We start from the raw sequence: 144,179 nt of genomic DNA, 5'->3' as shown, positions 1-144,179 counted from the left end.
TCCACATAGCAGGCATTGTAGAACAGGTAAGATGCAATCTTGCCAAAATGATCGGAATGATGGAAATCACGTGGTATTAAGATCTCTTAAACGAGCCAAGCCCAGAATTTGTATCACACTTCATTGCCAGGAGGGTGTTCTCCAAGGTGATCTGGGTGTCGATGGTGATCTGACTTGCCATACTGGAGCAGAATGAATAAAAATAGTATTCCTGCTACGATACCCAAAACGAGAGGCAGGCCGCCAAACACAGAGTGCACGAAGTTTGGAAATATGCCTAGGACTGCTTCAAAGGGTGCTAACAGTCTCAAAAAAATTATCTTACATACATGTACAATACCACTGGTATCAGACATGTTTAAGATACGACCTAACATTTCTGAGAAATGTATAGGGCAGTTTGTCGATAAAAGGGAATGTATCTCTGCAGAAGAAGTCCTTGCAACCTGCAGATCATACGTCTCTTTGGCCGAGGTCAGTGGCACAGTTTTTTGTAAAAGAATGACTTTCAGTCTGCTTAAAGTATCAATTCGTATAGAAGAGATGTTCAGTGAAGGCCATAATGGTGTCTACCCGTCTGTCTTAGTTTTAGGAAACAATACTTGCATATAGTCTGCCCCTCTTTGTGCCAAAGTGATTTGTTTATCTGTAAGGTTAAACTCAGAAAACAACGATGTGGTGCTGATTAGACGCCATGGCACATAACCAGAATGAAGGTTTTGCAATGTCCAGCCCAAAAGCATTATAGAGCGCAATTGTGACTGACCATGTTGTAACATGACCCAGTCCTGTTCCAGTATGTCAATGGTAGAGGATACTATGCTCTTCCAAAGAATATATTCTGGATGACAGAGTCGTTAACCCATTGTCAACTACAGAGAGAGATTTCTCTAAATTAACATGATCAATTTCTCGTATCCGTTCTACAGTCTCTGCTTGCGTTGTTTTCCATGCTTCATTATACATGGCATAAATACCGGCGTATAAAAAACGTTTATGACTCGGTTTTGCAGGTCCTTGCAAGAAGTCCCTTAAATCAACGCCATCTTTATGTAAAGATAAGTATTGTTTTACTTCCTTCAGTGTAGATTTTTGCAGTCACTCAAGGCAAAGTTTACCCACACTGTATGATGTTACTATTCCTGGATGTTGTCTCTGGACATATCTTGGATCTGGCCTAGTGAATGTAAACCCTTGTGTTTAATTCAGGAATCTATCTTGACAGTTTTTTGTGTCTGTGGGCCAGATTAACCATTTTTTCCAATCAGGATCTGTAAAATAGTCTTTACGTCAACCACCCCCTCTGAAGTATTACTTCTTTCTGGTGTAGTTGTAGGTACTGACGGTTTGTTTCAATCTTTAATCTTAGCTAGTCCAAGACAAGATGTCTGTTGAACAGTGTCATTTAAAAATATTATTTGTTCTGGGATAATGCAGGCTCTAAATAAAGCTTCTAAGTCCTGCACCTGCCAGTCTTTTGTGTCCCAGACAGTTTTTGTCATAATGGTGTCTTTCCAAAAGTCCAAACCTAATGTAGACAACTGAGCATAAAAGGCTGCAGAATAAATGTGCTTTGTATTTGTCAACCTACTTTTCATTCCTGTCCTAATAATGTTTTTAAAGTAAAATGATTCTGGTTTGGAAATTTTAAAGCCTGAAAAGTACGGAAATGTGTCATAAAATGTTTTTGAGCTACCTCTTGGTGGCGTTGGACAATGTTCCCATTGATTATAAGTAAAAACATTTCTAGGGTTTGCAGATCTATGTAAGAAATTATGACCATAGTGATTATAACAGTACATTTGTTTATAGTCTGATGAACCTTCTAAGTATTCATGATTTGTAAATTTCGCAGACATTTCTAAGTCTGACATCATATTATTAACAGTCTCAAAGTCCCAATCACCAGAAAATGTGCTGGGTGAAACAAAATCACTCAAGGAAACCTTGAATTGGTGTGGAATCTTCAACAGCTCTGCCAGACTAAGAATATCATATTCAGTTCTGTCCCAAGCTATACCACCTGGTATAAGAATGGCTGTGATGTTTACTGCTGACAAGTCTCTTTGTTCCCGATTGTATGATTTAAGTGGTTTGAGGAGTAAGTTGATATTTTTTCTTACTGTGTTCTTTGTACTATATTTTCCATTGATCAGCATTCCCAAGGTAAATGCCAGAGTCAACCAAAGTAGAAGAAAAAGTACACCTAAGATAATCCTTACTTTCACCCATGGTGAAACCAGATATATTTTTTCCAGTTGTTGCAGGAGATCTGTTATTAGTTTTTTGAAAGTTTTTCAGCTGGCGGTGTTTCAGGTTAACTTGGATCTTCGGAAAACGTATCAAAGTTAATGAAGTAGTCAGAGGCAGTTCTGTCAATTGTAGGGATTGCTTCAGGATTTGATGAAATCGCTGAAATCACTTGATCACTTGTCATGTTAGTATACTCGGATGCTATATCATTGTAGACAGGTGTTTCTTGATGAACGGTTATTTGGGTCTCAAGAAGTACAAGTTCCATGGCTTGGTTGCATAGTCCTTTATTCTTTACTGCAGAGTCTTCGAACGTTATCAGTCCCTCAGTTTGAACCTCTTGGATTGTTGCCAGATTTGGGCGTCTGCTACATCTTTGGAGTCCATTCGGCCTACTACTTATGATCGGCACTGGATGTGGTTTTACCAGGTCGATGAATACTAACCTGTTCTCCTTTCTTCCAGCAAGGGGCGGCAGTAAAACTGTTCTTGATCCGAGGTTGACTAGGACAGGTACTGGTTATCTGTAAGAAGGCCCAAATTCCTTCTTGTCCGCAATCTTTTCTCTGACTAGATCCCCAATCTGTGGAATCCAGACAGGTCTTGCTGGGATGGATGGTTTCTCTTCAGTGGTTGCTGGCTTCACAAATGCGTTGCTTTGATTATTTCTTGTTTTATTTAAGTCCTGCAAAACAGCCAAACGGTCTTTGATATCAAAAGGTTTTTGTTCTACCACTGAAGTGTGACGATCAAGGTCCTGGACAATCATTCTAGTTCCAAAAAGTATTTCATATAGAGTGATTCTCCCTAGAGAACTTCTTGGCAGATTGTTAAGACTACGTTGGACACTTATTAGATGTTTGACCCATCCGTCACCCGAGCCTAGTACCCTAGCTGTTATAGATTGCTTTATGTCCCTTTTTTTCTCTCCGCAACCGAATTTTCCTCAGGATAGAATGGACTAGAATACCGCAATGCAACGCCCAGATTGGCCATGACTTCCTTGTAAGCTTTTGAGCTAAACGCAGGACTCTGGTCAGAATGAAGCGTGCTGACTGCGTATGTGCCGATAAAGATTTGCAAATCTTTTATAACAGTTAGGGCGTCAGCCGAGCTCTGGGTCCACATCCCAATGAATCTCGAGCATGAATCCACTGCGACCATGATATATTTATAGTTACCATCCCTCTGTAAGGAACAGCCGTGGTCCAGGTAAACGCAAGCTAATGGTTTATCTGAAATTAACAGGCGTGTCTGCTCCGGGCGTTTCACTGTAAAGACTTTCATCTTTTGGCAGATTTCACATTCCAAAACATAGCTTCTGGTCTGTTTCCTCATGCACGGCCACCAGTATCGCTGCTTTAATATTGATACTGTAGCAGAAACACCTGCATGTGCAGAGGCGAGCCCTTCATGTGCTGCTAAGATTAGTTGGAATTACTCTTTCCCCCACTCCAGGGATTCGAGCAAACTGAACATTATTTGCATCAGTTATATATGAGTATTTGAGTGGAAAGGCTTTTGGTAATATTTTACCACTGTCTTTGCTTGAAGCATTGACAGCTTGCATTATTTTGCCGTCTATTTTCATTTTTGAACGAGTAATTGCAGCTACGGAAGCCATTTGTACAGCTGCTTTTGCGGCTTCCGTCCATCACCACCCACTTTTGTACCGCTTTTGGCCGCCATAAGTGTGGCAGGGTATGCTCAGACGTGAGACCCTTGCTCACTTTGTCACTGGATTCAAGCAAGCTGGGCTGAAGACGACTGGAATGCCAGAAACCGGTCCTCGGAAGCTTGTTTCCAGTCCAGGGAAGACATGGCTTGGCAGTTCGGGCTGGACTGTTCCCATGACGCACAGGGTCAGACTGATTTGCATATAGCCATGTCTGAACAGGGGTGGCAGAGTGGGCTAAAGAACGGTGATGGATTAAACCCAGATCTTTTGACTGGGTGTGAGTGTTTGATTGATTCAGATGCTCCGTCCATCACCACCCCCTTTTGTACCGCTTTTGGCCGCCATAAGTGTGGCAGGGTATGCTCAGACGTGAGTCCCTTGCTCACTTTGCCACTGGATTCAAGCAAGCCGGGCTGAAGACGGCTGGAATGCCAGAAACCGGTCCTCGGAAGCTTGTTTCCAGTCCAGGGAAGACATGGCTTGGCAGTTCGGGCTGGACTGTTCCCATGAGGCACAGGGTCAGACTGATTTGCATATAGCCATGTCTGAACTGGGGTGGCAGAGTGGGCTAAAGAACAGTGATGGATTAAACCTAGATCTTTTGACTGGGTGTGAGTGTTTGATTGATTCAGATGCTCCGTCCATCACCACCCCCTTTTGTACCGCTTTTGGCCGTCATAAGTGTGGCAGGGTATGCTCAGACATGAGTCCCTTGCTCACTTTGCCACTGGATTCAAGCAAGCCGGGCTGAAGACAGCTGGAATGCCAGAAACCTGTCCTCGGAAGCTCGTTTCCGGTCCAGGGAAGACATGGCTTGGCAGTTCGGGCTGGACTGTTCCCATGAGGCACAGGGTCAGACTGATTTGCATATAGCCATGTCAGAACTGGGGTGGCAGAGTGGGCTAAAGAACTGTGATGGATTAACCCCAGATCTTTTGACTGGGTGTGAGTGTTTGATTGATTCAGATGCTCTGTCCATCACCACCCCCTTTTGTACCGCCTTCGCGGCTTCATCAGCCAATGAATTCCCTGCAACGTGAACGCCATCACGTTGATGACTCAGTGTATGTATCACGTGAGCTTTTTATAGTTCCTTTTGTAACTGAAATACTCGTTCCCAAAGCACTTTATGCTTGATTGTGCCAACTTTTGCATCTTTGAAAGCGTTTTCAATCAAGTTCTGCAAGTATTCGTTATAAGATTGAACGCAATAATGAGTGTGATCTGTATTTTCGAGCGCCATCCTGAAAGCCTGTAGTCTGTAGTTCAGCTCGCTGAGCTGTACAATCTCCGAGAGATTGTGTTTTTGTGACCATAGGTCACAATTTACCATCACGCCAGCGACCTTTAACAATCGCACACGCAGCACTATAAGCTTGTTTACCCCCAATTGCGGGTTGTGCCGATCCGTCTGTATAAATTATACATCCGTATTGTTCTAGAGGCAGAATCTCAGTGGGCAGAGGACATTCTTGTTCGTATTCAACATCTGTTGCAGCAAGAGAATTAACCCATTGTATCCATCTTGGATGTAAAGCCCTTGCAATCGGAATGCTTTTACTGCTTCTAAAGTAGGTACAGGAGTAACAACCATTATGCGTTTTCCCTGTGCGAGGGCTCCCTCTTTTGCTACTGCAGTTTGAACCGCTGTCAGAATTTTTTCTGTAGAATTGAATTTCATTTCTGCTTGTGTGTACAAGTGTGAATTATAAGCAATTGGTACTTTTTCCCCTTCATGAAAGGTTAAGTACGTGATTCCGCATCTTCCTCGAATTATTCGGATTACTAAATTGCGTATATTTACGCATGTTTGTAAATGTGTGGTTGCCAACATGTCTGTTTGCACTGAACGCAAAACTTCTGTATGTTTTTGAGTCCAATTTATTTGTTTGAAATCCGGTTTGATTAATTCGTAGAGAGGTTTAACCCTTTCTGCGTAATTTAGAATGTAAGTTCTTCCGAAACTTAGGAAACCTAGAATTGACTGTAAGTTTTTCAGCGTTTTTGGAAGTTGGAGCAGCACCCATTTCTCAAGAAAGTTTGCTGTCAGGCTTTTGCCTTCACTTGATAATTCATATCCGAGGAAAAGGACGTTGAGGTGGGCAATTCTTGATTTCTTGAAATTGAATTTATACCCTTCAGAGGCGAAGCCAAGTATTATGGTGTTCACAAGTATTATGGTGTTCACCCTGTTCAAGTCATCGCCTGTTAGATAGATGTCATCGACATATTATAATGCTTCATCATCATACATCTGCAGTAACTCTGTTACTCTGGCTGAAAATAACCATGAACTATTCTTGAATCCCTGGGGGAGACGACAGAACTGACTATGTCCCCATGATTGAGAAAGCGGTCAAATACCTGCTTTTTGGTGCAATATTTTGACAGAAGAAACAGTTAGAAATATGTAATGTTGTCTTATATTTTTTACGCACAATTCATTAGTGCTGCACTGTGTGCATGTTGTACTGCATATGTTTTGCAACAGGAATTTAAATGTCTGTAATCCAAAACTAGACAATATGTATTGTCTGGTTTGGATACAGAAACAAAGGATTGTTCATTGACGAGGTGCATGTTTCAATCACCCCTTGGTATTCAAGTTGATCTAAGATCTCCCTGACCTGTTTTTTAGCTTCTTGCTTAACTGGGCACTGTCTGTGTGCATTTGGTTGAGTTTTTAACTGGATTTTACGTTGAGGAGAATCCTTATTCCATCCTGCATAATTTTTATATAATGCATATATGCATTTTTTATGAATTGGGGGGCGGAGCTTGCCGGCAACGATGGTGGACGCTTGAAGTGAGAGCTCCGTGCCGTCACTCCTAATTATCCTGAATTTATCCTGAAATAGCCGAGCCCCGTGGTCAGCGGCGCAGCCTCCCTGCCCCCGGAGGGAGCCTGACTATAGCTGAGAAAGAGCGGGGAGATTCTGAGCCTCTGCGGCCGAAAACGATCCTGGGCAGGCACCGCGGCGAACTAGGCCGCTAAGCCGGGCGCCTGCTTAGACACCACCCCGGAGTACGTCACTCGACGTGTGGCCAACGCGGCGACCTGAGAAGGGGAGAGATCGAACCCCACGATTGAACCGAGCATCCAAAGCAGGACCCCGCAACGGCTGCAGACCTTGCCCCCCCCCTCAGCGAGTGTGACGGGGAGTACGGACAGTGGCTTGCCCAGGCTGAGCAGAACCGACAATTGAGGAGAGGCGACCGGTAACGGCGTGGCGACATTACGCTTGGAAGATATTGCACCGAGGGCGCTGACTACCTGGCGCGACCAAAAGGACGGACAAACAGTGACCTCCACACAGCCCAACAGTGCGACGCTTGGCCTTCACGGAGCAGAAGTGAGTGTTGTTTCACCTGGATCCTATACGAGGCCTGGTGCAGCCGGGGTGAGCTTGCGCTAGTCCGACACGTGGCCGAGGGCCCGGCTGTATGTGGCGCCCAGGGCCTGCTCCTGACAACGGGGGAAGTGGGGCCACATCGACGGACAACCCTTGTGTGGTGGAGCTGGGCAAAGCAATGGAAAAGCCCACGGTGAAAACCCGCTCGGCGATTACTGGCGGGGGAAATATGGGTAAAGTTGATAAAACGTTTGAGCAGCGCAAAACGCGGCCTCCGGAAACACAGCAATCCTCGCCTACGCAGCAGAGCAAAGGCCCGGAGAGCTCGTTTTATACGGACATCAAGGGGCTCCTAGTCACCATGGAGAAGAGCCTTCAGGACAGCATGACCACGATAGGTACAAAAATTGACGCTCTTACTTATCGAATGGCCCGAATGTCGGAGCGAGTGGACAAACACGCGGAGAGACTGGATATGTCCGAAAGGCGCCTGACTGAGGTAGAAGAGGCCCAAATGGACCTGGATAAAGATCGCAAGCAGATGGGGAAGCTTCTCCAGTTCATACAGGAAAAGTCGGAGGATTTGGAGGCACGCTCTCGGTGATCAAATATCCGAATTACGGGCGTGGCGGAAACGACCCAAGTGGGAAAAATGGAACTGTTTGTGGAAAAATTGCTCATCTCGCTGCTGGGTGACGACGTCTTTTCACCCATGTTTATAGTGGAGAAGGCGCATCGATCGCTGGGCCCACGGCCACGCCCAGGCGCTCCCCCGAGACCGATTATTGCAAAACTGCTGAATTATAGAGACAGGGACACTGCTTTGCGACTTGCCAGAGAAAAAGGGAAACTGCAATTCGAGGGATCATCGATTTTGTTGTACCCGGACTTCACAGCGAGGGTGCAGGAGGAACGCCGTCACTTCGCCCCATACAAGCAACAGATCCGCAATCTGGGGTTGGACTATGCCATGTTGTACCCGGCAAAACTGCGCATAAACAGGCAGGGGCACTCTCACTTTTTCACCAACCCTAAAGAACTGCAAAAAGCATTGAAAACTTGGTCCAAGGACCGAAGGAACAGTCCTAGGGGCCAGAACGGAGAACAAGACCTTGCTAGTAGTTTGGAAGACCAGGAGTAGACCGCTAGAGCTGCTAACTCTTCCTCATTGACTCCTGCACTTAAGGGGGAGTGAGCCCTCAATACAAGGCAGCATGCAGAAAGACTGAGACCCAATAGCGCACTGAGATTCGGCCGAGGCCTACCACCGGCGGGACTGCCGGGGTGACGACTTCATGGAGCCCTGGTGAGAACATTGCAAGTTATGCTGTTGTTGGCTCTACTGTAGATTTATTCTGAGCTACTTGACATTGGGTCAGCTTGGCACTTAAAGCCACGTGCAGCCATACTGTGGTGAACCAGAGGGGGGTCGGGGGGAGAGGGCAACTACATAGAAGCTGTTGGGCTTTTGACGGGTGGTGGGGAGGCGCGCGATTTGGGCCGTGAGCGCTAAGACACTGAGGAGTGGCGGGGCTTAGAGGCTCTCAATGTTGAGACGGACTGAGTACACGCACCCTGCACTGATCTCGGCAACCTCTGCCATAGAGCTGTACGCACAACTGGACCCAACTTGGGATTCTTTGGGACGTGGGGAAGGGAGGAGGGGGGATTGTTCTATCATGCTAGGCCATGTTGGGGTTGGTCTGCTGTGGGAGGAGGGAGGGGGCTTCATGAGACAAGGACAAAGTTACTGTTTTTATGTTCTGTTACGAAGTACCTTGCCTCAGAGGATACAGAGTGCTTGCTATGACCGATTACATGTCCGCGAAACTGCCTGCCCTGCACACCTGACTCCACTATCAGATTTTGTGACAAGCCCTTATGGTTGATGTAAATGGTGTTAGGACGGACGAGCGGCCCTTCTCGCTAAGCGCCCTCACATGGAATGTCAGGGGGCTGAACGATCACAGAAAGCTCAGAAAGGTGTTAAGCTACCTAAGACGCCACAATGTTGATATAGCACTCTTGCAGGAAACGCACCTACCACTCACTAGTAGAATGCTGCAAACCAGGGGCCTAGTGGGGCGTATAACAGCTGCTGGATTCACCACACACGCGGGTAAACCCGAAAACAAACATTCAAGTGCAGATGTTGGGTGCGGACACTAAGGGAAAGTATGTTATAGCATCCTGTAAAGGGCTAGGGATGTACCTGCTGGTAGTCATTACCTATGGCCCCAATTACGACTCCCCTGAATTCTTTGACATACTGGCCAGTGAGATAGCTAGACACGACAACCCACACGTACTATGGTGCGGGGATTTTAATTTAACGCTAAACCCGGACATAGATAGATCATCGGGTCCCCCCCGACGGCCCTCGTCAGCCGCACAATCGCTCACAGCAAAGTTAGTGATGTTAGACATGATAGACTTGTGGAGGAGTAGAAATGCTGGGGGGGGGGCGGCTTCACACACTATTCCGCATTTCACAAGATACACACGAGAATAGACTACTGGTTCGCCACTGAGGGGATCAATCGTTCTATTAGGCAGTGCAAGGTGCTCCCGCGCACACTCTCAGACCATTCCCCTGTACTGTTAGCCTTGGATATCCCTGTGAGAGGATACGCTCCGTTCACATGGTGCTCCCCACCTTACTCCCTCCTAGACCCGATCTTCCGCGGGTAGTTACCGGAGGCGATTGATGTGTTCTTCGAGAAGAATGTGGGATCAGTAGAAGACTTCCAAATGATCTGGGAAGCGTTTAAGGTCTATATTAGAGGCATAGCGATGTCCAAGCACTCCAGTGTCCTGAAGGCCACAAGGGCTAAACTAGCTGAACTGGAGCAACAGCTGCAAACACTTGAGGAACAAAGACGATCTAACCCTGACGACACTGTAGAGGGAGACATTAAGCGCATACTGGTGGAGTATCAACATCTAGGCAAGTATGCCACGGCCCGAACATACGGCGAGGGGGAGCGGCCAAGCTCTGTTTTAGCTAACATTATTAAGGGCCGCAGGGGTGAGGCGCTAATTTCAGACCTGAGAAACGCAGGCGGAGACAGGGTGACGGATGAGGCAGAAATCGCTGCGGCCTTCAGAGACTACTATTCGGAGCTGTACTCTTCCAAAGATGGCGACATGTCGGCTGAAATACTAGACTATCTGGAACACATAAAAGCTCCAGTTCCTCCCGAATTCCGAAAGGGAATTCCTCATGTGCCCTATACAGTTAGACAAAATAAGAGACGCACTGGCCGCTATGAGATCAGGCAGCGCACCAGGAATAGATGGACTCTCCGTCGCCTTCTATAAAGCATTTCAAGAACAGCTATTGCCACAAGTGCATACCCTTCTTGAGGACATCTGTGTCCAGGGCACCGTGCCCAGCTCCATGAGGGAAGCAATGATTGTCACCATCCTAAAACCGGGTAAGCCACATGATGATTGTGGCTCGTATTGCCCAATATCGTTGCTAAACGTCAACACCAAATTGTACGCTAAAGTCCTGGTGACTAGGCTGGCGTTGCTAGCCCCGACTTAGTGGCCCCAGAACAGGCGGAGTTTATCCCATCCAGAAACTTGACAAACAATATAAGGACAGTTTTAGGAACCATCCAACATGTAAAGCAGGATGACCGGCAATGGCGCTCTTTTTAGACATGGAGAAGGCGTTCGACTCCGTAGAGTGGTCGTTCCTTCTTCAGGTGCTGCGTCGTATGGGACTTGGCGAACCCTTCATTCAAATGATAGGCGCACTCTATGACGGCCCCTCGGCAAGGGTGCGCGTGGGTAATGCGATCTCCCAACCGCTATACATTGGCAGAGGCACCCGGCAGGGATGCCCTTTATCCCCTTTGCTATATGCACTTGCTGCAGAGCCTCTGGCCTGTGCGCTGAGAGAGTATCATAGCCACGAGGGCATGCGATTCCCCACGTACAAAATAGTTGTGTCCATGTATGCGGATGATACGCTATTGTACTCCCATGACCCCGCTACCACACTTCCCCCACTCCTGAGAGAGGTGGTTCGTTTCGGGGCACTATCAGGACTCAAAGTTAACTGGGCAAAGTCGGTGGTACTGCCCCTAACTCCAGTGACCAAACGAGTGGAGACCGAGTTTCCTGTCCAGTGGACAGAGGACTCGATTAGGTACCTAGGGATCCAGATTCAAACGATCCGGACTTGCTCAGCAGTCAGAACTACGGGAGAGCGGTCAGTAGGCTGGAGGACGATGTGGAGATCTGGTGTAGACTGCCTCTTACACTGATGGGCCGTATAGCCATTATGAAGATGGTAGTACTACCTAGGTTCCTGTTCCTTTTTAGCGCCCTGCCAAAAGTGCTCTCTAAGGCCTTCTTCCAACGCTTAACAAGCCTGATGATAAAACTAGCATGGGCGGCAAAACAGCCGAGAGTCAAATGGGCGACGCTCACCCTCTCATACAGCTTGGGAGGCTTGGCGGCGCCGGACCTCGAATAGTACTACAGAGCGGCCCAGGCATCACACCTTCATACTTGGGTGCACGGCGACAAGCAAATTCCGCATGTCCGGATGGAGCGACTATTTGATCATCCACTGCAGCTCCCGGCAACGGTCTACAAGCTGCAGGATCAACGAACGGGAATATTAGATTCCATCTCCTCCTCTAATCATACTTGGCACTCTCTCCTGCTTCTACAGGGTGGGGCGACTATATACTCGCCGGAGATGCTGATAGAGTGGATGCTTTGGTTCCCGCCCATGGCTGAAAGAGCGGTCATAAAGGAACTAGCGAAATTGGGGCTAATTAAAGCGGGTGACCTATTCCAGGACGGCGTAGTCAAAACCTGGGAACAAACTCGAGGAGATGGAAATGAACCTCCGCTACTCCAAAGATTCCACTTTCATAGAACCCGGAGTGCCCTCTCGGAGCTTCTGGGCCCAGACATGGCGGAGCCTCCGGATGTCCCAGAACTTACGTATGTGATTACACACAAGGAACCCAAGAAACTCCTAACTAATATCTACAGCATAGCTAGGTCACAAGGTGCGCACCAACTCATGAAAGCCAGGCTGGAATGGCAGAGGGATCTAGAAGTCACGCTGGACGATGCGACATGGCGATATTGCTGTGAAAATACGAAACTCATCTCTCTAAATGGGAAACATCGGCTCATACACTACAAGTTCCTCCAAAGGGTATACTATACCCCGGCATGGCTTCACAGATATGGGCTACGTCCGGAGGCCACCTGCGAACGCTGCCATATGGCGGATGCTGACTTCCTGCATTTGTCGTGGGGTTGCCAGGGTGTACAGGCATTCTGGCGCGAAATATTTGCGGAAATGAGCAAAATATTGGAGGTTGACTTGGACGTTGATCCGGGTATAGTACTCATAGGCAATTCCAGAGGGCTTCCGGGTGCGATACGCAGACTCACAGACATGGGGATGCTAATGGTCAGAAGAGTGGTAGCCCAGTGTTGGATGCGAGGCCCTCTGCCGACGGAGGCCAGATGGGCTTGAGATATGCTGTATTGTAGCAAACAAACAGAGGCGTACTACCCCCCAAGAGCCGCCCGAAAAACTTCTGGGCCCTATACCAGACTTACTTGCAGGGACAGCAGAATGAGGAAGTATGCTCCACAGATAATGTCTCCCAGGGGTAGGAGGCAGGTGCCTCCTACTGCCCCCACAAAAAAGATAAATTCACGAAGAAAAAGTGCCTCAGAACCCTGGTTCTCGGAGAAACTAAGACTACAAAAGCAAACATGTAGGAGGGCCGAAAGGAAATAAAGGGACAATTATGAAATAGGGGCTAAAGAAACCTACTGTAGGACCATAACAACTTATAAAAAACTAATACTGGAAGAAAAATCGACATATTATGTAAGAAGAATAAATGAGACCAACAACTCTTGTAAAGAACTGTTTGCCACAGTTAAGAAACAGACAAACTTGGACGCAAACAGACAAACAGAAGGGAGCACTGCATTTTGCAACACGTTGGGGCAATATTTTGTTAACAAAGTGAAATCAGTGTACGAATCAGTTAACAGATTGTCACAAAAAGAGGACCCCCTAACCTCTGCAGGCATAGAGAAGCCGGGAACTCAGGGTTCCGGTTTACGACCCCGTCAGTTGAACAAATACATCAAATAATACTGGCAATTAAGTCAGGGGGCCTTACGGACTCATGCCCACCTAAGGTCCTTCACCTATTCCCAGAACTGCTCAGCAACCAACTTCAGCTACTCTTTGAGAATATAGTACAGACAAATTGCTTCCCAGATGCGTGGAAACTGCGCCTGTCTTGCCACTGCTGAAAAAGCCTAATCTGGATCCACTACACCCGGTAAACTATAGGCCAATCTCAAGAATACCTTTTCCGGCAAAAGTACTGGAAAAGATCTAAAACATAAAGCTGGCTGGGTTTCTCAGATCCACCCATGCCCTAGATCACTCGCAGTATGGTTTCAGGGAAGAACACAGCACCGAAACAGCATTGATCAAGGCAGCAGAAGAGCACAGGAATATATTAGACGGAGGCAGGAAGGCTGCCTTGATTATTTTAGATCTATTGGCAGCCTTCAATACCGTCAACCATTATATATCCTGACCCGTCTCACCATGACTCAGCCATCGCACTGTTGTCATAATTTCTGAGGGATAGTTAATTTACCGTCAAAGTAGGGGAGTGCACCTCCAAATTTTTTAAGTCCCCATGGAGGGTGCCACAGGGCTCCACCTTAAGTCCTACCCTTTTTAATACATATGTTGGCCCGCTTGCAGCCATCATCAGAAATTGCGGGTTCCTTCCGGTATCCTACGCCAACGACACTCAAATAGTGGTGTCCATTTCCAACAACGTAGATGAAACAGCGGACAGGTTTAGAAATTGCATAGAAATTGAATTGAAATTGAAAGGAGTTTTATATAGCGCGAACCGCTGCCCTGAGGTGTCCAGATGCTGGTAGGTAAAGGAAACTTCTGCTGGGGTGGATCGCTGGTGGGGTGAGTTTATTTAGATATTTATTGGTTAAAAAGAAAGGTTTTCAGTTGTTTGCGAAAGGTGAGTAGGTTAGGGTTGGAACTTAGATGGAGGGGGAGAGAGTTCCATAACTTGGATGCGTTATAGGAAAAGCAGCGGCCTCCTGATCTGGCTCTTCGTATCTGTGGGACAACAGTTAGGAAGGCTTTCGATGAACTGAGTTCCTTTTTGGGATGGTATAAGGTGATCAAGGAGTGATTGATCGCCGGCCCAGATTTCCAGAAGGCTTGGTGGGTGATGCACATGGCCTTGAATTTAATCCTCTCCCTAACAGGGAGCCAGTGCAGAGTTTTCAGACTAGGCCCTATAGGGTTTCTGCGGGGAATTCCAAGAAGGGTGCCTGCAGCACAGTTCTGGATCCGCTGAAGTTTGTTTAGGCAGTATTCTGGGGCCCCCAAATACAGGGCGTTGCTGTAGTCTATACAAGACTGGATTAGGCCCTGGATGACTACCTGTTTTGCCTCAAAAGGGAGGAGTGGCAGGATTTTTTTCATCTGTCTAATCAGACCAAAGCATGTTGCTGACAATTTAGTGACTTGCATGTTAAATGTCAGGGATTTGTCTAGCCATACTCCAAGACTCTTTATGTTGTCTTTGGGTGCAGGGGGGGCGCCTAGGCTGGGGGGCCACAGAAGCTCTAGGGTGGAAGGGGCCAGAGGGCCGAGGAGCATCAGCTCAGTCTTGTCCCCGTTAAGCTTTAGGCATGAGCTTGTCATCCAGCTCTTTACCTGCTCCAGACAGGGAATCAAGTTGGTCTGTGATTGCTGGCTGTCCTTGTGCATAAGGGAGACCACTAGCTGGGTGTCGTCCGCATAGGTGAAGATCGTAATGCCATGCAGACGAACAATCTCTGTCAGTGGTCTCATTTATGCGTTAAAAAGCGTGGGGCTGAGTGAGGAGCCCTGGGCACCCCACACCCCAGAGGCTTGCTTGAGGAGACTGAGGCTCCTTCGAAGACACTGAAAGTACGGTCTTTTAAGAAGGACTTAAGCCAGGCTAGGGCTTCTCCTGATATTCCCAGACTTAGTAGGCGGTGGGGGAGAATTTGATGGTTCACCATATCAAATGCGGCGCTCAGATCAAGGAGGATCACTGCCACTGCTCCCCCCTGATCTAAGATCCGCCTTGCCTCCTCTGTAACCGCTACCAGGGCCGTCTCCGTACCATGCTTGGGACTGAAGCCAGTCTGGGTAATATCCAGCAGATGGTTGCTCTCGAAAAACGTGGTTAGGGAGGTATTAATGTGTTTTTCGAGGAGTTTGCTTGCCCAGGGGAGTAGTGAGATGGGTCGATAGTTGTTGAAGTTGCAAGGGTCGAGATTAGGTATTTTCAGGAGTGCACAAACCCTTGCATGTTTCCAAGTTAGTGGGACTGAGCCGGTTATTATCGAGGAGTTCAGCTGTTCAAGTAGTGTGGGGAGGATTGCCTACCCAACCGAGATCAGTGTGTTCGGCGGCGCAGGATCACAGGGTGAGCCGGATTTTATTTGGCGCATTAGCGAGTCTAGTTTTACTGAGTCTAGCTGGGGGAGGTAGGCTAGAGTGTTATGGGGCGATACCTCTGTTTCTGTTGCTGGGGAGGGCCTTTGGAGGATGGTTCTGCTTCAGTGTTCGGAAAAGATGTATAGATGTTGTTTATCTTGAGGAAAAAGAAGTCAGCTAGATCGTCACATCGTGGGGGTTCAATGGGGTTAACGGTTGGGGGAGGGGAAGCGTAGTGAGACTTTTTACAGTTCGGTACATTTCTTTGGGCTTGCACTTGGCTGCCATTATTTTATACTCGTAGTAGGCCGATTGAGTCAGTTTTATTGCTGACTTGTAGGCTCTGATGGCCTCTCTGTATGTGGCTTTGTCTGTGGCAGTGTAGCTTAGGCGCCACTTCCTTTCTAGCCTCTTACAGGTGCGTTTTTTTCTCTCTAAGCTCTTCCGAGTACCAGGGGGCTGTTTTATGGTGTCTTTTTGATCTGGTGGTGCGAAGGGGTAGTATGGAATCTAGCGAGTTCATGATCCAGCTGCCGTACTCGCTATTGCCTTTTGAGGGGTCGCTGTTGAGTACAGGCCTAGTTTTGGTAAGATCGCTGGCCCATTTCTCCAGACAGAGTTTGGACCAGTTCCTCGATCTGAGGGGGATATGGGGGGATGGAGCGCACTTACGTATGGTCCAAGTGAGTGGAATGAGGAAGTGGTCAGTCCATGGGAGACGAGTGAGAGTGCCAACTGCTAGTTGTGGACAGTTGCTGAATACAGGATCTAGTAGGTGGCCTTTTATATGGGTGTGGGAGGGGACAAGCTGCTCTAATTCGACTGCCGCTAGACTGGCCGTTAACTCGTTGGCGACATTGTCCTGTGTGTTGTCGAAGTGTATGTTGAGGTCGCCTAGTACTGTGAAATTCGCGATGAGGTAGTTAGTTCGGCCACGGTAGAAGGCAGCGCAGCGGGGAACTGTTTGGGCGCTCTGGGAGGGCGGTAGATGAGGATGCCAGTGAAGCTTTTGTTAGGGGAGAATTTATTGGCAAAGTGCAAACTTTCACAGTCCGCTATGGGCTCTAAAGTACACCGGCAGGTGTAGACGTCTTTGTAGATGATGGCGAGCCCCCCACCTTTTCCCTGGGCGCGGTCCAGGCAGGCGATCTGGTAGCCTGGTGTGAGTGCTTGGACCAGGTCGGGCTCAGAGTCCTGGGTGAGCCATGTTTCAGTCAAAAAGACTATGTCTGGCATGAGCTCATCCAGCAGCATTGAAATCTCCAGACTGTGTTTGGGTAGGGATCTGCAGTTTAGCAGCAGCATTTGGTATTCTCGCAGCTCATCCTTCTGAGGGGAGCTGAAGAGCTCTGTCTCACAGTGAGGGCACAGATGGGGGATTTCCAAGGGGTGGAATACTTGGCAGCATTTGGTTTTATCGGTGTACCTCAGCTGGTAGAGAGTGTCGATGCTATATTGCCTGTTAGTTTCCATGGGTGGGAGGTAGGGTGTTGGGGGGATGGCCCCTAGCCCCAGCCAGCCGCGGACGGGTGCAGACGGGCTTGCCTTTGGCGTGCCTTCGGCGCGCTGGTGGCGCGCCCGCTGCGCGCGTCCGCTGCACGTCCGAGAAATGCACATAATTTGTAGGGGCGAGGGAGGGCGTGGCCTCCCGGCAGTGGGCGTGGCCTGTGGCTTTGTGGAATGACAGCAGTTTGTGTTCCAACCCGCGGCAGCGCTTTCATCAGCTGCGCAGGGATATCAAGCAAGTTTTAAGGGGGGGAGTGCCCAGGGAGCAGAGATCAACAAGGTAAAAACAGTCAAATACAATTTATTCAAGTTTTTTGAAAAACGAGCGTCTCTCCCGGCTATCCGCCTCAGGAGTCAGTTTCCTCTAACGCGCGCTTTTCACTCAGCGCGGCTTATATATTGCAGGGAAAGGGGGCGTGGCCTCCCGGCAGTGGGCGTGACCTGTGGGCTTGGTAGAATGGCGGCAGTTTGTGTTCCAACCCGCGGGTGCGCTTTCATCAGCTGTGCGAGATATCGAGCAAGTTTTAAGGGGGGGAGTGCCCAGGGAGCAGAGATCAACAAGGTAAAAACAGTCAAATACAATTTATTCAAGTTTTTTCAAAATGAGCGTCTCTCCCGGCTGTGAGAAGTTGGCCTGATATATGATGCTCACTAGTTCTAGTGATCACCTTGTATCAGTCCAAACAACCCTTATGGTGATTGGTTGTAAGTCAACCTTATAGACCAGCTATCCTAATGGTAGCATGGACAAAGCAGTCTTAGGCTAAACTCTTTTGGCATGTGAAGCCAGCTGTTTTACCACATATAACCCCTTGAATACCAAATGAAAGGACACCACACAGGTAGTTATGAAAATAAACAGATATTTATTAACTAACAAACACCTCTGAACTCTTTATGAGATCAGAGGGCTAAGCATATGACAAGACTTAAGAAAAATACGTTTAAGTTGCACAATTACAATGATGCCCTAGGGGCACAACAAACCATATACTAAGTAAGTGGAATGTGAAAGTCGATAGAAGGAATGGAGCTGTCCAGAGGCTGTACAATCGCTGGGCCCACACTACCCTAATCCTAGGTAAGTAATAGGAGGCCCACGGAACGCGTGTGCAGAGTGTGAACTCACACGCGAGACGGGAGGGAGCAAGGGCCAGTCTGGAGCAACCAGACCAGTAGTGAAGATTTCAAGGTTCGTCGTCTAGGAGGTCACTAGCCAGCCGGCAAGTGACCAGACAAAGCGTCGAGCAGCAAACAGGCAGAAGGGCCCCACGCAGATCTCGTGGATGCTGGAGGGCTGGTCTTCGGTGCAGGAGCTGCTCGGGGTCGGGGCTTCTCAGTCCCCAAAGCACTTGGAGGAGGTTACCTCAGAAGTCGTGCTGGAGCGAAGTGCTGCTTCTTTCAAGATGGCCGGTCCCACGTGTCTCGTCGCACCCACGGATCTCAGCTGTGCTGCAGATGTAGGTAGAGGTCAGAGAGGTCTGGGAATCTGGGTCTCGTTGGGCTCTGAAGTCTGGATCCTCGAGGGAAGACGACAAAGTGAAGCCGCTGGACGCTGATGGTGCCTGCTTGTGCAGGGTGGACACTCCTTGCCCACAAGGGAGATTTCTTCAGTCTTCTGTGGAGCAGAATGTTGAAGTCCAGAGTTTCTTCTTGTAAAGTTGTTCAGAATAATCTAACTTGGAATGGGACCAGCTCCTACCTTTATCCTGCTAAAGGGGGCTGTACTACGACTAGGTCCCTCCTATGGGTGGGACCAGGGACGGGGGTGGTTACACCCCCTATCTGGTCTTGCGCCAGAGCTGAGGCTGGAGAGCCCCAGGAACTGGTTTAGACCAGTGTATGCACAGGGACACCTTGTGTGCCCCAGGCATGTCTCATTCCTTTCAGCCCTGTCCTACCCAATACACAAAATCCTGTCTGGGGTGGTGCTAGCACCTCCCAAGGCAGGAAACCCTTTGTCCAAGCCTCCCTCGCTGGAAGGACTCCCAGCAGCAGGAGGTCAGACTTGTGTCTGTGGTGACAGCATCCATTTTGTGATGCTGAGGCTCGGGTTAACTTTAACCGGGGTTCACAGTTAGGTACATGTTGTGTCCCTCTAGAAGGGTGGAATCCTACCCCCGTCACCAGAATTGGTGAGGGAGTAGTATTCCAATTCGTATGACACCTTACTCGACATGCTTTGATAATGCTATGCCAAAGTTAGCAATAACCGCGAGGATTATAATGCACTTAAGAGTATATGGTATAGCGCTATCATGGAAACAGCCAAAGGACTTGGTTCCGAAAGCTGTAGACAGGCTCAGCTCATGCCAGAGCACTATCTCACATAATTCCAAGCACTCTGCCTCCAGGATTGTTAAGGCCTGCCATAGGAGTGACCTCTTGGAGTATATGTATCCATTTTAGGTTTAGATATAGGTATACTATATCTAAAGCAAAGGGTGATTACACCACCTTGCCCCAGCTGATTGATCAGCCAGTTGTGTCAGATTTGGAGGGCCAGCCAGGGGTGGCATAATACATGCTGCAGCCCCTGGTAGGCCTTGGGTTCACTTATGCCCTGGATACCAATGGTACACTGTAAAAGGACTTACAAGAGTGACCCAATACCAATTGGTAAATGCACCTAAGGTACATGGATGTCAATTTAGAGAGAGAACAGCTAGGCTGTGGGTCTGATTAGCAGGCCCACCGCCAGGGAAAGTCGTAAACCAGTGAAGCAAAAAGCAAAAATCTGGGGTGACCATAGGATTGCAGACCCTACTCTCCCACACCGGCTATCCGCCTCAGGAGTCAGTTTCCTCTAACGCGTGCTTTTCACTCAGCGTGGCTTATATATTGCAGGAAAAGGGGGCATGGCCTCCCAGCAGTGGGCGTGGCCTGTGGGCTTGGTGGAATGGCGGCAAATTGTGTTCCAACCCACGGCAGCGCTTTCATCAGCTGCGCGGGTATATCGAGCAAGTTTTAAGGGGGGGAGTGCCCATGGAGCAGAGAGCAACAAGGTAAAAACAGTCAAATACAATTTATTCAAGTTTTTTAAAAACGAGCGTCTCTCCCGGCTATCCGCCTCAGGAGTCAGTTTCCTCAGGAGTCAGTTTCCTCTTAACAGGTCAACCGTTGGATGCAACTAAACTGTTTAAAACTAAACGGTGATAAAACCGAGATCATGTTACTAGGGGCAAAGCCCAATATCTAGTCACAGAGTTGGTGGCCTGATAGTTTGGTTAACTGCCCATTGCCAGTGGACAAAGTCAGGAATCTGGGCTTTGTATTCGACGACAAATTAACATTTAAAGCCCAGATAAACAAACTCTCCTCATCGGTCTGGTACATCTTGAAGATGATAAAAAAGGTATTGCTGTTTATTCCCGTTGACAAAACTCTGGTAACCATGCTGGCTATTTCAAGGCTGGATTACAGGAATGCTTTATATGCTGGGCTGCAAAGTCAACTGATGTTAAAACTCCAGCGACTGCAAAACGCTGCAGCTAGGTTAGTTTTAGACCTCCCTAGGTCCGAACCAGTAGTCCACAGACTGAGGAGCTTGAACTGGCTTACAATGGAGAAAAAGGTGCAATTCAAGTCAGCCTGCCTGGCATACAAGGCCTTACATGGGATAGGATCCCAATTTTTAAAATCCAACTTAATACAATATGAACCAACAAGGAACCTCAGATCAAGCAACGCAAAGCTGATCAAAACTCCTAGATTTAAACAAGTGAGATGGGGAGGAGAAGCTTCCTGTTGCACGCAGCTAAGACTTGGAACCAACTACCACTACCAGGGCATTTGTGCGCTCTATAAATGTTAAATCAAATCAAAATGTATTTTTATTAGTTATTTTAGTTGAACTAATAGTTCATCACCTGACATTTCTTCAATGTCAGAATGTGGTGTATAGCTGGCTAGTACCAGCCATGTTGCTCCTGGTGTACCTAGTGGACCGAGCCTGGTATTGTGATTTTGATGGTGTAGGGTGCCTTTAAACCAGAGTTCATGCTGTTGGTAAGTTAGTGGAATTTCTGTGTCCTCGAAAGGAACGTATTCCGTTGGATGTTCCTCTACTTTGTAGAAGTGAAACACATGTGCTACTGAATTAGCTTCAGGGAAGATAATCCATGAATAGAATACCTCTGTCTGCCGATATTCGCGTGCCTCTATCACAAAAATGACCCTACCACCTCTTGATGATAGGCCATTTGTTATAAGTTTTATAGTGATGGCTTTCCTTAAATTTTCTAGGATAATTATAGCATCCAAGTCATTTTGTTGGAAACCTGTAACGTCTAAGTCGGGTAGAGCTGCAGCTCCACCAGTTGCGTTGTTGTCGTCTTCGGTCATTGTTTAATAAAAGTTGCAGTGCAAATTTCAAGGAAACAAAGATAAGGTGCACAATATTTTGGAACACGAGATCCTTCAATGTTGAATAAACCAAAAACTAATACATAGGATTTTTGTCCCACTCCGTTATGGCGGATATTTTATCCTTTTACCCACTCCAGACGTCTATTGGAGTGTTTTACGGGAAAAAGGGGTCTCTGAGAAAAGCACAACTGAGTTACTTTAGTAGCTAGCCTTAAATTAATGCCTTACCAAACGTTGGGCGCCATGTAGTGTAGTTCCTATATTCCCAATAGGCTCTGCGCATTGGAATAATATATCCTATAGGTTAGACGTAGGACTGAGGTCGACTAGGTCTCTATCGAATATATTAAACTTAATAGTGAATGCCAGGTAGCTCAGAGGTCACTAGAAACTTTCTAGAATTCACAAGAAGGGATTAGTTTCTGACAACCGCATAAACATGACAACGTTGTTTACTAAAAATATGAAAAGTATCTCTAGAGTCGTGGAAACAATAGATAGGTATTTCACTCAGTCACTTGTGCATGCTTCGTTTCTACAGAGGTGCAGAGAAATAGAGAGACAGGCGTTTTCAATAAATGGTTTTATTGAACAGTCTTCTTTCTCGTGCAAGTAAAGTGAACTGCTACAATCGTAATGCAGACTGCAAAGTATAATGCGTACAGCGAGAACAATATTATAAAATAATACTGTAAGAGCATTGCATGGTTCCTAATCCATATATAAATACATACATAAATAACAAGGGCTAAAAGTACTCAATAGGTGCTTCTAAAATACGCCTACTCCAATGTACCTAACCTAATCCTAGTACATGGGAAGAAGTAAGTGTTGTGTAGCATAGGTTTAGTTTTTCTTTGCCAAGAATCTCTCCAAGGTTTCTCTAGATTCTAATCAGCTCCATACCTTCAGTTTAGAATTTAGGAGGTCTGGTATCTCAGTCTCGGTACACGATTTCCCAACACCCGTAAGGGGAGCTTGGAAACACTGGAGCTGGATTCTCGCTGAGAGAAAGGCAGCCTCTTGATCAGTGCGTCAGCTGGAGGGTCGACTTCCTTCGGCACTTGCTGTAGCGAGCTGCGTCGGACAAGTACATAGTCGAACTGCTCCGAACCACTGTGTCTTGCTAGAGCAAGTGAAGGCATATTTAAACCTTGAATGTGTCTAGTTTGACTTAAACTCTGGCATAATAACGTCAGGAAAGAACCCCAAGGGAATAGAAGATCTTTGTAAAGTATATAAGTTCTTGGACAAATCAATATTCAAGCAAGGGAAGGTCCCTGACTGCTTAAGCCAATTTTCCAAGAAATCGTTGTGGCTTTTTGATACGGGTGGAAGTAGCCATGCCTGTATTTGGTCTGGATGGGCTATGTCTAAATAAGGGAATGATTTCTATGCCTATATTAGGGCAGTGTCAATTGTACCTATATAAGGGCATGAATCGGGAAAATTCACTCGGATCCTAAAATGCCATACAATACTATGTTTAAAGTCAAAGGTGAATGGAAAATAATCTACTATTGAGGAAGATGGTTTTCAATAGACTGTCTTCTATTCTTATGTTGTAAGTGTAAGAGGGATTGGAAAACGGGTTGTGATCTATAAAATCATTTTGATAATGCACATTTGATAGTTAAAATATGAAGTTAAAGACAGAATTTTCTAAAACATTTTGTGTGGCAATACCACCATATTACATAATTTGTGAAATATTGCATACCTTAAGTACTGTGGCATTAGCATAAAATGATTGTTTAACACTGGAGAAACGAATTTGCTTTAAATATTATGTTTTAAAATAATGGATGCTCTGAAGTGGCACGTGAAGCAAGGAAAGTGGAAAGGATATGAGTCCTACAAAACAATACTAAAAAAGCGCTATGTAAAATTCAACTAACTGGAATGGCAATAAAAAGCGAACAGGAATAAGAACATATCATGGATGAAGGCTTTCAGTCTGCACCAACAACAGAAACCTTATCTCACCACCCTGCAAGGCAGTGAAGAGCACAGAAGTGTTGCCCTAGCAATCCATCTGTTGGACTCACACTACTAAAATCTAGACATGCAATATAATTAAAAAGATGTTCAAAGTACAGAAAGTCATGCCTGGAGGCCCTGACTAGACAAATATTCTAGAAAAACCAGAAAGTACAGTGTTATTGTTTCTGGTGGATTATGATCCAGAAATTTCCCAGGAGGTTGCAGCTTTTCTTAAAAAAGCTGGGAAAATTAAAAATAACTACATCTTGCTGGCAGCTTCATCCACAAGGGAAAACCAGAAGGATAAACCATCTACGTTCGAATCAACATGTTGTCCATGACCCCAGGTGCAAGCAGGATCAGAAATCAGGGCCAAGTCTTCAAGCCAAAACTAACGCCTGCCTCTGGCCTGAAAATGCTTAATGCACAACTGACTGGACTTCATATTCCACTGGCAACTCGAAGGAGGAAAACCTGACCCAACCAGTGAACCAGCTCGACAAAACTAAAAAACCAGACCGGAGGTGCCACACAGGAAACCTGATTTCTCACTATTGCTGCATGGGTACTGCACTCCCTCAATCACATGCAATTTTGATTGCACAATTTAAAATATAAATGACTATGAGATCGATGCCTTAGACTATGAACTGGTTCCTTCTCTGCTCTGGTCCTATACCCTTCCAATATTGCTATCCACCAAACACGTCCCTACCTTTAGAACCCCCAGGCATTCTGGGCCAGATGTATGACCATTTTTGCATGCACAAACGGGTTTGCGAACTCATTTGCGCATGCAAATACAGCATGGGGATGTACAAACCCTATTTTGGGAATTGCAATTTTTTGCTACTTGCAAAATAGGGTTTTGTGACTCGCTATTAGGAAGAGGTGTTCTCTTCCTAATAGCGAGCGCAACCCTTTGTAAGAATGTTTTGTGTCCGCATTTGCAAATTACCACCCTCTTCAAGAAGGTGGTAATTTTTTTATTTTTTATTTTATTTATTATGTTTTATAGAGCACAAACTTGACCCGTGAGGGTATCAGAGCGCTTTACATGGTATACAGTGTTACAACTAAGAAAAGTTTAGTGCAGAAGCCAGATTGAAAGTCGTCAAGTAGGTGGAAGTTGTTAATGTGCTGGCTTAGTTGTTGTTATACGCACTTCTCCAAAAATTTGGCTAAAAGCGGGATATTGGAGATAGGTCTAAAATTGTCAGTGGAGGCTGGGTTCAGTGTGGGTTTTTTCAAAATGGGGAGGACTTGGCCGGCTTTCAAGGGGTCCGGGATCAGGCCTTGTTGAAGAGAGGCGTTTATAATTGTAGTCCAGCAAGGGACGATGGATTGGGAGACAGCAGCGAGGCCATTGGAGGGTAGCGGGTCGTTGAAGTGTTTATTGGGCTTTAATGTAGAGACGATTTTTGAGATAGTGTCTTCGGTATAGAATTCGAAGTCAGTCCAGTGGGCTTTGTTCTTTGGTGGGGCTAGGACGGTTGGTGCAGAAGAATGGGGCAGGACAGGAAGCGGTTGGGAGTATGTGGTGGTACTGAGTTCAATTCCTAGTGCCGATATTTTTTCAGCGAAGAAAGAGGAGAATTCATCTGACGAAATAAGCGATTTGGGGGATTCTTTCGGTGTTTTTGCCAGTTTATTAGATTTGATTTTGACCAGTTTGAAGAGCTTTTGGAGTTTATTCTTGGCGTTCTCCAGTTCTGATCTGAAATATTCTTTTTTGCAATTGAGGATGTGCTTATTGTAGGCATTTCTCACCTGGCGGAGGAGTTTTAGATGCGTTGCAGAGGGGTGTTATCTCCAGATTCTTTCAGATTGTCGTAGGGATCTCCTCTCCATATTGAGGGAGCCAGTGAACCACGGGTTTCTGTCTTTGATTTGAGTTATTTTTAGTTTAAGGGGGGCAAGGTCGTCCAGAATGTTTGAGATGGATGACGAGTAATGCTCATTGAGGTCACTGACCATGGTTATGTGCGAAGGGGGGGGGGGTCGGATTTGCAACGGGACTCTAGTCTCATCAGGTCAAGATTCTTAGTATCTCTGGTCCAGCGTTTGGGAATCACCGGTTGAGACGACTTTGTCTTGCGGGCCCCCTGTAAAATGAAACAGATGGAGTGATGATGATCCAGTCGAGGATGGCCCCTTTTGAGTGGGTTGGCCGTGAGAAGGCTTGAGTCAGGGCTAGGTCACTTAAAAGGGCTTTGATGGCGTTGACGTGGGGATCTTTAGTGTTGTTCCAGTGCAGGTTGAAATCACCCAGGAAAATCTCTGTGGAATTGGATGAAATCTTTGTTGTCATGATTTCCAAGAGGTGAACAGTAAAAGAGTCATTGGAGCCTGGGGGGTGGTAGAAAATGTGCAGGTTACAAAGGTGTAATGAGTTGCTGCTGATGGAGAGTGCGAGGTATTTGCAGGAGTCAGTGGAGATTGTTGTTAGTTCTGTGACAAGCAGGGAGGATCGGTAGATACAGGCAATACCTACTCCTTTCTTGTTGGAGTGTATGTCCAGTCTGGCAATGTAGTAATTAGGCGGGATTAATTGGTCCAGACAGGGGGAAGAGTATTCATTTAGCCAAGATTCAGTTAGTATGGCTAGGTCTAGGTTTTTGTCCAAGACGAGTTCAGCAATATCAGTGGCATGTTTGGCTGCTGACCGGCAGTTGATTAATAGACCAGATAGGGGGGTGTCTGGAGGAGTGTCAGGAGTCTGGGCGGATATAGATACAGGCACGAGGTTGCTTCTTACCACACTTCTGTTATGGAGAGTGGCTCACCTGTTGGGGTTGATGGTACTGTGCTGATGGGATGTTCAGGACTCATATGTAGCAGGCGGGGATGGTTGGGACGGAGTTATGGTCTTGGAGAATGGCTAGAATTTCGCTTTCTGTGAGGTCTAGGGGATAGGAGAAGATGGTAGGAGCGTTATAGGAGAGTGCGAGAGCGCAGGATTCCTCCTCAGAGAGGAGGCAGGGCAGTTTACGTAGACGAAGATGTCTCAGAGGTTGCGGGAGTGGGAGCTTAGGGGGCTCAGTGTTCAGTGAGGGGGAAGTAAGCGGTGGTTTGAGGTTAGCAAGTGAGATCTCAGCGAGGTGGAGGAGGTTCAAGAGGTCCAGAATGGAGCTATGGATGCTCTGGGTGAGTTTAGCTGCTCTGGAGTGCAGAGTTTCAAGGTCCTTATAAACAGGGGGAGCTAGAGGGCTGGGGTTTAAAGTTTCAGGAGCTGTCACAGGGGTAAGTAAAGGTGGGAGGGGTGAGGAATTGGCTAGAGCGGGCTCCAGGGTCTTTGGGGGAGGGGTGTCTAGCTCACGATGTTGACCGATGGATGGCGGGGACGAGCAAGGAGGTCTCGGGTGGTACTGTTAAGGGTGCCGGGGGACGAATTATTGTGAACGGGGTCAACGGTAATGGGAGGGTTACCTCTCTCAGAGACAGGGGATAATGGGAGCGTATCAATCTCCCCATCAATGGGGGGCACTAGTTGGGAGGGGTTCACAGATGTAGGGGAGATTCTGTAATCGGGGACAGGGGACATGTTGGGGGGGTTAGGGTGAGCAGAGGAAGAGGCCCTTGGAGGGTTGGCCTGTGGATAGCTAGGCATGTTAGGCTGGCCGGACGGATGGTCATTGGTGCTGGTGTTAGTTACTCTATCTGAGTTATTCACGTGGTTTATGAGGAGAGGGGAAGAGATCTGAGAATTTATTGAGGTTGTTGGTTGAGCCTTGAATTAGAACAGTGCCGTTTTTGTGGAGGGTGATGGTGAGGTCAGCTCGCAAGGTAGGGGAGGGTGCTATTGTGAGCTTGGTGCCACATGGAATGTTCCTGGTTAAGCGAATATAGAGAAGGTGCACAAGGATATTAAGCCAGGAGGCGGTTCTTCTGGAAAAGAAGAAAAGGTCATTAATGATGGTGCCTATAACCGCGCTGTAGCGCAGGTCGGTTATCAGGGTCTCTGGGTGTCTTTTTAGGGTAGCGTGTTTGAATGATTTAGTGGCAGTCTTGGAGAGCTTTGGGGGTAGACTACAGTATGGGAGTTGTCACCAGACACGGATAGGTCAGGGCTCGAAATGCAAAAATAACAGTTGATGGACAGAATGCAGAACAATGTCATACATTCACCCCAGTACAGAGATCTGGGCCTAAATCCATTGTTTTATTGCACTCCACACCACGCCAGTTTAGACATGGCCATATGCAAAGCAGCCTTGACCCTGTGCCTCATGGGAACAGTCCAGCCCGAACTGCCAAGCCATGTCTTTCCTGGACTGGAATCAAGCATCCTAGGACCGGTTTCTGGCTATCCGCCGTCTTCAGCCAGGATAGCTTGACTCCAGTGGTGTGGAGAGCATGGGACTCACGTCTGAGCATACACATCCTACTCGGGGTGACAAATGCAAAAATAACAGTTGATGGTCATGTCTTATATTCACCCCAGTACAGAGATCTGGGGCTAAATCCATAATTTTTTTGCACTCCACACCACCCCAGTTCAGACATGGACATATGCAAATCAGCCTTGACCCTGTGCCTCATGGGAACAGTTACATTTGACACTTTACAAGCTAAAGTTAAAGCGTATGGGAGCAGACCCTAGGTTTATCTCATGGGTCTTCAGTAGCTACTCTGGCCCTCATGCCAGAATTAGTGTCAATGGTTCACTGACATCCTGCATATGGATATGGAGGGGGACAAGGTAGGTTTTCCCTCAACCCCCACTTTAGGGCATTATACACAGATCCCCATAGTCATCAGACAGAATGTCGCTCCTAACGAAGTGACAAATGGACAAACTGAGCATAAGCTATGCATGTTTGCAGGCGATATGCTGTTTTCAATAGCAGAAGGGTCCATACTGATAGTGGTGACCGCGCTGCATCGTTTCGGTCAAGCCTCAGGGTTTACAATGAATATTCACAAATCACTGCTATTTAGTCTGCCATTGACGGTGAGGTCGTGACTACAAACTCATCTCCCACTCCAGTAGGTGAAAGAACCGGAGGTTGAAAATATCCCCTGCCTGGGTGAAAACAGCTAGGGGAGAACTATGCCGACCTAATACAGCAACTGAAATTGGACTTCCAAAAATGGGCATGGAGCAGGTCTATCTTGGCTGGGGCACTTAGCAGCCAGGGCTTAAATTGAGCCAGTGGTTGCAGGTGGATGCCATCTTAATTATGTTTGGGGACCAGCACTTATATTTCCGCATCATATATTTACTTAGTAAAAGAGAGGGAACACACACAGATCGGAAAGATGGAGAAAGAGAAAGATGGAAAACCCCACACAAAGGGAGAAAGCTGGAACCTGCAAGTGCGAGAAACTTGGGGCAGGGAGTGTCTGGTAGTGATATTCGGCGTGCTGACAGTTAATTGCACAGGCCGTCAGCTTTCGAGCAGAGCTTCGGCACCGGAACTCTTTTCTTTCACAAATTAAGCAATGTAATAGCAGCAGTCAAGATGACAGCACTACCAAGGTTTCTCTTTTTGGTGCAGACGATGACATTCCTTCCTCTAAGGGCAAACTGCGGGCCTCTTTTATGCCGCCGTTATGTCACTTTTGTGACGCAGCGGCGAGGGAAAGCCAGCGCCATGGTGCGGGGTACTTACAATGTGACGCACCTGGGAGACGCATCACGTTGTAAAACTCTGTGCCACATGTAGGCGTTCCTGCGCAGGGGGGGCGTTCCGGTGCAGGAACCCCTCCTAAAAGTGGCTGAGTGAAATCTTGTTTCACTCAGTCACTTTTCAGGCCATGCTGCGTCAAAACCCCGTGCCTGCTTGAAGCAGGCGTAAGGATTGACGCAATATTGTAAGGATAGGGCACCCACGAGCCTTGATGGAGCTGAATCGCGCTTACGATGCAACTCCAGCAATGCACTGCCTTTACGGCATCAGATGCGTCACGCATCTGTCCATTTTTGACCCATGATGCGCCGAATTGTAAATGTGGCGCATCCATGGTGCCAGAGCAGTGACACACAATAACTGGTGCATCCCTGCGGATTTGCAGGAATGTTCCAGCTATTGTAAATCTGCCCCTGCGTCTTTTCCAACAACTCTTTAACAATTTCATATGGACTGGGAAGCTGGGGAATCGGGTTCAAAACTCAGCAAGGATGATCAACATCCTGTGATTCCTAATCTCCCCGTGCCTAACAAAATGAATGTGTCCATCTGTAATGCGACTAGTGCTCATGTAAAGTACTCTGATATCTTTGGATCGATTTGCGCTATTTAACCACCTCTACCCTTCCACCCCCGAAATAAAAATGTACCGAACATTTGATGAAGGAGGTCTAGGTATCCCAAATGTCATGCACTATTATTAAATTGCTCAACTCCAATATGTAGTTGAGTTGCTTTGGAATGAAAATAAAAACTATTGGTTCTTCATGGACCAATCCATTGCCGGCACATATATTTGAAATGTAATCTGGCGACCCAGGAGTCCAGAGCATGAATCTTGGAATCCTCACTAGTTATCTAGGCAACAACAGTGGCGTGGGATTTTAGAGTGCTTAAGCTAGGCTTTACTCCCTTCCATCACCTATAAAACCCTTAATCGGCAACCCCACTTCATACCAGCTCTAAATGAAGAAGACTTCTCAGAAAAGAAGAAGGCAGGTTGCAAAGGGATTGGAAACTTGCTTGACTGGGAGGGGGGGGCCCTCAGATCTTTAGAGCAGGTTAAAACCGATTAAGGGTCACCAGAGGGGGAAAGATGTAGACATTACCAGGTACTACTTTGGGTGACTCACCCTAGAATTAAACAAGCAACCAGCAGACCACTTCTATCGTTCGGGAATTTGGTTATTACAAAATGGGTGAACAAACACACTCTCTCAGAAAGATATAAACACCTCATAAATCGGCAAATTCTTGGAGGGTCAGCAGGACAAAAGAGGTGGGAGAAGGAATTGGGAAAAACTCATGATACTGGGGTGTGGCATGCAGTCATCCAGAAAGAAAATGTCACAGCATCTGCACAGGGATTTAAGATGCATTGATAAAAGTTGCCTAATATTGGTACGATTGGTACCTTTCAGACCTGGTAGAATTAGATAAAGATATAACATGGGAAGAAGCTGAGGCAGCTATTCTCTCACTCGCACTAGGTAAGGCGGTGGGTCTGGATAGCATCCCTCTAGAGTTTTTCAGGATGTTTCGGCACCTTGTGAAGGAAGATCTGATGTTAGTTCTTGTGGAAGCACAGAAGGGGAATGCTCCGGCATCTTGGAGGAATTCTACGATTATAGCTTTTAAATAAAAAGAGAAACCACCCCTGATGCCTGCCTCATATCGGCCTATATCATTAATTAATGCCGATAGCAAAATGTAATCAAAGATTTTAGCCTCATGGATATCTGGTATAATCTCATCTATTGTGTCCAATTTTCAACACGATTTATCCCGAACCGTGATACCACTGACCATGTCCGTCGTCTAATCGCACTTGTGGATTGGGCACAGGCATCTGAGTCTACTATGGGGGTTACCCTATTGGATGCCGAAAAGGCATTCGACAGGGTCGCCTGGCCCTATTTGTGGGATCTTCTTCGCCAGAAGGGTTTTGGCCCAAAGAGGCTTTCTGCTCTGAAGGTTCTTTATCTCTCTCCAACAACCTCTATTCGGTTAGCTGGCCAGGCATCTGCTTCTTTTTCTATTTATCGAGGGACACGGCAAGGTTGTCCGTGTTACCCGCTTTAATTTGCTTTATATATAGATTTGTTTTTGAATAAGTTAAATCAGGCTGAGAATATTAAACCTGTTCAAGTCTCTCATATGGATTACAGAGCTCTCGCTTACGTGGATGATATCGTAGTGGTTACTACGGACATCAGCAGGGCGGTGCCAGCGATAGAGGATTTAGCAGCCCAGTTCGGATCCTTTTCGGGGTACAAGCTGAATATCTCTAAGACTCAAGTTTTTTATGTTGGTCGGGACCCCCCATTGAATATCAGAACTGTTTCAGAGGTTACCTATTTAGGAATCAAAATCTCACTTCCACTTTCTAACATTCTGAATCTAAATATAAATACGGTTTTGAAAAAAGTCAATTCAATGCTTGAGAGAATAGACCATCTTCATTTGTCTCTCTATGGGAGAGCCAATCTTTTAAAAATGACGGTATTACCCAAATTTCTTTATATGTTCTGGACTATTCCGCTTGAGTTCCCTCTCAGTTGTCTTAAGCAGTTAGAAAGGATCTCCTCAAGATTTTTGTAGGGCTACAAGCGACAAAGACGGGCATATAAAAAGATGATTCTGCCGAAAGATCGGGGTGGTTGGGGTATACCGTACTTTATGTTTTATTATTTGGCTTCCGTCTTGCAATTTATTAATCCACTTGTGATAGGTGATAGGGCCCGAATCTTGCCGTGCCATTCTCCCTCAATTTATGAATTTGGGCTAGGGGAGGTTTGCAGAGGTTGTCTGGTTAAAATTATAGAATCCAGCTCCTTCAAAAAGAACTAATTTAAGATCTTGAAATCAGCATATTCTGTATGGAGACTTGTTAAGCGTCAGCTCGGCCTTTTAAAGATCAATGCTTATACACCTTTTGCAGCACCAGACATTTTGCCTTTAATTTTTCGCTATCAAATAACAAATAGGTGGTGCTCCAACGGAATTAGGTACCCTGGTGACTTATTGCAAGATGGACACTTAGCCTCTTTTTCTGAGCTGCAAAATAAATTTGGACTGCCAAAACATGACTTTCTAACGTTTTTACAAATTCATAGCTATCTGAATACCCTAGGTCCTCAGGTGGAATTCCAATTAAGGAAATTCCCCCTTATTGAGAGTATGTCTAGAAAAACATTGATAGGTCAATTTTACTCTTATCTTATTTTATCACTTACTGATGACTTCGAGCACTGTCAAAATAAATGGGAAATGAAGTATTAATGCAGTCAATGTTGAGGAATCATTAATCTTAGCAAATAGGGTTCTGATGACAGGAAGGATGGGCACCCAACATTACGTGGCCTTATATGATTTGTATTATACACCCGGAAAGATATATAAATGGGGAACTACTGTTGGGAATACATGTAGTAGTTGTGGTCAAGTTGCTGCTGACGCTGTACATATGTTTTTTTCTTGTCCGAAATTAGCCGATTTATTTTTGTCTATTGAACAATTTTAGGACTATTATTGGATGTACCGTTAACTATAACTGGGGAATTGGTTCTGGTAGGTGTTATTTCAGACACACGTTCTAATTCATTTTCTGAGTTTAGGAACTGCTTGTATTTATATGTATGGCACAAGTTCACGCATGTATCATGAATGACTGGATCATTCCTGTTCCCCCTTCTTTTTTACATGGCGTGCTCGTTTGTTAGCAATGTACAATCTGGAATTAGCTATATATTGGACCAGGGGTAGAAAAAAGAGGTCCATTGGTGTTAAGATCTGGGCTCCAGTTATGGACTGGATATAAGGGAAATTGTCTTTTTTTCTGTATCTGTTTTTCTTTGCAGCTCAGTTTGATGTATGTTATATGCTATGTTTTTTATCTGCCTTCCTTGCAGAAAATCGGGTAAAAAATTTAAAAAATAAAAATAAAAAATGAGTCAGTGCTTTAGGTATATTTGACCAATGGGGGAAAAGACCACATCTTCTACTACATGCTATATATCAGACATTTTGTTATTGGATGGAAGGCTGTTGAGCACATGAACGCGGATGGTATATAGGTAATTATTATGTTTGGTAATGGCAGCGTGTATTATTTATTGCATTACTTATTATTTTGAGAATCCCCAAGTAGGCGACGCTATTTGAAATCTACTCAGGCTATTTCCTCTGCTCATTGTGTATGGTAGTGGGTATTTTAAAGATGATAGTATTCTGAAACAACCTCTGTTATGACACAGGCCTCTAGGTACTATTTGAAAAATGGGGACATAAATGGGTCTTTAAAAGCCTGCATATTACAAAGTTGGCTCTTTGCTGTTTGTTGCCAGACACAAGGCTAATAGGTGTATGAACACAATTAAAAAAACACAGGTAGGTTTATTGCTATAGTGCAGTAGGATGTATTACATTGGAAACAGCCTTTACACTGCAACTGTTACAACTCATACATTTACCCAGCATGTTGTTGCAATGAAAAAGGTGTGTAGCAGTGGGTAGAAGGTGTTTGATTTAACCCCAACACCTTCCCTACTGTTGCACACACTGGAGTTGGAATAGAAAATTAATCTTGTCCAACTTCCAGCTCTCCGCCGACAGCACGTCAGGGTGAAGTTTGGCGTTGCAACGGCATGCGGGGTAATGGCAAGCGCTGTAACATCACATAACCAAATTACATATTGTTTCTAGGAGTATGAATGAATTGAGGATTTACTCACAGCTTTAGATATGAGGGCCAAAACTAGCACTCATTGTTTATAATTATGTTAAATATATTATACACTAGTTTTTCTGCACATTATGTGCTGTAGTAGTAAAGTTCTAAATACTTGGGTGATTTGGTGTACTAGTTACTAGGCGTTCAATGAAGGATAGCTCTTTTTCTATGAAAGATGGCGTGTGGCAAAATGGCCATTTTATTATTGGTTTGAGGACCCATTAGTGCATGAACTTGAATGGAGTATAGGTTAATGCATTATAGTGGGGGAAAGGGTGGATTAATTAACAGATATTCCTTAGTTGAACTGGATTGTCTGAATGATAAGACACGACCGAAGGATAGGTCGAGGGGAATCAATTTTCTTGAAGTAGATACAATATGCCTTAATGATTATGAATAACCCTGGGCAAAGCACTACGCTACGCTCGCGTAGTTTGCGCTACTTCGCCCTATGCGAATTGCACGTAGCACAGTGCAAACACGCGTAGCGCAGCGTAGCATAGTACAGCGGTCATTTTTTGCTTCGGTCCTTAACGTCAAGTTGGTGACCACGAGCAAGCAAAATGACATTTCGGTGAGACTTTTTCCTCATTCGCGATCAGCAACATCAAGTTGCCGATTGCGAGCATTGAAAATAAACCTCCCGGCGAGATTCTCTACGCGGATAGGTCAGGTTTCTCGGATATGGTCCCGTATGCTCGCGACCGCTCGCAATGAGAAACTACCAGTCCGAGAAAGCTGCCGCTCGAGTAGAAATCTAGTCGAGCGGCAGAAAATGACTGCTTGCACTGTGCAAGATGCAGTTTGCACTGATTGCACAGTGCGGACAAGCATTTTACACAGTACACAACCGAGTTCGCGTAGCTACGTGTAGCTTGCGTAGTGCGAAGTGCACTTTGGTAGCTACCCGTAGCGCTAATTCGCAAACTACGACCAGGCTTAATTATGAAGAGCCACTATTGTTTTCAGGATAATGCTCCACTCTTTACATTTTAGTGAAATGACATGGATGGTTGGAACTTATAAAAATCGCTATCATGAACATCAGCAATAATGATAGGTTTGTATGGAGATGTTTACATATTGGTTTGGGTCTAATGGGTATGCTTAAGATGAGGAGGTGATTATCTCGAAGTAAGTGTCTTGTTCAACTGTGAGAATTGTTGTTGCTAAACCAATACTCGGGAGACTTTGAAAATGCTTATTCTATAATTTCTGTTTGTTGTTCAGGGCTTTTGTCTGTTTTTCGGAAATATTTGGGGAGAAATCATGTGTTGACTATTATTCTGAATGAGCAGAAGTATTAGTATGTAAGTTCTGATCTGAGGGCCTGATTATGAGTTTAGTGGTCCTGGGTGGGCCACCATGCCAGCTCCCTGCTCCAGGACTGGCAAACTCAACTGCCGTCGCCCACCAGATTACGAGTAATCTCGTGGTCTGGCAGGGGTGTCCTTTGGCATTCCAAAGGCGGTGCCTATTCAAGAAGTCTTGTCCAACTGTGAGGAAATGAAGGATTTTGGTTGCCTAATTTATGCTTGGGGGACTTTGATAATTTATTTTCTACACTTTTTCCCTGTACTTCAGGGGTTTTCTCTGTTCTTAAGAAACAGTTGTGGAGAAAACATTTGTTGACTGTTATGAATGAATTGAAGTATTATTATGTAAGTACTGATCTAATTATTTTTCAGGGATATATGTTTGATGTGGGTGATGTTTGGCATATGGTTTTAATGGAAATTCTAAAAATGAAATGAAGATGACTATTCAATATATGACTTGAATTTATTTTTTGTGGGTCACCCTACTTGGAAATGATGACTTTGACATTAATCTTTACTTGCTATTATTTTTATATGTATTGAATGAGTTACTTTATTGCTGGGTGAGGTTAGGTCTTCTCATGAATGTGATACTGTGTCCAAAGGTTACATGCTTAAAAATGTTAAGAAAATGTAAAGAGGTTTATAAAATGATCTCACTTTTGTTATTGAGGATATTTTTGTAATAATGAAATAAAGATGAGAAGGAGATGTGTAAATATCAGGTAACTCAATGTTTTCAATGGTAATATATTGTTATATATCTTTTTTTCAGCCCTGATGAAGTCTTATATGTGGATGAAACGCTTTGGCTAGGCAGTCATTGTCTGTTTTTGTAGGACTAAATTAAGAATATAGATTGATAATGTATTTTTAATCATTGGCATATAAGTCTCCTTGTTAGATGACTCATGGTGGATGACTGCACCTCAAAATTATGAACATTTGAGAACACAGTTTATATAATATGTGATTGGTTAATGTGAAATTTGACTGGATCCTTTGTAAGATTATTCGTAAGTACATATTAAGTATTTAATTATAAATATTTTAATATCCCATTTCGAATTAAAAATATAATGTAGCAAATATTTTATTACCTTACTTTTAATTATTCCATACATCATTTTTAATGGTTAATATATATATTTTTCACTTTAGGTTAGTAGTGTTGTAGCATTTTTTTTATTTTGTTCTACACTGTAATTGTTTTATATTAATCTTCGATATACATTTTTTTTATACAGACCTTGTATAAACGTTTTAAATTTTCCCTATACTTTACCATGCAGAGATCTCTGTCCTGACAGTGAAGTCCCCTAATGGTAAAATATAGAGACAAATTGCCTGGGGCTTGTGTTTATTTTCAAGTCTTGGTATTTTTGTATTTGAGCCTGCCATAACAAGTGAGCAGGTCTGCACTTTGAAGATTGCTTAGTGCAGTAGCTCAAACAACTACTGGAATTTGCCTTTACTGTTGTGCTGAAAGTGGGCTCATGCATGGGACAGAATAGGCTTACTATCAGCTAAATTCCTCATAGTGCCGTTTTGCGAGTCCTTAATAGCGATTATTAAGGAATCGCTATTAAGGACTTACAAAACGGGATTCATGTAGGAATCGCTAAATAAATTGCGATTCCTAAACATTCCTTATTTGCGGTTAGAAAATTGCTAATCACAAATAAGGAATAACTCCCCATTCATTCCTATGAGCCTAAAGGCCCATAGGAATGAATGGGTAGTTTTTCCTTATTTGCGATTAGCAATTTCCTAATCGCAAATAAGGATGCGATTTCAAGGGTGCCAGGGGTGTCCAAAGGACACCCTGTAGCACCCTTGAAATGTAATCTACATTGGTGTTGCGCACACACATGTCCAAAGGACATGTGTGTGTGTAACATTCAACTTAGAAAAATGCATTTAAATGAATTTTTCTAAGTTTTCGCTATTTACCACAAGGTTTGACCTCGCGGTAAATAGCGGCCCAAAATAGCGATTTTGCAATTTTTAAATGCTTCTTGAATTGCATTTAAGGAATCTCTAATTGAGATTCCTTAAATGCAATTATTCGCAAATATGCGATTACTAAAAATGCGATTTTTGCATTTGGGATGATGAATCCCAAATGCAAAAATAGCGCTCGCAAAGGGCCAGATTCTCAGAATCTGGCCCTTTGCGAGCCGTTTTCGGCTTGATGAATCTGGCTGTTAATCTTTGCTTCCAGGTATTTTATCGGTTATTGCGAGTTTCGTTATTGTTAATCGTTTCTGTTTGTTTCCAGAACTTCTGTAACTAAGCATTTTTATCATGTTACCAGCAAAGTATTTTTTAGGTTTTATGCTGATAATAGCTTGGAAATCAGAAGTCATGCTGTTCGGCCAGGCGACGGCACATTGGTCATCAGATTGGTGGCCCCAAGAACTAGGTCCTGTCCCCATCCCTAAAAGCAAGGTTAGAAACTTGGGAGTGTTATTTGACCAACAACTCACTTTCAAGGATCATGTCAATCAAGTAGCCGGTACCTGCTTCCGGGCTATAGGGATGTTAAGACGTGTCTTTCCCTATCTGCCGGACCACCACAGAAAAACTCTGGTGCAGGCTCTTGTTATCAGTAGGGTAGATTACTGCAATGGATTGCTCCTTGGAGCTAACGAGGAACAACTCAAGAAATTGCAGGTTATTCAAAATACAGCAGCTAGGATTGTCATGAATGCTCCACCAAGGACACCTTCCTGCCCCCTACTGACTACACTTCACTGGCTTCCAGTGAAGAAGCGAGTTCAGTTTAAGACTCTGTGCACCATACACAAGAGCATAATAGGGATGGGCCCTAAGTATCTGATTGACATCTTTCAGCCCTACATCCCAGGACGCTCCTTGCGTTCCAGTAATCAGCAACTACTGAAGGTACCTAGAGTTAAGAAGACCAGGCAAGGTGGCCATGCGCTGGCTCACACCGGACCCACACTCTGGAACTCATTGCCGCCGGAACTGAGGTCCCTCACCAACTACATGATGTTTCGAAAAAACTTAAAAACCTACCTGTTTCCCAGCAACTAATCGTTTATATTACCATCGGACACACTACTTTGTCTCATCCTCATCTGCAGCTATAGCGCGGAGATACCCCTTCGGGGGTCTAGTCTGGCGCTTTATAAGCATATAAAATAAAAATAAAATAAAATAAACGTGTGCAGCTTTTTTCTTCTGCGAGAGTAGGCAGACATCATATCAAATGTTGAATTGCAATCGATCCAGACTTCAAGAACTCTCTCCTTCCAAAACTCAACTCTTTGTGACAGTTGTCTTTTTGTCTGTTTCAGTTGTATAATATGTTAGGCACTCCTTTAATCTAGGCTATCCTAAATGTATCTGCATACTGTAGTCACACCGTTCCTTCCCACCTACTCTCCTCATCTCTATTTTAGGCTTGATTTTGAATCTCTGTGTCGAACATCATACACTGAGCTATGATAGTCGACTTCTCATTTTATGCCTCCTATATAAAGCTACGTTATGCAATTTTCTTTTTTTTTGTGAATCTGTTTTTATTGAGTTTTTTTTGTACAAACACGATGTGACAATTACATACATATGCACTGCTGGGCTTTTCAGTTGTTACAGCTCGTGCCCCCTGCAAGTGTTTGTTCAAGGTCAGTACATTTCACAATTAGATACAAAAAGCAAAAGGAGCCTAGGAGGATAGTACCAACACTTCTCCAATACTCAGGTGAGGGGAGGAGAAGGGGAAGGGAGGTGGGAAAACGAAATGCTATTTTCTTTCTTTTTATGTACAACGCTCTGATGCCTTTCTGCTTATTTGTCTGCCCCTGTTTGCCTTTCTCTGCTCGTATCTGCCCTTTGTTTTCCCGCTTTTTTTTGCTTGTTATGCTCTGTTTTTGCCTCTTACTCCTCGCTTTTCTGGCCCCTGCTTGACTTTCTCTGCTTGTTCTTCAGCTTTTTTCTTCTCTATTTTGCCTTTTTTAAAACTATTTTGCCTTTTCCTGATCTGTTTTTGCCTTTTGCTGGTCATTTCTTTCCTCTTCCCCTCATTACCCTCCTCTGGCAATTATCTTCGCCCACAACCCAGCACACCGCCCTCCCCACAGGACCTACTTAATGGAGGCTGCAGTGCGACTGACCAGCAGGCATGTCAGATGGGTGCCAAAGGCAAGCCTGTCTGCACCCATCGACGCCTGGAGCACTTCCAGCGCCAGGAACCCTGGCACTCCCACCACCCCCACCACACCGTAGAGGAGCTCCTTACTGTGGTATTCCATGACTTGATGTCATTTGGAATTACTCCATATCATTTAGAATCACCCTGTGTTATGTAGAATGTTTTCCCTTGACTTTGACTGTTTTACTGTGGAGTTGAAGCTGTGAAGACCTATCTTTCTACCTGTGGTTGTAAAGCTGTTTCCCTGGAATAAATCTTCTTGGAACCTATATCTTGTGTGATGAACTTACTACATAATTACTGGCGACGATTGGGGATCCAGATTTCAGAAGGAAACAGCGTTCACTTCTTTTTCTGTTGGATTGGTCATATTTTTTTTCATTTTTTTTTCTTCTCAACTTAAAGAAAACCTTGCTTCTTCAATTGTGTGAGAAAACGTGAGAAACCTGTTTTTCCGAAAATGTGAACAAACGTAAGTTTTCTCATTGACTATTTTAAATTTTAATCGCCAATTACTCGACATTTATTGCCTCTCCGACCGCATTTATCGAGCGGTGTTCTTCCAGGCATTACGATCTTCAAATTAAACATTGCAGATTTTATTCATTTTTTCAGTGAGAGCGTGTTTCCCAAATTGTTTACATTTAAAGGAACCCACCTCGAGCGCCTTGCCGTTCGTTTACCTTCTGAACTCCTCACGAGGCATTGCTCGATCTTCCTCCTTCTCGCTCCATCGTCATTGTTTACACGGAGTTGCACTCTGGGATACACGCGTCATTGCGCACGTCATCGCGCATTTCTGACGCTTTTGGCGGCCATCTTGGTAAAGGCTGAAAGGGAATCATCTCATTTGCTCTGAACTATCTGCAAAGTTTCATTCCTATCACTACTTACAATTTATACGGCGAATTAAAGCATTCCAGGATGACATTTTGATTTTTGGGAAAGATTGCATTGAACATGATAGGAACTTGTTTTCTGTTTTGGAGAAAATTAGATGTAAGGGTCTTACATTAAAGTTCACTAAATGTAAATTTAGACAGGATAAGGTTGAGTATCTTGGACATGAAATTTCGAGCAATGGTATCAAACCAAAGGTAAATCATGTTCAGGGTATTGTAAATGCATCTGCACCTAAATCTAAAGAACAATTGCTTTCCTTTTTAGGCCTGACTGAATTCTATGGCAAATTTGTAAAAAACTACTCAGACATTGTACATCCTTTAAGGATTTTACTAAAAATGAATGCTAAATTTGAATGGAACAAAGAGCAACAAGATTCTTTTGAAATTCTGAAACATAAAATTGTTGAGGCTCCATTTTTGAAACCGTATTCCGTAGTCAAGGAATGCATTGTCTATGTTGACGCTAGCAATGTTGGCTTAGGCGCTGTATTAATGCAAAAAGACAAATCTGGTGAGTTTGTAGTGTCATATGCCCCTAGAGCTCTACGCGACGCTGAAAAGAATTACTCAACTATTGAGAGGGAGCTACTTGCTTGTACTTGGGCATCTCAGCACTTTAGGCAATTTTTGTGGGGAACTAAATTCTCTCTAAGAACTGACCACAAACCATTGATTGCCATGTTATCCGCTGGTGATGGAAGAGTACTCACTGCTCGCTTAGCAAGGTTAGCGGCCAAGTTACAAGAATATCATTGTGAGGTCGTGTATGTTCCTGGACGTTTGAATGTTCATGCAGACTGTATGTCACGTTTTCCTGCAAGTGTAACTGTTGGTAAAAGTGTTGATTGCGATGTTGCATATTCATTTGCTGATGTCAATGTAATCTTGAGTCAAGAGGGTTCTTTTGTTTTCTCTGAGAAAGACTGGTTAGAAGCTATGAGGAATGATCATGTCTTGAACCAGGTTAAGGAGTTCTTGATTAAAGGTTGGCCTGAGGAGAGAAAATTTTCCGGTGAGTTGTCATCATTCTACAAAGTTAGGGATGAATTGATGTTGTCACAGGACATTATTGTTAGATCTGATAAAATTATTCCCCCCTTGAAACTAAGAGAAGTTATTTGCAAATTAGCACACGAGGGACACATGGGGATGTCCACTACTAAAAGGAGGATTAGAGAACACTACTGGTGGCCTGGTATTGATGCTATGGTAGATAATTGGGTCAGAAATTGCTCTCCTTGCTCACTGAGCGACAAGTCTGTTAAGAGTGTGTCTGTTGATACAACTCCCATTGAATATGCCAACGGTCCTTGGCGTAGACTAGCCATTGACATTATTGGACCTTTTCGCTACCAGTCTGGAAAAGAATTGTTTGCATTGGCTCTTGTTGATTACTTCTCTAAATGGCCTGAACTGAAGATTGTTGAGAGAACTTCCTCTGAGTATGTCATTGAATTTCTTGATGAAATTTTTGCTAGAGAAGGTCTACCAGAAGAACTTGTTTTGGACAATGGTCCACAGTTCATTAGTAAGGAATTTGAAGATTTCCTCAGTAATCGTGGTATTATACACAAAAGAACTTCTAATTACTTTCCACAAGCAAATGGCCAAGTTGAGAGGTTCAACAGGGTCATCAAGGAATCTTGCCAATTGGCTGTGAAAAGTGGTTTAAAGTGGAAGAAAGCCCTTCAGGCGACCTTGTTGACCTATCGTTTGTCTCCCAATTCAGTGACTGGTTTGTCCCCATTTGAATTATTACGTGGTAGGAAACCAGGTTCTAGGCTTTTACCTTGGTGGCTAAGAGGTAATTCTTCTTACGAGGTAGATTTTAAAGAGTTAAAGGATAAAATTGGTAAGTACCAGGAAAGAATGATTCAACATCCTGAAAAGAGAAAATACAATACTTGCAGTATTAAAATTGGTGACTTTGTTCGAGTAAAGTTAGGCGGACTATTACACAGGAAAGTTTCTAAATGGTCTGACCCTGTCAAGGTCATTGAGATTTTTAGCAAAGCTGTCAGAGTGGAAGGAGGTAAAATATGGAATTTGAGGAGAATTTCTTTATGCAAGACCACTACCACTATTGTTCCTTCCACTCAAAAGACCACTTTTTCTGAGAAGTCCTACTTAGATCATAACTCTAATGGATTTCCTGGTACACATGAAGTATATGACAATTTAGAGACTAAGTTTGTAAATAGTTCTGACGTTGAGACCCATTCTGACTTCTACCTAATTCTTCTATTGAAATTGATAACCTTTCACTGAACGCTGATTGTGAAGAAACTTCCTTAAGACGCAGTGAGCGTATCAAATGTGTTCCTTCAAAGTTCAAGGATTATGTTAGATCTTAATTATCAACCAATCTTTCTTTCACGTTTCTTATATACTGTTTTTTTATTATTTATTTATTTATTTATTTATTTTTATTTAAAGGGGGAGGTGTGTGGTATTCCATGACTTGATGTCATTTGGAATTACTCCATGTCATTTAGAATCACCCTGTGTTATGTAGAATGTTTTCCCTTGACTTTGACTGTTTTACTGTGGAGTTGAAGCTGTGAAGACCTATCTTTCTACCTGTGGTTGTAAAGCTGTTTCCCTGGAATAAATCTTCTTGGAACCTATATCTTGTGTGATGAACTTACTACACTTACCTTGGACCACAACTGCTGCACCACCTCTCCGAGAGCAACCACAGGACCCTTCACCTACCACCATTGCCATTTCTCCTACAATACAGGATTTTAGCCACATAGGATCCTGCGCCACACCTGCCTGGAAGAGCACGAACAACCTGGAAACGCTCCGATGCATCCTACTCAACGCCCATTCCATGTGCAAGCACGCCACAGAAATCTGGAAAGCCATTCATCACCCTCTTGCTGGGCATTGCTTTCATTATTGAAATATGGCTCAACCCCTCCTAGAACCCCAACATCACCACCACAACACCAGATGGCTATAAGATGATACATCTCGTCCTGACCAACAAACATGGTGGGGGCATCACCATTATCTTCAAGGAAACCTTCTGATGTATCGCCACCAAATACGACCCAACACTCCCCATGGAACCTCAACTTCCTACTACAGGCAGACGCTAAGACCACAATAAGAGGCACCCTCATAACGGGACCCTCAGGAACCAGACTGGCTTTTTGCGCCGCCCTCTCCAACCTCATCATTCACCTAGCAATTGACTCCTGCCTCTAGGTCCTACTCAGCGACCTCAATTTTCACATCAATAACCTCAACAATGCCAACTCCACCTCCCTCCTGAAGAACCTGAACAACATCGGCCTCACCCAACTGATTACAGGACCCATGCACAAAGCCAGACACACCCATGACTCCATTTTCACCCCCAGTGATCAAATTCAACCACGTCACACAAATCACTTGGACTGAGCAGGCCATAGTTCACTTGTTCATTTTTGATGCTCAGCACACTGTCCCTAAGCACAACAGCTCCTCCCACCACAGCTGGGGCAAGGTAACCAAGACACAGTAGACACAGTCTCTCAGCCCCAACCAACCTGAAACCTCATCAGACCTTGGATAGGCCGCCCAGAACTTCTTCGAATCGATCGCCAAAGGCGTCGGCAGAGTCACCCTGCTGACAAAAACCAACAAAAACCAGGAAAAAAAAACAAAACCTCAAAACAGGCCAACTGGTAAAACCCCAGATTCAGAACCACCAAGCACAACTGTTGTCAACTCAAGTAACTGCTCAAAAAGGAGGCCTCAACAACTACCACTGGTGCATCAAGGAAGCCAAGAGAACAGCCATCACAGCCTGCATTGATACAGCGGTCAACCAAGCGATAGAACTCTTCAAATTAGTCAAGGAATTCTCCAACGCAGCAGCCACAGAGAACACAATCCACCCCTTTCAAGATCTCTGTGGCACCCTCTCAGGTTACTTCCACAGCAAGATTGCCACCATCTACAACAACTTTGACCCCCAACTCACAGCTCTCAACTTCAACCTCAACAGGGTCGACATACCAGCACACACTAGCCGAATGATATCCACTTGGTCTCCCCAGTCAGACCACCACAGCCATCATGTTATCCATTCACTCCGGGGCACCCACTGACCTCTGCCCCCACCATCGTTTAAACCTTCAGAACCGACTCTATCAGCACACAACTCACCTGCATCATCAAAACCTACATCATCACATCACCCTTCCCGACAGATGAAAACATGCTGGAGGTCAGACCCCCCTCCTAAAGAAACCCAGCAAACTAAAAAATTATCGACCGATCTTCCTGCTTTTCTACCTGGCCAAAGTACTCAAGAAGGCCATCAACAAACAGCTTACTTAATACCTGGAACAAAACCATCTACCTGACGCCTCCTCATTAGGATACTGTGCCAACCACAGCACTGAGGTCACCCTGAACCCTGCTTCAGACGACATCAGAACTCTCCTCAAAGTGGAGAGACTGTTGCCCTGACACTCCTCGACCTCTTTGCTGCTGTTGATACGGTTTCCCACCACAACATCATCAACAGACTCTACAACGTCGACATTCAGCAAAATGCCCACAAGTGGATCCCTTTTTCCTCACAGGATGCAACAAAAGCATCCGGCTGCCTCCAGTCACATCACATCTGAACCCAAGGACATCTCTTATGCCGCGTACCCTGAGGATCCTCCATCAGCTCTACCTTGTTCAATACCTACATAACCACCTGTGCAGACATTGTCAGATCCCATGGTCTCCTACACAACGACACTCAAGTCATCCTCTCGCTCACCAAAGACCCTCCACCACCAGAATCAGCTTCTGCAACTCCATGACCAATGTAGTCAACTGGATGAGAGACACCTGCCTCAAACTCAAATCCGACAAGACAAAAGTATTGATTTTCGAGAAAAACACAACCATATGGGACCATTGCTGGGGGGGCAGCAGAAATCAGACAAATGCACACACCTACAGACCAAGCTCGCAACCTAGGCATCATCCTTGATAGCGAACGAACCATGAAATGAATAGTTAATGCAGTTGTGTCCTCCTGCTTCCACACCCTTCGCACACTCCGCAGAATCCTCAGATGGATTTATCCAGTCAGCACCAGAAAGACCGTCACTCAGGCCCTCATCACCGGCCGACTTAACTACGGCAATGGTCTCTACACCCACCCGCATCTGCACCCAGCTCCTCAAAAGACTCCAGATCATACAGAATGTTGCAGCCAGGCTTATCCTGGACCTCCCCAAACAGACCCACATTACCCTCCACTTCAGAAACCTCAACTGGCTCTCCACCCAGAAGAGATGTCAGTTCTAGATTTTCACTCACACTCACAAAGCTGTGCACAATCAAGGGCCAACATCAGCCAATGCAAGACACCTGCGCTCCTCCTCACTAGCCAGTGCGCACGACCACATCTGGCCCAGCAGGGGCTGCTCCTTCTCCTACATTACCGACAAGACCTGGAATGACCTACCCCTCCATCTTTAAACAGCGTCCACCCTAGTGGACTTCAGGAAGAAACTCAAGACCTGGCTGTTTGACAGAGACGTCCCACCCACAGTGCCCAGATAACCCTAGGGGTGACAGTGCTGTGCTTTACAAATGATGATTGATTTAATTATTGCTGGGACATTGTCTATTCTGTTGAGAGTCAGTTTCTTACAGTCCTGAATCATTTTATTTTAATGTGTTTGTAGAGTGGGTTCTTGTCAATTGGTGTATTGTGTTTCGTTTGAGGCTAAGGTATGTAGCTCTAGGTTTATGGTTGTGATATGTGGGTGGGTGTACTTCAGGTGTCGGGAGCTGACAGTCGCACAGTCTTGTAGACATTACAGGCAGTTGTTTTCTGGGATTGATTGTATTACATTGTCAGTCTGGGGTAGAGAGCCTTAGGAATGCTTTGAATGCTTGACTTGGATCTAGAGCGCGAGGTCTATTGTAGTTATGCAAGACTAGAGTCTTGTATGACATCAGATGTGTAGAATCTTTAGTTGGGGAGTTGTCATTCAGGTTTTTAATGGACTATAGTATACAGGGTATCGATGTGGTACACCCTTGCTTTTATTCTAAATTTTATGCATTGTGCCTGTTGTGGTAGTCGTCTATTGGGTGTAAGGTGATGTGAATGGATAGGGTTTTACTGCGGTATGGCCTGTGTTTGCTTGATTTTGTACCTCGTGTAGTAGGGGTGTTGTCCCTCAAGTGTACGGTTACCTGAGAGAATAGGGTATTAATGTGCTTTGTGGTGTACCATGTGTGTTTGCTTTCTGTTGTGCCTTGTTTGGATGTTGCAAGGGTGTTGCACCTCCCATGCATGGTGGTCTATATGGCCAGGGTATCACTGCGATGTGCTTCAACCTGTATGATTTCCTTTTTGGTTGCTGACGTTTTGCAATTGTTATTGTATATAGAGTCTTGTGGAGTGAGTCTGTTGCAGTTGTGTCTAGTGTTTGCATGTGTTGCTCCTCCTACGATGAGTTTTGTTCATGCATTGCTGTGAAAGGAAGGAGGTGTGTTTAATCAAGCATGTCCCTATTTCCTGCATGCATGATCTGGTGCCAGCAGTGTGTGATGTAAGAGTGAAGAGTGTGGAATGATGTCTTTTCCTCAGTTCCACGAGTCAGTGGTTGTCGAGGGGAGTAAATCTGGAGCTGCTGCAAGATACATCTTGTTCCTGTTGTGGTCTTAACCTGAAACTTGTGCTTGGAGTGGATGCCAAATAAACTTGGGGGCATATTTATAAGTAAATGAGGGTGAGCAAAGCTTCGGCAAATTTTGCAGTACTACGCTACGCCATTTCCAAAACACAGGGATGCGCCTTAATTACAACAATAAAGCACACCCCTCTGTTTTCCCTAGAGCGAGCACTAAGAATAGGTGCCTAGTGCCAAAACAGGTACCCTTGCACCACACGCCATTGTGCAAAGGTGCCTGTGTTGCAGGGAATGGTCGATTATGTGCAGGAAGGTGGCCTTTCCTGCACTTGAACAATCAATAATGGCGATTTGTTACAACCTGCAGCACACATAGGAGTATCAAATCTCCATTATTTTATGATTGTTTATGTGCAAGACGGGACACCTTCCTGCACATAAACAATCATTAGTGCATTTTGGTCTTTCTGTGCGTGCTGCACACATAGAAAAGAAATAAAAATGTTTCTCCTTGTTGCGGCAGTCTAACACCTGCTATTGCGTGGTGTTCGTTTTTGGCACTGCCTCAGATTTACACCTCCTTGTAAATCTGGGGCAGCGTCAAAAAAGAAATCGGTGTTGCAGTAGAACAACTACAGCAACACCCATTGCACACCCCTTTCACGCAGAAACCTGTGTGAAAGGGTACCATATTTACAAAGCACTGTTAAGTTACAAAAAATTCCTTAAAATCACTTTGTAAATATGGTGCAGGGATTGTGCCACCGGAACGTCAAAAGAAGTGATGTTCCGGTGACGCAATCCCCTTGCAAATATGTCCTTGGTGTCTATTTGATTTCCCTGTGTCCAGTAACGTACATTACAACTACTGCCATTATAATGTTGTAGATCTCTCTTGCACCATCCCGTAAGACCTTCAGCCAGTCCTGGAATTCCTTGTAAATGTAAAAATAAAACCAGTAGGGCCAGAATGCAAAGTGCTGTTGCTGAAAAGCCAGGGGCAACTGACTGCGTAGCTACCTCATGCTCGCCCTCAGATGTAATGAGGATCCTTTAACATTAAATTTCTGGTCCAATTTAACTTTCATTAAATCCTAATCAGCATTATGAAATTTTGATGGTGACAACGAAAAAAAAATCCCTTCTCAATTAAAGTAAAATGATGGTTAAACCTCCATATGAGAGTCAATTGACAACTATATCAGTCGGTTGGGTGCAGGTGTAATTTGAACCAGTGGTTTCTGGTGCCTGGCCCTGGCACTTATTTGTCAACACCGGGGTTGGCAATGTTTGCCACATGGTGGTGCTGTCTGTTTAATTTAAAGATGAGCACAACTATAGTTGTTAATTAATTCAATATACATTAAGAATTACAATTGATTGCTGTCCAAGCCATTCTTTAAGCTTTGGGGGCCATGAATAGACTGAATTGTCACACTTGTTGGAGTGTGGTGATTAGTAATTGTGTTGGTACTGCTATTGGGAGTACTGGGAAGGGCAATGTGTGGTGCAAGCCACAGTGGCCTCCTGGCGAGGGTCCTGCCACTCAGGTGCATATTCACAACGAAAGTGGTGAAAGGTGTCATTAAGTTAAGAAGGCTTACAACATGTTACGTCACTTTAGAAATGCAGGGCTGCACCATTTTTACAAGAATATGGTGCAGCCCTGCGTCTCTCCCTGCTCTGGCGCTAAATTTTGCAGCGTAGCGCCAATGCAGGAACCCTTGAACCATAGTGCAATGGTGCCAGCATTGAGGGAAGTGTTTGTTTATGTGCAGGAAGGTCTTCCTTCCTGAACATGAACAATCTGAAATGGCTATTTGAAACTTTTATGTGTGCACAGAAACAATCAAAGGCGTTTTGTTGTTTCTATGTGTGCTGCACAATGCAGCACACATGGCTGGCATATTTACGCCACCCTTGTACATAGGGACAGCGTCAGAATCAATGGGTGTTGCGGTGGAACACCCACAGCAACACCCATTGCCCTCCCCTTTCATGCTAAGTATAGCATGAAAGGTTGCCTTATTTACAAGGCAGCGCTTAGCCATGTTAAGTGGTGGCGTAACACTGACTTGTAAATAAGATGAAACCCGTATCGCCAACAAAAAGTCTTTAAAAGTGATACTGTAGTAGCGATAGGGGCTTGTATATAGGCCCCTTATTCTTTTTACAAATGAAGCACTTGTTGGGTGTCTCTTAATTCCTTATGTCCTCATGCCTGGGTCTGCCAGCCAATCTCTATCCCTCCTTTCTAAGCATCTCGCCCTGCCTCATAGGAGTTAGGCTTTTTTTTATTTCTGTGTTGTACTAGTTATGGCTCTGTCCCCCACAGCAAAGTACCTTTATTGGCACTAAACTTTATTCTATTTTTTTTCCATGCACTTAATATCTGTATTGTCCTTACCATACGTTGTGCCTGCTGTACTCAGCTGTGCTTTTGCAGCAGAAAAATTATACTGCCTTTCTATATGCTCATCAGCTCTGGACATTTCCACTGCACACTTGTTGAAAATCTCTCATTCAGTCTGTTTCACTCTGCAGGCCGATTCACAGAACTAATCTGAGATAAAATCCTAAACATACTACTTTTGGTATTCACAAAAGGGATTCAGTAGTAGTAAAATTAGGATTCCTAACTTTACTACTACTAAATGCCTTTTGTGAATACCGAAAGTCGTAAAGTTAGGATTTTGTCTCAGTTTAGTAGTAGTAGTAATGTTAGGAATCCTAACTTTACTACTACTAAATGCCTTCTGTTCATACGAAAGTAGTACGTTTAGGATTTTGTCTCAGATTACTTTTGTGAATCGGGCCCTTAGAAGTTGTACTTACCCCTGGTCAATAAACTTTGGGCCTCATTCATGAGGCCCTACCAGGACTATTGCGCTACCGCGATGTAATTATTTTGATGCTCTGATGGCGCAATGTGCCATTGGAATATTTATGTAAAGCCATGTTGTGTGTCTTTTCATGGCCTTATAAATATGTGCTCCTTTTACGCAGAAAGCTGCATGAAAGGGGCATTCCTTGGGAGTTGCTAGGGGCTTTATCAGCAATATCCATGGCTTTTTGACACTGCACCAGATTTATGAGAAGTCTGAGGCATTCTGCAGCACACATAGAAACACGAAAAAGCCTCTTGTGATTGTTTTCCTGCAGGAAGGTTTCCCTTCCTGCATGAAAATAATCATCTCCACAACGCAGGCACCCTTGCACCATGGTGCAAAGGTGCCTACGTTGGTGCACGGCAGCTCATTGTGCACCAGAGCAGGATAAAAGGACAGGAATGCGCAGTATATAATAGATACAGCGCATTCCTTCCCTTTTTGTTGCAGTAGGGCAGCTCAGCAGCAAAACCCATAAATGAAGCGCTTTGTGACGATCGTGTTTTGCCCCGTGAGATTAGGACTTACAGGCTCTCATCCTGTGTGATCCTACTGTGTTTTGCATGAAATCACTCCTGCAATCGGTGGGGTTTTGTCACCCCAAGAGGATGAACATGTGCTACTTCCACATCTAGACAACAGGGCAATGTGTTATGTTGTGGGGACAATTGAGCTCTCTTGTGCTAGTGCAGTGTTACTGCCTAGTACCGCCTTCCGTAGCACAAACCCTGCCTGCACAAGCCAGGTTTTTGGAACACTCTATGGCATGTGCTCTTTGTAAACGACTGCCTTGCACCTTTTATGCAGGGAAGTCCCTCCCACCAATTGCCAGTGTGTAGTGTACAAATCCTTCAGGAATAGACAGGGCAGAAATGCTCCTCTCCCTGGTCGGTTTCCATACTGGCCATACCAATATAAAAAAAACATGTTGTAGGAATTTTCACTTTGTGGTGATCATTGACTTTTAAGTGTTATTTTGTTGACATGGTACGAGAACTGGCACTCTCCTTTATTTTGCATTTCTGTTTTGCTCTCAACCACTTCCAGACTGTCTCAGTCTGGTAGCACTGAATACTTAAAAAGACACACAACTAACCCACACCAAGCAAGATTCCTGCTCCCACCAAGGGCCCCCATTGTTTAGCAGGTCAAGCTCATGCCCTACTCACTTGTATGGACTGGGAATGGCTGGTAAGCCTCCTTGTTGGAGTGACCAATCCCATCCCCCCTTCCAAAGAGAGTGCACTTTTTCATGAAAGGTGTCCACTCCTATATCTACTTTTACTTTCACTTTAACTTTAAGGCCCAGATTTTCAAAGCATTCACAGACCGCGTTGCAGCAGCCAACAATTCTGTGCCGTGTTGCTTGACAGGGAGGGAGCAGGAGAGCAAAACAACAGTTGATGGACAGAATGCAGAGTAATGTCATACATTCACCCCAGTACAGAGACCTGGGCTTAAATCCATCGTTTTTTTGCACTCCACACCACCCCAGTTCAGACATGGCCATATGCAAATCAGCCTTGACCCTGTGCCTCATGGAAACAGTCCAGCCCGAACTGCCAAGCCATGTCTTTCCTGGACCGGAATCAAGCATCCTAGGACCGGTTTCTGGCTATCAGCCGTCTTCAGCCAGGATAGCTTGACTCCAGTGGTGTGGAGAGCATGGGACTCACGTCTGAGCATACCCATCCCACTCGGGGTGACAAATGCAAAACAACACTGGGGTGAATGTATGACATTGTTCTGCATTCTGTCCATCAACTGTTGTTTTTGCAGGGAGCAGGAGAGCACCATTTCCACAGAGATAGGGTTCTCTCCCCCACTCTCCCGAGGGCCAGCACAGCTGCTGTGCGCCAGGTACACACCTTAGTGCCATAGTGTAGGGTGTGTGCGTGAGTCTACGATAGGTTTTGTACTGTAAGGGTAGACTTCCAGTATAAAATACCATATTTAGACAAACATTACAACGGTTCCTGCTTTGTATGAGTACTGCACAGTGCAGGACGCATGCAAAGTCGGAAAAAAAGGAAAACTCTAATCATGTGTCCTTTTAATGGCTCCTTTCAAATGGCGCTAAACCCTGTCTACAATTCTTTGTAGATAGGGTTTGTGTCAAAAAGCATGAGTGGTTGCATGGGAACACCCATGTACCACCCATGTCACGCCACCTTGGCACTAAATACCGCAAAGCAGTGGTTTGTGCTGCTTTGCGTTACTTTTAGAATGCTTTTCAGCACATAACAGGTTTTGCACTGGAAAGTAAATTGGGAAAAAAACATTTTGTTCTGCCTAGCGTCACTTGTGTGATGCTCATCAGTCTAAAATATCTGTACATCTACCACAAAACTCCTTTTCTAACTCCACACCTCCATGTCCGCACTGGCAGCAGACCATGGAGACCAGTCTTGACCTCCCCCTCTTGAGTGTTCTCCAATCCTCCAATGGAAGCCCACTCGCTGCTGCTAATGCCTTACAGAGGACATTTTGCCACGCATGTACACAAAAGACTGCACCCTTGTTGGGTTTAACCACTCTTTCCCTTGTTTATTAAGGACATACATTTTGATAAGATCGGTCAACCTGAAACTGTAATTAGCTTGTTCCATATGTAATGTTGTGAGGAAATTGGCCCTCAAACACACCACTTTCAGTATGCAGCATCATTTTTATTAACAGGGTTCGTGAATGACTAGATACACTAAAACCCAACTGTTGCTTTGTACTTTTTGGGTGTTGACTTTAGCTATCTTTTGGCAAGATCTGTTGTTTCCAATAAATGACTTATACATAAAGTGTGCTTTGTGTCAGCCCCTGAGCAATAACTCGATGGCCGTCTGGTCTACTCTGCTCCGGAATCCATATTCTTGTGTCTGTCCTATCCAGGACCATTTTGGTCTCAGTGTTCAGATTGGATGAGCTGTAGCCTTCCATTGCATACTTGAGAAGATTGTTTTTGAGTTTGGCATCAATCAGCTAAGTCCAATTAATTTCGATTACCTACTCAGAGGGACATTCAGCTACCCATCTTCATTCATTCAAATCACAATTTGCTTTCACTCACGGCTGCATATAACTTGGGTAATAGGTCAGCCTACTTGAGATGGTTTTTGAAACCTAAGCAAGACCTGAAAATGTCCATCCTGAATAGTAACACCCATGAGTGTGTGCAGCAGGCTTAAAGCCACCGACCTGCAGTGTCACGAGAACCCACAAATGTAGTCTCTGAACATTCTGAAATTCAGCTAGCTGTGTTCTTGGAAAAGTTAGTTTAGATGCTACAAACACATGAATATGCTCCACTTATGTCAGAATTCACAGGCAGAAAGTCCCCTCTCTTAATGGCGCCGCTTCCTAAAATGGGGAGATTTGTATCACAAAGGGAGAGAATAGCAGTACATGCTCACAAGGTTTATCTCAATGCCACTGGAGGGAAAGCTGAAGTTGACTAGATTGTGAAGAAGACAGTGAGCATCAAGTGAAGAATAAAGGGGGATATGTATGAGGAAGTGGAGGAAAGAGGCATAAGCCTTCCTGGCATAACGTCTCTATCCTCCACTTCTGTAACGCAAGGCTGCAAGAATGTGGTGCAGCCTTGCATTTCCCCCTGCGATGGCACTAAGTTTAGCAACTTAGCGCCAACACAGGCACCCTTGCATCAAGGGTGTCTGCGTGCAGGGGGGGATTGTTTATGTATAGGAAGGTGTCCCTTCCTGCACATAAACAGTCCTAAAATGCCATTCTGTCACTTCATGCAGCACAAGTGAAAGGGACAAAAAGTTTATGTACAGGAAGGGACACCTTCCTGTACATAAACAATGGAAAGAGCAAAAACGAGGAGAAATAATGCATTTCTCCTCATTTCACCATCTTAAGACCAGTTTTTACCTGGTCTTAATTTTGGCAGTGCCTTCTATGTAAGCCACCCTTGTACATAGGGGGCAGTGTCAAAATGAATCGGTGTTGCAGTGGAACGCCCACCACAACACCCACTGCACACTCCTTTCAAGCTAACCATAGCGTGAAAGGGGTCCTTACGTACAAGGCAGCGTTAAGCAACGTTAACTGGTTAAATGCTACGTTGTATATAAGGTGCAGCCCCTATTGCCACCACAATGTCGCTATAGGTTGTTGTGGCGGCCAAAGGGGATTGTCCATATGCCCCAAAGAGTGGCCAAAGTAAAATAGTTATAGGTCACATGAAATGTAACCAAATAGTTTGAAATATTCAATTGCGATCAGATGAAATCGCAACTGTTAGGACTGCGTGTCTCTATGCGGCAATTCCAATATTTTTGTTACATTTTTGGCAGAGTGAATTTTGCACCAAAGTCACAATTTTAATCGAAGGCATATTTGAATAAAAATAAAATCCGCAAGAACTAGTCTATGCTTTGAAAATCTATGGGTTCAAACAGTGGTGGGCCACCAGTTGTAATTGTGGCAGTTTACTAAATTAGGGTACTTTTTGGAAAGATTCAATGTGTTAAGAGTACAAAAGGGGAAACCGGCAAAGCAGTGAACTTCGTGTACTGATGACCTAAAAGATGAATGCCTAACTGTACTGAGTACCATAATGGGAAGCAACGTAGCAGCTGCGTTAGTCATGCTAACAGAAACGGCCCAGCTACTTGTGAAACGATGCAAAACATGTCACTGAAATCGTATTTCCGCAGTGGGCTGATATTTAGAGCCGATGTAGAGCAGAATTGTATTTAGTTGAAATTCTTTTTGAATGATTAAAAATAATGATGCAGAGGAGGAGCTACGACGGCAAACAAGATGGCTGCTTAGGTTCCCGGCTCCGCCGACCTCCGTACTCTGCCACAAGATCCTGCACAATATCCTGATCTTACGCCCAGCCTCTGCTTGGATGAAGTGTTCCTCATTCCGATGGTGGAATCCCCAAATTTTGATCGGCTGATTTCACGAACTTACACCGAGTTGAAGATCGTGGCCTGCTCCAGCGGTGAAGCCGGGGCCTCGAGTATCTGCAAGGCCAGGCTGCAGTGCAACAACATCGGCTGAGAGACCCTGGCAGGGTCCGGTCAACCGTAGTGGAGACTTCGTCTACGCCCGAATTTGGTGGCGATTGTTTTCTTTTCCCAGCGTTGAGAGAGAGGTGACCTGCTGTTGCTGATTGTGGGTGGGGATCCCCGTCCCGCGGACCCGGTATAGATTCCTGCCGGGGATCCCGGCCTGCGGTGTTGCGCCGGGTTAACCCGGCTGTGGATAACGACGGGTCGCCGTCCACGCTTGCCCTTTCATGATCCTGTTCTTTCCCCCCGAAAATTTCAGATTCACCCGGGGAGTTAATTGTGACTGGTACCGAACTTGATACCATGGATCTTACGGCGTCTGGGCTAACGCTGAGGTCAATATTGGCAGAACTTTGGGCGTTTCACTCGCAAGTGGATGTGTTATTCACTATAATGGAGGCATGCCTAACTGGGATTCTGCTCGAGGTACCGGACCCTTCGCCACGGTTGAACCAGCAATCTACAGCCATTCAAGCCGTGGCCATTTTGACTTTGTGCGAGGACCCCGTGAGGAAACGAGTATCAAAGCGAATATCGGAACCAACGTATGGCGCTCTGGAAGATGGTGTCCCTGATGCCGTGAGTGTATCTCCGTACCTTTCATCACCATTGACTTTGGAGGTATCGGATGGCGCCCCCCCCCTTTCCCCGGAGACCGGCGCTGTAGACTCTTCTCTCATCTTGTGGTTGTCTTCCCCTTTTTTGGAGATTTTACGATCCCGGGGCAAGAAACATCGGGACAGTCCAGTTAAGAGAGGGGAACTTTCTGCGCTTGAAGTTCTTTTGGAGTTACTAGCTACAGGTGGTAATGGATTGACTTTCGAGGACTTCCCTCTCATCTATGACTTGTTTGTGTGCTCATGGGTCTCGCTGGGGAGGGTTCGTGTGCTGGTTCGAAAGGGTCAAGGTTAAGTCAATTGAATCGGGATGGTTTGGAACTACTGTTATAGACGCTTGAACTGTATCTGTTTGATTAAAGAGGCTGGGCGGTGTATCACGGTGCCCCCTATTGTCTTTTGAAAGAGTAGCTATACATCCGTCTTTTGCAACAGGGGGTGTCTGGATTTGGCGGGGGACAAGGGGCCGGGAACATCGTACGACTATGCCCTCCTCCATTCTTCTTCTTCCTTCCTTTAGGGTTTAGGTTAATGGGGCGACAGGAACGCTGCTAGTGGGGGTAGGCTATAGCCATCGGCAGGGGTGCAGGGTGGGGGGTTGGAGTTTTTTTTTTATTTTGCCTTTTTTATTTTCTATGGCCTTTTTCTTCCTTCCCTTTATTCCTTTAGGATCAGTATGGTTTGTGTTTTATTTCGATTTCATTGTGATCTGGAATTTAGTTCCTATGCTTTTCACGTTAGTCGAACTTCTGGGTGGGCAGGCCCTGAGAACTGGCGTTCACGAAAACGTATATTGTTTTGTTGTTTATTTTGATTCATACGTATTAATGCCAGAGTCCCACGAATGGCTGTTTTTATATGCATATCCTGTTTTCTTGGCCTGTCCCCCGTATCCTATTGTTAGATTGTATGGCACCTGATCCGCTCATTTAAATAATATAAAATGAAACCTTTATTATATCCCGTGATTTATCAATGCGTTCTAATGCAAGATCCATCCTGAATCGCTGCCGGACCTCAGGGTTGTCGGCTGAGGAGCTGTGTTGTATCATGATAAATCGGGTTTTCTGTTTAGCAGCCGGCCCCTGCGGTTGTAGGCCCATACTTGTACTTTATGAATGCTGCAATAAAGGTTTTAAAAAAAATAATAATAATAAATAAATAATGATGCATGCTAGTGAATAGGACAACTCCTCTTGGGTATTTACGCAGCTATCCACTGTAAGCAAGGAATTAAACAGAGCAGATCTGTGCAACACTGATTTTTTAGGCTTCAAAGTTTTCAAAAGAAAAATATGTATTTGTAGAGGAAGAATTTTGCCATCCGAATGATGTACGTGTCTAATTTTTAAACCAATATTGAACTATTTCTAAGTGATTCTAATGTTTTTAGAATGGTAAGGTACTAACATACAGGAATGTAAAATAGTTCGCCAAGAATCACAATGAAACAACAAGCATTTGCAATGCAATAGGTCTCGCATTAGGAAAGTTTGAGCTATTGATATTGTAAATGACAATTTTTTTATTTATGTTTTGTTTTTGAAAATAGCGAAATTAATAGCTTTGTCATTTACAACGGCAATAGTTATAACTTTCGCAAATGTGACACCTATAGCATTTGTAATGCAATATGTGTTGTATTTACATGACTTACATGTATTGATATTACAAATAACAATGGCAATAGCTTAGACTTTTGTAAATAATTTTTGTGAAGATTATGTTCAGTGTATTTTATTGTGACGAAAGTCCAAGAACAGAAGTGAAATATTAACATCTTTTTGTTACATTTGTAATAAAGCTTGAAACACTGAGAGAACAAATTTGAACTAGTTGTTGTTGAATGGTTGCACAGATTGATGCTGTGGTGGCGCTGAGTGATGTTGTGATGGCGAACGAGTGATGCTGTGGTGTTCAGTGATGTTGTGGTAGCGCATAGCGATGTTGTGGTGCCCGTGAGTGATGCTGTGGTGGTGCTGAGTGATGCTGTATACTATATTATGTTTTGTTTTGCTATCCTATGTTTTTTTATGCTATGCTATGTTTTGCTATCCTATGCTTTGATTTGTTATGCTATACTATGCTGTGGTTTGTTATGCTATGTTATGTTTTGTTATGCTATGCTATGTTTGCTGTGCTACGCTTTGTTATGCTATGCTATGTATGTTATGATATGCTATGTTTTGTTGTGTTTTATTATGCTATGCTTTGTTTTGCTATGCTATGTTTTGTTATGTTATGCTATGTTTTGTTTTGATATCCTATGCTTTGCTTTGTTATGCTATGCTATGTTTTGTTGTGTTTTGTTATCCTATGCTGTGTTTTGTTATGATACGCGATGCTGTGCTTTGTTGTGTTTTTCTATGCTAAGCTTTGTTATGCTATGCTATGTTTTGTTGTGTTTTGTTATCCTATGATGTGTTTTGTTATGCTACGCTATGCTGTGCTTTGTTGTGTTTTTCTATGCTAAGCTTTGTTATGCTATGCTATGTTTTGTTGTGCTTTATTACGCTATGCTTTGTTTTGCTATGCTATGTTTTGTTATGCTATGTTTTGTTATGCTATGGTATGCTTTGTTATGCTATGTTTTGTTATGCTATGCTAAGCTTTCTTTTGTTATGCTATGTTTTGTTGTGTTTTGTTATGCTATGTTTTGCTATGCTATGTTTTGTTGTTTTGTTATGCTACGCTATGTTTTGTTGTGTTTTGCTGTTTTGTTATGCTATGTTTGTTATGCTATGCTTTGTTTTGTAATGTTATGCTATGTTTTGTTATCCTAAGCTATGTTTTGTTCTGCTATGTTGTGTTGTGTTTTGTTATGCTATGCTATGTTTTGTTTTGCAATGCTTTATGTTATGCTATGTTTTGTTTTGTTATGCTATGTTATGTTATGCTATGCTATGTTTTGCTATCATATGCTTTTTTTTGTTATGCTATGCTATGCTGCGTTTTGTTATGCTATGCTATGTTTTGTTATGCTGGTGAGGGTGTGTGAGGGTGTGTATGAGGGTGAGAGGGTTGTGAGGGTGAGTGAGGGTGTGTGAGGGTGAGGGTGAGGGAGGGTGAAGGGGTGTGAGGGTGGGAGGGTGAGGGTGTGTGAGGGTGAGTGAGGGTGAGGGGGTGTGAGGGTGAGGGGGTGTGAGGGTGAGGGTGTGAGGGTGAGGGTGTGTGAGGGTGAGTGTGAGTGTGTGAGGGTGAGAGGGTGTGTGAGGGTGTGTGTGAAGGTGAGGGTGTGTGAGGGTGAGAGGGTTGTGAGGGTGAGTGAGGGTGAGGGTGAGGGTGAGGGAGGGTTAGGGGGTGTGAGGGTGTGAGGGTGGGGGGTGTGAGGGTGAGGGTGTGTGAGGGTGTGAAGGTGAGCGTGTGAGGGTGTGTGAGGGTGAGGGGGTATGAAGGTGTGTGAGGGTGAGGGGTGTGAGGGTGAGTGAGGGTGTGTGAGGGTGAGGGTGAGGGAGGGTGAGGGGGTGTGAGGGGGTGTGAGGGTGTGAGGGTGAAAGGGTTGTGAGGGTGAGAGGGTTGTGAGGGTGAGTGGGTGTGAGGGTGATGGTGTGTGAGGGTCAGGGGGTGTGAGGGTGGGTGAGAGTGTGTGTGAGGGTGAGAGGGTGTCTGTGTCGCATACTTGTTTATTAATCCTTTAGGTATTCTGCCAATCTAGCAATCTAGCAAGAAAATTTAAGAACTCATTAAATCTACTATTACAACACTCTTCACTCCACGGAATGAAAAAAAATAGATAAATCCATTCTATGGCACAGCATGCCCCTAACACTTTCTCTTGCAATGGATGCTTTGTCTAAGGGGTCCTAGAGCCCGGGGGGCACTGCCAGGCTTTCATAGCTGCGCTAACAACCTCTACTGAAGCAGAAAAGTCACAGACTCTTAAATTGATGTACTCATATTGTCTAGCTTGGGGGATAAAAGGTGGAGTTAGCCCCTCAGGGGTCGCATTTGAGTGGCTGACAGAATACATTATTTTAACGCAAAGTTCTAAACAATCGTTATTAGGCGCTTCCTGGCTCAACAGCGAACCCTGTTTTTTTTCCTCGGTGCTTAATCCAGCCTGTTGGTTTGCTTTCTCAGTTTTGCCAAACATGATACAGATTATAGTAAAAGACAGGATGATGTGCGGAAAACAAAAACTTGGTCAAGCGCAAGGCCATCATTAAAACCCAAGTTTAGTGGCTTCAGCAATTTAGGCACTAAACCGCATCTCTTCCAGTCGAGGTCACATACAGATCTCATCAGCAGGAGGTTAACTGAATGTGATGCCTCGCAACGTAGTTGAAGACCAGAGTTGTAACCTCAGCTACCCCCATGTTGATAAATGAGCGGTGTGATCGGAGGCAAATGGCAGTGTGTCTGCCTTACTTAATTCTATTTCCAAAATTGTTAGCTCTTAAAAAATACTAAAAGCTGGAAATGTTGACTACAAAAAAATGCGACATGTGCCCGACTTCCCTCAGCCGCTCGTCCTCTGAAGACGACACTTCACTGCGGGTTCTCAAAGCTGAGCGAGTTCTGTTGACCCAAGCCCGGTGTCGCCTGATAAATCCTCGGCGGAGGAGGGCTTGCACACAGCATTCATTTGCTGATAAGGCCAGTGTGGAGAAGAAACAAATATGCATTTCCCCTGGAACAGAAAGCTCGCGCACACAGCATTTACAAACTGAAGGACAGGCTGGCCTAAGTAACTAGTCCTGGTACCTTGCACTGAGAATAATGACGGAATAGTAATGGCCATAAATGCCGTCAAAAGTGGGTACGAAGAAAGATAGCCGCTGTACATAATGGAAGTGCGAACCCTTAGTATGACAGAACAAGAAGACGGGGGAGGAAGGAAGGGGTTTAGCAAATGGAGCGCTGAAAGTGTAAGTGTGCTTGCGGGCACCGAGTAGGAAGACAACAAAAAAAAACAAGGTTTTAATTTGTAAAGTGCCACTCTGTACCCTGAAAAAACCCACAAAGTTATCATAAAAAAAATTAAAGTGCCACTGAATACAAGGGCTGTTGTAATATAAGTGATGGTGCCGCATGTGGCAGATGTAGGATGGTACATAAATATTAATAGTTTAGTGTAAAGGAGGTTCTACAAAAACATGTTTGTGGGGGCGAAAAGGAGGTCGGATTGATGGAGCAGAGCTCCAGTCAGTCAAACACCTAATTAGGGGGAGGAGAAGTAAGTGATGTCGAGTCCGCTGGGGGAAGCAACAGATGGCTTTGGTGTGGACGCGCTTCGCGCGCTGAATGGAAAGCTCGTGCAGCAGGAGGGGGAGCGGATCCCTTTGAAGTGACAGTTAGAGTTGCATCAGGAAAGCTAAACCAACAGGCGGATGCACGTTCACGATCACATGCACTTGTGGAAATCCGCCGGCTGGTTTAGCTTTCCTGATGCAACCCTATAATTCTCGCTATTCATTCGTTGCGGAATGGAATAGCGAGACCTACAAACTGGCCTCTAGGCCACATCTTCCCATAGGTAAACATAATGCAATATACCGAAAAAAAAAGTTTTAACATTTATTGTCAAACAATTTACTAAAAGTACCCCAACACCAGTCTTTACAGTTAGGACATTGTTCAATGTCTTTTTTTAAATGCAAATTCTTCACTTATAAGAAACCAAGAAGTCCTATAAATCGGATTTTCCATTGAGCATATGTCCAGTTTGTGGAGTGTGGACAGTGTCTAAATGTCCCTAGGGCTGTTCACTCTTGAAGAGCTCTGGTGCTGCTATTCTTGGCACAGCATTTGGTGGACCTTGGACATGGGGACCGCCACCTGCCGCTTCTTGCCGAAGGCGTTCCAGTTGACCTTGGTGTCCCTTTTGCCGAAGCGCAGACCGAAGGAGTTCACATTGTAGCCAGCGGTTTCCTGCCTCTTCTGGCGTCCCAAGAAGTCGAAGATGGGCAACATGTCCTCAGCATAGTCCTTCCACAGAGCCCAGGGGTCAACAACAGCAGAGGTTCCATAGCTTGGCTGGATGGACAGGTTCTCGACCTCTAGAAGTGAGGCCACTATGATGGATTCAAACAGACTGCAGAGGTCATTGGTGGCAGCTGCTGCTCTGATCCTGTCGCTGTCCCGGACACTTCCTACTCCCCCGGGGAAAACAAGCACACAGGTTAACATGAAGCGCCTTCTCAAACCAAGACAGGATATCCTTCATTTAATGTCTATACAGAGAAGAAGAGCTGTCTCGTGATGGGTTGAAGGCATGTATCACATATAGAACTGAAGGAAAGGAAGCATGGAGGGCTTATAGCACTGATTGAGTGATGGAAATAGTCACACTATAAGCCATTGATAGTAAAATATCAAAGGTGTACATCACAGATAAATGAGGTGAGAGCAATCCCCGGAGCAGATGGCCCACCAAGAGCTGCTTATGGAAATATCCAAAGGACACATCACACAACTATTGGTAGAACATTTGTACCTCATCACAGAATTAAATTGTGCAACTGATAAACTTTTCCACAATGTAAGTTGCAGAAAGAGCTACGGATGAAAATATCAAAAGTATATTTCGCACAGTTCCTGGTATGAACGTCACACAGTACACAATTTGTGCCTATTGGCAAAGGGAGTTTGGAGTGCACCAGTGGTAGGAACTCTTTAATTCTTACTCAAACTATTTTAAATGTAAGTAAAATGAGAATATTCATGAACTATTTCTGTGGTTAGTATATTCAGAAATTGTAATAAAGTGTCCTTTTTGCATGGTCACCCATCCACACTTTTTACCCCAATGCTGATGGTTTTGACTCTACTGATACATGTGAATTGGTACTCCCAATCAGCAAAGACTTTAACTATAGGTACCATTTACCAGGGACATATTGATCCCTGGTAAATGATACCAGTGGTACCCATCGTATGGGAGTTAAAGAAATCACCTGGAACTGAAGCACTGGATGTGACACCCTAAGTGACCCAAGTAAACAGATCGCAACAGTCCTGTCGTTGCAGACTGCAGGAGAAGTGCAAACTCCTCAAACACAACTTTGTTCTCACCAACTGTGGCAAGGTCAAAACACTAGTTTTAATATATGCTAGTCACTGCTAAGGAAGGCCCCCTTAGCCAAGGAGGCAGGCTGCCTTATATTAAAGCTGTGTACAAGACGTGCAAGCTTATATGTCTCTATAGTAGCATCTTTTCATTAAGGGAAATATATATCTAGAGGTGATCAGCGGTCCATACGATAACATGGGTTGACACCCAAGCACCCCTGACACTGCCAGCTCCATTTTGATACCAATGAAATAAGTTGTGTTTGGCATCAAGCAACTTACCTCATCACCACTGCCATAATTCCCTTGTCAGAGTCCATGTGGCAGGGACCCTAGTGAATACCTTAAAGGTTGCCCACCTGCTTACACATGCCTGTGTGTGATGACAGCCTACAGCTACTGCCTCCCAGACAGGAATCTGACCCCATGCCTGGAGGTGTGAACACTCCCGGGAGTCAGAAACAAAGGCAGGGGGTTGGAAGGATGTGACACCTCTCTCTCTGACAGGATGGCTAGTGGAGTGGCACATCAAGGCTGTTAACTTCAAAGATTATCCTGCATTTGATATGCCTCCACCCTGCCTTTGAAAGGATGAAACAACCACCTCTATACTCCCAGGCACATTTGCATACGGGGAGGTGCAAAATGATGTAGTCAGGAGATGTACACCCCCAGAAGATGAGCCACACCCCTACATGGGTTGGCTGATCTGTACAGCGAAAGAAGGTTTCATACATTTTTAAAAGTGGCAGATTAGAGGACTCTGGGTAGAAAAGGTGACACACACATGGATGTGGTCCCCTCAGGGGTGGATTAGCTGCTGAGGCTATTAGTCCATTGTCTCCTGTGCTTGTTTTTAATGTTGCCCCCAGGTGGACCAGGTCCCAGGGGCATGCAGAGATTTTTTTTTAGAACATGGAGGGGGCACACAAGGCCCCTCTCTAAAGGCTTATTTATGCTTTGGGATCTAGCCCCACCCGCCCCCCTGGGATAATTTGAAATAAAATATATAGGGCTCTGGGGACCACCACCTCCCCGGGGGTTTCTTTTTTTTTTTAAAGGAGGGGGGCACATGGACCCTCCGCCCCCAAATCCCCTCCTAGGGCTTTCAGAATCCCAAGGAGGGTCATTTGGGATGTCATCAGTGTTGCCAAGGACCTGGTCATGAGTGATGTAATTTGTGAGGTCATAAGCAGTGCATTACGGGGGCTTAAGTTATAGTTAGCTCAGGTAACTATAACTGCTGAATTTCACTGGTTTTGTACAAGTGAAATTTGAGCCTAACTATAACGTCCCTGAAAGCTATGTTTTTTTCATTGAATGTCTACATTTTTTAAATTATATTTACTAACTACAACATCCTTAGTTTTTTCAGTGAATATATATGAATACATATGCTTAGACCATTTTACGTTCAAAAGACAGTCAACAAAAAATCATGTGTGACTCTGTGACCGTTTCAAGATTGTATCTACAAAAGTGATACTTAAGGTAATTTCTCTTGTACTTGTGCTTGATGCATTTTACCTATGTCAAAAAAACAAAAAATGAATTGAAGAATTGTATTTTGATTTCCCAACATATAGCCAGTGACTGATAGACATGGCTTTTGATGGTATCGCAGAGGGGGGCTCGAGAGCCTGCGCCATAACGGTCGCCGTGCCCCTCTCCTCCGCCAGGAATAGGTCATCACGCCGGTTTTGGCGCGCAAATAGCCTGGGTGCCAAAACATCCTGGGTTCGCTGTTCCCCCTCCACCGTGGGGGCCGCCGGGGCCAATGGGGAGAAGCGTGATACAAACCCCCCAATAAGGGGCCTAGCTAGCAGGCAGGCTAGGAAACAAAGGAGTGGGGGGGAATATAAGGCCTGCTCCCCCAGGCGAGCTCCATGTCTACGGCCGGAGCTGGGGGAGCAGCACCTGGAGAGGAATATTCCCACGCACCCACACCAAAGGAACAGCAATGTCGCAGGCTGGAGCATAGGGACAAGCGTGGCAGAGAACTACGCGGATAAGGGTTGGTAACGAGGCACACCGGAGGGCGGTGTGCCAGGACGGGACCACTAACCTTGGGATGCCTCACGACCGGGAGAGCTGGCCAAAGGGCAGAGGGTAAGACCACTCACTCACCTTCAGATGCCTCACGGCTGGGTGAGGCGGCTTACCAAAAAGGGGGGGGTAGCAAAAATGGAGACGGCGCTCGCAACCCAGCAACCGCCGGATGGCAGGGCACAACCAGACCCGGAAAGGTAGCGAGTCATGGCCTAACTCCCGGGACAGAAGCTACCCCTCCCCCCTTTGCACAAGGGGAGCCCAAATCCAACCTACCAAAAAAGAAGAACGTCCCGCAAGGGCAAAAAAAAGACTAAACAGCAGAATGCAAAAGTTATGTATATTTTCACTGTATTCCAAAATAAAAACTGCGGCCAACAAATGACCACAAAAGACAGAGGTGTATATTGGTTTATTTAGTTGGCAGAATGGGAATGCAGTATGATGAATGGTACAAAAAGGGGAGGTGGGGGCGAGTGCGAAGGTTATGTAACTAACATTTAATAAAGTGTTTTCTAAACAATTCTAAACTAGGAGGAAAATTGGGGTTTAAGTTAAACTTAAGACCAAAACTTAAGTTTAACTGAGACATAATCTTAACTTTATGACTTTCGGTATCCACAAAGGGCATTTAGGAGTAGTAAAGTTAGGACTTTGTGAATACCTAAAGTCGTAATGTTATGATTTTGTCTCGGATTACTTTTGTGAATAGGCCCCCTGTGTCAAAGTCAGCAGGTACTTGGATAATTCTTTCTCCATCTCCATTTATATTTTCATGGGCAGTTTCTAGTTGTATGCAGAACAAAGTTGATTTTTAAAGAAAAACACTTTTCGCCCCGCCTCGATGCCTTGATTGATTTTCACAAAATAAACCACCAGATACCAGAAATTATTTTCTGGTGTTCAATGGGGGTGCATAGAGGTGGAGGGCAGTTGGACCCACATTATCTGGGACTCCACAAAAATAAAACAATTCTGGGCATAGATTGAGAAGTATTGCTTCCACATTTTAGGACTGGAACAGATGTTCTAGTGTATTCTCCTGATATTAGCATGGGACCATTGGAAAAAAACGACTGTTTATTATTGTTTTAATAGCTAGACCAATAATCCCGACATTCCAACAATGGTGATCCGAAGTGTTAAGAATTAAGGGCTTGGAAAATAGATATGCACCAAGGTAAGGATCATCTAATCAATTCCAGAGACTTTGGGGGAAATTTGGAAAATGTGTGATATAAGATTATTTACTGGCTGTACTATCCAGATGTCCATATGTGGATGTTTTGTAACTTGAATATTAATTTCACCAATATGCATTATTTGATTGAATTGTTACATTTCTTGATTGTTGAACTCTTCCAATAGAAATAAAATTACAAATAAGAGAGTCCCAACAACTAGCCCCGCTGACACAGGTGTGAATACACCTTGCCATCCCTCCCTCTCTTGAGCGCTCCCTCTGTTGCGTACTTGCATCAGTGGAGGTAGGTACAGGTGTCTCACCTCACAAATCTCACCTGGGTTTACTGGTATCAGCTCACCGCCGTAAGAGATGGACTTAGTGAAACACGCCTCGCAGCACAGGACCAACACCACCGCAGAGCACAGGAACCTCATAGCGACCCTGCAGAAGAACAAGAGACTCAGTCAATGGAAGGAAGGCAGAAATGGGGATTGAAATCTGTGTGTGGTGAGACTCAATGGAAATGAGGAGCAAAATTGTGACGTGGAAAAAGAAAATGCAATAAGAGAGGTAGAATAGAAGAAACTGAAAATGCTATCTCATACCGTACAGTATAGTTTCCAAATTCAAAGTGCTTCATTGTCTGACTTTCTATATTTTCCCCTGATGACCCACTGATGTACATGTGGCCGCCCAGGAAGGTCGGAGGGTAAATTGCATGTTCATGTGAATATTTCACTACTCGAGCATGGAAGCTGGAGCCACTTAGGTTGATAGCTGTGGCCAAAGCAGACAGGAAATAATGCTGTGTTAACGTTGTGTTCTCAACACGGTGGTACCATGCGATAGGCTCACGAGAACGCATCAAATGTCCACGATAAAGACAACGAACGCCGCAAATATGCTAAACACTAATGCAAAAAAAGTTGCGATGAGGCCAATTGCGATACAAAAATCAACGAAAACCAGCCACAGGCCTGCAATCCCCACACGTCATGTGGGCAAATGCACTATAAAAGCAACAAAAAAAGCACTGCTAAACCAAATCAAACTGCGAAGCACCATAGATGCACCCGGACCGAGTGCAGAAGCCAACGTGAACTCCACAAGCCCCACAGACCACCAACCAGGAACCTCAGGGTCTGGGAAGGCCAAGGAGAAGAGGAAGAGGAAGACGAGGTACAGTCCGCAGGAAAACAAGATCAGCATCACGGAGGTGACAGAACTCCACCATCAACTAAACGTCAATTAGACAAATGTGAGGGCTGTCGAAGTGTCTAGGAGGGCAATATAGGAGGCCAAGAGGAGCTGGCATGACGTGAAAAGCCAAACCAAGCACAAACCCGCTGCCAACAGGAAGGCAGCAATGGCGACAGTAGGTGGGAGTCCTGCGCCATTGGAGGAGTTGGAGGAAATGGAGGCCACAGTCATCAGTGTGGAGACGGTGCAAGGAGTGGGAGTACAGACACAGCTCGATAGGACCTGACTCAACATCAACTGGGTGAGTAACGACCAGGGACTGGGTAGACGGGGGGAGATGGGCACAATGGCACGCATGCTCAACAACGTGTAGCACACTGCACACCCACAATTACCCAGGAACATGTCCCTGTTCCCCGTGGTACACTGCAACACACACACATAGCAACAACAGCACATCCGACAACAATATATTACAAAATGCAACACCGACAATGCAGAACAAAGGACACAACTGGGTACCCTCATTCGCAGAAACAGGCCAATCACATCTAACATAGCAGGAAACTGTGAGATGGAAATGTACGTGTACAACCGCACATCCGTCATGTAGTCCAAAAGTACACTGTCCTGCATCAAATATGCTGCACCTCCCAAACAGTCACAATGTACATTGTCATACAGTCTGCATGTAAACAAGAACAATGCGCCAACATACATGTCAACACCGCCGAACACCTGCACTTCCGGATCCAAACGGACCCCAACACCACCCTCAGAGGAACACTCATCTACAGACCCCCTGGTCCCTGGGCATAGTTCAGCGACCACATCGCCAACCTCGCCAGCACACAAGCACTCGCCTCCAAGGACTACATCCTCCTCGGGGACCTGAACTTCCACCTCGAGAACAACAACGACGCAAACTCCACCACCCTTATCAACAACCTCGCCAATCTCGGCCGCAGACAACTTGTCACCGTACCGACTCACGCCGCAGGCCACAAGCTTGATCCCGCTTCTCCACAAGCACCCACGTTGCCTTCAACAACACCACCTAACTCCACTGGACGGACCACCACTGCATCCATTTCACCTTCAAGAAACCCACCACGCACCACCACACCCGACAGCTACAAAGTCACTGCAGACCAGCTGACAACCACCCTCGCCCAGAACGCACCGACCGACCCAGACGCCGCCACCCACAACCTCAGACAGTGGATCGATGACTGCGCCAACACCCTTGCCCCGCTCAAGAAGCCCTCCAACAGCAGCACCAGCAAGAAAGCCATCTGGTTCACCGAAGAGCTCCAGTCCTCCAAACGTGCATGCCGGAAACTGGAGAAGAAATAGCTCCACGACCGTACACCGTTTAGCCAAGCAGTGCACAAGGACGCCACCCGCAGACAACACCACCTCATCAGACTAGTCAAGAGATCTTCCTTCAAAACACGCCTAGATAACAACGCACACATCAGCAAAGAGCTCTTCAGCATTGTGAAGGAACTCTCCAACCCCAGCGCCAAAGCCAACGACATCCCACCATCACAAGAACTGTGCAACTCACTGGCCACCTTCTTCCACCGCAAGGTCACTGACATCCACAACAGCTTCAACACCAAGTCTACCCCGACCACGCCAGACTCCACCCTCCTGCGAACACCACCCGCACCAACCGCCTGACCTCCTGGAACAACGTCAACGAAGACGAGACATGCAAGGTCATGAACTCCATCCACTCAGGCTCACCATCAGACCCCTGCCCACACCACGTATTCAACAAAGCAGACGCAGCCATCGCACCCCAACTACGGAAGGTCAACAACATCTCCTTCGAGACAGCTACATTCCCAGAAAGCTGGAAGCACGCTGACATCAGCGCCCTCCTCAAGAAGCCCAAAGAGGACCACAAGGATCTCAAGATCTTCCGGCCCATCTTCCTGCTCCCGTTCTCGGCAAAGGTCATCGAGAAAATCGGCAACACGCAACTGGCCCCCCACCTCGAGGACAACAACATCTTAGAACCAGTCCAGATTCAGACGAAACCACAGCACAGAGGCAGCCCTCATCGCCGCCACAGACGACATCAGGCGCCAACTGGACAGCGGCAAAACATTGGCTCTTATTCTCCTAGACCTTCGACGTGGCCTGCCACTGCACACTAAAGGCTCGCCTCCATGAAGCCGGAATCCAAGAGAAGGCCCTCGACTGGACCACGTCCTTCCTCTCAGGCAAAACCCAGAGCGTCCGCCTCCCACCCTTCCGTTCCGAAGCCACTGACATCATCTGCAGAGTACCCCAGTTACCCGGTGATCGGTAATATCGTTAATGACACCATGCCCCAAAAACTGAAAAACTGCTCAGAGAAGCCAAAAAATCCTTGGTTTAGTGAGTCACTGAACGAGGACAGGCGCAAATTGAGAATGGCCAAAAGGAAATGGAGACAACATCCCGCCTCACCCGAGCTGAGAGCGCTCAGGAAAACAAGAAAAGATTACAACAAAAAGATAATCAACTCCAAAAAAGAATTTATCAGAGCTGAACTGGACAATGCCAGAAATAGACCACGAAAACTCTTCGAGATCTTAAAACAACAATCAAATAAACTAGCCAAAACGGTTCGAGAGAACACAAAAATCCCCATAAGCTGCGAGGAATTCTCATCATTTTTCACAGAAAAATCGAAAATGCTTGATGTTGAACTCACAAACGCAGCAGCCAACCTTATGACCCCTCCTCCATCGATATATGAGACCAATGCGGCAACAGAGGGTCTTCAAACAAAAAACAAGGCAAACTGGGACACATTCGAATTATACGACCAAGAAAAGATCGCCAAAACGCTGGCCGAAATGAGACCTAACAACCACTATCAAGACCCTCTACCGGGAAAATGTGTAAGAGAAATCAGCCACACGCTAGTTCCAATATGGACCGAGATAATAAATGCCTCACTTGCGCAAAGGATCCTTCCTGACTGCCTAAAAACAGGGCAGGTAGCACCCATCATCAAAAAACCGACAGCTGATGCAACAGACCTAAACAACTATCGACCAGTGACTAACATCCCTCTACTGGCCAAGGTCATTGAGAAATGTGTGCAGGGCCAACTAAGCCAACACATCACCAAGTTCTCGCTGCTAGATGATTGCCAGTCAGGTTTCAGAACAGGGCACAGTACTGAGACTGCGATTCTGCATATCGTTGATGATGCCCTTCAGGCTCTAGACCGAAATCAAACATGCCTACTGATCCTCCTAGACCTGTCATCAGCATTTGACACGGTAAAGCACGAAATACTAATGACCAGGCTACAAGATAGGATGGGCTTGTCCGGAAATGTGCTGAAATGGTTCAACTCTTTCCTACAGAACAGGACTCAGCGATTCCAGGTTAACCAAGTAATATCTTCCCCGACACCCAACATAATCGGGGTCCCACAAGGCTCAACGCTATCCCCTGATCTATTCAACTTGTATGTTGAACCTCTCACAGAGATCCTTCAAAAATCTCAGATATCCTATCATATGTATGCAGATGACACGCAAATATACATGAAGATCACCTCCCTTGAGGACATTGACCGAATAAACGAGACATTAAAGAGAGCCCTGAGATGGTTAACAACGAACCATTTGAAACTAAACACCCAGAAAACCGAATTCCTTCTAATCTCACCGACAAGGATCCAATCTGAAGTTAAGGAATGGACTAAACTGGTGACGTCGCTAAATTGCACCCCGACCCTAGTTAACTCAGCTAAATCACTAGGAATCACGCTAGATGAAAACCTCGACATGAAACAACACATTAACTCAATGGCCAAGAGCGCCCGCTTCCACCTGAATTACTTAAGAAAACTGAAACCCTTTATCTCAGTGAGGGATCTAAAACTGGCTATCCAATCATTAGTGATCTCGAGGATCGAATACGGCTGCACCACATTATCTGGCCTTCCGAAAACATCCACAGCACCACTAAAAGCCTGCCTCAACGCTGCGGCTAGACTCATCACGGGATCGAAGAAATTTGATCACATATCTCCACACCTGAAAGCACTAAACTGGCTACCTTACGAGGCCAGAATTCAAATGAAGATGGCCTGTATTACTCATAAAGCGGTCCATTACAACACGCCTAGTTACCTAGCCAAGAAACTTAAGCTATCAGGAGGTAACAGACCTACCAGAAGCACAAAAGAGTTACTATTGCGACCAGCCTTTTTCCACAAGAAAAAGACCTACAACAGAGCATTCTCAGGAGCTGCGCCCAGAATCTGGAACTCACTCCCGCCAAACCTCAGGAAGATTCAAAATACAGCAACATTTAAACGAGAACTGAAGTCCCACTTGATGAGTAAATACCCTACCTAAAAGAAGCCGATGGACTATTGGGATGATCATTTTCGCTACCAGAGGGTTGTCCGCGGCATGAAAACTGGAGGATCAATAACTGATATCGAACTGTATTTCCATGGTCAAGCCGAGGCTAGACACGTTATTGCTACTTAGTATTTTGTGAACCTATAACTACCTCACTTGTTTGTGAACTTATAACTATATCTCACAGATATAATATATGTAACGGCTTTCTCACCCTATTTACTAATCCATCTTATCCTTGATATGCACTTGATGGCCATATAACCCTACCTCATCGAGCTTGTTATTGGTTCTAGGACACAAGCTAAACCTCGCGCGTCACCTAATGCTAATTGCACAGACACTAGTAACTATATATCTAAACATGTCCTTACGGTATATTACCCTCTACCTCATATCTATTTGTTGTTGTTGTTATTACTGTTACTATAATGTATACCTGGAACTCTTTTCCCTGTTAAGCGCTCTGATACCCACGGGTCTTGTCCGCGCTATACAAAAATCTATAAATAAAATAAATAAATAAATAAAACCCCAGGGCTCATCCCTCAGCCCAACACTGTTCAACATCTACATGGCCCCCCTCGCACAAGTGGCCCGCCAACACGACCTCAAAATCATCTCCTACACCAATGACACCCAGCTCATCCTCTCCCTCACCAAGGACCCACTTACTGCCAAGACCAACCTCCACGAGGGAATGAAGGCCGTCGCAGATTGGATAAAGAGCAGCCGCCTAAAGCTGAACTCAGACAAGACGGAGGTCCTCATCCTCGGACCCACCACCACCGCCTGGGACGACTCATGGTGGCCGACCACGCTGGGACCGGCACCTACACCCACAACCATGCACACAACCTAGGCATTATCCTCGACTCCTCCCTCTCCTTGTAAAAACAGGTCAACCCTGTCTCCTCCTCCTGCTACAACACCCTCCGCATGCTCTGCAGGATCTACAAGTGGATCCCCACCAAAACCAGAAGAACGCTGTCCCAGGCCCTCGTCAGCAGCAGGCTGGACTACGGTAACGCATTGTATGCAGGAATCCTGGCCAAACACCTGTGATGACTACAACGCATCCAAAACGCCTCCACCCGGCTGATCCTCAAAAACCCCCGCCGCAGCCACATCACCCCCCACCTGAGAGAGCTACACTGGTTCCCCGTCGACAAGAGGATCACTTTCAAGCTCCTCACCCATGCTCACAAAGCACTCCACAACACTGGACCAGCCTACCCTAACAGCAGACTCAACTTCGACACCCCTACATGCCAGCTCCGCTCCACCAGCTTCACCCTCAGCGCTGTACCCCACATCCAACGAGTGTCCTCCGGTGGCAGAGCCTTCTCCTTTCTCACCGCCAAGACCTGGAACACCCTCCCCACCCACCTGTGGCAGACCCAAGACCTGCTCACCTTCAGAAGGCGCCTCAAGACCTGGCTCTTCGAGCAGTAGCGGCACCCCCTCCCTCAGCACCTTGAGACCCTTACGGGTAAGTAGTGCGCTTTATAAGTAGATTGATTGATTGTTTGAATGTCAACATGCATCTCCCCTTCACATTGCAGAGGGACAAAAACACCTCCAGCAGAGCAGGCCAGACAACTCCTCAGTGATGCTGGAGAGGACCACCACATCTTAGGCAACACACCCCCAGGAGCAGGGCAGGCAAGCTACATAGAGGAGACCCCAGCCACTGCACAAACCACACAGCAGGAAGCATCTGCCACCACGGCTTGCTCCCAACACTTCCCCGAGGCACACATTGCATTCCAAAGCCAGGTGTTAGAATGCCAAATGGAGGTGGCTGAACAGGTGAGGGTGGGGTCAGAGCTCATGGAAGCCGATCCACTTCACATACGTGGGTGTCTAGGCCCCATCAGGAACCAGCTACACCCCCCAAAGGAGACCCACACTGCGACAGAGACACATACATTTGCACATTTCCTGTACTGTACCACGCCCAGAGGCGCGCAATTACATTCACCCACCCATGCTGGACCTGCGTACGATGGCCCAGTCCACTCCCCTTAGGTATTGAGTGGGTGACGACAAAGCTACATGTCCATGGTCTTACCCGCTGCCTGCGGGGACATGTTTGCGTCCGCTGTCCACAGCACAATGTAATATTGTTGGGTCCGGGGCCCTCATGCATACATTATGACCACACGGACACACGCAGATAGTTTGTACAACTGGCTACAGGCATGTGCGCCTGGCCCCTTTATTGGCCGTGCCAAATGTACAGTGACGCCTGTGCTGGATGTGTGTGGGGTGAGTGTAAGCCAGCTCTCACGGAGTTGTTGGTGCTTGAACAGTGAACACCATTAAAACAGAAACAGAAAACACAAGCATCCCAGAGACAACTGCGGAGCATCATGGTGGTACCGGAGCAAGTACAGAGGTCACGCAATATGCAAACAGAAGTGTCCGTGAGTTGCAGTGCACTGAGTTTGGGACACTAGAGCTGAGCATGCTCATGTGAACAAATTGTTTAGTATTGTGTCCCTTCGGGATATTCCTGATGCAGCTGCTGTGGGGTGTGTTACACCTACATCATCTTCCTTACCATTGTCCCAGGTCTCTCCCACTGCCTAAGGTGACATTGCTGCATGAGCTGTCCACAGCACTAAACTCAATAATAAATGTTCCATGAGTTGTCGTGCACTGAGTTAGTGGCACCTGAAGAGCTGAGCAGGGGATCAGACAGATGAATGCATCCACGACAGGTGAGAGCAACTCCGTTAGTCTGCCAGTATGACTGTTCCGACTCTGGCAGTTGGCGTTTGGAGGTGGTCCTGGCGGTGGTGGCTTGTGCCTCCTGCAGTGATGCAATGTCCGGCCGGTCAGGACTTGAATTGATGTGTGAGTCCTGATGGACCGCAGTTGAGGCCAGAGGCAGCGGAGAGCGTAGGGCCACAAACACATGGCGTTGATGACCCAAGGCCATTGTGTCAGAGGCCTTCCAATATCTCAGCAGCCAGACTCCCTGACTTGAGCTGCACAGAGTTAGTGGCCCAGGATGCAATGCGGCCGGCACAGGCACACTGCCACGGGACGGTGACTTGCGGTGCACTGAGATAGGGCCACTTGAGCTGAGCGGGTCCTCATCGATGTCCGAGGTGAATGTGGCACAGGGTTGCGGGGAACAGTGGAAGGTGTCCTCCAGGGCATGATAGAGAGGGTAGAAGCCATCCGGAAGCGGCAAATGTAGGAGTGGAATGCCACTGTCTCATTTTTGCCACCAAGACAGTTTCACCGACATGATGATAAAGACAACCCCCAGTCCATAGACTCAGTCGCCACCAAAGTTCAACCCGAAAGTGTCCATGGATGTCGGGGAACAGACTTTGTGGCACCAGGACAGAGAAGGGATGCAGACTGCGATGAGGCCTATACAATGATATCAAATCTGCCATAAATAAATCAAGACTAAGTTCTGAAAGTGTCACCTACTCGTGCACAGTGTAGGCCGGAGGCAGTGGTCAGCTGTGGCCCACAGGCACGTGTCATTGTCTCGCAATGCACAGAGTTAGTGACACCAGGGCAGTTGTTGGTAGTGCTCGATCACCTCCGTAATGATGTTCCTTTTTTCCTCCTGACTGAAACGTGTCATCCTTTTACAACTCTCCTTGAGTGCAATGATATGTACTTTGCCATTGAAAAATCAAGACTCAGTACCAAATGTGTGACCTACTCGAGCACAGTGTGGCCTGAGGGCAGTTGTCCGTGTGGGCCCACAGACACCTGTGGTTGGAATGCTATACACAGAATTGGTGGCAACACATCGAAGGGAGTATAGTGGTATAAACTCTGCCTTAAATAATGTTCTCTGCCATAGTGTAATCAGACTCAGTTCCAAATGTGTGACCTACTAATCCGCTGTAAATGCTGGTGGAGTACGTCAACGAGAAAGGAGTACTGTGAGCCTGTGTCGAGGAGGCTGTGATGGTCTGAGGAGGCTGCTAGGGTTGCGGCCCTTGGGCTTGGAGCTTGCACCGGCACGTGGTGGGCCCTCTTCAACACACGCCGGTGTCTGCAGGTGAGCATTGAGGCCTGGGTGCGCAAGGCCGGGCAAGGCTGGTTCGGAAACCCGCGGCCCGGGGTGCAGCAGGCACACAGGATCCCAGGCAACACCACTCACGGCGTCCAGAGTTACATGCTTTTTATTCACACCCCTACCCTGGCCTGGCGTATGCCGGGACAGCCCACTCCACTCACGCTTACCAGGGGGACATAACAAGCTACATTTCCATGAGCTTCCCCTCTGGCTGGGGTGACATGATTGCGTCCACTGTCCACTACACTCTAAACACCAGCGGTGTATGTCGACATTGACATGTGTGTGGTCTGCATACTGCAGTCTGGCCATCACATCCACGCCACACTTGGCATTGCGTACAATCTCATTCATCAGTCACTTGCCTCCTTTGCACATGCCTGGTCCCCACCTCTTCCCACAATCTGCTATTGTGTGGCTGAGGTGCCATGCCGTTGATGGCTTATGTACATGGCTGGCCCAGGTTCCCACAGTAAGTTGTGCTGTTGTGACTGGTGGGTGGGCATGTTGTTTGGCATATTATATGTGAGTTTGTAACATTGCATTCCCAGTGTTGTGAGTTGCATGACTATGGAGTTGAGGTGTGTGGTGTGTTCATTTGGTACTTGCCAACGAGCAGAGCATTTCCGTAGGTGCCATTCTGATAGCGCTGGTTGATGATGGACTGTCGGAAGATGTAGGAATCATGCACACAGTCTGGGTGGTTGGCGTTGACATTGGTGGAGATTCCCCGGTGGTCCACTACTGTCTGCACATTGATGGAATACATGTGCTCTCTGTTGGGGTTATTGTGGGCAATGCTGCCAGAGGGCAGAAGTAGGACATGTGTGCAGTCAATTGCCCCCAACACGTGTGGGAAGCCAGCTACGGCATAGATGCCTTGATTGGTCTCAAGCTGTTCCTGCCCAATGTGGGAGAAGTATAGATAGTGGGGTACCAAGCTGATGATGTCATCCACGACCATTGTGAGGAACTTGGATTGGGCTGGCTCTGAGACTCCTCTGACTCTTGCGGTTGTTGGTTGGGAGGTACCAGAGGCCAACACGTGCAGCTTGGCCAGCAGCTTTGTCTGAGTTGGGATGTTTGTTGTCCGCTGTGTTGGTAGCATCAGCCTGAGGGCAATGGTGGTCAGGATGCGAAGGATGGTTGTCCCTTTGAGCCTGTATTGGGCAATGACATTCTCTGGTGTTGGGTCTGTGAGGTTGGTGTGTTTTCTGAAGGTCGCTGTCTGTCTTCCCAGTCTCAGTGTTGGTCTAGGGGGGCAGTGGGGATCCTGGGGGTGGTGGCAGTAGGTGTTGTGGCCCTCTTGGGTGTCCGGCTTGCATGATCAGTGGCTCCATGGCATTTATTGCCCTTCAGGTGTGGCTCTCGGCTGGGCTCCATTTTCTGATGCAGGCTGTCGTCCGACTTTACTCCAGGTTAGAGCAGGTGTTAATTCCCTGCTGCTAACGCACATTATTGCATGTTTTGGGATCTTATCGCCGATTTGGCTGGTTGTTGAGAATGTTGTGGAGTGGTGTTGTTGCGGCTTTTGGCACGGGAACGTCTACTCTGCATCTCATTAGCGATAGTTGCCGGGGTCAACTGTGGCGCTGTTTTTCGCGGCTGCTATCGCTGGTAAACTGGTGATATGGGCTCTTATCACCAGCTTGTGAATGGGTCGATAGTTTCATCACGACTTTGGCTGCGCTAAAGTGCTGATAAGGGGTGATAAGTCCTTGAGAATATGCCCCATAGAGCTTTGATGGCCTTGGACCATTCTTCATGGGGGAGTCTGGGAGACTGTGCATTCCACTGCAGAGGCCAATGAGACATTTACAGTTTTGGTCAGTAAATGATTCCATATGTTCTTCAAAAATAGAAATGTGGCTGTTCTTTGAGGATATAAATGAGGGTGTTCTTCAGCTCTGCAGCATCTGAAGGATCAGCTCTTGCATGACTGCATCTAGTTGATGCCTCTTACATACTGCCACTCATGCCTCAACTAACACTGTTTGGGCCAATCTCATCCCTCATCACTCAAGGACCCACTTAGTTATCAGTTGCGCACATGGGGCAATGCTCAGAACTTTAACAAGACTTTCTACCCCTGCACTAGTGCAACCAAAGCCTTTGGAAGTACTTTATTAGGTCTCGGCTCTAGACAGCACAGGCGCTTTCTCAAAGTGACATGTTGTATATTCCTTGTGAACATGGGTGAAAATTACAACTCTTTGCTAAAAATTAATTACTAGCCTCGAGCATTGTGGCGGGAATCTAGCAGTAAACAAAGAACTATACCTTATTGTTAGGTTTCTGCTCTAGACAGTGCATGCGCTGTCTCTCATAGACATTGACAACGCCAATAGACGTTCAGATTGCCGAGACCAATTGGCTTTGTCAATGCTAGTTAAAATGGACGTCACCTATACAATCAGCCATTTTGTCACTGTAAAACCATGCATTCTGTGGTTTTAATCCAAAATGTATGTACTTTGTCTCACTTAGTTTGAATTATCCACCTCTGTCATCTCATACTGACGCAAAGATGTGAAAGGCAACACTGTTTTTGCTTCGAAGGAATTCAAAGTATTTCCAAAGTTTCAGCAAACTTTTGCTCAAAGGATTTCACACAAAGTACCACTTCCCATTATCCCTCTGTCTGTCGCAGTCATTATCACACATCTCCAAGTGAAAGCTTGCGCTATTCATTACATCTATTGTGCTCACTGTTAATTACTGCCAATTGACTTGTCATGTTACACGGAATTAAGTTGATTTTCAGATCAGCAGAGCAGAAGCACCTCCCTCTTCTCATATACCTTTCAGTTGCCTTTGTTTTAGAGAAAGAAAATATATTTTCAGTGTTTGGAAAGGCTCTCCTGGCATATTCTTATTCCTTCAACTTTTCCTTGCTAACAGAATTGTTGGATTTGCTGACACCTGCTTGATGTTACTTTGCAGCCCTCATTTGTATAGCGCCTTCTATCATTAATATGGCACCAAAGTACTTAGTGTATGGGTACTTGCAAATATTTTCTCGAGGGGCACAAATTACTGTCTGTGGCATGCCTAAGGACCGCACCAGTGCCAGCAATGAGAGGGTTGTGTGATGAACGGTGGGCGTAAGGGGACACAAAGCAGATGCATGGTGTAGACAACAGACCAAGCCTTCAAGTGACTTCTGTTTGCCACCAACGCTGTATTCTCATTCAGCAACAATTAAAGTCAGAGCCTTAACTTCAATGTAAAATGTGAGAGGGAAAGAGATACTAATCTAGTGGCTGAATTGCAACATGTGAAAACCTGGTATCAGTCCTGGCTTCCCTAATTGATGAAATTGTGTGATCTTAGGCAATTGGTTAATTTCCCTTTGCCTCCTATTTCTTAATTACCACTAATGAAAGACCCTTAACATTTACAAGTTCAGGATGCATGCTGTACAAAAGCTTATTTTGTGTTTTATTTAATAAACTATAATGTTGTGCCAATTATATAACAACCAAGGCTGCACACAAGATGCATCTCACAAATGACAGGCCTCTTGGTTCGCTAATGGCATTGTTTTCGAAATGGGGGTGGCATGAATGTTTCTAAGATCATGTTTGAAAACTAACAATGCTAATAAAAGAGTAGGCTAACCCAGCCTCAGTATACCGTCCAACAAATATCACACAATTAATTCATGTACCTTGTCAAAGCAAGCAGGTCTGCCAGCAACCCAACTCACCAATGTCCACCACAAACCTTCAAGAAAATTATTCTAACTACCACTTCTGCCACACCAGTAAGAAGAATCATCAATAATTCCTTAACTACGGGAATATTTCTAGAAGACCTAAAAGAGTCCTACATACACACATTACTAAACCAAACAAACCTGGACCCACTTAACCCCGACAACTACAGACCAATTACAAATGGGCTTTTCCTGGGAAAACTGATAGAAAGAGCAGCATTCCACTAGATTTCACAATTCATGGTAGATAATTCCATACTTTCAGACTTCCAAACAGGATTCCCTCCAGGAAGAGGCACAGAATCTGCTCTCATTGCCATTTGGGATGACCTTAAGAACACAGTTGATCGGAACTGGTTACTGCATTACTTCTCTTGGACCTCTCAGCTTTCTTTGACACAGTTGACCATGTCACTCTAATACAAAGACTCTATGAGCCTGGCATAGAGGGGACTGCTCTCGACTGGATCACATTCTACCTTCAAAACAGGACAAATGTCATCCATGCCCCACCTTTCTCATCCAAACCATACTTCACAAAAGAAGAAAATCCCTCAAGGCTCTATCATCTCAAGCATTCTTTTTAATATCTACATGGAGTCATTACCTGCACTTAAAACATCAATTTCACCTCACATGCTATAACTATGCAGATGACACACAAATACTCTTTAAACTGGAAAGACATTGGAAAATCACAATGTTTCAGTTACATCAGAGCTGTAGATCAGTGGATGACATGGAGCAATCTCAAATTGAATGCTTCCAAAACGAAATACTTACAGGTAGCGGTTCGAATAATTATGACCCACCCGCCGCCTGGCCTGGCAATCTAGGAACACAGTCGAAAAAATCTAAGGAATCAAAAACCTCAAAAGAAGGAAGGGCTCCAAGCTATCAATAAATACCCAAGCAGACAAACTAGCAAGATGCACCTTCATTATAATAAAAACTCTGCGATGCATCTTCCCACACCTAGGATTTCCACACAAGATCCTGGCTACTATCTCTCTTGTTCTCTCTAAACTTGATTACGCCAATAGCCTCTACCACGGATCATCTTTAACAACTATATAAAGACAACAACGGACTCAGAATTCTGCTGCCAGACTACTCTCACATATAAAACCACAAGACCATATATGTCCTGACTTCAAGGACCTACTTTTGGTTACCAGTTGCCAGCAGGTCTACATTCAAGCTGCTTTGTATCACCCACAAAGCGATACATGGAACAGGGCCGCTCTTCATCAGGAATAAAACCACCAAATACATTTAACCTCATGGGCGCGATAGTAATTACGGCCGTATGCTGGGATTTTAAAAAACCCATGTTACATGACGAGCTGGGCTCGTCATGAGCGTGCGAGGAGGCTACACCATGACGAGCCCAGCTCGTCATGAGCGTGGAAGGGGTTAACAAAGGAACCTCCTCTCTAGATTGGCACCTCGCCTCAAAATCCCACCATACAAGACAAAACCATGGGTGGCGCATCCTTCTCTGTTCAAGCAACCGAACAATGGAACCATTATCCAACAGATAAGATACACAGATAACTACCTTATCTTCAGAAGACTACTCAAGAGTCAGCTCTTCTCCACCTAACCACCATACTCAAACATATAAAAACAGCATGTCCCTGTATATCTAAGCAGGTATTTTGGATTATATATGTGTACCTAGATATGTGAATTCCTTTATATAAATGTGTATACATAATCATGTTTATAAATATATAGAAATGTGTTAGTTTCGCTTAACAAATGTTAATTTTACTTATGGAAATATTATTCTATGTTTAACATGTATATGTCACTGCATGAATAAGTACATTTCTATCATAACTATTCATCTACAATTGCTTCACTATTGAATAAATAAGGAATTTATAAGAACAAATACATTAGCTTAAAGTACAGCAACACTTGAAAGTCTGAGTTTGTTAAATACAACTTAAATCTAGATATATTACATTACTTACACATACATACCTTCCATGTACTTGTGTATATGTATATTTATTACTTTACTCCTAATTCAGCATCTCCAATTCAGTACCCTATATCTCACCCTATAGCTCTCTCAATATATCCTTTACCTTCACTCTCTGACTGATCCCAAACCTTAATTGTCTACTCTCTCCCATACACTACCCTATTTCTCACCCTATACACCTCCCTCAATATAATTCTACTTCCACTCTCTGTCTCATCCCAAACCCCATTATACTACTATGATCCCCAAAATAATCCTTTCTAGACGTTCCCGTGCTCTACCCCTCCTCGCATCATCTCAAACCTCTTTTACTATTCAGATCTCCCAAACAAGCCTTTCTAAACCCTTCTCTCTGACTCTTTCCTCCTCCCCTCTATTCATCCCAAACCTCCTCCTGCTGTTATGATCTCCAAATAAACACTTTCAGACCCTTCTCTCTTCTATCCCTCTACTATCCTTTTCAATCCATCTAACAGACTCACATGTCCACTGCTCAAATTAATTTCATATTTTCCCCTACACTAATTCACCAATAATCCTGTCTGGGTTCTGGAGTAGCGTGCTACTCACTGAAAAGTGCTTCAATGCCTCGTCAGGGGTAGTAAGCGCTAAATAAATGTAATTATAATACAATACAATACACTGTACCAAACAATCGAGGTAGCTTTAAAACCATATCAAATTTTTTGTATTGGGTGACCCTGTGAAAAACCCCATAAGAACATGTTTTTCATTGCGTGACCCTGTGGCAACCCCCATAAAGGTCATATGCACTGTTTAACATTCTAAATTCATTTTACGTACCTGTAGTTCGGAAGGAGCTAGAAGGATCATGCTTTATTTATTTATGTATTTATTTGCATTTTACATGTGATGTTTAAATCTGGAAATAAAGTACTATTTATTTTTCAAAATAAAGGCTCTGATTATTTAGTAGTGTTTTTGAGTGCTATCACTGAGTCTGCTGAGTCTTCCAGTTCTAGCTCACACATCTCCCTGAGCAAGCCTTGGACTGCACTACTCTAAGAGTACAGTCCTAAAGGACTGCATTTGACATTCAGATTGGGTTCAATAGTAACAATGCCCCTAGGTCACTAGAAGCAAATGGTCCCAATGGTTGCAATCAAGACTCAAACACCGCATTTACCGTATAGGCATAGCCACCATTTTGTTTAAGGATGTTGCACTGAGCTGCGTAAAATCTCTTTGGTACCTTACCTCTGGAGCTGGACTGGTTCTTGTTTTCACTTTAACTTCTTAGCTCAGATGCTCTAAATAAGTAACCATATGTTAAAGATGTATTAATGATAAATATTTCTCTCTGGAAATTGGCCTTTAAGTGTGCTCATGCCCCCTCTGTAAGCCTTGGTTGTTCCACCACAGCTACCATTGTGTAGGTTATTGAGAATTAAAAGATGAAGCCTGGTACCCGCCTTACATGGCTGTTTTTGCCACATAGTTGAATAACTTCCAGAGGCAACAGCCTAATAGTTGAATGAATGGCGAAACATTCCTGCCCTCTTAGAGGCAGGACGGATTAGTTACTTACCTGTGATCCTAGTTCTCTTCCAGGGGTATCCTCATCACAGTCATAAGCCCTAAAATATTTCCACACATGCGCGGGACCCCGGAAACACAAAAATATATGTGCCCCACATATATGTATCTCCATATATATATATACATATATATATATATATAATAAAAAAGCAAATGCAGCCTTACACATACTAGAGCTGAATAATGCTGTAAAGACTCCCCATTACATCATAAAAGAATACATTAGAAACAGGGAAAAACAACAGCAGAACATGTTTTAAAACTGTTTTAATGCTTAGCAGTCAGCACAAACTCTCACATAGGACTGAAAGCATATACAGCTCCCAGGCTGCATTGCAGAAACATAGCCTAAAAAGGCTGAAAAGCTAACTCATAGCAACATAGAGATAAACTGGCACCGTGCCTTTAAGGCAGTCATGACCCCCAGCTTCCCATCATGCCTCAGGGGTGACAGTTAGGACGGTTGTTCTTTCTGGCTCCTTCAGGAAGGATCCTGGTTACACAGCTCCACTTCTTTCTGATTTTAGTAAGAAATAATCTTCACTTTGTTGGAAATTTTTGACTTACTTCGAAGTCTTTCATCTTTTTAAAGTAAGGTTCTGTCTTTATTTCACAGTTTTGGGCATTTTTTCCTCGCAAAATGGCATCTCTTTTTGACCCCTGCCCTTCTTGTGGAAAAAAGAAGGCCAGGTCAGACTCTCATGAGGTCTGTATTCTTTGTTTGCCAAAGGACCATGTCCCTAAGACTTGTCCTCATTGCTAGACCAGGAGATCCATTGGAAAAGCGAATTGTTAACTACATACCTGCAATTATATGTCAGGACATTGCAATGATGCAACAACAACTTGTACCAGGAAATGTGAAAATCTCAATAAACAAATTTAAACAAAAACATCAGGGGTTTGATGGAAGGATGAATGGCTAGATCCTTGGACAAGGAAGATTTTCTAGGGAGGGTTGTGGTGACTTGCTTTGCTTTCTTGGTGCCGTAGGAGCTTTAGTTCTAAGTGGGAGGTATTTACATGTTCTGGCTACTCCCTTGCCTATGGGTTACTATTCTGTATTTGCTGTGTGCTTATCTGTGGTATCTATACATCATGCATATGACATTTTGAGTGACACCCAACTGCTGCTTGAATGTTACACTAGTAATTGTAAATGTTTGCATGTTTTGTTTTAGGTGTAAAGTTTTAGGGAGAGCCTCATAGTGCCAAGAGCTGTGCTTGAGATTTATATTGTGTTTGTAGCAATAGACAAGGTGTAAAAAATAAACTATACAATATAAGACCTGCACAGTTGATCAAAGCTGCATGCATACTGAAAACCTGTGAAGTGCACGATTGTCTCAACCTAATCTAAACTTATTTTGACTTGTTCTTAAGTGGATGTCTATTTACTTACTTTTATACTATTGCGCAACTTCCTCTGATGTGTCTGTAAAACGTACCTTTAGTCCCGAAGTTTTGTCCTGAATTTTGACCTTCTGTTCTGAACTTTCGTCCTGAAAGTTGACCCTTTGTCCTGAATTTTTACACTTTTGCACCCATTCCAGTTGGTCACTCGACCCTGGCTTGAGTGCTCCTAACTGGGTCAAGAGCGTTGGGGCTCCCCTCCATGTACGGTGCAGGAGGGGGGGGGGGGGGGGGGGGGGGGGGCTGAAGTGTTGTTACCCCACTGCACCTAATGGTAAGCGACGGGGTGCTGTAAGCCCACTGCAAGGTGACAATATGCTCAGAACTGGATAATTGGAGTCCAGTGCACGCGCAGCTGTCTGGACAACCCGCGCCAGTCCTCGCCACACCTGCGAGGTCCGAGCAAGAGGAGGATACATACTTTGAGAAGAAGGGTATGAAAAGCCAGAGTTAATGATGCACCCAGCTCCTCTCCCTACAGAGAGAGAGTCAGAGTGACAGAGTGAGTCACCGCGCTCGCTATAGATTTATTATCACGCGCAAGTGATGCGCCGAGATAATTAACCGAGCGAGCAGATGAAAAAGAAACAAAACAGATTGAGGGGTTAAGTGTCGGCCTATTACGGCAGAGCTAGCGCCTCGCAACCCGCTATTTATGAGCAATTATTCCTGCGGCGTGTTCCTTTTTGGGAGGGTGAGGGGGATGGGCTGGCGAGGGAAGCACGACAGAAGTACAATAAAAAACGTAATTGGACGCGTGGATTTTTGTTACTGATATGATAATTAGGTAATTGCGGTAACTGCTAACAACAGAGCATACGAGGAGCGACCGTGTCCGTGGTGGAAGAAGCGTGGAGTGAAAGGGGACAGAGGGGAGGAAGGTGCTCCAAGCAGGGGGCACTGGGAGGGCTAGCGCGACCCTGAGGAGAGAGGGCTAGGGGTGAGGCGCGGTGCAGCATAGAGAAGGGGCCCACATCACACACTGGCCTTTACCAAACGCTGCCAATGTTATGTCAGTGCCAGTGTTACTTATGCCCCACACTTCCAAAAGTTGTGATGAGTAAAAGAGAAAGACTTTGGACACACCCTGTTAGGATTGTTCTCTGGAGTGGGCGGGGCTTAGGGTCAAGGCATCTAAGCAATTCCTGCGACAAGGATTGCAGGTGATGAGGCTGACTGGTCTCCCGGGGTATCAACGTCACATTATCAAAGGTGTCAGGATAATGCAGGGCACAGGCATGCAGGGGACACCGCGACGTAGTGTGCAGGCTCTCGGGATTCACCCACAGAGGTCAGTGCCGCTAGCAGAAAAGGGAAAGGGTGCAAGATCACAGCCCTCTGACGTGGACATCAGTGACAATCAAAGAAAAGTGTGCAACAATTCAGGGTGCAGGCGCCTGGGCAAACATGGGCATCAACGCCGCTTGAAGACAAGTGTGCAGCAATTCAGGGTGCACGCGCCTGGCCGAACATGGGCATCAACGCCGCTTGAAGACAAGTGTGCAGCAATGCAGGGTGCAGGCGCCTGGGCAAACATGGACATCAACGCTGCTTGAAGACAAGTGTGCAGCAATGCAGGGTGCAGGCGCCTGGGCAAACATGGACATCAACGCCGCTTGAAGACAAGTGTGCAGCAGTGCAGGGTGCAGGCGCCTGGGCAAACATGGGCATCAACGCCGCTTGAAAACAAGTGTGCAGCAGTGCAGGGTGCAGGGGCCTGGGCAAACATGGGCATCATCGCAGCTTGAAGACAAGTGTGCAGCAATGCAGGGTGCAGGCGCCTGGGCAAACATGGACATCAACGCAGCTTGAAGACAAGTGTGCAGCAATGCAGGGTGCAGGCGCCTGGCCGAACATGGGCATCAACGCCGCTTGAAGACAAGTGTGCAGCAATGCAGGGTGCAGGGGCCTGGGCAAACATGGACATCAGTGACAATCAAAGAAAAGTGTGCAGCAATTCAGGGTGCAGGCGCCTGGGCAAACATGGGCATCAACGCCGCTTGAAGACAAGTGTGCAGCAATGCAGGGTGCAGGCGCCTGGGCAAACATGGGCATCAACGCTGCTTGAAGACAAGTGTGCAGCAATGCAGGGTGCAGGCGCCTGGGCAAACATGGGCATCAACGCCGCTTGAAAACAAGTGTGCAGCAGTGCAGGGTGCAGGGGCCTGGGCAAACATGGGCATCAACGCCGCTTGAAGACAAGTGTGCAGCAATGCAGGGTGCAGGCGCCTGGGCAAACATGGGCATCAACGCCGCTTGAAGACAAGTGTGCAGCAATGCAGGGTGCAGGCGCCTGGGCAAACATGGGCATCAACGCCGCTTGAAGACAAGTGTGCAGCAATGCAGGGTGCACGCGCCTGGCCGAACATGGGCATCAACGCCGCTTGAAGACAAGTGTGCAGCAATGCAGGGTGCAGGCGCCTGGGCAAACATGGACATCAACGCAGCTTGAAGATAAGTGTGCAGCAATGGAGGGTGCAGGAGCAGTGCAGGGTGCAGGGGCCTGGGCAAACATGGGCATCATCGCAGCTTGAAGACAAGTGTGCAGCAATGCAGGGTGCAGGCGCCTGGGCAAACATGGACATCAACGCAGCTTGAAGACAAGTGTGCAGCAATGCAGGGTGCAGGCGCCTGGCCGAACATGGGCATCAACGCCGCTTGAAGACAAGTGTGCAGCAATGCAGGGTGCAGGGGCCTGGGCAAACATGGACATCAGTGACAATCAAAGAAAAGTGTGCAGCAATTCAGGGTGCAGGCGCCTGGGCAAACATGGGCATCAACGCCGCTTGAAGACAAGTGTGCAGCAATGCAGGGTGCAGGCGCCTGGGCAAACATGGGCATCAACGCTGCTTGAAGACAAGTGTGCAGCAATGCAGGGTGCAGGTGCCTGGGCAAACATGGGCATCAACGCCGCTTGAAAACAAGTGTGCAGCAGTGCAGGGTGCAGGGGCCTGGGCAAACATGGGCATCAACGCCGCTTGAAGACAAGTGTGCAGCAATGCAGGGTGCAGGCGCCTGGGCAAACATGGGCATCAACGCCGCTTGAAGACAAGTGTGCAGCAATGCAGGGTGCAGGCGCCTGGGCAAACATGGGCATCAACGCCGCTTGAAGACAAGTGTGCAGCAATGCAGGGTGCAGGCGCCTGGGCAAACATGGGCATCAACGCCGCTTGAAAACAAGTGTGCAGCAATGCAGGGTGCAGGCGCCTGGGCAAACATGGGCATCAACGCCGCTTGAAGACAAGTGTGCAGCAATGCAGGGTGCAGGCGCCTGGGCAAACATGGGCATCAACGCCGCTTGAAGACAAGTGTGCAGCAATGCAGGGTGCAGGGGCCTGGGCAAACATGGACATCAACGCCGCTTGAAGACAAGTGTGCAGCAGTGCAGGGTGCAGGCGCCTGGGCAAACATGGGCATCAACGCCGCTTGAAGACAAGTGTGCAGCAATGCAGGGTGCAGGCGCCTGGGCAAACATGGACATCAGTGACAATCAAAGAAAAGTGTGCAGCAATTCAGGGTGCAGGCGCCTGGGCAAACATGGGCATCAACGCCGCTTGAAGACAAGTGTGCAGCAATGCAGGGTGCAGGCGCCTGGGCAAACATGGGCATCAACGCCGCTTGAAGACAAGTGTGCAGCAATGCAGGGTGCAGGCGCCTGGGCAAACATGGGCATCAACGCCGCTTGAAGACAAGTGTGCAGCAATGCAGGGTGCAGGCGCCTGGGCAAACATGGGCATCAACGCCGCTTGAAGACAAGTGTGCAGCAATGCAGGGTGCAGGCGCCTGGGCAAACATGGGCATCAACGCCGCTTGAAAACAAGTGTGCAGCAATGCAGGGTGCAGGCGCCTGGGCAAACATGGGCATCAACGTCGCTTGAAGACAAGTGTGCAGCAATGCAGGGTGCAGGCACCTGGGCAAACATGGGCATCAACGCCGCTTGAAGACAAGTGTGCAGCAATGCAGGGTGCAGGCGCCTGGGCAAACATGGGCATCAACGCCGCTTGAAAACAAGTGTGCAGCAATGCAGGGTGCAGGCGCCTTGGCAAACATGGGCATCAACGCCGCTTGAAGACAAGTGTGCAGCAATGCAGGGTGCAGGCGCCTGGGCAAACATGGGCATCAACGCAGCTTGAAGACAAGTGTGCAGCAGTGCAGGGTGCAGGGGCCTGGGCAAACATGGACATCAACGCAGCTTAAAGACAAGTGTGCAGCAGTGCAGGGTGCAGGGGCCTGGGCAAACATGGACATCAACGCAGCTTAAAGACAAGTGTGCAGCAATGCAGGGTGCAGGCGCCTGGGCAAACATGGACATCAACGCCGCTTGAAGACAAGTGTGCAGCAGTGCAGGGTGCAGGCGCCGGGGCAAACATGGACATCAACGCCGCTTGAAGACAAGTGTGCAGCAGTGCAGGGTGCAGGCGCCTGGGCAAACATGGGCATCAACACCGCTTGAAAACAAGTGTGCAGCAGTGCAGGGTGCAGGGGCCTGGGCAAACATGGGCATCATCGCAGCTTGAAGACAAGTGTGCAGCAATGCAGGGTGCAGGCGCCTGGGCAAACATGGACATCAACGCAGCTTGAAGACAAGTGTGCAGCAATGCAGGGTGCAGGCGCCTGGCCGAACATGGGCATCAACGCCGCTTGAAGACAAGTGTGCAGCAATGCAGGGTGCAGGGGCCTGGGCAAACATGGACATCAGTGACAATCAAAGAAAAGTGTGCAGCAATTCAGGGTGCAGGCGCCTGGGCAAACATGGGCATCAACGCCGCTTGAAGACAAGTGTGCAGCAATGCAGGGTGCAGGCGCCTGGGCAAACATGGGCATCAACGCTGCTTGAAGACAAGTGTGCAGCAATGCAGGGTGCAGGCGCCTGGGCAAACATGGGCATCAACGCCGCTTGAAAACAAGTGTGCAGCAGTGCAGGGTGCAGGGGCCTGGGCAAACATGGGCATCAACGCCGCTTGAAGACAAGTGTGCAGCAATGCAGGGTGCAGGCGCCTGGGCAAACATGGGCATCAACGCCGCTTGAAGACAAGTGTGCAGCAATGCAGGGTGCAGGCGCCTGGGCAAACATGGGCATCAACGCCGCTTGAAGACAAGTGTGCAGCAATGCAGGGTGCAGGCGCCTGGGCAAACATGGGCATCAACGCCGCTTGAAGACAAGTGTGCAGCAATGCAGGGTGCAGGCGCCTGGGCAAACATGGGCATCAACGCCGCTTGAAGACAAGTGTGCAGCAATGCAGGGTGCAGGCGCCTGGGCAAACATGGGCATCAACGCCGCTTGAAGACAAGTGTGCAGCAATGCAGGGTGCAGGGGCCTGGGCAAACATGGACATCAACGCCGCTTGAAGACAAGTGTGCAGCAGTGCAGGGTGCAGGCGCCTGGGCAAACATGGGCATCAACGCCGCTTGAAGACAAGTGTGCAGCAATGCAGGGTGCAGGCGCCTGGGCAAACATGGACATCAGTGACAATCAAAGAAAAGTGTGCAGCAATTCAGGGTGCAGGCGCCTGGGCAAACATGGGCATCAACGCCGCTTGAAGACAAGTGTGCAGCAATGCAGGGTGCAGGCGCCTGGGCAAACATGGGCATCAACGCCGCTTGAAGACAAGTGTGCAGCAATGCAGGGTGCAGGCGCCTGGGCAAACATGGGCATCAACGCCGCTAGAAGACAAGTGTGCAGCAATGCAGGGTGCAGGCGCCTGGGCAAACATGGGCATCAACGCCGCTTGAAGACAAGTGTGCAGCAATGCAGGGTGCAGGCGCCTGGGCAAACATGGGCATCAACACCGCTTGAAAACAAGTGTGCAGCAATGCAGGGTGCAGGCGCCTGGGCAAACATGGGCATCAACGTCGCTTGAAGACAAGTGTGCAGCAATGCAGGGTGCAGGCACCTGGGCAAACATGGGCATCAACGCCGCTTGAAGACAAGTGTGCAGCAATGCAGGGTGCAGGCGCCTGGGCAAACATGGGCATCAACGCCGCTTGAAAACAAGTGTGCAGCAATGCAGGGTGCAGGCGCCTTGGCAAACATGGGCATCAACGCCGCTTGAAGACAAGTGTGCAGCAATGCAGGGTGCAGGCGCCTGGGCAAACATGGGCATCAACGCAGCTTGAAGACAAGTGTGCAGCAGTGCAGGGTGCAGGGGCCTGGGCAAACATGGACATCAACGCAGCTTAAAGACAAGTGTGCAGCAATGCAGGGTGCAGGCGCCTGGGCAAACATGGACATCAACGCTGCTTGAAGACAAGTGTGCAGCAATGCAGGGTGCAGGCGCCTGGGCAAACATGGGCATCAACGCCGCTTGAAGACAAGTGTGCAGCAATGCAGGGTGCAGGCACCTGGGCAAACATGGGCATCAACGCCGCTTGAAAACAAGTGTGCAGCAGTGCAGGGTGCAGGGGCCTGGGCAAACATGGACATCAACGCAGCTTAAAGACAAGTGTGCAGCAATGCAGGGTGCAGGCGCCTGGGCAAACATGGACATCAACGCTGCTTGAAGACAAGTGTGCAGCAATGCAGGGTGCAGGCGCCTGGGCAAACATGGGCATCAACGCCGCTTGAAGACAAGTGTGCAGCAGTGCAGGGTGCAGGCGCCTGGGCAAACATGGGCATCAACGCCGCTTGAAAACAAGTGTGCAGCAGTGCAGGGTGCAGGGGCCTGGGCAAACATGGGCATCATCGCAGCTTGAAAACAAGTGTGCAGCAATGCAGGGTGCAGGCGCCTGGGCAAACATGGACATCAACGCAGCTTGAAGACAAGTGTGCAGCAATGCAGGGTGCAGGCGCCGGGGCAAACATGGGCATCAACGCAGCTTGAAGACAAGTGTGCAGCAATGCAGGGTGCAGGCGCCTGGGCAAACATGGACATCAACGCCGCTTGAAGACAAGTGTGCAGCAGTGCAGGGTGCAGGGGCCTGGGCAAACATGGGCATCATCGCAGCTTGAAGACAAGTGTGCAGCAATGCAGGGTGCAGGCGCCTGGGCAAACATGGGCATCAACGCCGCTTGAAGACAAGTGTGCAGCAATGCAGGGTGCAGGCGCCTGGGCAAACATGGGCTTCAACGCCGCTTGAAGACAAGTGTGCAGCAATGCAGGGTGCAGGCGCCTGGGCAAACATGGGCATCAACGCAGCTTGAAGACAAGTGTGCAGCAATGCAGGGTGCAGGCGCCTGGGCAAACATGGACATCAACGCCGCTTGAAGACAAGTGTGCAGCAATGGAGGGTGCAGGCGCCTGGGCAAACATGGACATCAACGCCGCTTGAAGACAAGTGTGCAGCAATGCAGGGTGCAGGCGCCTGGGCAAACATGGGCATCAACGCCGCTTGAAGACAAGTGTGCAGCAATGCAGGGTGCAGGCGCCTGAGCAAACATGGACATCAACGCCGCTTGAAGAAAAGTGTGCAGCAGTGCAGGGTGCAGGCGCCTGGGCAAACATGGGCATCAACGCCGCTTGAAAACAAGTGTGCAGCAGTGCAGGGTGCAGGGGCCTGGGCAAACATGGGCCTCATCGCAGCTTGAAGACAAGTGTGCAGCAATGCAGGGTGCAGGCGCCTGGGCAAACATGGGCATCAACGCCGCTTGAAGACAAGTGTGCAGCAATGCAGGGTGCAGGCGCCTGAGCAAACATGGACATCAACGCCGCTTGAAGACAAGTGTGCAGCAGTGCAGGGTGCAGGCGCCTGGGCAAACATGGGCATCAACGCCGCTTGAAAACAAGTGTGCAGCAGTGCAGGGTGCAGGGGCCTGGGCAAACATGGGCATCAACGCAGCTTGAAGACAAGTGTGCAGCAATGCAGGGTGCAGGCGCCTGGGCAAACATGGGCTTCAATGCCGCTTGAAGACAAGTGTGCAGCAATGCAGGGTGCAGGCGCCTGGGCAAACATGGACATCAACGCCGCTTGAAGACAAGTGTGAAGCAATGCAGGGTGCAGGCGCCTGGGCAAACATGGGCATCAACGCAGCTTGAAGACAAGTGTGCAGCAATGCAGGGTGCAGGCGCCTGGGCAAACATGGGCATCAACGCAGCTTGAAGACAAGTGTGCAGCAATGCAGGGTGCAGGCGCCTGGGCAAACATGGACATCAACGCCGCTTGAAGACAAGTGTGCAGCAATGCAGGGTGCAGGCGCCTGGGCAAACATGGGCATCAACGCCGCTTGAAGACAAGTGTGCAGCAATGCAGGGTGCAGGCGCCTGGGCAAACATGGGCTTCAATGCCGCTTGAAGACAAGTGTGCAGCAATGCAGGGTGCAGGCGCCTGGGCAAACATGGGCATCAACGCCACTTGAAGACAAGTGTGCAGCAATGCAGGGTGCATACACCTGTGCAAACATGGGCACCAACGCTGCTAGAAGACAAGTGTGCAGAAATGGAGGCGCAATGCTTGATGCAGGCACAAAGGCCTTATATGGAAATCAGTGGCACTTAAAGAAAGATGCAGCAATGGAGGGTGCTGGCGCATGGTCCTCACATAAACATCAGCGCCACTTGAAGACAAGTGTGCAGAAATGGTGGCTCAATGCTTAGGGTGACCAACTGCCGTGGGTGCAAAATCAGGACAGTGAGTGTAAAAATTCAGGACAAAGGGTCAAAATTCAGGACAGGAGGTCGAAATTCAGGACAAAGCTTCGGGACAAAAGGTAAGTTTTACAGATACATCAGAGGAGGTCATGCAATAGTATATAAGTAAGCCCATCCATATCCAAACATATTCAAACATTTGCAAACCTATCCATCATGTATTCTTCCATCAAACCATCATTTACTCACCCATCCCTCAATTCACCTTTTCACTCATCAATCCATCCACCATTTCACCCTATCCATCCGTACACTCATCCTTCCACTCTTCCACCCATCCATCCATTCACTCATTCATGCTGCAGCCATTTACCCTTTCCCCACACAACCATCCATCCACCCAGACACTCCTCCTTCCACCCTTTATGTCATCCATCCATCCTCCCTTTCTCTCTCCATCGACCCTTTCACTTAGCTATCCTTCCATCTATCCACCCACCCACCCACCCACCCATCCATCCATCCACCCACCCACCCCCATCCATCTACTCATCCACTCATGAATCCATCCATTGACCCTATCACTCATCCATCCATCCTTTCTCTAATTCATCCTTTCACTCCTTCTAACATCTATCCATCCTTTTGTCTTTCTACCCTCTCTTTCACTCACTCATCCATCCTTACATCCACCCTTTCACTCATCTGTCCATCCATTCACCCTTTCACTTAACAATTCATCAATCCATCCATCATTTCACTCATCCATTTACCCATCTACTCACTCATCTTCCACCCTTCACTCATCCATCCATCCTTTTACTCATCCATCCACCCTTTTACCCATCCACCCAAACATCCATCTATTTACCTTTTCTCTCATCCATCCTTCCGCTCACTCATCCATCCATCCTTTCTCTCGTTATCCATCCATTCATCCTTTCATTCACCCATTCACCCATTCTCTAATCCATCCAGCCATCCACCCATCACTTACATACCCTTTTCATATTAATTATGAGCTGAGCCTTTGTCTGCATAGTTGCAGACAGAAAAGGCCCATCAAGGACTTCATCCCTGCTGTAGTTCAGAAAGAAAGGGGTGAGGGGAGAAGTGTGGCTCAATGGTAGAGAAGTGTGGCTCAATGATTAGAGCGGCAGACCCTGATGTAGAGGTCTAGCCCGGGACCAGGGATCAATTTCCCGCCTCGGCGGGTGTTGGGCTCAAAATTCCACGGACCTGATAATTCTCGCCTCAGTGCCTATTCCAATCATGGAGTCCCACTCTGCAACTCTGGGCAATAGCTTGCTTAATCTCTACAACGGCCCCCACAACGCTAAGGATGCCTGTCCTCCAGCTTGGGGGTGCCCAGGAGTGGACACCTCAGAGGGAAAGCCAGGATGGGTTTCACAGTGGTATTCGTACAAGCGCCTTGAGACCCTTGCAGGTGAGTAGTGCGCTATACAAGTATCAATTTACATTTACATTTACATTACATTTACATTACATTACATTACAGGGGAGGGTTCACTATGCCCCTGTACATAGGCAATCTGAAAAAGTGGAAGTCATGAGTCATGCATGATGCACAGTGCCGGGCCATGAGGTGACTGTGACACGGTGTTGTTTCCAATGCATGAAGTGGGATGCAAAAACTGGGGGGTATCTCCAAAGGGGGTGTTCGATGTAATTAAGGCTGTGGCTTAAAACACCTAAGCTAAAAATCAGTGCTTAGTATAATGTACCACCCAACTGGTATTTTGCCTCTTCTGTAATGTTACACCTACATCAAGCCAGCACTATTGGCTTTGTCAATGGTTGTTAGTTGCATAAAATAAAAAAGCTGCAGCCATGGCTTCATTGACTATAATATTGAAAACGCATCCGTTCTAAAATGACGAGTCTGTGAAAGAACTCTTTCCCCTTCTTTTTAACTTCTTTCACCAGCTTCTTTCATGAACTTGATTCCATAGCAGCCTTGGCGTGTTTGCACATTTCTTCCATCTGACAGAATGTCCTGCCCTAGACAGAGGCTGAAGGATGCCCCCCCCATGCTGTAACTGCCCAGACTGGCCCATTGTCATTTTGTATGTGGCAATCATCACGGACAACAGACGTGAGATCCAAATTACGGACGGTCCGTGAAATTTACGGATGGTTGGTCACCCTATCAATGCTTGATGCAGGCACTAAAAAACATAATAAATGCCAGTACTGAGCACTATTACAAAAAAGGCTATTTCAAGCAGGACCTATGAACAAAACATATGGGTCCGCCTTTTTAATTATTGCGTCAATCGTTATTTTATTCAACAACTTTCTTCCACATATATTTTACAAACAATTAACTTTCTACAAGTGTATCAAATATTAAATACAAAACAGGGGAACACAGCTATATACAAAAAAATTCAAATACATCATACAGGACAGCAACCAACCAATCAATGCAAATTATCCTACATACCTCATACAAACTTGGCCACACAATCATACCTAGCACTCATACCATCCAGAAAAACGCACGCATCAGAACTAGTGGTGAGTAGTTTTGTTTGTCCACAGCTCTAATGGAGCATGATCTTAATCCCAACGTCAAAAGAGACCTCAATATTTCAAAATGGAATGCAGAACTGATTAAATGTCAACAACTTTTCTACATTCCCTGTCCAAATTGCTCTTAATCATGAAAAATTTAGACCATGTATTTTATTTTGGTAAGGGAACCCAAAACAAGGGGTGAAGAGGGTTAACTCGTTTCGAACCCAACTGTGGGTCGGGTTCTCATCAGGACCAAACAAATCTAAAAGAGAAAATCAAAGAAACATCATTCAAATTACAAGACTTCCAGCTAGAATTACACAAAGGAAGTCCCACCGGTAAACACCGCCTACCTTTCTTCCTGGTTTATGATAAATCAGTGACTCCAAACACGAAGATAGTAATATTCTAGAAGTACAAACAAAAAGACAACATGTACAATAAACCTTCTCTCAACATCTAACTTAAAGCTCTATTCATTAGGTGGTTCACAGTAGTTCACCTACCAATGGTTACACCTGACTCTGTGAGTCCTTGTTGAAATTGCATTAAACGTGACCTGCTGAAAATGAGTGACTTATTAAAATTTGCCAGGACAAGTCTATCTGTTCTTCTTAGTTGAACTATAAGAGGCGGGGCTTACCTCATGTCACGAAACAGCTAAAGTAGCCGTGACCCGCCGTCGCCTTTGTGAAATCTACGAGAATGGAAATGCCAGATTGAGTTTTCCCAGTACCAAAAACCTGTTCGGTTTAAGAATTGCCCATGTCCCGTGTTCCATTTACCTTTCTATTGTTTTTCTCCCAGTTGAATTTGCCGCGTACAGCGGATGTTCCCGCTATGAATGCTGGGATGGTGGAGTTCACAGGAGACGTAGTTTTATGGAGGCCATATTGCGCAAAGCGGCGTGTTGCTAAGATACGTCGTTGTGGTACAGCGCTTGGATTTAAAAGCTTTATTGATCTATACGGGTCTCCGTACAAGAGGCGAAAATGTGTCTCTTTCATACGAAAAATGACACACTTGAAAACAGGTACTCCAGACGATCGTCCCGAATTATGGCAAAAGTGTATATCTATTACATAATACATGCAATTATTGTTCCTTGTTGAATTAGCCGCATACACGTCCTTCGTGTATGCTGTACCTCGGATGGTCCCGCTATGAATGCTGGGATGATGGAGCTCACGGGAAACATAGTTTAAAGAGGCCATATTGCGCATGACGACGTGTTGCTAGGATACGTCGTTGTGTGCAGCGTTTGTAGTTAAAAACTTTCTTGGTCTAAAGGGATCCCCGGGGTAGAGGTGCAGATGTATCTTTTTCAAACGGACAATGCCTCACTTAAAAACAGATCCTAAATGTGTGAAAAAATATCTAATTCATGTAATCTAGACTTATGGCCAGTCTTAACTAAATCAAAGACTAGAGTAAGTCCTAACTGGCCAATAACTCTTAATCCTCAATTTACTTGGAAACTCGGGGTCCATACCCTACCAAAGCAAAATATAATATAAGCCTTCTACCCGCCTAAGGCACAGACTAAGCCTTCTATCCTCTTATTTAAGAACACTTCCTGAGGGCAATGTAATTGATAACAACAGTATAAACCAACCGGGCAGTTCATTGCTTAAAAATTTCGGACACTTCATTTAGTCCCCGTGTTGCAGTATTAAACTTCATGATTAGCAGGGCTTCACGTTGACTTAATTTACCCTCAACGTCACCGTCTCGCGTGTCCATTTCAATTTTAGATATCACAGTCCATTTTAAGTCTTTCTCCGCATGGTCCTTGGATTTCCAATGGTTGACTAAAGGAGCATTTAACACATTCCTTTTTAGTCTTGACTTATGTTGAGTGATTCGTTGGTGTACTTCCTGACTTGTTTTGCCAACGTATAGTTTCGGACAAGGACACAAGATCCCGGAAACAACATTCTTCAATTTGCAATTAGTGAAGGTTTCGTGTCTCCAATTGATACCTTCCTGCGAGAAGACAACTCCTTCAACTGTCTGGCCACAACAAGAGTAAGTCCCGCATTTATGATGACCTATGACTGGTGTCAATCCAATCATACTCCGTGGAGTTGCACCCTCCACCTTTGATAGTGCCGCCCAAATGATATGATTTGCGATGCTTTTTTCTTTCTTAAAACCAAATAGTGGGGGTTGTGATTCCTAACCAGATGCCAGTTTTGGTTAATGATCTTCTTCAATCTATTTGCATTTGGACAAAATGTGGTGACACATACCATTCTGTGCATTTGTGGCTTAATCTTTTTCTTAAGTAGAGTTTCACGTGGAACCCACCATGCACAACGTAGAGCGTGCTTTAAAAGTTTCTTGGGGTAGCCGCGGTCTGCCAGGCGTTCCGTTAGATCAGGGTTCTCCAAACCGGTCCTGGAGGGCCGGATCCATGCCAGATTTTTTACATATCCCCATTTAGATACATGTAGTTATTTTAAAAATCTGGCATGGATCCGGCCCACCAGGACCGGTTTGGAGAACCCTGCATTAGATTATTCGAATGCATTAAATATTAATCCTTAAAGGAGCAATTGTGCCGAATTCAATGAAATTGCCCAAAAGGCAGATTTTGCTTCAGACTTTTAGGGCGATTGCTCGTATAGTGGAGCGCTTTATTTCGATCCGTTGTTTTCCTGAACAGTGTTGTAGCCAGTCCACCTACTGACGGGTAGACTTGTACATCCAGAAACGTACTCTGTTTTTTTGACGAGTTTCTGCTGAACTTGAAGTCTTCTGTTCTTGCGTTCAACCAATGACAAAAATCATTCAATTGGTCCTGTGACCCTGACCAAATCAAGAAAACATCATCGATATAGCGCATCCAATTAGAAATGCACTCAATAAAAAAGGATTATTGTTATATACAAATTTGTCTTCATAGACACCAATGAATAACACCACCAACTCTGGGGCAAATGGACAGCCCATGGCTACCCCCTTTGTTTGATAAAAAAATTCCGAACCAAATAAAAAATAATTTTTCTGGAGGGCAAATTTGGCTAGCTCAATGATAAAACTTGTTGGAACTCTCATCGGTTTTTCTCTGGTATCCAAAAAATATGCAAATGCCTCCAACGCCTCCTCTTGAGGAATTTAGGTATACAAGGACACCACGTCCATTGTTACCATCAACTGGTTTGTAGCATCAAATTCAATTGTGGCCAGTCTGGTAATGAATGCTGTAGTGTCCTGTAAGTGAGCAGGAATCTCTTGGATGAAAGGTTTTAAAAAATAAATTGATATATTTAGAGATAGGCTCAATTAGGGAATCACAGCCCGACACTATTGGCCTGCCAGGGGGATTTTTTTCACACTTATGAACTTTCGGCAGGACGTAGAATACTGGGACCCTGGGCGTCTTGTTCTGTAAAAATGAATATTCCTTGGGAGCTAAAATCCCTTGGTCAAATCCTTTCTGAAGGATAATAAACAGTTGACCTTGGAGTTCCAATGTAGGATTTTTCCCAATTCTCCTGTAGCAACTCGTATCCTCTAGTTGCCTCATAACTTCGGCCTTATACCTCGATACATCCCAGAGGACAACTGAGCCTCCCTTGTCCGCTTGTTTAATTACTAGCGACGTGCACACCAATGTGAGAAGTTAGCCTGATTTATAGTGCTCACTATTCTAGTGATCACTGTGTATCATACCAAACGACCCTTATTGATGTTTGGTTGTAAGTCAACCTTATAGACCAGTTATCCTAGTAGCGTGGACAAAAGCAGTCTTTAGGCTAAACTCTAGAGGGCGTGTTAAGCCAGCTGTTTTACCATCACATATACCCCTTGAACACCAAGTGTAAGGACACCACACAAGTTGTTATGAAAAATAAAGGATATTTATTTATAACAAGTCTACCCTGAGCTTTTTATGAGTCAGGGAGCTAAGCACACAACAAAACTCTTACGAAAATACTTTAAGGTACACAATTTACACAAATGCCCGAGGGGCACGAAAAACCATATACACTAAAAGTGGAATGCGAAATACTAGCAGGTAAGTAACAAGATCCAGAGGCTTCAGGATCGCTAGGACTACACTACTGAACCCTAAGGTTAGGAGCAGGAGGCCTAGGGAGATCGGGTGCAGAGTGTGCACTCTCACGCGGGATGCGGGACAAAGTCTATGGAGGCTAGTATTTCTAAAGTCACTGTTTTCGGACGAATCCGACTAGTTAGACTTAAAACGAAAAAGGATCTGGACACTTGGATAGTGAACCTGCATTGGAGCACCGAAATGCTCGGGTTACCTAGCCCAGGGGCTGCGGCTGCATAGGGTTCAAAAGACGTCGGGAATCCTCGTTGTAGTCTATGGAGCCTGAAAGAAGAAGTTGCTGGCAGGCGACCAGTGAAGATGTTCGGAGTGATCCAAGCCTGGATCAGTGATGGAAACGACCTGAAAGCAGAGGGGACTCAGTTCTTAATCACTAGCCAGTGATTGTGTGGGCACCAGGATGGCACCGGATGAAGTCATCTCGACCAGGTGAGTGGGCGACGCTGGACTCTGCAGTCACACGGGCTAGGAGGCGTTGTCGGCGAACAGGCTGGAGGTGCGAGCTGTCCCACGCAGGTGTCTGCTGTCGGCGATGCTGGACCCAAGATGGGGGCAACAAACCTTAGCAAAGGCAAGCCCACGCAGTGGAGTCAAGATGGCGTCTGGAGAGGACCAGGAGGGTCTGGGGTGCTCCTGTTTTGGAAGGGAGCAAGGGCCAGTCTGGAGCAACCAGACCAGCGGTGAAATCGTCGTGGTACGTCGTCAGGAGGGCCACTAGCCAACGGGCAAGTGACCGGACAACGCGGTGAGAGGCAAGGAGCAGAAGGGCCCCACGCAGATCTCGTGGATGCTGGGGGGCTGGACTTCGGTGCTGGAGCTGCTCAGGGTTAGGGCTTCTCAAACCCCAGTGCACTCACTCGAGGATCCCTCGGCGGGCGTGCTGGTTAAGCGTCGTGCAGTTTCAGAAGATGGCCGGTCCCTCAGGTCTCGTCACACCCACGAATCTCAGCTGGGCTGATGATGTAGGTAGAGGTCAGAGATGCCAGGGAATCCGGGTCTCGTCGAGCTGGGCAGTCTTGATCCGGAGGATGGACGTGCAGCGAACCGCGATGCTTAGATGCCTGCGGGTGCACGGTGGCTACTCCTTAGCCACAAGGGAGAGTCTTCAAAGAAAGTCAAGAGTTCCTTTCGTGGAAAGTAGTTCAAGATTCAAGATTATCTAATTTGGGAAGGGGGCCCGCTCCTACCTTTATCCTAAGAAATGGGGCTGGCACGCGACTACGTCCTGCCCATGGGTGGGACCAGGAGGGGGGTGGTTACACCCCTCTCCCTTGTCCGGACTTTCCCCAGCTCAGGGGCTGGGGTGCCCCTGGAACTGGTTTGAGCCGGCATATGCACAGTGAGCACCGGGGTGCCACTTGCAGTCACCTTCCTCTCAGCCCTGCCTACCTGGGATACACAAAACCCTGTCTGGGATGGTGCTAGCACCGCCCCTGACAGGAAACCCTTTGTCCGAGCTCTCCTCGCTGGAAGGACTCCCAGCAGCAGGAGGTCAGACTTGTGTCTGTGGTGGCAGCATCCATTTTGTGATGCTGAGGCTCGAGTTAACTTTAACCGGGGTTCTCAGTTACATACATGTCGTGTCCCTCTAGAAGGGTGGAATGCTAACCCTGTCACCAGAATTGGCGAGGGGTTAGTATTCCAATTCGTATGACACCTTACTCGACATGTTTTGATAAAGCGATACCAAAGATAGCAAATAACCGCGAGGATTATAATGCACTTAAGAGTATATAGTGCGCGTTATCATGGAACAGCTATTAGGACTTGGTTCCGCAAGCTGCAAACGGGCTCAGCTCATGCCAGAGCACCATCTCACATAGTTCCAAGCACTCTGCCTTCAGGATTGTTAAGGCCTGCCATAGGAGTGACTGATAGGAATACATGTGTCCATTTTAGGGTTAGATATAGGTATACTATATCTAAAGCAAAGGGTGATTACACCACCTTGCCCCAGCTGTCGTGCAGCCGGTTGTGTCAGATTTGAGTGGCCAGCCAGGGGTGGCATAATACATGCTGCAGCCCCTGGTAGGCCCTGGGTACACCTATGCCCTGGGTACCTAAGGTACACTGTACAGGGACTGATAAGGTGACTCAGTATCCAATTAGATATGTACCTAAGGTACATGGAATCCATTTTACAGAGAGAGCAGTGGGCCTGGGGTCCTGAATAGCAGGGTCCCAGGTCAACTAAGTCGAAAAACCAGCAAAACACCAGGCAAAAAGTTGGGGGAAACCATAGTCAGATATCCACCTTCCTACAGGCCTCACATGGGCATCAGTGACACTTAAAGAAAGCTGTAGCAATGGAGGGTGCACATGGATCTCACATAGACGTCATCGCCACTTGAAGACCAGTGTGCAACATAATGCAGAGTGCAAGAGCATGGTCCTCACATGGACATCAGCGTCACTTGAAGACAAGTGTGCAACAATGCAGAGTACAGGCACATAGTCGTCACATAGACGTCAGCGCCACTTGAAGACAAGTGTGCAACAATCCAGAGCACAGGTGCATTGTCTTCACATGTACATCTGAGCCACTTGAAGACAAGTGTGCACCAATCCAGAGCGCAGGCGCATGGTCCTCACATAGAGATCAGCGCCACTGGAAGATAAATGTGCAACAAAATGCAGAGTGCAAGAGCATGGTCCTCACATGTGCTGAACAATACATAGTGCAGGCGCATGGTCATCACATAGACGGCAGTGCCACTTCAAGACAAGTGTGCAACAATCCAGAGTGCAGGTGCATGAGTCTCACATGTACATCAGAGCCACTTGAAGACAGGTTTGCAACAATGCAGAGTGCAGGCGCATGGTCATCACATGGACATCAGCGCCACATGAAGACAAGTGTGCAACAGTGCAGAGTGCAGGCGCATGGTCCTCACATGGACGTCAGTGACACCTGAAGACAAGTGTGAAACAATGCAGAGTGTGGGCGCATGGTCCTCATATGGATGTCAGAGAAACTTGAAGACAAGTGTGCAACAATTCAGAGTGCGGGAGCATGGTCGTCACATAGACGTCAGTGCCACTTGAAGACAAGTGTGCCACAACCCAGAACGCAGGTGCATGGTCCTCACATGCACATCAGAGCCACTTGAAGACAAGTGTGCAACAATGCAGAGTGCAGGCGCATGGTCATCACACAGACATCAGCGGCACTTGAAGACAAGTGTGCAACAATGCAGAGTGCAGGCACATTGTCATCATTATGAGGATCTAGAATTGGACCTCTTGGGCGAGTGGGAAGAAGGCTTACATGCCGCATCATTTAAAATGATGGATATGGACGTCAGCGCCACTTGAAGACAAGTGTGCAACATAATGCAGAGTGCAAGAGCATGGTCCTCACATGGACATCATCGCCACTTGAAGACAAGTGTGCAAAAATGCAGAGTGTAGGTGCTTTGTCATCACATGGACATCCCAACCATTTGAAGACAAGCTTGCAACAATGCAGAGTGCAGGCGCCTGGCCCTCCCAAGGACGTCAGTGCCACTTGAAGACAAGTGTGCAACAATGGAGAGTGCAGGTGCTTTGTCATCACATGGACATCACCACCATTTGAAGACAAGTGTGCAACAATGCAGGGTGCAGGTGCATGGTCCTCACATGGACATCAGTGCCACCTGAAGACAAGTGTGCAACATAATGAGCATGGTCCTCACATGGACATCAGCGCCACTTGAAGAAAAGTGTGCAACAATGCAAAGTGTGGGCGCATGGTCCTCTCATGGACGTCAGTGACACCTGAAGACAAGTGTGAAACAATGCACAGTGTGGGCGCATGGTCCTCACATGGATGTCAGTGACACTTGAAGACAAGTGTGCAACAATGCAGAGTGCAGGTGCCTAGTCCTCACATGGATGTCAGTGCCACTTAAAGACAAGTGTGCAACATTGCAGAGTGCAGGTGCCTGGTCCTCACATGGACGTCAGTGACACTTGAAGACAAGTGTGCAACATAATGCAGAGCGCAGGCGCTGGTCCTCACATGGAGGGCTGTGCACATTGTCGTCACATGTACATCAGAGGCACTTGAAGACAAATGTGCAACAATGCACAGTGCAGGCGCATGGTCCTCACATGAAAGTCAGTGCCACCTGAAGACAAGTATGCAACAATGCAGAGTGCAGGTGCCTGGTCCTCATGTGGACATCACCAGCATTTGTAGACAAGTGTGTAACAATTCGGAGGGCAGGCGCCTGGTCCTCACATGGACGTCAGCGCCACTTGAAGACAAGTGTGCAACATAATGCAGAGTGCAAGAGCATGGTCCTCACATGGACATCATCGCCACTTGAAGACAAGTGTGCAAAAATGCAGAGTGCAGGTGCTTTGTCATCACATGGATATCACCACCATTTGAAGACAAGTGTGCAACAATGCAGAGTGCAGGCGCCTGGCCCTCCCATGGACGTCAGTGCCACTTGAAGACAAGTGTGCAACAATGGAGAGTGCAGGTGCTTTGTCATCACATGTACATCACCACCATTTGAAGACAAGTGTGCAACAATGCAGAGTGCTGGCGCCTGGCCCTCACATGACGTCAGTGCCACTTGAAGACAAGTGTGCAACATAATGAGCATGGTCCTCACATGGACATCAGCGCCACTTGAAGAAAAGTGTGCAACAATGCAAAGTGTGGGCGCATGGTCCTCTCATGGACGTCAGTGACTCTTGAAGACAAGTATGCAACAATGCAGAGTGCAGGTGCCTGATCCTCATGTGGACATCACCAGCATTTGTAGACAAGTGTGTAACAATTCGGAGGGCAGGCGCCTGGTCCTCACATGGACGTCAGCGCCACTTGAAGACAAGTGTGCAACATAATGCAGAGTGCAAGAGCATGGTCCTCACATGGACATCATCGCCACTTGAAGACAAGTGTGCAAAAATGCAGAGTGCAGGTGCTTTGTCATCACATGGACATCACCACCATTTGAAGAAAAGTGTGCAACAATGCAGAGTGCAGGCGCCTGGCCCTCCCATGGACGTCAGTGCCACTTGAAGACAAGTGTGCAACAATGGAGAGTGCAGGTGCTTTGTCATCACATGTACATCACCACCATTTGAAGACAAGTGTGCAACAATGCAGTGTGCTGGCGCCTGGCCCTCACATGACGTCAGTGCCACTTGAAAACAAGTGTGCAACTAATGAGCATGGTCCTCACACGGACATCAGCGCCACTTGAAGAAAAGTGTGCAACAATGCAAAGTGTGGGCGCATGGTCCTCTCATGGACGTCAGTGACACCTGAAGACAAGTGTGCAACAATGCACAGAGTGGGCGCATGGTCATCACATGGATATCAGTGACACTTGAAGACAAGTGTACAACAATGCAGAGTGCAGGTGCCTGTTCCTCACATGGACGTCAGTGCCACTTAAAGACAAGCCTGCAACAATGCAGAGTGCAGGTGCCTGGTCCTCACATGGACGTCAGTGACACTTGAAGACAAGTGTGCAACATAATGCAGAGTGCAGGTGCTGGTCCTCGCATGGAGGGCTGTGCACATTGTCCTCACATGTACATCGGAGGCACTTGAAGACAAATGTGCAACAATGCACAGTGCAGGCGCATGGTCCTCACAAGAAAGTGAGTGCCACCTGAAGACAAGTATGCAACAATGCAGAGTGCAGGTGCCTGGTCCTCATGTGGACATCACCTGCATTTGTAGACAAGTGTGTAACAATGCAGAGGGCAAGCACCTGGTCCTCACATGGACGTCAGCGCCACTTGAAGACAAGTGTGCAACATAATGCAGAGTGCAAGAGCATGGTCCTCACATGGACATCATCGCCACTTGAAGACAAGTGTGCAAAAATGCAGAGTGCAGGTGCTTTGTCATCACTTGGACATCACCACCATTTGAAGACAAGTGTGCAACAATGCAGAGTGCAGGCGCCTGGCCCTCACATGGACGTCAGTGCCACTTGAAGACAAGTGTGCAACAATGGAGAGTGCAGGTGCTTTGTCATCACATGGACATCACCACCATTTGAAGACAAGTGTGCAACAATGCAGGGTGCAGGTGCATGGTCCTCACATGGACATCAGTGCCACCTGAAGACAAGTGTGCAACAATGCAGGGTGCAGGTGCTTTGTCATCACATGGACATCACCACCATTTGAAGATAAGTGTGCAACAATGTAGAGTGCTGGCGCCTGGCCCTCACATAACGTCAGTGCCACTTGAAGACAAGTGTGCAACATAATGAGCATGGTCCTCACATGGACATCAGCGCCACTTGAAGAGAAGTGTGCAACAATGCAGAGTGCAGGTGCCTGGTCCTCACATGGACGTCAGTGCCACTTAAAGACAAGTATGCAACATTGCAGAGTGCAAGTGCCTGGTCCTCACATGGATGACAGTGCCACTTAAAGACAATTGTGCAACATTGCAGAGTGCAGGTGCCTGGTCCTCACATGGACGTCAGTGAGACTTGAAGACAAGTGTGCAACATAATGCAGAGTGCAGCCACATGGTCCTAACATGGACATCAGCGCCCCTTAAAGACAAGTGTGCAACAATGAAGAGTGTGGGCGCATGGTCCTCACGTGGATGTCAGTGACACTTGAAGACAAGTGTACAACAATGCAGAGTGCAGGTGCCTGTTCCTCACATGGACGTCAGTGCCACTTAAAGACAAGTGTGCAACAATGCAGAGTGCAGGTGCCTGGTCCCCACATGGACATCAGTGACACTTGAAGACAAGTGTGCAACATAATGCAGAGCGCAGGCGCCTGGTCCTCACATGGAGGGCTGTGCCACTTGAAGACAGGTGTGCAACATAATGCAGAGTGCAAGAGCATGGTCCTCACATGGACGTCAGTGCCACTTGAAGAAAATTCTGCAACACAATGTAGAGTGAAGAGCATGGTCCTCACATGGACGTCAGTGACACTTGAAGACAAGTGCGCAACAATGCAGAGTGCAAGAGCATGGTCCTCACATGGACATCAGCGCCACTTGAAGAAAAGTGTGCAACAATGCAAAATGTGGGCGCATGGTCCTCACATGTACATTGGAGCCACTTGAAGACAAGTGTACAACAATGCAGAGTGCAGGCGCATGGTCCTCCCATGGAAGTCAGTGCCACTTGAAGACAAGTGTGAAAAAATGCAGAGTGCAGGTACCTGGTCCTCACGTGGACATCACCAGCATTTGAAGACAAGTATGCCACAATGCAGAGGGCAGGCGCCTGGTCCTCACACAGACGTCAACGCCACTTGAAGACAAGTGTGCAACATAATGCAGAGTGCAAGAGCATGGTCCTCACATGGACATCAGCGCCACTTGAAGACAGGTGTGCAACAATGCAAAGAGTGGGTGCATGGTCCTTACATGGACGTCAGTGACACCTGAAGACAAGTGTGAAATAATGCAGAGTGTGGGTGCGTGGTCCTCACATGGATGTCAGTGCCACTTGATGACAAGTGTGTAACATTACAGAGTGCAGGTGCCTGGTCCACACATGGACATCAGTGCCACTTAAAGTCAAGTGTGCAACAATGCAGAGTGCAGGTGCCTGGTCCTCACAAGGATGTCAGTGCAACTTGAAGACAAGTGTGCAACATAATGCACAGTGTGGGCACATGGTCTTCACATGGACAGCAGTGCCACTTGAAGGCAAGTGTGCAACAATGCAGAGTATGGGCGCATGGTCCTCACATTGACGTAAGTGACACTTGAAGACAACTGTGCCTCAATGTAGAGTGTGGGCCCATGCTCCTCACACGGATGTCTGTGACACTTGAAGACAAGTGTCCAACAATGCAGAGTGCAGGTGCCTGGTCCTCACATGGACGTCAGTGCCACTAAAAGACAAGTGTGCAACAATGCAAAATGTGTGCACATGGTCCTCACATGTACATTGGAGCCACTTGAAGACAAGTGTGCACCAATGCAGAGTGCAGGCGCATGGTCCTCCCATGGAAGTCAGTGCCACCTGAAGACAAGTGTGAAACAATGCAGAGTGCAGGTGCCTGGTCCTCACATGGACATCACCAGCATTTGAAGACAAGTGTGCCACAATGCAGAGTGCAGGCGCCTGGTCCTCACCCAGACGTCAACTCCACTTGAAGACAAGTGTGCAACATAATGCAGAGGGCAAGAGCATGGTCCTCACATGGATATCAGCGCCACTTGAAGACAAGTGTTCAACAATGCAAAGTGTGGGTTCATGGTCCTCACATGGACGTCAGTGACACCTGAAGACAAATGTGAAATAATGCAGAGTGTGAGTGCAAGGTCCTTACATGGATGTCAGTGACACTTGAAGACAAGCGTGTAACATTACAGAGTGCAGGTGCCTGGTCCACACATGGACATCAGTGCCACTTAAAGTCAAGTGTGCAACAATGCAGAGTGCAGGTGCCTGGTCCTCACATGGATGTCAGTGCAACTTGAAGACAAGTGTGCAACATAATGCAGAGTGTGGGCACATGGTCCTCACATGGACAGCTGTGCCACTTGAAGGCAAGTGTGCAACAATTCAGAGTGTGGGCGCATGGTCCTCACATGGACGTCAGTGACACTTGAAGACAAGTGTGCAACAATGTAGAGGGTGGGCGTATGCTCCTCACACGGATGTCTGTGACACTTGAAGACAAGTGAACAACAATGCAGAGTGCAGGTGCCTGGTCCTCACATGGACGTCAGTGCCACTTAAAGACAAGTGTGCAACAATGCACAGTGCAGGTGCCTGGTCCTTACATGGACGTCAGTGCAACTTAAAGACAAGTGTGCAACATAATGTAGAGTGTGGGCACATGGTCCTCACATGGACATCAGCGCCACTTGAAGACAGGTGTGCAACAATGCAGAGTGCAGGCACCTGGCCCTCACATGGACGTCAATGCCACTTGAAGACAAGTGTGCAACATAATGCAGATTGCAAGAGCATACTCCTCACATGACCATCAGCGCCACTTGAAGAAAAGTTGGTGACAAAGCAAAGTGTGGACTCATGGTCTTCACATGGACGTCAATGACACCTGAAGACAAGTGTGAAACAATGCAGAGTGTGGGCGCATGGTCCTCACATGGATGTCAGTGACACTTGAAGACAAGTGTGCAACAATTCAGAGTGCAGGGGCCTGGTCCTCACATGGATGTCAGTGCCACTTAAAGCAAGTGTGCAACTATGCAGAGTGCAGGTGCCTGGTCCTCACATGGACGCCAGTGCACCTTGAAGACAAGTGTGCAACAATGCAGAGTGTGGGCGCCTGGTCCTCACAAGGATGTCAGTGCCACTTGTAGACAAGTGTCCAACAATGCAGTGTGCAGGTGCCTGGTCCTCACATGGACGTCGGTACCACTTAAAGACAAGTGTGCAACATTGCAGAGTGCAGGTGCCTGGTCCTCATATGGACGTCAGTGCCACTTGAAGACAAGTGTGCAACATAATTCAGAGTGAAAAAGCATGGTCATCACATGGACTTCAGCGCCACTTGAATACAAGTGTGCAACAACGCAGGTTGCAGCTGCATGGTCTCACCTGGACATCAATGCAATTTCAAGATGAATATGCAACAATGCAGGGTGCAGGCACAGAGTCCTCTCGTGTACATCAGAGTCGCTTGAAGACAAGTGTGCAACAATGCCCTGTGCAGGTGCCCGGTCCTCACATGAACGTCAGTGCCATTTGAAGACAAGTGCGCAACAATGCAGGGTGCAGGTGCAGAGTCCTCTCGTGTATATCAAAGCAGTTTGAAGAAAAGTGTGCAACATTGCTTGATGCAGGCGCATGGTATTCTAGTGTACATAAGCGCCACTTGAAGATAAGTGTGCAACAATACAGGGTGTAGGCACCTAGGACTCACGTGGATATCAGCACCACTTGAAGATGAGTGTGCACCAATGCTTGATGCAGATGCATCATCCTCATCAGAACATCAGTGCAGCAATGCACGGTGCAGGTGTGTGGCCCTCACAAAGAGATCAGCGCCACCGGAAGACAAGTGTACAGCAATGGTGGATACAGTCACAAACGCCTCACAGTGACATCAGTGACATCCAAAGAAAGATGTGTGATAATGCAGGGTGACACACTAAAGTTTAGTAAAAAAGCGATGGATGGAAGGCTTGAATTAATCTCGGTATAAACAAAAAGGTGTTCCCACGGTATAATACTCTATCCTCAGAGTTTCACAAGAACTGTTTCCCACCAAGTCTCAATCTTACACACTGTATTCAACATCACAATCATACTCCCAGGACGAGGTAGATACTCCCCATCTAATCAGAGGTAGAACCCCAAAAGGGAAAAACATATATTTCAACAGTATAAAATGTAACATGACAATGTCAATTGCAATTACAATAAGTTTAAAACACAATTCAGTTTGTATAATCACACTAGATTAAAACCCAGAGGTTTTTTTTATGTTTTTATTTATAAAGTTCGACTTTTATAAAAAAAAAAACCTTTGGGTTTTAATCTAGTGTGGTTATACAAACTGAATTGTGTTTTAAACTTCTTGTGTAAATTGATTATGTACAGGTTTTTTTTTAAATGAGGGGTCAATTCTGAATATGTATAGGATAAAATGATTTTGCTGTGTTTGTTTTTATGAACTAAAGAAAAGTGAATATTGGTTACAATAATAAAAAAAGATTGTAATTGCAATTGACATTGTCAGGTTAAATTTTATACTGTTGAAATATATGTTTTTCCCTTTTTGGGTTCTACCTCTGATTAGATGGGGTGTATCTACCTGGTCCTGGAAGTATGATTGTGACATTGAATACAGTGTGTAAGATTGAGACTTGGTGGGAGAGAGTTCTTGTGAAACTCTGAGGATAGAGTATTATACCGTGGGAACACCTTTTGTTTATACTGTGAATTCACCCAGTTCCCCAGCGTGTCTAAGGATCACTGTCTCTTATTATATTTGAATTCATCCCAGCCACTGGCAGTTACTCAGGGCCTCATCCCAGTCCATCGTTATTTTGCACACCATACCACCTCAGTTTGTACCAAAACGTATGTAAATCAGTCTTGACCCTGCTCCAATGGGTTACCATAGGGTGTCTGAGACAGTTGAACAAATTGAAGGCTGGAAACCCCCCCAGAACCTTAATATTCATGTAATGTAGTCTCAGTCACAGTAAGCACTGTGCACTTACGGGTGCACTCTGCCTGGCAAAAAAGGAAAAAGGGTGTAAGAAGGTACTGGAGTGCTCTACATGAGCACCAGTTATGCTACAAAAGTAAACATTCATTTGTTTTTAGGCAAGAGGAGATTAAGGAACATATGTATTAATGCTGTTTGCAATAGCAAACGGGCTGATTCACGCAATCGACCCGTTTGCAAACGCAAAAATGCATTTGGCAATGTATGAAACATTTTGAATTCGCAAAATGGGTAATCGCAAATGCAGTTAGGGAATCGCAATTTGCGATTCCCTAAAGGCAATTCTCATCGCTATCGCAAATTGCGAATTAGCATTAAGGAATCGCAAATTACCACCAACTTCTAGTTAGTTTTTGGTGGTAATTTACGAATTCCTAGACAAGTTCACTTTTCTGCATTTTTCTAAGTGCCATGTGACGCACATACATACCCTTAGGGCATGTATGTGCACCACATGTGCATACATGCATATTTCAGGGGTGCAACAAGGTGTCCTTTTTGTGAGAAGTTGGCCTGGCATATACTATCCACTATTCTAGTGGGCACCTTGCACCAGTCCAAATGACCCTTATGGATGGTAGGTTAAAGACAACCTTAATAGAAAGCTATCCTAGTGGTATCTGTGGAGAGCAACCTTCAGGCTAAGACTTGAAGGAATGTTAAGCAGCTTGTTTTACCAGTCTATAATCTCGTGAATGACCAAATGAAAGGACAACCACACCAGGTGTATATATAAAATATATGTATTTATTCTAAATACATCCCTCTAGTCCCTTTTTGAGGCTAGAGGCAAGAGTATTTTCAGTAAACTTAATTGCACCCAGTAAATTAGCACAATATACATTGAGCCCTAGGGACGTACCAAACCATATATTAAGATAGTGGTATAAGAACCACGACTGACATAGAGACAAGGCCTAGAGCCTGTAGAACTGCTGGGGCCACCAGGAACCACCCAAGGTAGTGATACAGGGTACCCACCGGGGACGTTTGCAGTGTCTAAACACTGCTGCGAATCACCATTAACTCCTATGGGGAAAGTCACGGTTGACATTTTAAAGATAAAGGACTTGGAGCAAACTCCTTTAGAACTTGTTTTCAATGGCGATCTGCTGCAAAATGCTGCTGGCGTCCAAGTGGAAAGTGTCCGGTGTGATCCACGCCTGGATCAAGGATGAGAAGAACCTAAAAGCAGAGGGGACAGAGTCTGGGTCATTTGCCAGTGACTAGGAAAACGATAGGTGGATGCCCACTGATGTCCGGTGCTTGCAGGTGAAGCTTGACTCTTCAACAACGAGGACCAGAGGCGTCGAAAACAACCAGGTTCTGGATTTGAGCTGTCCCACGAATGATATTGAGTGCTGCGGTTTCCAGATAGATCCCAAAAAAGTCTTGGCAACAGCAACACATACAGAAAGCAGAGATTGGCTTCAGTGCAGGCCAGCAAGGTTTGAGGTACTCACCGCTTGGTAGGGAGTCAGGGCACGTCTGGAGCAACCAGGGAAGCCCAAGGAAAAGTAGAGTTACCTTTGTAGGGATCCACCAGTCGACGGACCATGGATCGCGAAGGGGCCTTGAGCAGAAATGCTAGAAGTGGGCTCACGGAACACTCGTGGAGTGTAGGCCCACAATCTTTGCTGCAGATGGTGCTCGGGGCTTGGGCTATATGAAACCCAATGCACAACTTCTGGAAAGCTCGGGAAGTTGATGCACTAGCAAATGTGCATGCTGTCCAGGGGTTCCGGTTCCACGTCACTCGTGCAGGTTGCAGGTCTCAGCTTTGCTGGGGACTTTTGTCGGCCTCTGGGAAGTCTGGAAATCCTCGTCTGTGTTGCAGATACTTCGGAGTCCATCAGGAGCTTCGGAAATGCAGACTGGCAAGATGCTTCATTGGTGCCTGTTTGAGCTGGGGAGTCACTCCTTGCCCCCAAGGGAGATTCTTCCATCCTCTAGTCTTCAGTAGAGCATCGAAGTTCCAGGATTCAGTATCAGAGTTTCGTCCAGATATAATCTAAAGTCCTGTTGCCAGGGGTCCCTTACTTATACTAAGAAATGGAGTTGGATATACTCTGGGGACCCACCTATGGGAGCGTCAGAAAATGGGGTGGTTACACCCCTTTCCTTTGTCTAGTTTCACACCAGGGACTGAGTGCCCCTCCAACCGGTTTCAACTGGGCTATGCAAAGGAACACCAAATGTGCCCCCAGTACTGTCTGAAAAGCACTCTCAGAGTGCCCCCACCCAGCCCCAATACACAAAAACTTGTCTGGGAGCTGGTTAACCCCCGGTGACAGGAAACCTATTGTCCAGGCCTCGCCCTGCCAGAGTTTGGTCCAGCAGCAGGAGGGCAGACCTGTGTCTGTGGCTGCAGCATACATGTTGTGATACTAGGGTTCTTTTAAACTATTACCTGTTATACCAGTTGGAAGGATTCCAAAGTATTTGACACCAAATACAACATGTTTTCATGCAGCCATTCCAAAGTTAGCATTTACCACGAGGTTAGAATGCACTTAAGGGTATATGGTTTGGCTGCATCACAGAACACTTAGACAAAAAAGAGGGGGGGACAAAGGAGCTTTTACAAGGTCCAGTGTCCATGCTCCTTAATTTTATAATTATGCCAAAAAAGGACACTCTTCCTAATGCAAGGTGCAAAAGTCACCCATGGAAAGGGGTGCAAAAAGTCACCCATATGTGAGAAAAAAGAAAGAAAAGGAAGCAAAATTCGTAGGTGACGGGCCCCACCAATGAGAGGAAAACCATTTTTTTGTCCTCTGATGCCCTCACACACCTCGAAAGGTGTCATGCTTCATCATTGGGCAGTTGCTCCTCGTAGGGCCGGCGCTGCAATTCCCTACGGGTCCCCCGAAGGGTCTCTTTTTTCGGAGATCTTTTATAGGACTGCCGGATGGTGCATGCAGGTGTGTGGGGTGGGGGGGAAAGTTCTTATGTTCACTGAGGGTGGTAAAAAGTACGTGCAAGTGTAATGTGAGATTCAAAAAGGGTCACCATGCAGCAAATGTTAGAATGATGTACCCGGAGCAGACTCAACTGCTAAATAAAATCTAGCCCCAATGGCATACTATGCCCGGGTGTAGAAAGACATAGGTCAACATGTTTCGCGCCTGTGTCGCCATAAGGGTCGTTGGCGCTTCTTCAGGAACAGAGTTATAGAATGTAAAGTGCACGTGAAAAGCTAGTTGAAATACCCTCAAAATCGACCAGGGCGGAGCAGTAACCTGTAGACCCAACTTCTGGCTACAGCTGCATGATGTAACCGCTACTGATCAGTACCTCGCAATATTGAGGAAAAACCACCACTGGCATAGGCAATGGACGCCGCCAAATTGCTGGGATGTTCACCCGAGTGTTGATTCCTCTGCACCTACCCCACCTACTGCATCACAGAACAGCATCAGAGAATAGGCTCCGAAAGCTGCAGAGGGGCCCAGCTCATGCAGGGGCACCCTCTCACACAAAATCAAGCACTCTGCCTTCAGGATTGATAATGCCTGTCATAGGGGTGACTAATAGGTTTATCTGTGTCAGTGATTAAGGTAGATATAGGTAACATATATCATAGTCAGGGGTGCATGTATCATCTTACCCAGGCTGCAGTAGTAGACCTGTGGTGCCATTTTGAAAGGCTTCCAGGAGTGGCATACTACAATTTTCAGCCCCAAGGAGGCCTCTGGGGTACCTATGCCCTAGGTATCTGGTGTACCATATACTCAGGACTCACAAGGGTAACCTAGTAACAAATCTGGAGTGTACCTAATGTACATGCAATCAATTTAGAGAGGAAGCAGCTAGGCTAGGGTTCCGGATAGCAGGGCCCCAGCCAGATTAAAGTAAAAAAAACTGTGAAACAGCAGCACAAATGGGGGTAACCATAGTAAGCAGATCCTCCTCTCCTACACACACCCCCTCCCCAAACGCAGGGACATTAAACTAACTGTGACCAATTGAGTCTTCATGTTCTAAGTGGAAATATCTGGAGAGTCCATCTGCATGGGCATGGTTACTCCCAGGTCTATGTTCCACTATATAGTCCACCCGCAGTAAGGAAATTGACCACCTCAAAAGTTTGGGCTTTTCACCCTTCATCTGTTTTAGCCATAAGAGTGGCTTATGGTCAGTCTGAACAGTGAAGTGAGTGCCAAACAAGTATGGCCTCAGCTTCTTCAGAGCCCAAACCACAGCAAAGGCCTCCCTCTCAATAGCTGACCAACGTTTGTCTCTGGGGCCAGCCTTCTGCTAATAAAAGTTACTACCTGGTCCTGACCTTCATCATTCAATTGTGACAGTACAGCCCCTACCCAGAACTCAGATGCGACTGTTTGGACAATGAATTCTGTGGAGTAGTTAGGACTTTTGAGAATTGGTGCAGTGCACATGGCCTGCTTCAGGACATCAAATGCTTTTTGGCAGCTGACTGTCCACTGAACTGTCTTTGGCATTCTTTTAAAGTTAAGTCATTCAGGGGTGTCACAATGGATCCGTACCCCTTGGCAAATCTTCTGTAGTACCCAGTCAAGCTCAAGAAATCTCTGACCTGAGTCTGGGTAGTTGGAGCAACCCAGTCCATGATGGTCTAGATTTTCCTCTGCAATAGTTGAACCTGGCCTCCACCTACAAGGTGGCCCAGGTACACAACCTGACTCTGCCCTATCTGGCACTCAGTAGCCTTGACAGTTGGGCCTGCTTTCTGTAGGGCCTCCAAAACATTTCTCAAGTGGACCAGATAATCCTCCCAGGTGGAGGTAAAGACAGAAATATCAGCTAGATATGCTGCACTATAGTCATCCAGGCCTGTTAGGACTTTGTTCACCAACCTTTGAAAAGTGGCAGGTGCATTTTTCAAACCAAAGGGAATTACCACAAATTGATAGTGCCCACGAGGGGTAGAAATGCGGTCTTTGGCTATGCATCATCAGCTAATTTGATCTGCCAGTAGCCAGCTGTAAGATAAAATGTGCTAAGAAATTTGGCTGAGGCCAACATGTCTATGAGCTCATCTGCTATTGGGATTGGATGGGCATCAGTCGTAGTGACTACATTGAGACCCCTGTGGTCAACACAAAGCCTCATCTCTCTCTTACCACCCTGGGTGTGAAGTTTAGGTACCCTGACAAATGGACTAGCCCAAGGGCTATCTGAGGGTTCAATAATTCCCAAATCCAACATTGTCTGGACTTCAGTCCTGATACAGTCCCTGACATTATGAGGTTGCCTGTAAATCTTATTTTTAACAGGCAGACTGTCCCTAGTGTCCACTTCATGAGTGCACCAGGTAGTCTGACTTGCAGTCAGAGAGAACATAAGTCTGAACTGATTGAGGACCTGCCTGCAATCAGTTTGCTGCTGGTCAGTGAGGCTGCCTGTCAAGGCTACACCATCTACTGACCCATCATCAGGGTTCTGTGAGAGCAGGTCAGGGAGTGGATCACTCTCTTCCTCCTATCCCTCACCAATGGCCATGAGCACGTCCATGTCTGCCCTGTCAACATATGGTTTCAGTCTGTTGACATGAAGCACACTATGGGGGCTCCTGGGAGTTCCAAGGGCTACCAAATAGGTATCCTCTCCCTTCTGTTCAACAATTGTATGGGGGCCCACTTCACTTGTTTTGAAGGGCTCCTGGGGCCACTGGCTCCAACACCCACACTTTCTGTCCTGGCTGGTAAATAGTCAGTACAGCCTTTTGGTCATGCCAGGCTTTCTGTAATTACTGACTAGCCTCAAGGTTTTTTGTTGCCTTTTTCATGTACTCAGCCATCCGGGAGCAGAGACCAAGTACATAGTCCACTATGTCCTGTTTAGGGGGTTTGAGAGGTAACTCCCATCCCTCCTTCACCAGACACAATGGTCCTCTTACAGGATGCCCAAACAGAGGTTCAAAAGGGCTGTAACCAACCCCTTCTGAGCAACCTCCCTGTATGCAAATAAAAGGCAGGGTAGTAGGATGTCCCATCTATGCCTAAGCTTTTCTGGGAGACCCTTGATCATATCCTTTAAAGTTTTGTTGAATCTTTCAACTAAACCACTGCATTGTGGGTGATACGGTGTGGTGAATTTGTAATTCACTCCACACTCCATCCACATTGCAGTCAAGTAACTGGACATAAAGTTTGCCCCGCTGTCAGAAACTACCTCCTTAGGGAAACCCACTCTTGAGAACACTCCCAAGAGGGCTCTTGTCACCACAGGTGGTGTAGTGCTCCTAAGGGGAATTGCCTCTGGGTACCTAGTGGCATGTCTACCACCACCAGGATAAATCTGTGCCCAGATGCTGTCTGAGGATCCATGGGACCAACAATGTTAATCCCTACCCTCTCAAAGGGAACCCCCGCGACAGGTAGTGGTATCAGGGGGGCCTTTGTTGCACCACCTGCCTTGCCACTGGCTTGATAGGTGGCACAGGAGCGACAAAACTCCTTTGTGTCTTCAGACATGTGGGGCCAATGAAAGTGAGAAACAATTCCGTCCCAAGTCTTGTTTTGGACCAGGTGTACGGCTAGGGGAATATCATGGGCTAGTGTCAATAGGAAGCCCCTGAATTTCAAAGGTTTAACCAACCTCCTGGCAGCACCAGGATTGGGGTCTCTACTCTCTGAATACAGGAGTCCATCATCCCAATAAATCATATGGGTGCCACTAGCATTCCCACCAGCCTCAGCAGCAGCCTGCTGCCTGCTGTCTGAGGGGTTCAAGAGAAGGGTAGCTCAGCTGTTCCTGACTCAGATCTGCCTTGGAAGTGCCCCCTGTCCCTACGAACTCAACCTGATCAGGCTTAAGCTCATCTGGGACAGTTCCTTCTTCAAGAGCACAGTCATCTCCCTCAAGAGACTGATCTGCATTCTGAGTCAGGGGGGAAGGCACCGCCTTAACCCTACTGCTCCTTTTCTTTAAAGGCACCTGGTCCATTATTCTAGAATCCAGGGCCTGTTCAGTGTTAGACATTTTGGCCTGTGACCTAGTCACAGCAAACATATGTGCAAAGATACCTAACATTTCTGCATGGGTCCTGAGCTCCACTTCAGCTCAAGCTGAAGTCTCTAAATCATTGCCAAGCACGCATTCTACAGGGAGGTCTACACTTACCACAACCTTCTTGAGGCCAGTTACCCCTCCACAGGAGAAATTAACAACTGCCAGGGCATGGTTCGTCCTAACATTGCTAGCATTGGTCACTTGGTATGTCTCACCAAATCACCAAGTATGAGTTGCTCAGGAACCACAAGGTCTTGTGACACCATTGTGACACTTGCCTATGTGTTCCTGTAGGCCATGGCCTCTTTTCCATTTATCAAACGCTGCTGTCTGTACTTGCCCAAGTTATTGGAACTCACAAAGGAGGACATATCCAAACCTCCATCACGGATCAATACAACCTGAGATGGAATTCTGACTAGGCCTGAGTCCATCCCAGAACCCAGGGTTAAACCTACTACACCCTTATTCTGATTTCCACCGCCTGGAGCTGAACTAGGGGGAACAGTTGCCTTAGGGGCAATGGTGGCTGGAGTTGATTCTTTAGGTCTAGTGCAATCACTAGTCCAGTGGTTATTCTTTTTACAGATCTTACACCACGGTTTCTTTTGGCCTTTCTTTTTGGATGACTGGGAATCCCCACCATTAGAAAATTTTGGGGGGCCTTGTGAAGACTTCTGGTCTTTACCCTTCTCCCCACCCTTATTAGGATCTTGCTTCTTCTGGTCACCACCTTGGCTCTGTACCTTCTGCTTCACCCTGGTTCTGGCACATTTGTCTGCCTTCTTTCCCAATTCTTGGGGAGAGGTCAGATCAGAGTCTACCAGGTGCTGATGCAACAGCTGATTCTGACAGCTATTAAGGATTTGCTCCCTCATAATTAAGTTGTACAATCCTGTATAATCACACTCCTTACTGCCCAGTAACCAGCCCTCCAGAGCCTTAGTAGCACAATCAACAAAGTCAACCCAGTCCTGAGTCTGAGCCTTTTGGGTATCTCTGAACTTTATTCTATATTGCTCAGTGATTAGGCCAAACCCTTCAATCAGAGCACTCTTCAGGACTGTAACTCATCAGCATCCTCTTCTCTTACGGAGACGAGCTTGTCTCTACCTTTGTCTGCAAAGGAGAGCCACAAGATAGCTGCCCACTGCTCCTGGGGGACCTTCTGAACTTTGCAGGCCCTTTCCAGTGCAGTTATCCATTTGTGGATGTCATCCCCACTCTGGTAGGGAGGGACAATTTTGTTTAAGTTTCTAAGGTCATAAGACCTTTCCCTACCACTAGGGACGTTGCAGCAACCATAGGACTCTAGTCCCATCTTTTTTCTAGCATTTTCAAACTCTAGGGACTCTCTTTCTAAGGCTACTCTTTGTCTCCTTATTCTCAGCTGAGATTCTTCAAGTCTCATCTGTCTTTCTCTCTTCTTCTGGATGGTGTCCCTCCTATGAGAAGAGACAGAGGTCCCTACAGATGTGTCAGAATGGTTAGATTCCTGGGAAGGAGATCTTGCCCTTCTAGGCACACCCCCAACTCCTCCTGGGGGGACAAAGATAGGGCCATCTTGGCCTTCTTCTTCATCTCCAGTAGGAGCTGAATTGTCCAGGTACAAGCCATTGTCACCTGCCTGGTCAGCATCAGAGTCTGAGTCCTGTTGTTGTGTGTTGCTCTGGCTCAGCTGCTGCCCCGTTCACACTGCCTGACCCCTCAGATCATCTAACAGTAGTACCTCTCTGAGGTATTGGGTATTGGCATTTTTGCCTGTCTTCAATTTCCTCATAGTACACAAAGCCCTTAATTCTAAAAAAGGGAATGTGTCATACTTGGATGCCTGTAATAAACTGACATCTGGCAGGGACCCACTGGTTCCTTGGCTTGAAAACATTACTAGTGAGGTGTGGTGTATGCACTACCTACTCTAGTTGTTTACCTACTAAACTCTCTTGAGTTGCAGAAAGGGTGTGCTAAGCCCTTAACACACAACTCTAAGTTCAGTAGAACTTGGTGTATTTAAGCTTGTATTATATGTACCTTTGGTACCTTTAGTGGTTTTCAATTCATCAAACACTTGAAATTATCTGCTAACACAATGGCAAGCTGGAATCCGACATGCTGCACACCAATGTGAGAAATTAGCCTAGCATAAGCTGTCCACTATTCTAGTGATCACCTTGCACCAGTCCAAACAACCCTTATTGACAGTAGGTTAAAGACAACCTTAATAGAAAGCTATCCTAGTGGTAGCTGTGGAGAGCAGCCTTCAGGCTAAGTCTTGAAGGAATGTAAAGCAGCTTGTTTTACAAGTCTATAATCTCATGAATGACCAAATGAAAGGAGAACCACATCAGGTGTATATATAAAATATATGTATTTATTCTAAACACAACCCACTAGTCCCTTTTTGAGGCTAGAGGCAAAAGTGCATTCAGTAAACTTAATGGCACACAGTAAATTTGCACAATATACATTGAGCCCTAGGAGCGTACCAAACCATATATTAAGAAAGTGGTATAAGAACCACGACTGACATAGAGACAAGGCCTAGAGCCTGTAGAACCCCTGGGGCCACCAGGAACCACCCAAAGTAGTGACACAGGGTACCCATGGGGGACATTTGCAGTGTCTCAACAAAGCCGCGAATCACAATTAACTTCTATAGGGAAAGTCGGGGTTGGAATTTTAAAGATAAAGGACACTTAGAAGAGGACTTGGAGCAAACCCCTTTAGAACCAGGAGGTTCTAGAGTCAACACCAATGGGAGCACCGGAGTACTCGAGTTACCTCACTCAGGGAAGCCGGGTGCATAGGTGTTATTTGGTGTTGAGTTTCATCGCCGTTTTCAATGGAGATATGCTGCAAAGTTCTGCTTGCATCCAAGTGGAAAGTGTACGGTGTGATCCAAGCCTGGATAAAGGATGAGAAGAACCTGAAAGCAGAGGGGAAAGAATCTAGGTCACTTGCCAGTGATCAGGAAGACGATAGGCGGATGCCCACCAATGTTGGGTGCTTGCAGGTAAAGAAGGTGAAGCTAGACTCTTCAGCCACGAAGACCAAGAGGCGTTGATGACAACCAGGTTCTGGATTCGAGCTGTCCCACAAAGGATGTCGAGTGTTGCAGTGTTGGTTTCCGGATTGGACCCAACAAGCCTTGGCGACAGCAACCGACGCACAAAGCAGAGATTGGGTTCGGTGGAGGCCAGCAAGGTCTGAGGTACTCACCACTTGGTAGGGCGTCAGGGCATGTCTGGAGCAACCAGGGAAGCCCAATGAAAAGCAGAGTCACCTTTGTAGGGACCCACCAATCGATAAACCAGGGATCGCAAAGGGGCCTCAAGCCGAAATGCTAGAAACGGGCTCACGGTACACTCGTGAAGTGTAGGTCCACATTCTTCAGTGCAGATGGTGCTGGGGGCTTGGGCTACAAGTAACCCAATGCACAACTTCGGGAATGCTCGGGAAGTTGATGCACTAGCAAATGTGCACAGTGTCTAGGGGTACCGGTTCCACATTACTTGTGAGGGCTGCAGGTCTCAGCTTGGGTAACCCAGTAGCCAATCTGGAGTGTACCTAATGTACATGCAATCAATTTAGAGCGGAAGCAGCTAGGCTGGGGTTCTGGATAGCAGTGCCCCAGCCAGACTAAAGTTGAACAACAGTGAAACATCCGCAAAAAGTGGGGGTAACCATAGTAAGCAGATCCTACTCTCCTACACTTTTGGCACCCTTGCACCCTTGAAATTGCATGCGCAATTTGCAAGTACCTATTGGGTACTCAAAAATTGTGCATGCAATTCCCATTCATTCCTATGGGCCTAGGGGCCCATAGGAATGAATGGGAAGCCATTCCTTATTTGCGACTCGCAATTTGCAAGTCACAGTTATGGAATGCGTAGGAATCACAAAATGTTTACGAAAACCTACATACATTGCATTTTGTGAGTCTATAATAGCGTATCGGTAAAATGCGCTATTATAGACTCGCAAAATCCAATGTTGATACATCTGGCCCTAAGTGATTTGCCGAGGATCACAAGAGGTTGAGCCGATGCAGAGACTCAAAACCTGGCTCCGCAGCTCCACAGTCGGCATATCTGGCCGTTATTGTTACACCACACATAGATTTGATGTGAACACAAAGGATTTATTTTCGGCCCTACTGCCTAGCACAAAAAAAGCACACTTTTCATACCAGGGTGCGAGGGTGAACAAATTATATGCCTGAAGGCCCCTCAGAGCGCATTGGCCTACAAATCTGGCACCAGAATGTGGCTCCAGCACTTCCTTTCAGCAATGAGTGAAACCCCCATATCGCGGGCAAGCTGCTCACACCCCTGTCTGACCAAACCCTGACCTGGGTGGATCTGTACACTCAGAATCACATGTGCACCCACCAACAACTTCATACTTATGTGAGGAGTGGTCTCAGGGAGTGAGATATACAGTCCTGACAGCGCCACAGGGAAGGGTGGAAGAAACACGTAGAGTATAAACTAAGAGGAAGTTAGGGCCATTGAACCCCCTATATACTTCCTAATTTATTTCCCAGATTCTAATAATTCTGAATGGGGCATTTGTTATAGCCACCAGACAGGTATTATTAACCCACAAATAAAACCCCTCCATGTCCTATTCACTTGGAGCATCTGCTTTATATCAACCAGCGCTCCAGTGTAATTCGCTGGTAGCAGCACGCCGCGTTCTGTGGCGGAATGGGAAGGAACCCAATGATGAAGCATTCCACCAAGGGGTAACCCTGGTGGGTGAGGGTTTGACTTACAAAAAGCATTTGCTTTCCTCATAAGGACATCTGGGTAGTCCCTGTAACAGGGCATGGCTCTCTACTTTGGATATAGTTAAACATTGAGGAGGATGAGCCTTTCTCTTGATTACCTCTTTTCCTCTTCTCATGTTGATATGTGACTTCCTACATGCCTCTATAGAGACACTTAAGTTTTAGTCCGACCAGACCACTCCCCCTTTCCTACCCTAGCTTCCCTCCCCTTTAACTCTTTCTCCTTCAAACTTTTGGACAGCATGGCTCACCAAAGTCACTCTGGCAGCTCACCTGTATGGCAGCACAGACCCAGCTAGCAAGTATTGATTGGTGGTTAAACAACAAATGCAGTACTACAGCAGACAGTGGGGCAGATTTACAATTAAAGTGACTCACTGCATTCCACAAGCCATTTGGCTGCACCGCACCGAGTCACTTTCAAAGCACAGGAATGCGACATATTTACAACAATATGTTGCATCTCTGTGAGTCCCCCTGCGCTGGCGCACAAACTGCAGCCATGCGCCGGCGCAGGCACCCTTGCACCATGGTGCAAGGATGCCTGAGTTGTGGGAAGATTGTTTTTGTGCAGGAAGGGGCACCTTCCTGCACAAAAACAATCAGTACATGCATTTTCCTCTTTCAATGCGTGCTGTAGAGTGCAGCACGCATTGAAAGAGGAAAGAACGAGGAGAAATTAAAACATGACTCCTCCCTACGCCTCCCCTTAGGTGTAGCATTCACATGCATTTCCAAATTTACGATTCCTAGTAAATCTGGAAATGTGTCTTGTTCCATTTGTGTTGCGTGGCAACACCCACAGCAACACCTATGGACCGCCCCTTTCACGCAAAGTGCTGCGTGTAAAGGGACCATATTTGGCTTTTCCTGTCCTTGTAAATATCGACCAGTAAGATACGCCACACGTACGTCTCAAAAAGTGATGTATTATCGGTGCAGGGGGCTTGTAATTCTGCCCCGGAGTTTCTTAGATCCATTCGTGCCCAGGTCTAGTGTGGGTATTGTCGGCTGCTCCCATCACTCCAGAAGGTCCAAGTACCAAGATGATTCTGATCAGCGAACAATAACATAAGGCGTTAGTACATCTAAATCTTCAAAAGGCACAGAAAATGTTTACTAGAAATATGAACTTTGGTGGGTGAGATATGAACTTTGGTGGGTAAAGCCAATCTACAGGGACACTCCTCGTTCCATGCCCTCGTCCTGAATTGAACACTTGTGTTTTATGAGTCACAGTGAACACCCAGGACCAGACAAAGCCACCACTCAAAGGAAATAACAGCAGAGAGCTGAAAAGGTTTCTCCAGCAGTGCTGAGTTAGGTTAACTCTTTGAGGGCCTGTGTCTCAGGAATGTCTCAGGATTTGTGAGTGCTGAAGGTCTATGTCTCAGGACTGTCTAGCCACAGTCCGGATCTGTGAGTGCGGAAGGTGTGTTTAACTCTTCAATGACTCAGGACACTCTGAGGATCTATGGGTGCTGAAGGTGGGTTAACTCTTTGAAGACCTGTGTCTCGGGCCTGTCTAGTCACGGTCAGGATCTGTCACGGTCAGGATCTCAGGGTGGGGCTGTCTAGTCACGGCCAAGATTTGTGGGGGCTGTAGGTGGGCCTTTGACCTCCTGGGATCTGCGCATTGGAACTCAACATAACATAACATGTGGATTTATAAAGCGTACATTTACCCAATACTTGGGTTTCTTGGCGCTGAAATAAAAGATGCTTTTTGTTACCCAACTCAATGGACTCACTGCCTCTAGCCATCCTGGCAAGTTTAAAAATACCTTACTTAAGCTGTCATCTTCTACTGCTTCAAAACCAGGACTGATCAATACTTGATTTGCCACACAAATAATGTAGTATGTGCGCGTATGTTGGGAAAGCTATTAAGGGTTATAAGTAATAAGATGAGCATTTGTCCCCACTGTCAGCGAACATACAACAGGGCCTACTATCCCCTGCAAAACTGGTAGTAATGGTGGATACACCATGCACTCTCTCCTTCTAATTCACTCATGGAGCTGTGCGCCCTGTGTTACCCTTACTGTTGTACATTTCTGTGAAACATGTTACTGTTGCTGAATAAAAATAAATACATTAGGAGTCATCTGGAAAGTTCACCATCAGATGTCCCCAGACCCGTATGCCAGCCCTTGGTGGAGTGGTAACATCCTGTACCAGTGCAGCAGGGCTGTTCACTCGTGGTCTCTCTGATCCCACTCGTGGTCATGTCTCAACTGACGTCTACTCACAGTGACTTCGGATGCTGTTTCCACACTCGGCTCTCGAAGGAGGCTTTCTTGAAGGCCTGGTCTGCTCCGTGCTCCCGGGGTCCGTGCTCTGGGTCCTGGCCTCTCTCTGCAGGAGAGGGGGCTTGACAGGGACTTATATAGCGGCTGAATTGGAGCAGATGTGCCCCTGAAACAATGGTATGCGGGGCCAGAGAGACCCTCAGAGAGGAGCATCGCTCCTTGAGCGGCTGACGTACGAGGCCCACTTCAAGCCCCGCACAGGCTGCCATTTCAGCGCATGCCTGCCCCCGGGGCAGGGCTCTCGGCACACATGGGTCCCCTCTGCGGTGACACGAAGCGGCATTCTGCGCTCGTTTCTTGGTATCCGCCCTGCGTAAGAGCTCAGCTGCCGTGTCAATGGATTCAGAAAAAAACAAATCAGGCCTAATTGCTTGCGTCCTACCTTCCACCCACTCCACGAACCCCTCACCTTCCTTCGTGCCTCCCCCCCCCCACTTTCATCCCTTTCTCCCTTCTGCTTTTGTTCTTTCTTTCTTTTTTCCTTTTTATGTTTGTTTGTTTGATTTTTACTTTCTTTCTTTCTTCTGATTTCCATTCGTGCCTACTCTTTTCTTGTTTCCTTCATTCCTCCTAGTCTTTCCGTACTACATTCCCTTTCTTCTTGCCACCTTTCCTTCCCTCATTCCTTCCATTTCCCTTTCCATGCTCTCCCCCTTTCACTTTCTTCTTTGCTGCCGCAATCCCTCTTTTTTTTGTTTAAATCTTTTTATTGATTTTTTGTATTGTACAATTGCCAAAATGGCAGGAACACATTATACAATAGTAATACTAGTAGACATATATACATTATGTTTTGGCAAGAACAATATTGACAGGACAGGTTGCATTGTTAGCTGCTTAGTGTAGGGGTTTAAAGCATCCCACATTGCGCCTCTAGAATCAGTCGGGAAGGAACAGCTGGGGGCACGGTGGCGGCTCCTCCACTATGGCGGAGGAGCATTGCCCACTACTTTTGAACAGTGTAAAGGAAAGATAAAATGATAATAACTTTGAGTTATCATTTTATGGTTCCCTTGCGGGTGGGCTGGTGGGTGGTTTGTCCACTTCTAAGAGTGCAATGACTGTTTGATCGGCCCTCTCGGGCCACCCAAACCAGTCAGGCGCACTTTCCCTGTTCTCCATGCAGGCTGCATTACAGCTTGCATGAAACATGCCCAGGACCCCATTCCCTGGTTGAGTGTCGAACCAGGGCGCTCAAACCCAATCCCAATGCTGCATTGTAGCTTTGTGATTGGTCAGGGGATATTGGGTGTTTACCAATCACAATGCTGCATCGCAGCGTTGTGATTGGTCAGGGAAGCCTGACTGTTCTTCCTGGCTACCTGCTCCTCGAGTTCCACGAGGAGAGAAGGAGCAAGGAGCAGAACCGCGGGACTCGGCGGCAAGGTAAGCGTATATATTTTTTTCTTCATTTTTTTTCATTGCACAACCCAGTGCTCCCTCGCGCCCCCACACCTCCCCCTGTTGTCCGCCCCACCCCAACACCTACGAGTCATGCCAGCCGCCACTGGGCATACATGCAGCCGTGGCCTGTGTAGGCAAAAATGTTGGGGCTGTGGGGTCGGGTGGGGGGGATTTCGACGGACGATGACAAGGGTTTTTTTTTAATTTTCCCTCGTCATCGTCCGTTGAAATCCCGCCCCCACCCGACCCCACTGCTCTTAACTGCATGGGCTGCGACTGCATACGATGGTCTATGAAAATGGACGCAGCAATATAATTGGGAAAATACTGCGAGTGAGGGCATGTACCGTTCACAAGAGGCAATATTGTGCAATTTCAGATATTACAAATTAAGGATTCCAACCAGGGACAATTGGAACACAAAAATAAAAACATTAATATTAACTGTTATGCTAGCCCTTACTCCGCAACCCACCCCACCATCAAGCGACACTGCCCATCTTTGCTGATTGGTTTTACATGTCCATCACCATGAATCACAACATTGGGCTTGGCCTCAGGTGGGGGCACACGATCTCTGCAGTAGGCATGGCAGTGGAAGTGGAAGCAGGGGGCAGCGCATCCCGCATCCCACCTCTCGTCTCTCCATCACAGGGCAACTGGGCATCTGGCAATGGGGGAGTGTCAGGTATGTCATTGTGTAGGTCAGCAAATTCAGTCCAAACAGTTAGTTCGGCTGTTTTGGTGAAGTGTTGTCCATGTGGTGTGCCTAAGAGTGCTAGAGCTGGTGTATAAGGTGTGGTTTGTCTGATGAGTAGAGGCTGCGTCTAAAGCAGTGATATGCCACTAACAGAAGTGTAGGCTTGGGCAGTAGCGGCTAGGCACAGGGGTGGAACAATTGGAAGAGTGTGGCCAGGTTCCAGGCTAGCAGCAATGTGGCAGTGTCCGTTAGTTTCAAAGCAGCAAGCCACTGCGCCACCCACTGAAGCTGGGACGCCAAGTAATACTGCTCAAAGTTGAGGACTGCCAATACCCCATGGTTTGAAGGTTGGTAAAGCTTACTAAGTGCTACACAACACCTGGAAGTTTTCCAGATGAAGTTCTGAAGCACTCCTTCAAAGGAGTGGAAAAAGGAGGCACAAATGTACAAGGACAGCTTCACAAAATAGTACAGGAGCCGGGGAAGTACGACCATTTTGAGCAGAGCTACTCTGCCTGACATTGACAGCAGCAAGGTCCTCCAGAAGGTCATATCGGCACACAGCGAGGTGACAGCAAATGTCAAGTTATAGTTGAGTAAATATGCAGGTGAATGGTAAACTTGTATACCCAGATATCTGAACACATTGGGCTGCCAGGCAAGGGGGGTTGCAAGGAAGCGGATTCCCAGGTTTGGAGTGGCTGGGAATAGTGGGAAAAGGCAGGATTTGGCCCAGTTGACCTTCATGCCAGAAAGGTCAGCAAACTGGTGGAGAGCGTGGGTGGTCCAATCAATGATAGAAGAACTGTCCCTCAAGTAGATAAGCAGATCATCAGCATAGAGGGAGACCGAGCGGATGCCATCCCCCAGGAGTATTTCCCACTCACCACCTACTGTGCGCAGATGAGCTGCCAATGGTTCCACTGATAGAGGAGACAACGGACACCCCTGGTGCGTGCCTCTGCCTATGGGGATGGGATTGGAAATAAGGGAGCCAGTATTCACCTGGGCCATTGGCAGCATATATAATAGGAAGAAGTGTCTCAGGTCTTTATCACCAAAGCCATACTGGGGCACCACAGCAAACTGAAAGGGCCATTCGAAAGAATAAAAGGCCCTTTCTAAATCAAGGGCCAAGCAGTCTGCATGAGGCCAGGCATGTGGGGCATATTATAGAATGCAGAAAAAATGCCGTAGGTTAAATGAAGTGGTGCAGGCCGGGAAAAACCCATTTTGATCCGGGTGTACTAACTTCAGGACTAATGGTGCCAGGACTTTTGCCAGGATCTTATAGTCCATATTCAGTGGTGCTAGCAGCTGGTATGAAGACCTCAGGGTCTTTGCCCGGTTTTAGCAACGAGATGAGGAATGCCTCACAGAGAGAGGCTGGGAGGCAGGAGGTCTCCAATGCCTCAGCATACAGCAACTGCAGGTGGGGTATCAACAGTGAATTGTAGGTCTTATAGAACTCCGCAGGCAAGCCATCAGGACCTGGGGTCCTGCCTGTCACCAATGCTCTGATTGCCTCCCATATTTCAAACGGCGTGAATTGGTTGTCCAGTTGCGCCTTGTGGCCCGGCGTAATGCTTGGAAGGGGCACAGCAGTCGGAAAGAGGTCATATTTTCTGGGGTAGCCACAGTGACTGATTGATAAAGGGAGGTGTAGCGAAGCCTTAATTGTATTGTATTGTAAATGCATATATATATATATATATATATATATATATATATATATATATATATATATACAGGGAACACCGCCGAGTATAAAAACAGTGTCAGCTCAAGGAAGCCCATCTGTGGGCTTACAGCAACTTACAGGCAGAAGTAACCTTTTGCCAGGATCGAACCTATCTTTTTAATTTGTATGCCGCCCCTCAGATAGGCCCTAAATAGCCCAGAGGACAGATACGGTGTATTTAAAAAATGCCACATGTACTTTTAAGTTTGACAAGTCTTGGTACTAAAAAACTCCCAGATTAGTTTTTCACAACTGTAAGGCCGACCTCTTCCCTAGGATAACATTGAGTTACCTTATTACATATAATAAGTGATAATTTTCAAATGGGAGTAGGTAGACAGTTCAAGTTTGGTTTCTATAGAATTGTAATTAAAAGCCCTCTTTAATTATAAAGTTGGGAATTTTGTTACAATTATGAAACTGCCACTTTTAGAAAGTTGTCAATTTTTTTGCTATAACTATTTGATGTCTGCAGCCTGTTCGTGGATTACATGACTAGGTGTAGCTGGCAGTTGGTCTTTGTGTATTGCTCCCAGACAGTGAAACAAAGGGAAAATAGGTGTTGGCCACTCTGTGTTAGCGAGGGGAAGGAGCTGTCACCTTCCACATTTGCACATTGCAAAGGCTCTGCCTGAGCACACTCACAAAGAGTTTTTCACTAGTCTTTTGTAACCTCAGACAAGCTGGGTCCAGAGCAGAGAACAAGGGGATGCCTGACACCTCAAGGGTAAAAGGTTAAATATTTAACCTCAGGTTTCAACTCTTCAGTACACTTCTGGACCTGTGAAAGCCTCTGCCAGGAAGAAGTCTCTTAAAAAAAATTCACAGGGGAACCCATTTGGGCCCGGTGCTTTACCCGGGTTGAGTTCGCCCAAGGCCGTGACCAGCTCCTCATCAGTGAACGGCTTGTCTAGTATGTCTCGCGCCTCGTCAGGGACCGACCGCGGGGGGAGGTCACCTATGAACCGCTGAACGACCTCAGCCGACAGGCACTCCTGAGGTGTGTAAAGCCCCTCATAATATGTGGCAAAGCTCTCCGCAATAGCAGATAGCTCAGAAACGGACGATCCTGCCGAGTCCAACAACTGGGGAAGCGGCTGGGCGTGGAAAGCGCCCTGACATAGGCGGTCTTCCTACAGGATTTGTCCCCCCACTGATACACCTGACTACGGGTAGCCAACCAGGCCTGTCGTGCCTCATCAAGTAGGACCGCTGCATACTGCTGCTGAGCCAGAACTAATTTCCGTCCTATAGATCTACCACCTTCCTCCCTACTCCTACGTTACAATACTACCAACGCTGCCTCCCGCAGCACCAGATCCCGCCGCCCCTCCGCCCGGGCCGCCGTGCACCAGGAGATATCCACCCCACACAGGGTAGGTTACAAGGCTTCCCAAAGGGTAGTCGCGGAGTCATCTGAGTCATGGTTGGTCGTCAAGTAATGGTCAATTTCCCGAGACATATGTTCTCTATAGTCAGTCTGTAGCAGATGCCATCCAGACATGCGCCATCGAAATGGGTGCCTGGCAGGGCCTACACGAAAGGTAAGGGCCACCGGTGAGTGATCGGACAGAGCCCTCGGTAGGACGTCCGAGGACACAATCCTCTGGGCCAGTCCCCTGGGGACAAATACGTAGTCCAGCCTGGAAAACAAGCCAAGCACAGAGGAGAAATAGGTGTACTCTCGGCGCGAGCCATGCCCATGCCTCCAAAAGTCCACCCAGTTCAGGCCCGTGGCGAGGGCACGGAGCCTGGTGGGGGGTCCCTTCGCATCCACGCTCGCGTCAGTAGTCCCCTTCCGCCACCGATCCATGCATATGTCCATTACATCATTCCAATCCCCCCCAACTATAGCGAGGGTGTCCGGCATTTCATTCCAGAGGGACATGACCTTCTCCACCAGGGACCACTGCAGCGGGGCGGGGCATAAATGCTACCAAGTATCACCCTGTCACCCCCAACCCTCCCCTGGACAAAGATGTACCTGCCTTGAGGGTCAGACCAACTCCGTTGGAGTATAAAGTAAACTCTGTGATGTATAAGGACAGCAACCCCCCGGGAGCCCCTCGTGAACCCTGCATGGTATGCATGTGTGTATCTGAAGCGTTGTAAGCAAATTGCCTTTGTACAGAGTAGGTTGGTTTCCTGAAGCAGCAGAGCATCTAACCTGGCCCTCTTGGCATATCGGAGAACCGCCCGCTTCACTTTATCTAACACCCCCCGCACATTCCAACTCAAAATACGTAGTGTGCCTAGAGCTCCTCGCCCCCCATCCTGAACAGTCGCAATTAGAAAAGGGCATTGCATGGGCAGCGGAGGCCCCGACGGTCTAGCATGTAAACATCACAGTGTACAGACAGCAGCAAAATAAGCGCAACCAAAACCACCCCCACCCCAATACTACCACCAACACCCCCCCTCCACCCTCCACCCCGCACCTGCCAACATGGAAGTACCTGTCGCGGTTGGATCGCGGCATGGCCCCCAAAAGGGGACCGAAAGCCACCCACTCCAATGGATCCCCTGAACATACCCCATAACTAGGGAGTCGCCCCCCTACCCACCTACTCTTACAGGGCAGGTCTCCATCCCAATACAGGGCACCTGAGCATTCTAAGAGCAACCATAGAGTTCAATGTGAAAGTCACAGACTTAATTTCACTCCACCCGGCAGCCCCTGCTCCGGACCAGGCTGCGGGGACGCGGATCCCTCACGAGATGCGTGGCCAGACCCGGATCTTCTACGACGCCTCAGTTGACTTCTCAGTCCCTCAAGGACCACCCCACTCGAGGAAGAGTCAGAGTCGCCTCGCAAGGGCGCATTGACCCTGATCTTAACTGTCTCGTCTGTCCATTGAAACACTTCCCCCGGGGAATCAAAGAATAGCGTGCGGGACTTTTAGATGACACGCAGCTTCGCGGGATAGAGCAAGGCATACTGAAGTTTGAGGCCGCGGAGACGGGCCTTGGCTGCTAGGACCGACTGCGTCTGCTGCTGAACCATCCTCGTGTAGTCCGGGAAGATGAGGATAGTAGCGTTGTCAAGCATGAGCGGGGCCTTCACTCTCGCCTGTCTCAGGATAGCTTCCCGGTCAGAGTAATTTAAGAACTTGGCGATGATCGGCCTCGGGCGCGCACCCACAGGAGGCTTCTGCATGAGTGCCCGATGGGCCCGCTCCACAGCGAAGCAGCGGGAAAGAGTATCCGGGGGGAGCCAACCCTCCAGCCATTGGGCCAAGAAGCGTTCCATGTTGTCACCCTCGCAACCCTCCGGTAATCCAACAAAGCGCAGGTTGTTCCGCCGCGCCCACCCTTCTGCGTCTTCCACCTGCATGGCCAGGCCCTTCTGTAGCTTCTCCATCGCCGCCATCTTCTTCTTTAGCACAGAGACGTCGTCTTCCATGTCGGAGATGCGGGTCTCCCCACTGGTAATTCTCTCGACCGCGTTCCTTAAATCTTGGCGGAGCAGTGTGACGTCCGCTCCAACTGCTCCAATCTTAGCATCCAACTCCAACATGTCTCTGGACTGCGTGATCGCAGCCAACAACGCCGCATTGTCCGGGGGCGGAGCCTGCGACCCGGCAGCACCGGACGCCGGGCCGGCTTCAGTGAATTTGTCCAGTGTCCCTTGCTTAGAGTGACCACAACCCCATGGCCCCGCGTCATGGCGGCCGCAGCGGCGAGCCCAGGAACAGCACTAGCCTCTGCACGAACGACGGTCACTGTCCGGGACCCGCAGGTCAGTAGAGGTCCAGGCAGGCCCACCGGTCCACAACAGCAGCCCACTGGCCCACTCGACGCTGCTCTTCAGAGAACAGAGGTGGGAGAAGAATTGCTGGGCGAGGCGCCAAGTCCCCCCCGCGCCAGTCCAGGAGGTGAATCCCCGGGCACCCCTCGAGCCCATGCACAGGACACCACCGACCACCTCCGGGGCCCGACCTGACCCCCGTGTCTCGCAGCTAAATAATGCAGGTAGGGTGTAGGTGGTCAAGCACAGGCAGGTCCTCCAGCGAGCGGCGCCCACACGGTCAAGCCTCAGGGCCCCCAATACAAGCCACAGGCACACAGTGCCGCCGCTAGCCTCGGTGTCTCTCCAGGGAAGGGCACCCCATCACGGACACCACACCACTGGCCCCACGGATCAGCACACGACTACCACCGGGGCCCGATGTAGCCCCAGAGCTCCCAACCCTCCAGGGGGCCTCTGCCCATCAGGGCCACGTCGACCACAGGCAGGCTGCACTCACCGCAATGCACACGGTGCAGTTAGGCACTTCGGATCGCTCCTGCCCAACCGGGCCACACGCGGCAGGGCCCCCGACACTCTCCTCAATCACAGGGCAGTCCAGCAGAGCCCCCAATGTGTCTCCGTCCACAGACCTCTCCAGGGAGCTCGGGGAACCCAAAATGGAAGAATTCCTTGATTAGCACTTTAGCAGTCGACAGAGCAGTATTATCTTTCAAGGGGTAGGCCTCTATCCAACAGGAAAAGGCACATACCACCACCAGAACATACTTGAGGTTGTTGCAGCGATCCATATGAATATAATCAATCTGCAACACCTCAAAAGGATATGACGGAGGAGCAAAATGACCTGCTGGAGTTGGGGTACACTTTCCTGGGTTATGCATTAGACAAATAATGCAATGTTTAACCACATTTTCTGCACATTTCGGAATTCCTTCATTCTGCCATACCAGGGCCAAAAGCTTACATATGCCCTTTGCACTAATATGAGCTGGACCATGAGCCATAGTTATGACCGGTAACACATAAGCGTCCGGTAACAACCATCGCTGATGTTCTGACAATTCTGTCCAACAGCCCATCTGATCTAACATTCCCGTACTTTCCTTCCACGTACTCAATTCCTTTTCAGAAGCCTCTCCCTGTATCGTTTTCACACTCTCAATCATGTCTTCACACATTCCAATTTCCCTAACCCAATTTGCAGGGCCTGCCACATCCATTCGGCTAGCAGTGTTTCTAGCTGTTTCTTTCGCTACCTCATCTGGAAACGCATTTCCACGATCCACATCATCTGTAACTTTCATATGTGCACTGCACTTTATGATCGCTATTTGTGTAGGTAAGGTAAGTGACTCGAGAAGATCAGTCACTAACTGGCCATGCTGAATCTTCGTCCCATGGGAGGTGAAAAATCCTCTTTCCCTCCACAACTTGCCAAAACTATATGCAACGCCAAAGGCATACTGGCTATCCGTGTACATATTTACTCTCTTTCCCTTTGACAACACACATGCTCTAGTCAAGGCTATTAATTCAGCTGCTTGCGCTGAATTATGTTCAATATGTGCCGTCTCAACAATAGTGCATAAGGTAGTGACAGCATAGGCAGAAGTGGTTTCTCCATTCAGAAGCTTAAAACAAGAACTGTCCACCCAAAGGATCCCATCCGGGTCCTTGAGCGGAGTGTCCTTTACATCAATCCTTCCCTTCGTTTCTTTTTCTGTTCGGAGAAAACAGTCATGTTTCTCCTGATCATCTTTCTCATCTGGGAGTGGCAACAGTGTAGCTGAATTTAACGTGTTACATCTTTTGATATGTACATGACTCGCTAAGTGTCAGCTCGTAACCAGACAAACGAGCACTGGTAAGATACTGCGTCTTAGTTCTGTTCAGCAAGGTATCCACTGCATGTGGAACCATAACAATGAGTGTGTTATCCAATACTAATCCAGCAGACTGTCTAATAGAGATTGCGGCATCTGCTGTAGCTCTGAGACAACTGGGCAAAGCTTTAGCTACTGGGTCTAATGTAGCGGAGAAATAGGCACATGGCCTTTGTTTATCTCCAAATTGCTGTGTCAGAACTGACAATGCGCAACCTTCTCTCTCGTGAACATACAGTGTAAAAGACTTGCTATAATCTGGGGTACCCAACACCAGAGCAGAACACAGGGCAGTACGTAAGTCAACAAAACTTTTCTGACATTCATCCGTCCAAGGGAGCGAATGGGGCGTGTCTTTCAACGTTAGTGCCAACAATGGTTTCGCCAAAAGTGAAAAATTGGGAGTCCATTTTCTACAGTAGGAAGTGATACCCAGAAAGGCACGCACTTCTCACTGTGTGGTAGGTACAGACATCTGTGAAATAGCATAAATGCGTTCTGGGGTCAATCGCATTCCCCCCTTCGACAAGAGATGACCTAAATAGGTCACTTCTTGGCGGGCATATTGCAGCTTAGAGGGCGACACCTTATGATTTAAAGCAGCCAAATGACGCAACAAAGCGACAGTCGCACTCTTACACACATCTTCCATATCGGCAGCCACCAGTAAGTCATCCACATACTGAATAAGCGTATCACCTGGAGGCAAAGAAAAAGCATCAAGCTGAGACTTAGGAGCTTTACTGTAAATAGAAGGACTTTCACAATAGCCCTGAGGAGCTCTCTTAAAGCGGAAACTTCAGACACCTAAAGAGAAACCAAAGATGTCCCTACTTTCCTCAGCTATAGGAATGCTAAAGAAAGCATTCTTTAGATCTATCACAGAAAACCAAACTGCCGAAGCAGGGATCATCGTTAACAAAGCTGTAATGTCCGGAACAACAGGGAACTGCGGCACCACTATTTTATTGACCTCCCTCAGGTCGATAACAAATTGATAGACAGGAGGCTGTGAGGGATCCGTTCTTTTAAGAATCGGAAGAACAGGACTGTTGCAAACATTGCCTCTCGTATCTTCAACCACACCTTTCTGAATAAAGTCATCAACAATAGCCAACAGTGCTCTTTCTCCATCACTTGAAATGCAATATTGGGGAATACGTGGCATCCTAACATTCTCTCTAACTGTAACAACATACGACGGGATCGCAAGACGACCCACGTCATTTGGACCCGTGGCCCAAAGACTTTCCGGGAGAGAAAGCAACTCAGGTGGAAACTGATCTCGAGACAAGCACATGGAAGACATCAATTTCTTTTCCAATGTAAGATGTACACCAGAAGGAGAACAATACAATGTTGCATGCAACCTTTTTAACAAATCCAAACCCAGCAAATTCTCACCACAACCAGTTGTCAGGATAAGGGAAGCTTCCAAACCATAAGGACCAATTGAGACAGGCAAGGGGCAAGAAACCGGATTACAGACTGGGGCGCCAGAAAATCCCACAGATGTATTCATAATGCCAGACAAAGGTGCCCCAGGGAGTTTAGAATGCATGATAGAACTTCTCATCGCACCAGTATCCAAAAGAAACGGTTCTAAAACGCCTATAGTATTGACAGTAACATATGGCCCATTTTGATCTACTGGAATCGACACAACTCCCTTACTTTGTCCATGGCTGTCCTATTCAATCTGAAAATCATCGACCCTATTTTCAACATGATAATCATCATTGTAGTATTGCGTGGACGGAACTGCCTGTTGATCAAAATAATTTGAAGTAGATGAAGAAAAAGATCGTTGCTCCTGGGAGGACGCACCCCGTCCTCTACCTCTAGATCCTGCCTGAAAATTACCACAACCTCGGGGAGCAGACATCCCATTATTACGCTGCAATAGAACCGGACAACTATTCTTGAAATGCCCTTCTTCCCTACAATATGCACATTGATTAGGACCTAACGAAGGTTGCGGTGCATAATACTCGGGATTTTGCAACAATCTCTGAAACTGTGGGGGCTGCTGAAACTGAGAAGATTGCTGATTCTGATTCGAACGAGGCGGATACGCTTGCTGCAAAAGAACCTTTGTTTTCAAATCTCTATTTTTCTTCTCTTGTTTCTCCTTTTCCTCCTGATCTCTGTTCTCATAATACTGTGCAGTAGCCAATATTTTAGCAGGGGAAGAGACAGCCCATGCACTTTCAGAACTCTTTAATTTATTCGATAACTCGGGAAGCAAATTATATACAAACTTGTTCACAAATAATCACTGACCACCCTCTACACCCAAATCCTGACCACTGTGGTCTAAGAACGTCTCTTTAAAATGAGTGAAGAAATCCAAGACCCTTTCTTCTTTCTTTTGCTTGCACGCGGCCAGCTTATCCAAATTTACTCGCACCTCAGGCATCATTGTCTTCATCAATTCAATGATTCTACCTGGTAGAGCCATAATCAAATCCTCAGGCTTCGCACCGCCTACCTGATTCGTATCCGTGGCTCTGATAGCAGCCCAATCACCACCTAATTCAGCCAAGTGATTTTCCTTACGAATCCGGGCCCATATACCTTGCGGAACCACATTTCCAAATAGCATATCAATGTCGGCCAAATTCATAATGCAAGCGTCGACTGTTTGGGACAATTCTTTATAATATCCAGCAGGATTTTTACGAGGATCCGGAAGAGTGTTCTTAAGCGCCAACACTTCAGACCTCTTCCAGGGTTCGTGGACCCATATACGCTGGAAATGAGCGGGGACTTGAGGTGGACCAAGTACCTCTTCTCTCCATATGGGAGGAACCTCACGCATCGGATAATTCTTACTACCTTGTTTGTCTGTGGGATTAGTCTCGGAAACAGACAGAGACAAGAACATTGTACGGAATGCAATGAGTTTATTCACTGCCTCTTGAACCCTGTTTCCTACAATAACGCCTTTATTAAAATCCGCCTGCAACTTCAGCAATTCCAAGGGAACTGTATCTGGCTCCATATCTTCCCAACCTTTAATAAGGGTTTGACACATAACGTTAAAAACATATCTCTGCGTAGGTTCTGACCATTGATAGAAGTTACTCATAATATCTGCAGTACTATATATTAATCCCTGCTCAATCCATCTACGAGCGAGAGAACCCAAAACTACTTTCTCGTCCGTAAGAGGAAGCTGGCAACGAGATTGCCGCCTAGAGAAAGCTGGAGACAGATTAAAAGACCCAATGAGAGGAGAAAAGAAACTTGAAACAGCATCCACTATCCTCCTCTGCGAAGTAGGAGAATCCTTCAAAAGAATAGGAGGCATGACAGATGTAGAAGGCAGCAGAGACTGAAACATAGCAGGCTGAAGAATAGGAGCAGGAGATTGAGGCGGAATTGCAGACTGCGAGGATGGAGCAGAAGCAGGCAAAGAAGTATTAATAGGCTGAGCCTGTTGCTGAACAATTGGCAACTGAGCAACCACTTGCTGAGCAACAGGAGGGGGTAACGGAGGTGCGGTAGCATTTTGCACATAGGGCGGAGGGGAATGCAATAAACAAGTCATTAGAGCATCTTCTTCTAATTCTTTAGTTTTATCTGAAGAGGAAGTAGGCAGCATCGGATAGCATCTATCTATCGCCATACTATGTTGTCTCTCTGACACCTCCTTCGCACCATCTACTTCATTATCTTTAAGCTGTTGGGCAGCCTGTAAAATCGACATGTCTTGTACTTTCTTATCCTTTTTCGCTTGTTTAATTTCTTTCTGTTTGGCTTCTTTACGCCAAAGGCGAAAGGAGTCAAACATAGCCAGCCGGGCTTTTCTTTTAAACAAAATCGTTTCTAAATTGTCTAATATAGTGGGATCAAAGCTACCATTCTGGGGCCATCTTAAAACTCCACTATTTTTCGTATATCAGACCCATGTCTTGTTAAAGGTAATGGGACCAATACCATGTTTCGAATAGAGCTCCTAAGTGGGAGTTCCAACTGGAGGGATCGGGCACGATTCCTCTAACTGGGAATCCCTTGTACAACCTAAACAACAAAATCTCTTAAACTTACTCAGCCCAGGCATCGTCACTTCTCTAGACTGATCACAAACAACAAGGACAGTGAAACAGTACAATCGTACTCACCCCTTGGCTTCAGCTATTGCAATACCTGAATGTACCAAAAACAAACCAAAGCAAAGGTCTGTGGGAGCGACCCACCAAATACTTAACTAAGGATCGTTCTATACCAGCGAAGGTCCGTCTATCGTCTCGCTCTACCAAACGTCATCAGAAGGGTCCAAGGCAGGGCGACAGTCAGGACAGCAGTCGTCAGCAGCCGTCGGAGAGGAGTAGCCGCGCTGTCAAAGACCTTCAGTCCACTTCCGACATACAGGGGTCGATCAGGTGGTGCGCCTCCTCTGGAATTTTCTTGCGGGGCTCCTCACGACCCTCGGGCTCAACCGCTACCGCCGAAGTCGCCCCACGTTGGGCGCCAGTTGGAGAACCGCAGCCTTAAGGCCCGGCAGCGCAGGGTACGCCTAAATCCCCGGAGTTCACCTGCCTTATCAAATACAGAGACACAGACTCTTCGTCTGGCGTAAATGGTATTTATTAGCTGCAGCCAGTACAGTGGTCTTAGAAGTCGTCAATGCAACAAGGTTCAAAAGAGACTGCCGCTTAACTCCGTGGCGCACAGGTTTATATATGATACAACACAATGCAAAAAGTCAATTTCACACGAGCATGAGCTATAGGCAAACGTTAGAAACAATGTTTTAAGACTAAGGCAACTCAAATTCCCGGTCCCGTTTGTCACTCGACCCCTTAAATAAATTACAAATGAATCCACATTATTCGATTTACAAGCAGAGAAAACACAGATGTGTGTTGTAGAAGGACAGTCGTGAAACAGGAGAATGCAGGAGACATGTAGCGGAGGACAGTAGATAAGATAACCTAAAGGAAACAATAGTGTGAACCAACATGTAGTCCGGACGGGGATTAATCAGCTCAGACAGGAATTAGTGTACTCGGCCAGACCATGAGACTCACTAGTAAACATAAGCAGAGAAGCCACCTGACACGCAAAGGCAGAAACGACAAAAACATCGCGTTCGCCGAGCTGCCTGAGTGAGGGCAACACAAAATGGCGGCGATCACAAAATGGAGGCTGAGTACGAATGAATTCGTAATTTTCAGAACCTCAAGTCTAGGTCACTAGCCTGTGACCGGGTGGAACCAGGAAGGAACCAGACGTCGTCGAGGAGCAATCAGGTGCTGTTGTGAAGCTTGTCTTTGCAGCCACGCGGAGAGGAAGTGTCGAGGACGACCAGGTGCTGGAGAGGAGCTGTCCCACAAAGGTTCTCGCAGATGGAGGGGTCGACTTCAAGATCGGAGCCAACAAGCCTAAGCAAAGGCAACCCACGCAGGATACACAAAAGGCTTCTGGTGCAGACCAGGAGGGTCTGAGGTACTTCACCTTTTCAGGGAAGCAAGGGCCAGTCTGGAGCAACCAGACCAGCAATGGATTTTCAAGAGGATCGTCGCCACAGGGCTACTAGCCAACTGGCTAGCAACCGGACAACACGGATGATCGGCCTCGGGCGCGCACCCACAGGAGGCTTCTGCATGAGTGCCCGATGGGCCCGCTCCACAGCGAAGCAGCGGGAAAGAGTATCCGGGGGGAGCCAACCCTCCAGCCATTGGGCCAAGAAGCGTTCCATGTTGTCACCCTCGCAACCCTCCGGTAATCCAACAAAGCGCAGGTTGTTCCGCCGCGCCCACCCTTCTGCGTCTTCCACCTGCATGGCCAGGCCCTTCTGTAGCTTCTCCATCGCCGCCATCTTCTTCTTTAGCACAGAGACGTCGTCTTCCATGTCGGAGATGCGGGTCTCCCCACTGGTAATTCTCTCGACCGCGTTCCTTAAATCTTGGCGGAGCAGTGTGACGTCCGCTCCAACTGCTCCAATCTTAGCATCCAACTCCAACATGTCTCTGGACTGCGTGATCGCAGCCAACAACGCCGCATTGTCCGGGGGCGGAGCCTGCGACCCGGCAGCACCGGACGCCGGGCCGGCTTCAGTGAATTTGTCCAGTGTCCCTTGCTTAGAGTGACCACAACCCCATGGCCCCGCGTCATGGCGGCCGCAGCGGCGAGCCCAGGAACAGCACTAGCCTCTGCACGAACGACGGTCACTGTCCGGGACCCGCAGGTCAGTAGAGGTCCAGGCAGGCCCACCGGTCCACAACAGCAGCCCACTGGCCCACTCGACGCTGCTCTTCAGAGAACAGAGGTGGGAGAAGAATTGCTGGGCGAGGCGCCAAGTCCCCCCCGCGCCAGTCCAGGAGGTGAATCCCCGGGCACCCCTCGAGCCCATGCACAGGACACCACCGACCACCTCCGGGGCCCGACCTGACCCCCGTGTCTCGCAGCTAAATAATGCAGGTAGGGTGTAGGTGGTCAAGCACAGGCAGGTCCTCCAGCGAGCGGCGCCCACACGGTCAAGCCTCAGGGCCCCCAATACAAGCCACAGGCACACAGTGCCGCCGCTAGCCTCGGTGTCTCTCCAGGGAAGGGCACCCCATCACGGACACCACACCACTGGCCCCACGGATCAGCACACGACTACCACCGGGGCCCGATGTAGCCCCAGAGCTCCCAACCCTCCAGGGGGCCTCTGCCCATCAGGGCCACGTCGACCACAGGCAGGCTGCACTCACCGCAATGCACACGGTGCAGTTAGGCACTTCGGATCGCTCCTGCCCAACCGGGCCACACGCGGCAGGGCCCCCGACACTCTCCTCAATCACAGGGCAGTCCAGCAGAGCCCCCAATGTGTCTCCGTCCACAGACCTCTCCAGGGAGCTCGGGGAACCCAAAATGGAAGAATTCCTTGATTAGCACTTTAGCAGTCGACAGAGCAGTATTATCTTTCAAGGGGTAGGCCTCTATCCAACAGGAAAAGGCACATACCACCACCAGAACATACTTGAGGTTGTTGCAGCGATCCATATGAATATAATCAATCTGCAACACCTCAAAAGGATATGACGGAGGAGCAAAATGACCTGCTGGAGTTGGGGTACACTTTCCTGGGTTATGCATTAGACAAATAATGCAATGTTTAACCACATTTTCTGCACATTTCGGAATTCCTTCATTCTGCCATACCAGGGCCAAAAGCTTACATATGCCCTTTGCACTAATATGAGCTGGACCATGAGCCATAGTTATGACCGGTAACACATAAGCGTCCGGTAACAACCATCGCTGATGTTCTGACAATTCTGTCCAACAGCCCATCTGATCTAACATTCCCGTACTTTCCTTCCACGTACTCAATTCCTTTTCAGAAGCCTCTCCCTGTATCGTTTTCACACTCTCAATCATGTCTTCACACATTCCAATTTCCCTAACCCAATTTGCAGGGCCTGCCACATCCATTCGGCTAGCAGTGTTTCTAGCTGTTTCTTTCGCTACCTCATCTGGAAACGCATTTCCACGATCCACATCATCTGTAACTTTCATATGTGCACTGCACTTTATGATCGCTATTTGTGTAGGTAAGGTAAGTGACTCGAGAAGATCAGTCACTAACTGGCCATGCTGAATCTTCGTCCCATGGGAGGTGAAAAATCCTCTTTCCCTCCACAACTTGCCAAAACTATATGCAACGCCAAAGGCATACTGGCTATCCGTGTACATATTTACTCTCTTTCCCTTTGACAACACACATGCTCTAGTCAAGGCTATTAATTCAGCTGCTTGCGCTGAATTATGTTCAATATGTGCCGTCTCAACAATAGTGCATAAGGTAGTGACAGCATAGGCAGAAGTGGTTTCTCCATTCAGAAGCTTAAAACAAGAACTGTCCACCCAAAGGATCCCATCCGGGTCCTTGAGCGGAGTGTCCTTTACATCAATCCTTCCCTTCGTTTCTTTTTCTGTTCGGAGAAAACAGTCATGTTTCTCCTGATCATCTTTCTCATCTGGGAGTGGCAACAGTGTAGCTGAATTTAACGTGTTACATCTTTTGATATGTACATGACTCGCTAAGTGTCAGCTCGTAACCAGACAAACGAGCACTGGTAAGATACTGCGTCTTAGTTCTGTTCAGCAAGGTATCCACTGCATGTGGAACCATAACAATGAGTGTGTTATCCAATACTAATCCAGCAGACTGTCTAATAGAGATTGCGGCATCTGCTGTAGCTCTGAGACAACTGGGCAAAGCTTTAGCTACTGGGTCTAATGTAGCGGAGAAATAGGCACATGGCCTTTGTTTATCTCCAAATTGCTGTGTCAGAACTGACAATGCGCAACCTTCTCTCTCGTGAACATACAGTGTAAAAGACTTGCTATAATCTGGGGTACCCAACACCAGAGCAGAACACAGGGCAGTACGTAAGTCAACAAAACTTTTCTGACATTCATCCGTCCAAGGGAGCGAATGGGGCGTGTCTTTCAACGTTAGTGCCAACAATGGTTTCGCCAAAAGTGAAAAATTGGGAGTCCATTTTCTACAGTAGGAAGTGATACCCAGAAAGGCACGCACTTCTCACTGTGTGGTAGGTACAGACATCTGTGAAATAGCATAAATGCGTTCTGGGGTCAATCGCATTCCCCCCTTCGACAAGAGATGACCTAAATAGGTCACTTCTTGGCGGGCATATTGCAGCTTAGAGGGCGACACCTTATGATTTAAAGCAGCCAAATGACGCAACAAAGCGACAGTCGCACTCTTACACACATCTTCCATATCGGCAGCCACCAGTAAGTCATCCACATACTGAATAAGCGTATCACCTGGAGGCAAAGAAAAAGCATCAAGCTGAGACTTAGGAGCTTTACTGTAAATAGAAGGACTTTCACAATAGCCCTGAGGAGCTCTCTTAAAGCGGAAACTTCAGACACCTAAAGAGAAACCAAAGATGTCCCTACTTTCCTCAGCTATAGGAATGCTAAAGAAAGCATTCTTTAGATCTATCACAGAAAACCAAACTGCCGAAGCAGGGATCATCGTTAACAAAGCTGTAATGTCCGGAACAACAGGGAACTGCGGCACCACTATTTTATTGACCTCCCTCAGGTCGATAACAAATTGATAGACAGGAGGCTGTGAGGGATCCGTTCTTTTAAGAATCGGAAGAACAGGACTGTTGCAAACATTGCCTCTCGTATCTTCAACCACACCTTTCTGAATAAAGTCATCAACAATAGCCAACAGTGCTCTTTCTCCATCACTTGAAATGCAATATTGGGGAATACGTGGCATCCTAACATTCTCTCTAACTGTAACAACATACGACGGGATCGCAAGACGACCCACGTCATTTGGACCCGTGGCCCAAAGACTTTCCGGGAGAGAAAGCAACTCAGGTGGAAACTGATCTCGAGACAAGCACATGGAAGACATCAATTTCTTTTCCAATGTAAGATGTACACCAGAAGGAGAACAATACAATGTTGCATGCAACCTTTTTAACAAATCCAAACCCAGCAAATTCTCACCACAACCAGTTGTCAGGATAAGGGAAGCTTCCAAACCATAAGGACCAATTGAGACAGGCAAGGGGCAAGAAACCGGATTACAGACTGGGGCGCCAGAAAATCCCACAGATGTATTCATAATGCCAGACAAAGGTGCCCCAGGGAGTTTAGAATGCATGATAGAACTTCTCATCGCACCAGTATCCAAAAGAAACGGTTCTAAAACGCCTATAGTATTGACAGTAACATATGGCCCATTTTGATCTACTGGAATCGACACAACTCCCTTACTTTGTCCATGGCTGTCCTATTCAATCTGAAAATCATCGACCCTATTTTCAACATGATAATCATCATTGTAGTATTGCGTGGACGGAACTGCCTGTTGATCAAAATAATTTGAAGTAGATGAAGAAAAAGATCGTTGCTCCTGGGAGGACGCACCCCGTCCTCTACCTCTAGATCCTGCCTGAAAATTACCACAACCTCGGGGAGCAGACATCCCATTATTACGCTGCAATAGAACCGGACAACTATTCTTGAAATGCCCTTCTTCCCTACAATATGCACATTGATTAGGACCTAACGAAGGTTGCGGTGCATAATACTCGGGATTTTGCAACAATC

General features: G+C 46.9%; 1 protein-coding gene across 1 annotated transcript; it reads right to left on the bottom strand.

Moving 5' to 3' along the window:
* Window positions 1–61,186: 61,186 nt before the first annotated feature.
* Window positions 61,187–124,623, bottom strand: LOC147701567 (uncharacterized). Its single transcript, XM_086928674.1, has 3 exons — window positions 124,540–124,623; window positions 66,206–66,312; window positions 61,187–61,717 (listed from the first exon to the last, which is right to left on the bottom strand). The coding sequence occupies exons 2-3, from the start codon at window positions 66,303–66,305 to the stop codon at window positions 61,356–61,358; spliced, it is 462 nt and encodes a 153-aa protein (XP_086784800.1). The 5' UTR covers window positions 66,306–66,312; window positions 124,540–124,623; the 3' UTR covers window positions 61,187–61,355.
* Window positions 124,624–144,179: the final 19,556 nt, after the last annotated feature.

The sequence above is a fragment of the Lissotriton vulgaris genome, chromosome 7, assembly GCF_964263255.1.
Source record: "Lissotriton vulgaris chromosome 7, aLisVul1.2, whole genome shotgun sequence".
NCBI lineage: Eukaryota > Metazoa > Chordata > Amphibia > Caudata > Salamandridae > Lissotriton > Lissotriton vulgaris.
Note: the sequence above shows the minus strand (reverse complement) of the source record. Positions and strands in the feature narration are given on the sequence as shown.

Coding starts and splice junctions, on each gene's coding strand:
- LOC147701567 (XM_086928674.1), bottom strand. CDS start 66,305: ATGAGGTTCCTGTGCTCTGCGGTGGTGTTGGTCCTGTGCTGCGAGGCG. Junction 61,718..66,205: donor GCTGATACCAGTAAACCCAG/GTGAGATTTGTG, acceptor CCGGGGGAGTAG/GAAGTGTCCGGGACAGCGAC.